The 144,179-nt window shown below is 34.2% G+C and overlaps 5 protein-coding genes and 2 non-coding genes across 9 annotated transcripts; 4 read left to right on the top strand and 3 right to left on the bottom strand.

The window, feature by feature from the left end:
• Positions 1-51,532: 51,532 nt before the first annotated feature.
• Positions 51,533-59,603, top strand: LOC126775156 (translation elongation factor 2). The gene is made up of 15 exons (XM_050496945.1): positions 51,533-51,665; positions 52,002-52,216; positions 52,555-52,748; positions 52,918-53,115; positions 54,616-54,751; positions 55,322-55,544; positions 55,823-55,969; positions 56,057-56,218; positions 56,556-56,720; positions 56,867-57,058; positions 57,222-57,401; positions 57,652-57,941; positions 58,020-58,122; positions 58,689-58,946; positions 59,366-59,603. The coding sequence occupies exons 1-15, from the start codon at positions 51,663-51,665 to the stop codon at positions 59,432-59,434; spliced, it is 2,535 nt and encodes an 844-aa protein (XP_050352902.1). The 5' UTR covers positions 51,533-51,662; the 3' UTR covers positions 59,435-59,603.
• Positions 59,604-63,876: 4,273 nt separating this feature from the next.
• LOC126775180 (UMP-CMP kinase) lies at positions 63,877-65,299 on the top strand. The gene has a single exon (XM_050496988.1). The coding sequence runs from the start codon at positions 63,995-63,997 to the stop codon at positions 64,628-64,630; it is 636 nt and encodes a 211-aa protein (XP_050352945.1). The 5' UTR covers positions 63,877-63,994; the 3' UTR covers positions 64,631-65,299.
• A 976-nt stretch (positions 65,300-66,275) lies between these two features.
• Positions 66,276-95,348, bottom strand: LOC126775154 (phospholipid-transporting ATPase ABCA3-like). 2 transcript variants are annotated; one of them, XM_050496944.1, is made up of 32 exons: positions 94,836-95,348; positions 93,727-93,853; positions 92,832-92,929; positions 91,095-91,206; positions 90,929-91,014; positions 89,447-89,605; positions 88,766-88,994; positions 87,506-87,673; positions 86,672-86,850; positions 85,959-86,108; positions 85,733-85,850; positions 84,876-85,030; positions 84,239-84,466; positions 83,937-84,075; positions 82,772-83,021; positions 82,382-82,440; positions 81,739-81,851; positions 79,903-80,137; positions 79,143-79,225; positions 78,488-78,698; positions 76,584-76,805; positions 76,247-76,369; positions 75,737-75,904; positions 74,958-75,052; positions 74,266-74,410; positions 73,434-73,547; positions 72,593-72,726; positions 71,855-72,002; positions 71,093-71,300; positions 70,841-70,992; positions 70,595-70,680; positions 66,276-70,153 (listed from the first exon to the last, which is right to left on the bottom strand). In XM_050496944.1, the coding sequence occupies exons 1-32, from the start codon at positions 95,013-95,015 to the stop codon at positions 69,974-69,976; spliced, it is 4,854 nt and encodes a 1,617-aa protein (XP_050352901.1). In that variant the 5' UTR covers positions 95,016-95,348; the 3' UTR covers positions 66,276-69,973. The 2 variants fall into 2 exon arrangements, with proteins under 2 accessions (XP_050352901.1, XP_050352900.1); XM_050496943.1 differs by lacking the exons at positions 70,841-70,992; positions 71,093-71,300.
• An 846-nt stretch (positions 95,349-96,194) lies between these two features.
• On the top strand, positions 96,195-97,779 carry LOC126774688 (papilin-like). Its single transcript, XM_050496223.1, has 3 exons — positions 96,195-96,476; positions 96,847-96,970; positions 97,551-97,779. Exons 1-3 carry the CDS (start codon positions 96,221-96,223, stop codon positions 97,723-97,725), a joined length of 555 nt encoding a protein of 184 aa, XP_050352180.1. The 5' UTR covers positions 96,195-96,220; the 3' UTR covers positions 97,726-97,779.
• Positions 97,780-97,907: 128 nt separating this feature from the next.
• On the bottom strand, positions 97,908-117,923 carry LOC126774675 (peroxisomal leader peptide-processing protease). 2 transcript variants are annotated; one of them, XM_050496209.1, is made up of 11 exons: positions 117,688-117,923; positions 106,928-107,286; positions 106,090-106,253; positions 105,709-105,812; positions 105,202-105,329; positions 102,730-102,896; positions 102,363-102,469; positions 100,523-100,691; positions 99,946-100,087; positions 99,500-99,663; positions 97,908-98,451 (listed from the first exon to the last, which is right to left on the bottom strand). In XM_050496209.1, exons 2-11 carry the CDS (start codon positions 107,278-107,280, stop codon positions 98,366-98,368), a joined length of 1,584 nt encoding a protein of 527 aa, XP_050352166.1. In that variant the 5' UTR covers positions 107,281-107,286; positions 117,688-117,923; the 3' UTR covers positions 97,908-98,365. The 2 variants fall into 2 exon arrangements, with proteins under 2 accessions (XP_050352166.1, XP_050352167.1); XM_050496210.1 differs by having other exon boundaries at positions 117,758-117,923.
• Positions 109,453-109,525, top strand: Trnav-cac (transfer RNA valine (anticodon CAC)). The gene has a single exon. It is a non-coding gene; the product is annotated as a tRNA-Val (tRNA).
• Positions 109,842-109,929, bottom strand: Trnay-gua (transfer RNA tyrosine (anticodon GUA)). The gene is given in 2 exon segments: positions 109,842-109,877; positions 109,893-109,929. It is a non-coding gene; the product is annotated as a tRNA-Tyr (tRNA).
• Positions 117,924-144,179: the final 26,256 nt, after the last annotated feature.

The following is a 144,179-nucleotide window of genomic DNA, read 5'->3' as shown; positions in this document are numbered from 1 at the left end:
TCTTAAAAATCTACCATTTTAAAATATATAACGCCTATTTTAATTATGGATGAAAAATATTTTAAATATTAGGTAGGTAGATTACCTACATAATATTTAATAAAATAAAAAAGACATTGTTTTTGGTGTTGGTACCTCGCAAATAGCCATATTAACTTAAAAAGATCGTGAAGAAGAAATTAGAAGCATCTAATTATTTTGAAATCACAGGCGGATACTTTAATTTTATTTATTTGATAGAATAATTTATTTATCGATAGATAAGTCTGATATAGTTGATAACAAAAATACGTACGTGAATATTAAGCTGTGAGAGACTAGTATTTTTGTGAAGACATTTTAAGATTATCTCGTTTACGTTTTGTAAAGGAAGAGTCTATATAATTAAAATTACATATACAATTTTCAATTAAATTTATATATCTCATATAAAATCGACATGTAATATTATACTTTTTAAACTATATACCAATCTGTCTTGTTCTAGCGTAGATCACGAGGCCTTGGACTCAAATCCCGGGTTGGGTCAATGAAAGTTACTGAGTTTTTCTAATTTTCAAAAGTCGGGTTGCTGTTGATAATGCACCATTAGACCCTTTATGAGCTTCAATATATCAGACTTGCACAAGTAACGTATGACATGCCTCAGGAAAGACGTTGACTTTGCGGAGAACTTAATGTTATAAAAGTTTATCCATATTTTTCGTATTTCTACATTGTTTATCGTAACTATTGAAATAATAAATATTATTGTAGATAATCAACAAATCACAATATTGTTTTAAATATATTGCAAAAAAAAAGAGTCGAGATGGCCTAGTGGTTAGAATGCGTGAATCTTAACCGTAGATCGTGGGTTCAAACTCGGGCAAGCACCACTGAATTTTCATGTGTTTAATTTGTGTTTATAATTCATCTCGTGCTTGACGGTGAAGGAAAACATTGTGAGGAAACCTGCATGTGTCTAATTTCATTGAAATTATGCCACATGTGTATTCTACTAACCCCCATTGGAGCAGCGTGGTGGAATAAGCTCCAAACCTTCTCCTCAAAAGGGAGAGGAGGCCTTAGCCCAGCAGTGGGACATTAAAAGGCTGTTACTCTTACTGTATTGCAAAAAAAATCTGAAGGGTTTCACAAGTTTCAAAAGCTTAAACAGCCCGAAAAGATATTCATTGTAAAATTAAAACAGTTATATGTAGCATTATTTCAAAGTAACGTCCCAATTGAGGAATGTTCATCACGCTGCGGGGAATTACGGTTTCATCGTCAAGGAGCGCACGCGCCGAAATCTCTTCGCCAATGAGACTGTAAGTAAATGCTAGAGATGAAAGATATCGATAAATAACATAGCTATTATATATTATATTATGTAATAATAACATTATAGACAATTACGGTTGTGTAATGCTAGGTTCCTGTTTTAATAAATCTTTGTTTTTGTGTCGAATTTGGCCACGGCAGCTACTCTCAAGGGAGATTAGCCAACTGCGTAGATCATATAGTGAACAAGTGTGTGCGCAAACTTAAGTGCATTGTTATTCTCTTTACTCTCATAATCCGATGAGACGGAAAATCTGACACGAAAGGAAAGAGTTCAGGTACAGGACCAACGGCTTTACGTGCTTTCCGAGGCACGGGAGTGTGTACACTTCCAACTTCCAAAAACCAGGCTGTGAGTGGGAATTAAACCAAATAACGTTTTAAAGGCCCGACCTGGGACTTGAACCCAGGACCCCGGTATCTTCGCCTTATATATAGTTACTGGACCAACGAGGAAGTCAAGTATCTTTATTCTATACTTGTAACGGATCGTTGAATAACAAGTAATGCGTCGTTAAAGTGCTGTTTGTATTATTATCAATATATTACCTACTTTTTAATCTTGTTTATCTTTAAATATTCTATATAAGTATTAAATATAGAGGTATCCGGTATAGACTCTGCTCATACATTGCTTCATACTCTTCTCATAAAGTGCTTTCAAATCAGATACTTATTAAAGATGTTATAGCAATTTACTATTTTTTAACTAGTTTGACAGTATCTATTACTGTTTATGTCACATTTGACATGCGACTTCAAAACTTACGAGGTATTTTCTGTTGGAACGCTTTTGAATTACGTACGCCTCATAGAAACTTGTACTATCCGTATGCAAAACTAATAACTTTATGAATATAGTAACCGGCTATTAGCTGTGAGTCTGTAATACTTGTGCAATATAAATTTTTCTACATTCATAAAATAAATTAGGAATAGAGAAAGCCAACCGGTATTTTAATTAACCTACATTTTTATTGCATATTTTGGAAGCTTACGCTATAACTCGACTTTTTGTAAGCTTAAATGCCTTTCCAGTTAAACTTGGATATTTAAAGCTCTTCCTCGAATTGAAATTTTGCACACAGATTTGATGATATTAACGAATAAAACGACGGCTTTGACCTGATACGTCTGTAGGGGTTACCTCACGAGATAACTTCTAAAACACAATATATGTATCACATATTATATAACAAAATGCCCCCACAGCGTCTGTCGTCGTCTTAACGCGATAAAATCAAAAAAGCGAACGGATTTTCATACGGTTTTCACCAACGGATGGAATGATTCATGAGAAAGGCTTAGGTGTATTACTTAAATTCATTACGGTTTTGTGTAAATTGGCTAAAAATTTTTTTATAGAATAGGAAGGCGGACGAGCATATGGGCCACCTGATGGTAAGTGGTCACCAACGCCCTTAGACATTGGCATTGTGAGAAATGTTAACCATCGCTTACATAGCCAATGCGCCACCAACTTTAGGAACTAAGATTTTATGTCCCTTGTGCCTGTAATTACACTGGCTCACTCACCCTTCAAACTTCGGAACACAACAATATCAAGTACTGCTGTTTTGCGGTAGAATATCTGATGAGTGGTTGGTACCCAGACAAGCTTGCACAAAGCTCTACCACCAGTGATATGACGATGAATGTCGGAAAAAATCATGCTGACCGGGAGCTTTACTGGCTTGCGACACGTAAACCAATAGTTTTTTTTATCAGGAAGAGCTCTGAAATGTTTATACTCGGTGGCACGGTTAGTCAAAATTAAACCAATAGAGTTATATGTAAATAATTACCATAAAGGTTATATGTAGACTCTTTTTGTATCCGTGCAAAACTGGGTCATTTGGCTAGTGTATACAAACGGAAAAAAAAAAATTTTTAAAATATATACGGTCTTAATTTTAACCACATCTTACTTTCGCTCGTGGAACTAAAAAAGGTTGCAGATTAATAACAATGAATTTCTAATCTTTATTAAAATGCGTTAAGAGCCATATTCGCACCGCATTGCATTCGAGTATAGGCTTATTTGGATAACGTTATCTGACTTCGTACAATTGTAACTAACAAGAAATGATAAGATTAACTGTATCGAGGGCACTTGGAGTTCGGGGAGGTGATTATATTCTGTTTAGTTTTGTAAGTAAATTTTACGTATAAAACTTGAAAATTTAATTTGTTAGAATAATACATAATTTATCTTATATGGAATATCGTTCTGGTGGGTCATAAACAGTCTAATGACAAAAATAATGAAGTCTGTATGATATTGGTGGTAGGACTTTGTGCAAGCTCGTCTGGGTAGGTACCGCCCACTGATCAAATATTCTACCGCAAAACAGCAGTACTTGGTATGGTTGTGTTCCGGTTTGAAGGGTAGGTGAGCCAGTGTAATTACAGGCACATGGGACATAACATCTTAGTTGCCAAGGTTGGTGGCGTATTGGCGATGTAGGCGATGATTAACATTTCTTACAATGCGAATGTCTATGGTCTATGAGCGTTAGTAACCACTTACCATCAGGTGGGCCCTGCTCGTCCGCCTTCATATACTATAAAAAATAAAATAATGTGCCGACTTAAAATTCTTAATACTTCTTACTTTACGTTTTGGAAAGTTCTCGTAAAAATAATTATATATTATGATAGCATAAAGGCATTTCAGACAGAGGTAACACTTATATCAATGCAAGTATATCGACAAATATTTTAATTCTATCAAGAAGAACTTCCTGCTAATACATATTTTCTCATTTCTTCCTCCAAGTAGCTTATAACTTATATTTGAGTAATATGTATTTAAGACGTTTCATCTATTAGTGATTTTTTGTATAATATATTAAATAAAAATCGTCATTTAGGCAATCGAAGTCCCCAGCTGGACCTCTTCCACGGCACGTAAAGCATGTAAATAACATTACCGTGTCCACGGTACGTCAAAACTCCCGATTTCCGCCGTCAGGGTCCGCCCTCTTTCTTAAGTCTATAAAAAAAGATAAGTTAATATTCACATATTTTACATAATATAATACAGAGTTGTTGTTAGATTGTAAATGTGATAATTGAATTGCTTTTGTAATTTGAATAAAGAATTAAATAGGTATATTTATCTATAATCCTTTGGTTGTTGCCTTATTTAAGATTTAAGAAAAAATTACATGGTTGGTTGACAAATATTTTTACGCTGAAAAGAATTCCTGCAATAAATACTTGACATTTATTTAACAATTTTATAAGTATTATTTAAATAAAGAATTATAATTTTTTCTTGGTTTATAATTAAATGGCAAAATGTATATTATACTTGTTCCCTTATAATAAAATATAATGTAATGTAATGCCTTGTAATTGAGTTAAAATATTTGCATGTCATAAATATAGTGACTACACATGTAATTATGTTTAAAGCACATGAATTGAATTGAATTAAACTTCTGAAATTCTTTCATTCATCTTACTACATAATGTACCAGTCTCTAGTCCCAATGCTGGGAAAAAGGCATCCTCACGTCTTCAAGAGAAGGTTCTGGAGCTACGTTACGCTGCTTCAAAGCGGGTTGGTGTATAATACACATGTATATCATTTGACGAGAGAAAGAACCAGCAATTTATGCTTATAATCACTGGGCCATGTCAGCAGTTAGAATACTTAAACAGATGATAATCTATTCTTACTATTAGATGGGCATAAAAAAAGGAATTCTAAAAAATAATAATGAAAAAGTAATTATTTAAGTTCTATAAAATAATCTATTGCGGTGCAAACTTATAAGTTTTTATTTATTTTTGTAAGTGATAAAAACTATGGTAATGTTGTTTGAATAAAGTCTGTTTGTCTTTTATTATTATTAGAGCGATAGCCGACGTTATTAGGTAACTAACACGTGTGAGAACACATCATTAACATGTAGATATTATACTTGTTTCGATTTAAGCATTTTTTTTTTCATAATGCTCTGTGCATATCACACATATAACGTTTTTTTTATAGTATAGGAAGGCGGACGAGCATATGGGCCACCTGATGGTCAACCTCAAACCGGAACACGACAATACCAAGTATTACTTAGCTTGCACAACGCTTACCACCAGTATACGTGGTTTGAGGGCTATCAGTACTGTTATGGACGATAAGAGTAAACAAAACCTTATACGTGTAAACAATGTGTCTATATCCCATCAAAAACATAAATGTGAAATGAGAGCCAAGTTCAATATTATGATTAATGCTTTGGTTGTTGACTTTAACGACAAAAGAAGTGAGATCTAAATGAGTACCAAGTTCAATGGTCAGTCCTGAAAGTAATTTATAACAACATTAAATATTTTATAACAACTTAAAATATCATTTCTTTTTATAACTTAGGATAATATATTGAAGCCTAAGGTCTGACTAGGCTAGTTTTCATATACGAATTATTATTCAACGGTCATGGAAGAGCCCTATGTTCAATGGCTACTTGTAGATATGTTTGGATTAAAAAAAATTAAGGGTGGCATTCTGCTCATTATATATTCACGTGGAGAGCTTAAAAACCACATAAAGATCGGCTGTCATCAATTTTGATTGCTGATTCTTACATTACAGGCACTATAAGCAAGTATTCCTAATAGAATCAATGAATTGAAAAATTATAATAAAATGATAAAAAATAACTAGTTTCTGATGTATTTCTTTGTATTCACCCAACTACCTATCTGGATGCAAAATTTCAACTTTCTAGGTCATCTGCAACTGGGTTAGAGTTTTGATCTATAGGTCAGTCAGTGACAAAAATGACGATTTTTGGACGTTAAAATAAAAATAACCGTGTGAAGTGTGCTTATAAAATTTGGAGCACGTATGAATCTCGCAAGTTTCAATATATGAGCCAAATTTGATATGTTTATGTGAAATAGTTTTTGAGTTATGAGGGGGTCAAAAGTGGCCCCAAATGGTTCGTTTAATATTACACACTGGTGCTGCTCGCCAGTTCTATTAGCTTGAACTTGGCTTGACACGCTACCGCGTGTCTAGACTATATGTCGATTGAATTAAGATTGTATCATTTATTTTTTTATATGTGTTTTAATGCGTAAATTTTATATATTGCAGACAAAGGTAATTCTATTAAACTTAAGTTATACAATTATTAGTATGTATACTTCTATACTAATATTATAAATGCGAATGTAACTAACTATCTGTTATGCTTTCATGGCGAAAACGCTGAACCGATTTTAGCCGTGAATTGAAGCCGCGGGCGAACACTATTTTAATATAGTTCTCAAATAATTCTTTTACTTTTATCATAATTTTATTACGTTTTTATTTTATATTTTAAACAGAAAACAGTAAAAAAAAGCATTCTTGTAACGTTACTTGGTAGAAACATTCTTTACTTGGTATAAAAGAATTTTATTAATGTATACGAAAGCTATTATATGTTTAAATCATTTATAACAGTTAACTAGCATTGCTAATAAAAACTAAGTTTGTGTATTATAATATTATGATATACAATAATTTATGGTTGGTGCTATTTATTATGCCAAATAAGGGAATTTTGATCGGAGCTTCCATCAATCGAGCACTTAAGCGCTTCAACCACTCACATGTTGACAGGAAAGCAATTCACCAGCAAAAATGTCGATTAAAAACATTTGCGTCAATCAAAATCGTGATAAGGGTATATAAAAGAAGAAGAGAATTTAGCTCTTAAAGATCTTATCTTTTTTTTTTAAATATAAAACATATTAAAGTAATTTAAAAATGCAATGCATATCTAACTTTTAATTGAACAAAAAATATTTATATATATATATATACTTTTTTTTTTCTAAAAGAAATACACAATGCACATAGTCACTATCGACACCTGCGTATTCCATTCATCCGGAGCAAGTTGCCTTGTGTGGTGGAGGCATTATAATTTTCCTCGCTAACGCTAAGTGCCATTTAATATGGTATAATGGTTTTCATTTCCGCGTACCTCCGTTGTTTGTACATGTGCGTATCATTTTCTATTATATATATATACCAACACATATATATAATTATAATAATATATAATAATAATAATAATCTTCACGGAAAACTTTGTATTAAATTGTATGTAATTTTTCTACCCCTTATATACCTGTGTCCCTGCAATTAACTTAGAAGACAAGTTATACCTGATCCTTGTCGTCATTAATTCAAGTAAAACCTTCGTGGTTATTAACAGAGTCACAAATCACAACAGTAACAGAATCACAGTCAGTTATTAGCACAGTCTAATTTAAGTTTAAATCAATCGTCAAAAATTATATATAAAAAGAATGACATATTAATAAATATAACGATATTGTAAACTTTGAAATAGATATAAATGTTTGCTAGAAAATTTGTCGATGTTGCCACTTCAATTTTTAAAATTTTGAATAAACAATATCATAAAATCCTAGTTCATACAATTGTGAAAAATCCTTGAAATCTATTAACTAAACAATACAACCCGCCTACGCGCACATTTCCGTGATTGCATGATATAAATTCCGACATGAATCAACAAAGGACCTCTAATAAAAACATGGAACGTATATTAGTTTATAATCTATAATATTTTAGTATATTCATAGGTAATACATAACTTGATTAAGTCATTTCATCATTAGTGCATCAGTTTATACAACATCGCGTTGAATTTGTCCCTACTGTTTTTTTTCGTAAATTAGGTAAATAACTAATTATATTATATATATTTTATTATAATTTTATACTATATGTAACTATGGAAACTATGTACAGTAATATTTATAATATCTAAAATTAAAAAAAAAAAACAAAAAAAAGGTATGGACGCTTATGTCACATTTCCCATACATTCGCAAGGGGAATCAAAACCTATAGGATACTTCCCGTTGACTAAAGAATCATGAAATTTGTACCAATAACAAGAACAATGTTTCAATTATATCGGATGATTGATGTTTGTTTTTTTTTTATAGAATAGGAAGGCGGACGAGCATATGACCACCTGATGGTAAGTGGTCACCAACGCTCATAGATCATAGACATTGGCATTGTAAGAAATGTTAAACATCGCTTACATCACCAATGCGCCACCAATCTTGGGAACTAAGATGTTATGTCCCATGTGTCTGTAATTAAACTGGCTCACTCACCCTTCAAACCGGAACACAACAATACCAAGTACTGCTGTTTTGCGTACATATTATACATAATACGAAAAAAAAAACATTGTGAAAGTTTGAATTACTATTCAATATATACTTATTATTCTGGTTAAGTTTAACCCACTCGTTTTACTCTACCGCCTCTCAGCAATACACGGTTGTGCTATTTACTGTGATCCGGTTTGATCCGGTTTGGTAAGTCATTATAGGCACAAGGAATATGCCACTTAGTGATGGCGGCACATTGCTTGTTTCATACCAAATCACATCAAAATCGGTTCAGTGCTTTAGCCTTGAAAACGTAACAAACAGACAGAATTACTCTCGCATTTATGTAGCCATATCTTAACAAATAAATATTTTTGTATATATCGATTTATTTTTTTACAATGCTCAATAGAGACATTCTGATTTTCTAGGGGTAGGCTAGAAGATAACTTTCAATGTCAATAAGCTGGTATTCGTTTACTAGATATGATTTAAAAAAATAATTTATGTTGATTTGTTTACCTCTCTTTTCAACCAAATCAAATTTATAAAAAATGTTTAATATTTTTAAGCATACAACTTTTAAAGTAATTGTCCATAGGTAGAGGTCACAACATAATTGAACGAGTCACGAGCATTGCATATTCGCTTCAAATTAAGGATTATAAATATGGGCTTTTATTTATTATTAAATATTTACTGTAGAAAGGATAAACATACTAAGTTGACTTTTATTGCATGTACAGTCTGGACATAGATCCTAGAATTTATTATTTATTCTACGACTCAACTTTACATAAAAATTTGAAAAACCTGATAATATTAAATTGTTAACCAGGATTGGAGATGCGTGGTGGAGCAAGTCTTCTCCTCAAAAGGAACGGAGGCTGTAGCTCAGGAGTGGAACATTTACAGGCTCTCTGTGTTACTTATACGGATTTGGTTATTGATATTAATTTCGAATTATTAATCAATTCAGATTTTTATTTTTAGTTGTTAATTACCATATTTGGTCTGGCGGTTAGGTTGTAAGGCTATGGAACGCTGTCGTACCCAGGGTCGGGTCAGTGAGAAGTTATTGGGTTTTTCAATTGGGTAACTCACTCTTAGTAGCAAACTTCTTAGAAGCAGCCCGAAATTTAGAATGTATCGGTGTTTAGACCTTTTTTATGGAAGCACTCATTGTGAGGGTATAAAGAGTGCACCTATGTTCGCGCAAACACTTCAGCACTATTATATCTCCTGCAGAGTAGGCCAGCCTCCGTTTAGAATTACTGCCATGAAATAGGTTTTAATATAATTTTATTTAATGTAAAAAATTCTACTGCTAAGGGTGAAAGTCAAGGTTAAATTTTTTTATTCAATATAGAAGCGTTACACTTGCTTATTGATTGTCATAAATCTACTACCGGTTCGGAAATAAACACCTCAGACTTGAGAAGAACCGGCGAAAGAAACTCAGGATAACTTGGAAGGGATTTTTCACTGGTTAATTAATGGCTTTTACGATTATAGCTGCGTTGAAAAGGCACAACCATTTTTAAATATATTTACGGAAACATAATATGACGGAAGAAATAATATGACCTACAAAAGAAAAAAATATTTTTTAAGAAACAAAGAAAAAAACTCTTTAAAACTTTATAGTATTTGTAGCCCCAAGACATTAAATTATTTTTTATTTATGTTGAAGAAAAATAAAAAAGTAAAGCAGGTTTTTCTTTAATTACTTTAGACAGAAATTAACTGCTTGGACTATTTCAAATCATTAAAAAGTTCTGAATTATCTATGGTTTCATCTTAATATCTTTGATTATTGGGTATTGACAGTACGTCACATAGAGAAGTATTACTATAGGGTATTCCACAAGGCAACGTGTCAGTAAGGTCTATACCGAATAACTGTCATAATAGACACGTAAATAGTGAATCGTTAAATAAACGAGACATAAAGTGCTAATATTTTATTAAGGTCAAATCATATATAATATTTCATTAAGGTTCAATATCTTAAAAATAAAGTTATTTTTTTTTATCCCAATGGAGCAACCTTCGTTTGCTTAGATAACTCTTTAGAATTATGATGCTTTAATAACACTGTTATTGAATATATTGTCAATTATAATACATAATGTTGTAAATAAATACTAGTACATAAATTTACAATTTATTGCACTATAAATCTCGAAGCAGTCATCCCGAGACTTGCAGGTTTCCTCATGTCGGCTTCCACGCTGCAGTACACGTGATATAAATTCATTATAATTGCTCCATGTACTAGCGTACTTGGAAAAACTTCAAGGTCTTACGTTACTCAACATCTTCATTACCTACATTTTTATTTAAATTGTACCATCTGACGAAGGCCTTTATATTTCCAGCTTTATAATTTTACAAAAACTTGAGTAATTGTTAAGCTAACAATTTAAAAATATTTCGACCTTAAATTTTTATGGTGTTTATTAAACTCGTGAAATTGATTAGTAAGTCTTGTAATCAGAGTTGCAAAATGTAATTTATTAAAAATGGAATACGAGGTGGTGTTCTAAAAATAACGATAAGTTTATTTTTCTATATTAAATGGTTTATATTAAATGGTATTAGTTTATTTATGATTAGTCTCATTATACGTCACTTTTTAGGATCCATTGACATACATTTTTTATTTGGTAACCTTGACAAAACAATAAGAAGCTTAACTGTCCAGGTAAATATCGTACACTTGGTGATCCTAATTGTTATCGTAATTGCCTTTTTATAAATTTATATGCTGTTAGAAAATGTAGTAATAGGTACGTTACGGTAAAACAGATTCGTTTGTTCAAATTTCTAAATTTTAAATCTCGGTTGCCAAACAGAAAATTATAAATTAAAAAAAAACTAATTTCTTAACTGTATAAAATTTCCAGACTATTTTCACCTAATGAACACGAAATTAAGTAATGTAAAGTTCGTTATAGTAAAAATGCCTAAAAGCCTTACATAGTTACATCTTAAAATGCTTAAGATAATTCTAGAATTTAGCACTAATGTAATAGGAGTGTCGGAAAGGTTTTAGTTTAAAAGCACACGTCGTTTCACAGTGGGTTAAAATGGCATTGAGCGCGAGGCCGGTACAGATAAAAAAATATTGTGGCCATATGTCAATGTCAAGAGGATTAGTTAACGTTCAAAGTTTAGAAGAGTTTCAAATGTTTTTTTAGGTTACATCTTTTTTTTTAAATTAATCACTGTTTGTTAAGAATATTTCTTTATAAATATTTAAAAAACGATGATGACATAAACCTTGGTTTAACAAAGAATTCTTTTTTTGAACATGCAGACTGACATCGAAGCAGATTAGATAAGTCTTTACAAAAAATTATTAATAAGTTAAACGGTATCTAAATATCCGTAACCATACAAGTTAAGCCTTGATCTAATTATGAAACATTATAGTAGCTTAGTTTTATATCGCCAAATATAAAGCTATATTGTTATTTATTATTACTATTATCATAATAACTTTTTATATATATATAAATATATGTTTATGTATGACTATGTAGATTGTAGGTATAATATATATGTTTGTATATATTTTATTCATATTTATTTTAGAAAACAAATTAAAATTAATCTGTACACCTCCTTACCGCTTTGTTTATCTCATGTCCTCCACCCAAAGGTTGTCTGGCAGAGATCGCTCTTTCAGCGATAAGACCGCCGTTTGTACATTAAGGGTCCGTTCACACAGACCGGCTCGGAGAGGAGAGCAGATTTTTATCACGTTGGAAACAGTGTTTTGAGTGATTGTAGTAAAGTTTATTTTTGCATTTGCACCTTTTTTGTCATTAAAAATGCCTGAACGCGCTTCGTGTGAAGTAATAAAAGGAGCCGACCGGCTCCGCTTGCGTGCTCTTTCTCGCTCGCACCCGCTTTCAGATCTCTTCCAGCCGGTCGATGTGAAATAGTTGGCGGCTCCGCTCCGGCCAATTCCAAGCGTATACGACCCGGTCTGTGTGAAAAGAAAAAAGCAGGCCGATGCTCTCCGAGCCGGTCTGTGTGAACGGACCCTAACAGTTTTTTGTTTGTGTTTATAACTGTACGTTTCTGTAACTCTTTTGTACGATAAAGCATATTCTATTCTATTCTATAAAGGACTTAAACAATTTGGAAGAAATTAAATGTAGAATTGAAAAAGGAACGTCGCAGTTAATGGCAACTGTCGCCCAGATATAGGTTGAATATTCAGGCACCTTGAAAGAGGATCCTTATACGAGTTGCCGAGATTTATTCTGGAGGGCAAGATTCAAGGAAAAAGAGCACCAGGAAGACAAAGAAGGAAGATAGATAATATAAAATCAGGAAGTGCTATGTACACTTGTAATTGACATGCATATTAATATAATTGATATACTATTATTGTTTTATAAATTAATCTTAACAATGCTTTCTATGTATGTTGTAAGTGTGCTATTATAAATAAATAAATAAAATAGTGAAACCGACCCAACTAGTCTGAATTGATGGAGATGGCTCAGGATCGAAAGAATCTTTTACATTTTGACCGCCGAACTTTATAATAAAGCATTAAAAGTCGTGTACATTGAAATTTATGAAAAAATGGGTGTGGGCGATAAAAAAAAACTAAAAAACAAGACCCCGCATTTTTTCTTATTTACTGTCATTTAAAGAAAATTTTTGTCTGTATATTGAATAAATTTATTGAAAAACGAGTGGGTTATAAAGATGAGTAACAGAAAAATGTATTTTTTTTAATTTTTCATAATAAAAACGACGTTTACACAGACTAAATAGTAGGCATCGCTAGTAAGCAATATTTGTAAAGCTTTACTATGAAGAAGGCTGATTACAATATATATAATAATATGTACAAGATATAAAAACTTGAGCTTTAACAATAAAAAGTAGTTAATATGTTTTAAGGATATATATAGATTTATATACATATATATATAGAATAGGTAGACGGGCGGACAAATAGACCACCTGAGCGTAAGCCGTCAAAGGCCGTTACATAAACAATGTGCCACCAAACGTGGGGACTAAGACGTCCTTTTTTTCACGTCGAGCTAGCACAAAGCTCTAGCACAATTAAACTTACCATCAGGAAACCGATTTCCATGTAAGCATCATAAAAAAAAACTTATTAAGTTTTTACAATAACATAGATGAAGTGTGATGTGAACTGACGCTAATTGTTCGAACATTGTGTACATAATGGCGTTACATAATGTGTCTGTACTCTGTGGAAGGTCGTTGATTCAAGGTGAGTGGCGTGGGAGCTTCCGATCATTAATACGAAATGGTAAACAATATTTATTTGAAACAATAATAATGCATTCAATAATAAATATATTATTATATTTATTGTGAAGACATATATGAGAATTCAGACAAAGAACTAATCGCAAGATCGCGCAAAGGACTTAGACTTAGTAAAGGGTTAACGATATTTTAAATAAAGTACTATTCTGATAGTCTTTATATAAACTCAACTAGCAAAGTAAACCGTAAATTCCGAAGCTGCCTTGCAATTATAATGCAATCACATTAAAATAACGTAACATAATTATAATAGCAATAAAATAATAATAACAAGAAATTAAATATAAGGCACAACGAATGCACGGACAACACGTCTGTGCTGGATCTACAATATAAATTTAAAAAAAAAACTTAAAACTTTAACTGGCAATTCTTTGATTCAATTATTTAATAATAATTTTGAAAGTATTGTCCTTCTGACAGATTTCCAGTCTTCCGTTTGTGCAGCATAAATAGAGTATATATTTTATAGAGTACCTACAAAAGAATGTTAATTTACTTTATATAAGATTTTTCTTTCTTTCCGGCCGTCTCGCTGCACACGCAATCATTAATTTAATAAGACTCGTGTTGGGGACAGTTCTGTAAGAGCTACCTGCTGGAGTTTGTGTACATACTTAAATGATTGTCACTCAATCATACCGGAACGGCTTGGAGAATTCTATTGAAAAGAAGGTAACCATGAGGTGGGGAGGATACGGTTGTACTTTAAAAAAAATGTGTTATCTAAATCTGTGACTTAGCGAGCGTATCCGGGATAGTGATAAAATATTAATAGAATAGATGCCAAGAATTCTACTAACAAATTAAAACTTCGTCACGTCTGGATAGGTACACACTCATCAAATATAATACCAAACAGCAATAATTAGAATTGTTGTGTTCCGGCTCTGAAGGGTGAGTGAGCCAGTGTAACTACAGCCATAAGGGAAAGACGTTGATCTTTCTTACAACATCAATGTTTATGGGTGGTGGTTACCACTTACTATTAGGTGGACCATTTGTTCATCCGTGTTTATTTTATATATAGTCTTGTATATATTATATGTAAATTGTAATTGCAATATTTGACTGACACATTACCAGTCACCTTTTAATTAGTTAAATAAAAGATTGTAAAATCGGACGTCAAATCCTGTTAATATTTTCGTATATTATTTAATGACAATTGATAATTTCGTGCGTCATGAAATGAGTCTACGAACTATTTACGTACAAATAAATTATTATTATCTGCATTTATGCTTCGAGTCTCTCTCTGTACATATTGTACATATTACATGCTAAAGTTACTCCAAGAATAATTACCTATATTTAAAAACTTATAAATAATATCAATCATAAATAACTTTTTTTAACCATAATTTGTTATTTTACGAACATATTTTTTTTTATAATCACTGTACATGTCACCGTACAGTACAGTAAAACAGTAACAGCCTGTTAACGTCCCACTGCTGGGCTAAGGCCTCTTCTCCCTTTTTGAGGAGAAGGTTTAGAGCTTATTCCACCACGCTGCTCCAATGCGGGTTGGTAGAATACACATACATACATACATACATACAAAACTTCAATGAAATTAGACACATGCAGGTTTCTTTACGATGTTTTCCTTCACCGTCAAGCACGAAATGAATTATAATCACAAATTAATATTCAGTGGTGCTTGCCCGGGTTTGAACCAACGATCATCGGTTAAAATTCACGCGTTCTTACCACTAGGCCATCTCGGCGTATCGTATCGTAAAAATTGTATATACCGTTAAATTATAATCTATCTCGCGAGATAACATACTGCTTACAATTTAACGCATTATTTTTCGGTAGGTTATAATAGCGGTGCGGTTTTCACTAATATATTGTGGCTAGCTTCACTTAAAATTTGGTGTTTGTTTGATTTCAATAGGTTCATAAATAATAAAGTTATGTCAATTTAATGAATCACGTCTAACATTTATTCGATAAAAATGCTATAAAATAACTATTCAGTTGAATTGGTTAAAACTTTGCTAAGCTATAAATGATAGTCTGTAAAATGAATGAATGATGATTGAAAGTTTATAGGAACAAAACAAAGCTGTTAAAAACTGTTTTTTAGTGGTTATTCCGAGGTTCGGGGCGCACTCGGCTCCTTGGACACCGGCGAGCCCCACATACTGTTCCCGTGGGGGAAACGTCAAACGCGTTTTTCCAGCGTTTATAAAAAAAGGTTAGGCAGGTACTTCGTTTCGTTGCCGCATATATATGCGGCAACGAAATATATATATATATATTACAAAACCATGTTTTGTTAATTTATACTTAGTTTTACGATTAGTTTGACAAGTGAAGTAAAGCCTTAAATATATTCAAATAAAAATTCAAAATAGTTATTCTACCTTCTCCTCAAAAAGGAGAGGAGGCCAGGTACGAGATACCCGGGTACCTGATACTAATCTAGGTACACAGGTAAAAAAGATTGCGTTAGTGCTCTAGCGCATTATTTGGTAAGTGCGAAAGGGATAAAAATAGTGTTATCTTCAATTTGCAAGGGTTATCGATGAATTATCATTAGCGCGGCATAAAGAGTAGCAATATAATACTACCTGCAATATAAGCTACCTGCGCAAATTAAAATAGATTGGAATAAATATTGAAGCCTTTTTATTGATTGGAATAAATATTCTAAAGGGCGATATTTAGACTACTTTTCGTCATTTTCCTTTAAAATTTTGTTGATCCAAAAATATGTTTTAACCACCCAAGAATATATCTGAATATAATCTGGGCTTGGTTTGTAGGTTGATATGTGAATTTTGAGTAAATCAGTTTTGGAAACCAGAAGTCAGGAGTTGAAATTAAAATTCCATCCAACACGGTGAGTCCAGAACGAATATCTTTTTTTTACTTGGTTTATTTAATAAGAAACTTTTACAGCATTTTAAATCAAATTAAATCGAGATTTGATATAATTACACGTATAAACAACATTTGCATTAAGAATAAATTAACCCAATAAATATAAGTTATAAAGCGAATAAATAACAAAACATGTTGTTTTGTTATTCTATCTACTAACGCAACTTTAAAACAATGAAGTATTAACCTAGAGGTGAATGATTTATTTTACAACTAACTTACTAGCTACTTGTACAGTAGCTAATTTTAATTTTAATTTGTATATTATTTAAGTCGTTAGAGTTCATAGATTACATTGTTCGATTATGTAGCCGTACAACACAACTAATCATGAAATCATTTATAATATTCGTATTTCTATGTATCGACGAAGTTAAAGCCAGTCGGTATATTTATATTATGTTACTCATTGCCTTAAGGATAAGCCGAGGTTCATTTCCGCTAATAACGATAAGCAATTTGTACAAATAAGCACAATACATAAATAATAATAATTTGTTTTTGCTTCGATACTTGATTGTGGTAGGAAAAATAATATAATACAATAATTTTCCTTAAACGGAAATCATGTCGTTTTTGGACGAATTCATTTCAAAGTATTGGCTTACAAATACATATATAATAGATAGTGATTTTAATGACAAAATTAATCTGATAAACTAAAGAGATCACAAGTTTGAAATGATAAAATATTTTACGTACACAGTTCCCTTGTATAGATTAAAAACCTTTAATTTTTATCTCATACTCAATCTGACCCCGATGCATACCTTAGCTTTGTAATGGGTAAAATTCCTGACGATAAAAAAAAGACAAAGGTAACGAAAGAACACTACATTATACAGAGTAAAAAGAATGTATGGAATTTCGTTTTCAAATCAGGTAGTGTGGAGTTGACTTTATTTATTTTTATTTTTCTTTTTAAATTAAAACGCGTCCTTGTTAAATACAATATTTGTTATATTAATTCGTATTACTAGATTTATGAATTCCTTGTATTAAGTACTTATTTTTTAATCGTTAATTTATTTTATAATAATTATTCAAATAATTATTAATTAACATTGGGTTAGTAGAGTACGATAATAACTCAGGTAGGTACTAGGTCAGGAATACATTGCATCATTAGGCAATACGCGTACGTGATATGAACTAAGAGATTGAGGAGCATATCTTTTATTTTTTTTTTTTTTTTTATTTTATTTATTTTAAGGACCACTAGTAGCTACTACATGTTTTAATGACAAATGTAAAACAATTTAGTGAAAATAGCTAACATGTGAAGCTTTTTAAAGTAGCCACAACAATTACAATATTTGTTTTAAAAATACATTAACACATAATTATAGCAACATGAGTAGAAAGATTAAAAAAAAAAAAAAAAAAGTCCAAATTGGTACAAATTAAAGATCATAAAAAAATAAACATGCACTTAATAAAATTAAAATTAATAACACAAATAGTTTGAAATTGATATAGGTACAAATTAAAATTAAATAATTCATTAAATTCATGCAAAGTTTACGTTACAAAAAAAATTACTAAAAATATACTAATTAATACAAAATAAAATTAAGATAACATTATTTATTATTTATTTATTTATTTATTATTTATTTGCATCTCTCAACAATTCTAGCGCCCGTTTACGATAAATCATGGCAGAGTCATTGAAAATATCTAGATCTTGACAAAAACCATTGTACAACCGTGATGATCTAGGCATTGGTGCATTACATCCTAATTTCGTTTTTGATATTCTGACATCAAAAGTGCCCAGAAAACTACGAACATTGCGCCTTGGAATACGATAGTATATCTTTTCAAGTAAGTAAGTACAGTCGATCTCGTTACGAATTATCTTAAATAGGAAAGAGAGATCTAATAATTGTCTGCGTACAGAGAGACTATCCATATTAAAGTCTTTCAAGAGATTGCTGTAATTTTTATTAGATTTATTGTATGAGGTTTTTTTGTTTCTGGATAGATGATATACAAATCGCTTCTGTATTCTCTCTATACGCAGACGATGTACATTGTAACAAGGATTCCACACAACACTACCGTACTCCAGTACACTACGCACGTAAGCGTTATAGATTATTTTTTTCGTGTTATTCGTGAAGTGTTTACCATTTCTAATTAAAAATCCTAACGTTTTGGAACTTTTCGTAATTATTTTATTGAAGTGCGGGACAAAAGTAAGCTTGTCATCAAAAATGACACCCAAATCACTTATTTCAAAAACTTCCTCCAACTTGATGTTATCAATGCTATATATTGTTTTGATTATATTGAGCTTCCGCGTAAATTTTATATGCTTGCATTTACTGACGTTTAATTCCATTTTATTATTTTTACACCAATTATATATAGCATTAATATCCGCCTGTAAGAGCTCTGAGTCAGCTAAGTTGTTTATTACTTTCGTTAATTTTAAATCGTCCGCAAATAAAAATACTCTACTATAATGTACCGTATCGCAAATATCATTAATGAAGATATTAAAGAGCCAAGGTCCTAAGTGTGACCCTTGAGGAACCCCGGAGCAGGCTTTATATAGACTCGAGCTAAAACCTTTTAAGACAACAAATTGTTGTCTATTGTATAAATATGATTTGAACCACTCATGCATATTACCATTGAATCCGTACTTGCTTAGTTTTAAGAGTAAAATATCGTGCGAAACTTTGTCGAAAGCCTTGGTTAAATCGGTATAAATTGCGTCAACTTGCTTGTGGTTATCAATAGCTGGCACAATGAATTCACTGTACGAAACAAGATTTGATGTTGTAGATCGACCCTTTATAAAGCCATGCTGGTTATTATTATTCATTTGCTTTACATGACATTCTAGATATGGGTAAACTATTGCTTCAAATACTTTGGCAAAAGTGGAAAGTATGGAAATCGGTCTATAATTCTCAATGCACTCACTACCCTTGGACTTATATACTGGTACGATCCTAGCTATTTTCCACTTATCGGGAAAAACACCTGAGCGAAGTGATTCGTTGTATAATAAATATAAAGGGAAACTTAGTACCCATGCACATTTAGAAATAAATATAGGAGGGATATTATCATAACCTGTCCCTTTAGTTGTATCAAGTCTTTTTAAGTATTGATAAATCTGTCTTCGCGATATTACAAAATTAGTGAACGCTCCAAAGTCATGTTTACATTGATTACTATAAGATGGTAATGTATATGAACTTTGAGATATCTGATTTATGTAATAGGGATAACAACCATATACTTTACATGTTAATAATAATATTATTATTTTTATATCATAGGTGGACGAGCATATGGACCACCTAATGGCAAGTTGTCACCAACGCCCATTATTATCAACCAACATTGGCATTGTAAGAAATGTTAACCATCGCTTACATCGCCAATGCGCCACCAACCTTGGGAACTAAAATGTTATATCCCTTGTGCCTGTAATAACTCTGGCTCACTCAACCTTCAAACCGGAATACAACAAAACCAAGTACTGCTGTTTTCCGGAATATCTGATGAGTTTGTGGTACCTCCGTATCTGTTCTGTTATAAAATCTCACCAAGGGTTATGAAGGGAACAATATACAATATCTCTACAAAATTCAATATATTATATACCTACTATTCATTTTTGCCACCAATGTACTTATTAATATTGTATACATATGTAAAGTACCATATACTTAGGGGCGTTTTATAATGTCGTACTCGTGTAAAAACACATCAAGTTTTTATTTATAGAGGCACAGATTAAACTAACAAGCTCTGCGGTTACTCAACAGGTCAAGGCGAGCCTTCTGGCTATCCCATAGCTGTAAAATATAAACATACGTGCGGCATTGACGATTGTATGCTAAATTTAAATTATAACATTCTCAATATTACGTATTTTATGCCGGTTTTTATCGATTACTATAAAAAGGAAGTTGTCTATTTGCTTATTGACTGCCTCGTGGTCGTAGGCTTAGGATTCGAATCCCGGATTTGCCGCCTCATCAGATTATGGATTATCAGAGGGAATAGAGAATGCACTTGTGTTACACACTCTTGTGCAATACATATGTCAGTAACTCTTTTACACCAAAACCTATTATTTTTATTAAAAGACTAAATGTAGAGTCTGCTCTCATTTAAATGTATAACGTCCCTTGTTTCTCGTTCGAGCAGCGCATTTAGATGACCCATATTTAATTTACAAACTATAATAATTTGATAATGATAAACTTAATTTCTAAGAAAACTAATAAAATTGACATTTCATTTTATGTTATTAAATGTACATACATATTTAAAAATATATATATAATTGTTTCGTCACGAATCGAACTCTACATTAAACTAATTCAAAATTTAATGAAATATTCGTATTGATATATTTTATGAACGTCAAAATGTTATCATAAATTACTTTAAATACTTAAAACACACACGATATTTTTATTCCTTCATCGCTCCCTATAAGTTTAAAACACATTAAAATGTTTTCGATAGCTAAAATAAACTTTATTATTTCATCTTCAGATTTTCAGTTACATAATATGTATTTCAATTATTGCTCTAAAAATAAGAATGTTACTAAATTTATTACTACAAATCAATCATTGCCAACGTGTGTTTTGTAATACCATATATTTATCCTCACTAATATAAATCATAGGAAAATGCAAGTATTGAGGTTAAATAAATAAATTTCAACGCCTTGTTATTAATTAAAAAAATGTGAAATCTAGTATGTTTGACTGTTCATTATGTTAAAACGACTGTGTACGGAATATCAGTCCGTGGTCACATACTCAGTCTAACCCGGCTTTGCCTTTGCGCAGACTTCAAAAGTAACCGATTATATATTATTAATATTTAAACGTTTTTTTTACGTTTATAGTTTAAGTATTCGCTCGCATAAGGGAGGGAAAATTCGTAAATTCGGTTTTTAAAAAGTACGGTTACTTTTAGGTCTATTCTCCTTTTGTAGAGAAGTATTGTAGCGTATTCTAATGCAGGTTGGTGTACACACGTGACATATTTTCAAACGACACATGCAGGTTCCTCACGATATTATCGACACCGCCGGTCACGAGATGAATAAATAAAATCTAAAAAAATGCTGAAAAGCTTGGTGGAGTAATCTTCAAACATTCCCCTAAAAATAGAGGCACTTTCTAAAAAAGCTATAAATATGGCAGTTGAAGATAAAGTAACTATCAATAAAGCTAAAATCGCAAAATAATAATTCGTTAGAAATTCCTCCCGATTTTTAAAATAGCAATTGAAATGTTAGTATATAATAAATAAATTATTAATATTTTAGTTTTTTCGATAGTTAAAAACTCAACAAAGTATTATATTATAACTTATTATGTTTAATATACATTTATGTACATAGCCAAAGATAATGTATATTTATTTATCGTCATAATCATATATATTTATGATAATTACTATACATTTTATGTATCTGTGGTTTATTATTTGTATCTTAATAAAAGGGGAAGTGTACACCGCTATTGATTACATAGTTACACAGGTATATGTACACAAAGTCTAATACGAATAGACAATCAAGTTTATAATAAAACACAGTTTTTTCGGGATCATCGCTAATAAAAGGATTACGAGTATATGAAATTGCAGGTAGGCAGGTATCGTACTTGATTAAATAATATTTTGTTTAATTGATTAAAAAATAATATCCATTTTATATGTACTTATTTCTGTAATTGAGTGCTATAGAGTTGCTATATATCTACAATTGGAAATGTTCTTCCTCATTTCAATTTTATTTATTTACTTCAAAGATTAAAAATAATGTAGGAAGTAAAAATTAAAATAATGTTCGAAGTGAATGAAGTATTATGTTTTTAAAATAAAACAACAAAACCTTGGAACGCTCCGCACTTACGTAATGTTTGTATTTTGTAAATACTTTGTACCTATTTACATACTTGTTATATATTGGCTATTGTACTGTAAGTAATAAAAAGTAGATAAACTCCAATTCATAATATTCTAATTATATATTTTTTTATAATTGTGTAACATAAGTTATTATATATAGTGATTAAAATTGAACATTAAAATATTAATATCTTCGGATAAACTATTACGAAATGACTTTTATATATAAATATTAAAATAACCCTCACTATATCATATTAAAAAAAATCTTAAGTAATTGTGAATGAAAACATTACATCTAAAACGTTAAACAATCTATTTGTAACAAGCTTTATATACCATTACTTTTCACAATGATCCGTCAGTCGTTCGAACGTGATGATCTGACTAAGATTAAGTAAGAAATATTCAAATATTTTGGCTTTCAAGTTCCTATCGAGTTCTCTGAATTTAGTCGAGATGATGGCAATTGGTAATGGACTAGTTGGACTGAGACTGGTTCCCTGAATAGAAATAGAGTCCTCCCCTGACTCTAGTGTGAGACCGTTACATGCGTTGATATGAGACTCATATCAGGGAAACAATGTTAAAGGCTAGAGCCGCTGCAAAAAATGCTGAAGGTAAGAAACGACGCAAATATTCGTCTCCTGTTCCAAATTATATCTTTATGTCGTTTGCAGTTGAAATACATGGACTTTAAAGTAATAGTAAAAACTTTTACAAAACATTACATCACGTCTCATTTCACAGATGCCACTGATCACAGGAGGGCCGAGAGAATCTGAATTGCGATTTCACGGGCAAATGCTACAAGCATCTTTAATAAGGGGCCATGATATCTACAGTAGATAATTTACATATGTAGTTATTTAAGTCCTAGATGTAAATATGTGTAAAACGTTTATATTAAATACAAATTTTAATTATAATTGACATTTATATTATTAGTAAGCCTAATTGTTTTTTTTTAATTTTATGTGGGCGCTTTTAATCGTTAGTTATTCAAGTCATAGAGGAAAGCTAACACTTACATCACATTGCTGAAGAAATAAAACGTCTTCTGAAAAACTGCAGAGCAAAAGTGCACTAAAGGTTTTTCAAATAAGCAGTTATCAGACGGTGTTTTACGACCACAGCCGAGGTTCGCTGAAGAGTTAGCTTTAATAATACAATAGTATGACCACTTATATGTATCACAATGGACAGATTTGACATATTGTTCAAATTTTAATTTGTTAGTTATTTTAAAAAAACAAAAAAATACGTTTAAAAAAATATTAAAATAAAATTAAATAAAAACAATGCGGCTCTGCATAATATTTCGCTTTCGACATTGCACGTTTGTTAATTTTGATTTTTATTAAATTGTATTCTTAACAACTACTGCGAATTTGAATGGTCGAGATAAAATTTAAGCAATATTATTTATGGTATATTGTATCCATTTTATATATTAAATTGGAGTTTTAACCGCGATCATATCTTTTTTATATGTACTCTGTAGGTGCTTTTCTCTGATTATAGCGGTCAAAACCAGAATATAATATATAAAAAAGCATTATTTATAGTTATTTGTATAATATCTTTTTACACATCTATATATAGCAACCCCGAAATAAAAAAAAGTCTGAGTGAAACGTCAGAAAAAAATGCAATCATTGCATCTCAAATTATTTCCACGGCGATGGCATAAGATGGCATTCCAATGAGCAATTCTAGTATTAGTATAAGTAACCCTATCCGGTTTTGGAAAATATTTAACTAATAATTTAATTTATTATACAAGACACAACTAACGTTACGTTCTACGTTGATCGGTTATATAAGGGCGCCGTTAATGTTTATTACATTGCAATAGTACGTCGACAAAGATTTGCACTTACCGTTAACCGTACCATTTATTTTACTGAATGGCCTTCTAGAATCAACAAAAACATAACACTGTATTTTATTTATTTTATTAAATTAACGATGATGCTGATAGGTGTCAAGTAAAGGAGAAGGATTTTAAACGTATTCCAGCACGTAATTTCACCTAATTTTAATAAATGTGTTCTGAGTTTCTTCTTTTATATACATAATGTGTATCGAGTACACGTGTTGCCTTATTAACTATATCGGCATGTAAGAAATTATGAAAACAATTGTCAGTACGGATTTGAACTCACGACCTTAAGTTTAGATCCAGATTTAGTTCTTCGGCCATATGGGTCGTTGACATTTGTAAATATAAGAAATGATCACCGTAAACTGAAAACTGAAAAGTTAGCACTGCCAAATATTTGGTCACACTAGCATTTAACCTCCATTGCAATCGGACTTGCTGATCTGCACGTTTCGTACGTGACAGACAGACGGATGGGAATGCATGATAAATACTTAATTCTAATATCACATTACACGTGCAAGTACTGGGTCACTTGTCCATCTGTTAATATGTATGCACATCCTATTTACGTACTCTAGGAATCAATCACTATGTGAAAATCACTTTATTATGATGACAAAAAAAAAAAATGTATAATAAAGCTATTCAATTATTCAAAATGATAAACAAATGTTTTTAGTCGGTTTTTAATCAAAGTTTAATTTCATAATTTGGTTCATTAGCTTAGTCACCTCATCGAATATGTGAATACGAGTTTATTATAAATAAAATATGAAGATTTGAGGTTCGGAATTCATTAATTTTCGGATAACGGCTGTTTATTAGCTTTTAAAACGGTTTATTGAATTGGAATTTCTATATTTTTCTTAAATTATATAATATAAATATATCATATTTGTCCAATTAGAATTCCTAATATTGAAAGCGTGTTAAAGCGTTCTGGGATCCTGTTGCAATATAAAGTATGTACATTAAGTTGCAGTGTAATTATTAACAAATTTTTTACAGCTATTTTTTCACCCGTGAATGCTGTAGAGCTCATTCTTTTTGCCAATCTATTAATTATCATCTGCAGCGATGATAGCGAAGTTTCAAGGTACGAAGTTTCAAGGTAAGTTTCAAAAAAATTAAAACTATTATCAGGAGACAATATCATCTCAAGTTTGTTACTTACAAATAAGTATAGTCATTTATATAAGCGAGGAAGGCAGATAGACGGAGTTTCCAATTGCTTAATTTTTGGTTAAAATTCATCTCTAGGATAAAAAATTAGAAAGACTCATGAGGACCTATATTTTTTTATATTATAGATAGGGGGACTGCAGATGGGCCATCTGATGGTAAGTGATCACCACCGCCACCCATATATATATATATATATATTCATCATTCCATAGATTAACGAAGCGCCACCGAACTTGGGAACTAAGATGTTATCGTTATCCTCCTTCGCTTATGCCTGTAGTTACACCGGCTCACTCACCCTTCCAACCGGAACACAATAACACAGAGTAATATACAATATTAAAAATATCATGGGACATTATTCACACACGGCCATCTGATCTCAAACTAAGCAGAGCTTGTACTATGGAAACCAGACAATTGATATACTACTTTTCTTTTGTAAATACATATTTATATAGATGATTACACCCAGGCTCAGGACAAACAGAAATGTTTATGCACACAAATGTCTGTCCTGATTGGGAATCGAACCCACAACCTTTGGCGTGTAAGGCAAGTATCTACCAACCACGCCAACCGGCTCGTCAAGCAAGCAAGTATTACTGTTTGGCGGCAGAATATGTGATTAGTGGGTGGTACCTACCTAGACGGACTTGCATAAAGTCCTAGCACCAATACGTGTTGGATAAAATTTTCAAAACCCACAATCGCCTCTCGAGAAGCATGGTAAACTAATTCCATGTCTAAGAAGAGAGGATGCTCATACTTAAAAGCTACATACTTGTTAACTTACTAGTGCTTCATACTTAAGACATACTATACGCTTTCGGCTAATTATTTATATTTTAGTTATTTAATATACAAGTAAAACTGAGTGCGATACGTTGTTGCATTACAATCTATATTAGCATCACGTGCGCTGCAAACAAGGAGTATTGTGTTTATTTCGCTTTATGAGACTTTTTATGGCCCAAGTAACGAGTCGGTTTATAGCTGGCCGACATTTTGAATAATTTATGTTTTCGCCTGATTGGAGAGTAAATGATATGAAGTAAAAATTGCTGCTCTCTCTTTCTAGTTTACTTTGTCTCCTCATTTTAAAGTTTGAATTTTGTTTATCACATTTTCTTTATCTTCAAGGTAAAAATTTCTCAATACAATTCTAATAATAAATATTTTTACTCTGCGGACGATTTATTTATTAGCAAGAAATCTCGTATTTCAATTTCTGTGTAGGCAAAATTTTGCAAGCTGAACTAGAACCAATAACTCTTATTACATGGAGTTGAAATTTAACATGTTGGTTCAGTTCCGGTGACAATGCATTTATATGAAAACATTACCAGGAATCAGGTATCAGGTATTGGCTCCAGACGAGGTAACTCCTCAATTATCATGAGTTTTGATCATCATCAACAAAAAATGTCTTTAAAAACTTGTTATTTTTTTTAAATGTACACAAAGTACTATTGTTTATATTAAAATTGGAAACAGCGAAATATTTCTTGAATATAATGTAATAAAATTAATTTATAATGTATATATTCATAGTGTTTTATTGTTTTCATAATATCAATACCCGTTTTTCAAAAAAATATTTACTCGTATTTGTTATGTTTTGAAGACCGCTTTGAAGTTGTATACAGTAACTTGTTTCCAATGACCTAAATTTTATTATTTATTTTTATTAGAAACATTCGTTTTAATTTTAAGTATCGTTAGTACAATAAAACTTTATAATGAACATAATTGATACCGTTATAGAATCAGATTGACTTTCTATTTCATAGAAATAGCCTTTAATTGTCAATTTAAGTATTGTATAATTATTGAATCTGTGAAAGTAACTTCCGTTCTTAATAGTAGAGGGTATATATCCTCTCATCAATGAAAATTCAATATGTACATCATTTCTTTGACTCAATATTTTATAATCATTATACTTTTTTACGCCAATAAACTATACTAAATAGGTAGAAATTTGATAATGTAGTTTTCTATAAATAAAAGGGTTTTTTTAATCGGTTAAGTGGATTTTGCGTTTATTAATTACAAAAAAACAAACAAAAAATCAAATCTTTTTTCTTTATAATATTAGTGTAGAAGTATAGATAATATTATAATGAGGTTACGTTTTATTTGTTTGTTTTTGTTCGGTTTCACGCAAAAATCCGATTGATATAGGACTTTGTTAGGATGTTCATATAAGTAATGAATATTTCTTGAGATATAACTTTATGTGCCGACAAAGATAAAAATATTGTCGATCCGGGCGCTATCAACGAGAACGCTGCCAATATTACGAGTATAACACAGATACAAAATTTTATTTATTATATTACGAAATATATAAGCGCATAAAAATTAGCGGGGTGTGTTGTACGAGTGATTAAATCAGTATGAGCGAATATATATATATAGTTGGCGAAAGTTTTTGTGCGAGTATTTCATTGATTAAATAAAAATCCCAAGATAATATCCCTATTTTATCCGTTTGAATTATAGCATTGCTACCATTTAATATTATTACATTATTATCGTATTGCATTATACAAATTAATATGTAATATCAGTTACTTATAAATTAAACATAAAAAGAGTTTAAAAAAATACATTTACGCGAAAAAAATACATTTATTGCGAAAAGATACGAAAAATACTTCAATATATTCTGGATAAATTTGAAGTTGCTATATTTTTTTTTAATGTATAATATGAAAATGATAATGAAACGAAAAACCTTTATATTATCATTATTTTATGACCAAGTTTGAAGGACTACATTTTATACGAATAAAACCAATTAAAGATCTTATTTAATGATCGTTAGCGAATTACTTGTAGTTATCGTTTCAAAAAACTTATTAATTACTGTAGATTTTCCTTACGATATAAAGGTATAAGTAAGAAATACATAGTGATGTTATTAGTACCAATTAAGACTAGCATCAAATGCAATATCCTAATAAGTATACTTTACGCCATGCGGCATGGAGTCCAGTGTGTATGTACGGTCGGGAAGCGACTGGCGCCGGGCGGCGGCGCGACGTCGCGGCGCCTCTGCCCTCGGGCTGGGGCGCTCCTAACTGCTTGAACTCGCAAATTTGTCGCATGTAAAATACCTACTTTTTAGCTATCTGTTAATAATTATTTTAATTTAGAATTTTTACTGGTGGTAGGGCTTTGTGCAAGCTCGTATGGGTAGGTACCACCCACTCATCAGATATTCTACAGCAAAACAGCAGTACTTGGTATTGTTGTGTTTCGGTTTGAAGGGTGAGTGAGCCAGTGTAATTACAGGCACAAGGGACATAAAATCTTAGTTCCCAAGGTTGGTGGCGCATTGGTGATGTAAGCGATGGTTGACATTTCTTACAATGCCAATGTCTAAGGGCGTTGGTGACCACTTACCATCAGGTGGTCCATATGCCTTCCTATTCTATAAAAAATAATAAAAAAATTTTTTAGAATTAATATGTTTAGAGCTATTTCGTCCAATCTATTCTCGATATAATTTAAATATGAGTACTTGAATGTTTTTTTTAACCTGATCCGGAAACTGACTGCATAATTGTAAGTGGCCATCTACGCCCATAGATCTTTGCACTGTACGAACTAAGATATATAAACTTCTTATATTGTTAATGCGTCGCGAACAACATGGTCCTGTACTGTAATTACTTTGGCTCAGTCGCCATTCAGACCGGAACACAAACATATACACCCAGCCCTGCAAAAAGCCCTACGCGCCGGTAAGATTAAATATATAAAATTAGAATACAACTGTGAAATAATAAAATATACGCCTCCGCAATTACGACAAATGGTACGGGAAAGTTACCCTATGGAAAAGTCACAAGCTTAATTTCGTCGGGGTCGCTCTATGTAATCGAGTCGCAGATACATTATTTATTATATACATTTATAAATCTTCTTATGAAACCGTTGCCTTGGCCTTGTATTTTAGAGCACCATCTATTGTGCTCTAAATATACACTCATATCTGCAGGTATTGTAGATATTATACAAAGATCTATAAAGTTATTGATAGCCTAGCATTAGATATACCTAGCTTATATATTTTTTTCATTATTATAAACAAACACGTAATTTTAATAACTTTTAAACTATATCTGAATTATGCTTTGTGGATACTTTTTTATTATCCCTGTTAAAAGTTTTATTATGCCTACCTCACGTGATTGCCATCAAATCAGAAACTTTTGCCTATTTCTGACCTTCGTTGTATTACAAATACATTTAATTGCAATAAATAAAATTTGAAATTCGTTCCGTCCGATTTATTATAAACCAGCAACATGTGGTTCTATTAAAAAAACTATATAAATGTATAAGTTAAACTAAACCTCGAAGATCTGCGATGAGAGATTAGCGATTAGCGGGTGATAAGTTAATCGATGCTGCGTCTTCTTCTTTCGAATGCCAAATCAATAATGACAGAATGAGAGAAATCAGTGTTTGACTAAACCGTGTTAATAAGACCGTGAGTTGTTACATAACATATTTAACATTACATTTGGTTGCCTTGTTAAGACGGATAGTTCTCATATCTTACAAAGTTTGCTTGGATTTATAATGTGCGATGACGTTTATCTATTATAAATACGAAAGTAATTCTTTTTGTTACGCTTTCAAGGCGAAACCACTGAACCGATTTTGATAAAATTGATTATGAAGCAAGATTGAACTCTAAGGACGGACATAGGTTACTTTTTTACTTAATACCTACCGCTATCCTTCTAAAAGGCGCGAGAAGCCGCGGGCGAATTCTTGTTTAAAATAAAAATTAGAAAACTCAGTGCTTCAGATGCTAGAAGATCGTCTGATTCTGAATAAAATTACTCTGATTACAGCATCAAGATTAATTTTATATTAATGAATGATAAATACACGTGGCAGACATTATAACACTTCGTATAATAAATCAAACATCAACTTCTACGTTTTGTTTGTGGTTTCATAGGAGAGTTATAATCGTCAGGGTAGGATGCGAAAGCGACTCCGTGACGCCCCTTCAAAGAGACGGAGTGGGTACCGCTGGTTTTTAGTGGGTATTGCGCATTCAGTGTCGGGAGTCCCACATACCCCACCTCATGTGAGGGAAACGCATAAATGTATTTTTCCAGCGAAAAAACGAACAGTTATAATAATTGTTAAAGCGTTGACACTTGTAATCATTACGTCTAAATCTTATATCTTTCTCACCTTATCTACAAATAAACAGGACGAGCCCAGATCACTGCAATTTCAGCCACGCAGGTCTGTGGATTTCAAAGGGTGTGTACATTTTATTATTCGCTTGAAATTATCATTAGCGTTTTCCTGCCATATGGCGGCTTAGATTTTCGCTCTACCCCACAATGCTATTCTATAAGAAAACACTTCACTATTCACGCGTGAAATGTTGACAACCGATTTATGCTGATATACTATTTTCTAGCGTAGTCAATGTTGCATATAATTTTTTGACATTTCACTACCGAACTGTGAAAAACACCAACTGCAGTACCTAAGTTTCTAGTTGTATAGTTTTAATTTTTTTGAAATAAATTTGCAAACTGTAAAAATAATGTTTTTTTATTTATTAACGTCGGACATATAGTGGTCATTATAAATAACAAAAAAGTACGAGTGTCTCTACAGTATAACTAGTGTAAGCGTTAGTCATTTAGCCAATTCAGGAGCGTTGCAATTTTTAAATAGCCTGAATTAACTGAAAGAAGTCTCGCCTGCGCCGGCGTCGCTGTCAGGCTGACTCACACGACCGTGGCGCCATCTGATTTATGTGACCACTCGCAAAACTACGCATTTGGATATACTCATACTATTTTTGGAAGCTATACCTAGTAACGATGACGGTAGTTTTAACGGTATTTTAATCCAGTTTCATCAAAAATGCAGTAAACCATCATTAAGTGTTGATGATCTTCGCTGCCTTTATACTTTAATTAAAAAATCCATATATTTTATAACATTACCACGAGGCTTATGTTACGAAACGGAACTAGACATCGATCCAAATTCTCCGAACGAATTCTACCCCAAAAAAGACTTACAAAAAAGGTTTCTGTTGAATTTTTTTGTCTTCATTTTTCATCATAAATTATTAGGCTCATTTCTATATACTGTAAGCTGCCAGTCGCGATTTTGAACGTGTCCTTTTTTTTTAATCAATGAGAGTTTTAAACCGAACTAAACGAATTTCAAAGTGTAAACACCATTTGTATGGATTGACCTATGAATTAATGAATGACATGAAATCTATGTTTTGCTAAGATTAACATGGCGATGACGGTCTTGAAATAGCATTTATTTTGCTAATTGCATAAACGCGGAGCCCTCTGATCAACATTTCCGGTTATAGATATTGTCATTCTAAGAAGCATTAGCTATACATCACCAGTAATAATTGCAGCGGCTTATTCATCTTCACACCGGAATAGCAACGTATGTTGTTTGGCAGCCAAATAATTTGGGATGAATATGTCACAAACACTCAATAAGCCCTAAATTACATATATTTGATTTTTCAAAATTCATTGCAGGAGTAAATAGTTATTTATTTAATATTAATCTAAAAGACTTGACTGCCTCATTTATCTAGTAGCTAGATATAAGGCCGCAGATCCCGAGCCCAGGACAGATTTAAACCCTACGTCGAGCCAATAAAAAGTTAGGTTTTTCTTTTGAAGATTCTCAGTAGTAGCTCGGATTGGAGGGGAGGTTGAACGTGTATACACTCCCGTGCCTTGGAAAGCACTTTAAGCCGTCACTCCGTCAGCTGCCATGGCCAAAATCATTAGGAGGACATCATCAATTTAAAAAAATAATGATATAATAAGATTGCATCACTTCTATTTCTTAAATAATTCTATAGTACTCACATCGGCTGTGCGTATCGCTACACGTGATATAAATAAGTTGCAAAGGAACCATTTTATTGGCAACATGTGTCCACGAATACACTTACCTTTGAACAGAGAGTTGTAGAAGTGGTTTCCTGAAAGTATGGGATAAATAGGCCATCGCGATACAGTCCTACCAATTTTATACCTAAAAGTTGTTACTTATTCACGCTAATACTACTGAAGGAATTAAGAATAAATTAGCTTATACCCTGTTTTAACAAATCGTCTACCTACCACCAGCCTCCTCTCACACGCGATTCGTAACCACAATCACCAATGGGGCAATTAAATCCTTACTAATATTATTAATGTGAAAGTGAGTTTGTTATGCTTTCACGTATTATCTACTCAACCGATCACCATGAAATTTTGCAATATAATATGTTGTCAAAGGTAAAGAAAGAGACTAATTGTACCTAACATCTTTACCCTCAAATGCGTGTGAAGTCGCGGGCACTTTAATTCTATTTAAGAAAAAAAGGAAGAACAAATATTTCATCTGTTATATAATTATACATTAATTATTATTATACGCAACGTATCTAATTAAATATATACAATGTAAAAAATACATAAAGAACAAAAAACAACTGTTACAAATATAAAATCAATTATAAAAAGAAAAAACAAGAAAGTTCATCATCATCATCGTCGTATCAGCCGGAAAATGTCCACTGCTGGACAAAGGCCAAAAAGACATGATTCTGATAATTATATTACTAGGTATAGTTTAACGTTACAAAGTAGTTTGACACAAAATATTGTACATCCACTTAATTCCACGTTGATCATAAATCAATGGAGTGTCCCATAGTAGCATCATTTTAAATAAGATAATAAAACTTTATGGATTATCTCTTTAGTCATAATTGATTTGAAAATCGACATATACAGTTGTTAATATCTACTATTCTTTTTTTTTAAATAAAACAAAACATCACCGAGTATATTTATTTCATGTAAATCACATTATATCATTATACATTAACACAGTAAATATTATAGTAATACAAAAATCGTACCTTTGATTTTGCTACCGATCCACCAGACGAATTGAAAGACAAATCAATTTACACGACCCTTTTAAGTCCTTAACCCTACTTAAAATTATAATTTATTTGACTACCCGTCTTGTTGATTTTCTTAGATTTTAATAAAAAGTGAAAATCAAAACCATATTCATGTACAATATACCTTCAAACAGTATTGTTTAAGTAATTATCGTTTATACTTACATAATACATTTGTATAAAAAGATAACATTCAAAACATAGAATATAATACGAGTTATTTATGTTTAAAAGAAATATAAATATATATTATTTCCATTCTATTTAAATAATTCCTCTATGTTCAAACCCTTTTGTCCAGTAACACATCTTAATTAGACTTTTGTTTCATTTTGCAGTTTAGCGTGTAAGCGTGTTATTGATGTGATGGCTTCTAGATCTTTTGCAGTTCACATTCGAACTATTTTTATTTCTTTTCTTCTTTGTACCTCGTTTTAAGATAAACATAAGGGTAGATGCGTTTTATAACATATTGCCTTGTTGTTGCTAAAATAATACGATTGAAACTCATTGATAACGACTCGGTATGAATACGGGAGAGAAATGGAAATGTGTGACAGAAATATAAATAAAAACGTCGCACGCAAATTTTAATTATATACTTCTAATACATAACTGTTTAACACACTTCTGTCATATCTGAAACTGATTTTATAATTTCAAATAATAAACATTGTGTGCTTTTACCGTAACAGCCTGCGAATGTCCCACTGCTGGGCTAAAGGCCTCCTCTCCTCTTTTTGATGAGAAGGTTTGGAGCTTATTCCACCACGCTGCTCCAATGCGGGTTGGTAGAATTCACATGTGGCAGAATTTCAGTGAAATTAGACACATGCAGGTTTCCTCACGATGTTTTCCTTCACCGTAAAGCACGAGATGAATTATAATCACAAATTAAGCACATGAAAATTCAGTGGTGCTTGCCCGGGTTTGAACCCACGATCATCGGTTAAGATTCACGCGTTCTTACCACTGGGCCATCTCGGCTTTTTCATGTGTGCTTTTCCTGATGATTAATGTCTCTGTTTACAAATATATAAGCCATTGTAATTTAATCGCTCGGAGGTAGTTACTGGTGGTAGAGCTTTGTGCAAGCTCGTCTGGGTAAGTACCACTCACTCATCAGATATTCTATTCAAAACAGCAGTACTTGGTATTGTTCTGTTTCGGTTTGAAGGGTGAGTGAGCCAGTGTAATAACAGGCACAAGGGACATAACATCTTAGTTCCCAAGGTTGGTGGCGCATTGGTGATGTAAGCGATGGTTAACATTTCTTACAATGCCAATGTCTATGGGCGTTGGTGACCACAAACATTTCTTTATTCGAGTTTGATATACGCATCCGCCCATATATCCACTAATTCTAATAAACTGAGATAAAGTCAGATAAATTATTAATATTATAATTTATTAATAATATAATATATATATTAATAATAATAATTTATATTTCCCGAAACAAATTTCGGAATAAAACTGAAAAATGAAATTCAAGTGCTTCGTAATAAATGTCGTTTTACAAATGATTAATAGTAAGTTAGTTAGTCTTCTACTATTTCTCTAAGGCAAACTTTAAAAAAAAAATTGTATTCGTAATTGTAATATGAAATTAGTTTTTATTTAAGCCACCATAATATGTCAAAATCCAATAAAAATCAGAAAACTTAGAACTTAAATTTTTTTATAAAATATGTCTTATTTAATTTGAACGGCAATAAATTAACTGACAAAGCTATAAACACTTAGAAAAGGTTTTTGTTATTAGGTTGAGGAACCCTAAATGTATAAAAAGGTATAAGTCAAGGGCAAACCGTCTCACGCGCTTAATGTTCAACATCTTCCCACTACAAATTACCTGATCGAATAATCAGAGGGAAGGATGTACGTTTTTTTATATAGTTAATTGGAAGTCGATGCAGTTTTATGATTATTTTTCGTTTAGTAGGGCTATTCTGTAAGTCTGTGTACTCTCCCGTGAAATATTCATAACTGACTTATGGCGGTTTACTATTATGCGAGTATTTTTGAAATGCTATAAATATTATGGTCGATGTATTGGTGGTAGAGCTTTGTGCAAGCTCGTCTGAATAGGTATCACCCACTCATCAGATATTCTACCGCAAAACAGCAGTACTTGGTATTATTATGTTCCGGTTTGAAGGGTGAGTGAGCCAGTGTAATTACATGCACAAGTGACATAACATCTTAGTTCCCAATGTTGGTGGCGCATTAGTGATGTAAGCGTTGGTTAACATTTCTTACAATGCCAATGTCTATAATCTATGAGCGTTGGTGACCACTTACCATCAGGTGGCCCATACGCTCGTCCGCTTTCCTATTCTGTAAAAAAATGTCGCATATCACTTTATGAGATTTCTTCCATCGACCGGAATCGACGACCATTTTCTGCAGTTAGTTTCGAATTTGTTGATACAGAATAGGCCTACAGATCCTGTTTTGCATTAATATAATTACGATGATAGATTACAAGAATGTTATTCCTTATTTATAGATATAGATACAATATACACTAATTTAGTAACATGTTGAAATGTTCTTTTTTTGTAATTAAATAATACATCAATCTACATATTATGTAAAATTAAATAGAATAACAATTTTAAATTAAAAAAAAAGGAGATGAACACACTTCTAGAAAGTTCTATTGCGTCACCTTTATTTATTTATTGTGTTTCCACGTTTCACGAGACCCTGGCAAAAGTCCATTGCTTGCTTTAATCATGATTACTTGACAAGCCATCCTGAACTTTAATTCAAGGAGGAAAAGCGCAATTTTGTGTACAATCTTGATTATATTTGCCAACAATTTCACAACATTTTCGCGGGAACAACCAACACACTTCATTCATCACATGTCGACTTCATTCAAAAGCTTACATTGATTTTAAGATTAATTTGTATCGATTTGAGGTGACGACATTTTGTACATGCGTGCATACATACATGCATTTAGTACACTTCAATATAAGCTGCGGCAAACATTTTTTTAATTTAAATTATAATTTAATTGGTCCTATCTATGCCAGACTGAGGCCATGAGGCAAAAGTCTTTCCAAAAAGAAATTCTTAGTATTTCTAGTAAGCCTGCATAATAGGATATTACAGAATATTTTCTATTATATAACAAAGTTTTTAATGAACTAAGCAGGCAAGGTACATATGTACTACACAGAGAAGCAATAAAAAAAGCTTTGTAATAAACTATATATCATACATTTTGCTTTAGAAAGTGGTTAATATTATTTTTGCCATAATAATATTGAAAAAAATAACTTAATTTTGATATGTATTAATGTGTCATTTCAAATCGTTTAATGTAAAATATTTACTTATAAATGAATCTCATCTTCTTTTTTAATATTTTTTTTATATTTAGATAAAGCGATATTTTTTTGGTTAGCGACAGCGAATTTATCGGGCGAACAGCACACGTGCGGTATTAGCTAAAAGAACTGGATAAGCGCCAACAGGATGACACACCATAGGAACCTGATGCTACACTTCCGTGGAAACGGGATTAAGCGAGACAACCACTGTTACCATAGACAAAACGTTTTTTCTTAATTTTAATGTTAATTTCTACTTTGCTTACTAGGGTAAAATATTCACAAACCGAAAAAATATTACAATAATATATGAATTCTATCTATTGTTGATTAGAATAAAATGTACGTATTGTGAAAATATTATTAATATTAAATGTAAGTATAATCAAAAAGTAATTTCTGTTAAGTTCATAATAATAACAAATATCACATAATTATATTCGTATCTCATTTAATTATTATTATTATTCCATTGATGTCGTAATAACATTAAGTTGCAGGTGTTTGACTCCAACAATAGATAATAGAATTAATCCATTTCATGTTTTTTTTTAAAATCATATTTTCAAAGGTCAAAATATTCCGTGGCAGTTGTATAGTTTAAGTGCGAACATCGCTGGCAATTTGACAAAATGTGTGGTCCTTGAAAAATTTATGGTCGCGCTCAATGTGATTCATGGAAAGGACTTATTGAAATTTTATTATTGTTTATATAGCAGCATGGAGGTCAAATAGCGGACATCTCTAAAAAGAAACGTCGGCTATTAAGTTTTTTTTTATAATTTATCTCTTGAATGGATTAATTCTAATAATCGCTGGTGTGGTCAAGCTTACGAGGTCGTAGGTTCTAATTCCGGATCGGCCTAAAATAATAAAGGTTTTGCTGTTAAGGAAGTCTCAGTAGCAACTCGAAGTGTAAAAGTTGGCAACGTTAACTCCCTAACCTCCGAAATGAATCGTCCCGTAGGTTCGATCGTGTTGAATTTGTCGTCGCATCAGTGGGCCATGTGCGTGTTTTTTTACTTATTCGAAACGTTATTATATCATAATATTACGATTTTTTTTATTACTTATATTTTGTAACTTAATTTATATATCATTGACGGTTGTTGTGGTTGGTGGATGCTTGTTATTCACGCCGAAGGTTGTGGGTTCGATTCCCACCCAGGACAGATATTTGTGTGCATAAGCATGTCTGTTTGTCTTGAGTTTGGGTGTAATTCTTTATATAAGTATGTATTCACAAAAGAAAAATAGTATATGTAGTACATCAGTTGTCTGGTTTGCACAGTACAAGCTCTGTACAAGCTTAATTTGGGATCAGATGGCCGTGTGTGAAAAATATCCCAGGATATTCATCATATTTATTTATGCTGTGTACACCGCTAGCTTTATTTCTTCTGTTTCTTACCTCTACTTCTAGGTTGTCTGAAAGAGATTGCTGTTTTAGCGATAATGCCGCCTCTTGTACAATAAAGAGTATTTGTATTGTATTATATTTCACTCAGCTTTGTTTACACTAGACTACGCGTATTGAAGCATATGTCCTAAACATATTTTAATTATTCTAGCCCTTTGTTCATTTTATTCATTTTTCGCGCAGTTACTAAACGCACACATACAGCACTATTATAATGATGATGTACATACTCGTATATATAAATGTTTGTTATTGAAGTAATATCGCCTTTTGACATATCACGATCGAGTTTTGCGGCGAGCTTTGATTTCGTTTAGGAATAGCTCCAAATGACAGTCCGTTGCATCCTCTGCCTTATCATCAATTAAATATATACATACATATAAATATATAAAGTGACTTTACGTGCAAAATGCACGGAAGGACTTTATTGAATATGCAACACACATCGTATCCGATTTTAATATTTTAAAATTCAATATTTATCGTACTTTCATGACAGTAGACACATACATGATAATGTGTTCCATGAACAAGGATATTGCGTATTCATTTAATTCGTAGTAAGGGTTTGTGTAAGCCCGTCTGGGTAGTTTAGCAACAATACACGATATTGCTGAGTTTGGTAGGGTGAATGACATAACATATTCAGTTCCCAAGGTTTGTGGCGCATACTAGGGATAGAAGGAATTGTTAATATTTCTTACAGCGCCAATGTTTGAGGACGGTGGATACAACTTACCATTAGACTACTTACCATTATTATAAAAATAAAAATGTAATTAATAATCGTAACTCTGTGACAGGCAGACATGATGAAATGAAAGTCTATTATCAAACTAAGCTTGTGAACCATTACAAACAAAAACATATATTAAAATCAATACGGAACTTCCAGTCTGTTCGCGCTTGCCTGTTTTCTGTTATTCAAATTAGACCTCTAGCGATTTCATCGAGATTTTTATCGCGGTAATTTCTGAGATAACCCTGAAATTGCCGTCTATGCAATTTGTAATCTTGATGACCTTCAAAGTCCCTTTGGTAGGAAACAGGGTTGCCAGTTACGAAATTCAATTTTACTGGTGGTAGAGCTTTGTGCAAGCTCGTCTAGGTAGGTACCACCCACTCATCAGATATAATTCTACCATAAAACAGCAGTACTTTATATTCTCATGTTATAGTTTGAAGGGACATAACATCTTAGTTGCCAAGGTTGGGGGCGCATTGGCGATGTAAGCGATGGTTAACATGTCTTACAATATCAATGGGCGGTGGTGACCACTTACCATCATGTGGCCTATATACTCGTCCGCCTACCTGTTCAATAATAAAAAAAAACGTTGTATTATTGCCGTAATTATACTACTCTTGGAAACATATTTATTTTTTAGTACAATTTTAGTTTATATTTCCTTGTTTTTTCATATGAGCTTTTTGTAATGTAATTACAATTTTATTTATATATTTAGGACAATCAAGATACATTAGATAGTCAGTTAAATGGAGGTTGAAATGTTTTTTGACAAATGTTCCACTAATTATAGGTTATCACATCATTCGTAAAAGTATCACATTATAAATTGTCATTAAATAAAGTAATTCATTAACTATTACAAGTCCATAAAAATACAAATACAATAAACAAAATTATTATAAAATTCCGTTGAATATTTATATAAACTTACATATCATTTTAGAGAACGTACTGGTGGTAGAGCTTTGTGCAAGCTCGTCTATGTAGGTACCACCCACTTATCAGATATTCTACCGCAAAACAGCAATACTTGATATTGTTGTGTTCCGGTTTGAAGGGTGAGTGAGCCAGTGTAATTACAGGCACAAGGGACATAAAATCTTAGTTCCCAAGGTTGGTGGCGCATTGGATATGTAAGCGATGGTTGACATTTCTTACAATGCCAATGTCTAAGAGCGTTGGTGACCACTTACCATCAGGTGGCCCATATGCTCGTCCGCCTTCCTATTCTATAAAAAAAAAAAAAGAGAAACATTTTAGAGAAAAAAGTCATAATTCTTATATAAGTAATGAATAATAACACAAATTGGATCGATTGTCGGTAATTCAAAATGTTGCGTTTGAACTGAGACAGGCTATTATGGAAAACCATCAGCCACTAGTTTTGAAATGCTATTGTATAAATCTGATAAAGTGATTTTTTCCCTAAAAGCGTCGTGTATGTTCCTGTGTACAAAAGATTAAATATTCGTCTTAAATTTCTATGAGGTAAATTAAATGCCAATGTGGCCAAAAACTCGAAAAAAAAAAACTATCAATATTATTATTTAAAATATTGTATAAAAAAGTAAGAAATAAAAGTGTTCTCCGGGATTTATTTGTCACAGGTTTGTCACGTGTTCATGACTTATTCTGTCAAAGTGTTTAAGTCTCTCACTATATGAATGATGGCTAATTTTAATTCTATACGACATATGCTTCAGAAACCGCTTTTGAATCTTAAATCTTGGCATAAATCGCATAATTGACGCTGTAAATAAACAACACAATTGTCTGTCTGTTTGTTTGTAACCTCATCACAACTAAACAGCTAAACTGACAAATAAGTTACGGCGCAAGAAGTTTCTGATACTACTTATGTTGCCAATTGCTATAGACACATCAGATGTCACATTTACCTATGCATTTTGTTAATTGGTACATAGCAATATCACTGATTACTACAAGTTATAGATTATTAATAATAAAGGAGAAATAAAAAAATAAAAATAATACTTAGTGCCATTTTTTTTTGTACACGCCTGTAATGCCATATCCCAAAAGTAAATGTTAGCCTGTGTATAATATATACAAAATAAACATATTATATCGATGGTATTCCTTAAAAGTATCAAGAAATAAGTAACTTGCTATAAAATTTAAATGATTTCAGAAAAATTAATAACAATAATAAATATATAATGGGTGCTAGAAGACCAAAATATATATACATAATTTTTTAGCAAAAAGCAATTATTACCAATTTTATCAAGGAGGTCTTATAAAAAAAAAAGAAAAAAGAAATTAAAAAAAAAACGTATTCGCAGCCCTACTTTCACCCTCGCAGTCAATCTAACCTATAAGTCGCGACCCTCACCCCCGAAACACGCGATAGCACCCTTCTGTGCATTCATTTACCAATTTATGCCATGCAATTTACTTTTTAAACGCAATATATATTGATTAATGTTACTGTACCTTCAAATGAATTACAATAATATGCTGATTGTGCTATTGACCTTATTAGTTCTACCGTGTAATCCAATACATTATAAATGAAAAAGATTAAATTAGAAACATAAGTATTACACTTATATTTAGCTTACTGAAAGTACCTATATACTTGCAATGAAGTATTTCATAACCTATATTAATTATTTTTAAAAATATTTTACTGTTGATGATGATGTCCACCTTAACGATTTCAGCCACGGCAGCTGGCTTTTTGGGTTCGGGTTTATTTTTTTTTTTTTTTTATATCGCCGGGAGGGCAAATGACTCTACTCCACCTGATGGTAAGTGGTAGTAGAGTCCAAACGCGACGACGGCCAGTACAGACGGGAAAAACGTTCTGCACTAGCCGCCTTCGCCTTGCCGGCCCGCAAGATGCCTCTTCACGCCTCGTTTGAAGGAACCCGGGTTGTAAGAGGAGGGGAATACGTGAGCTGGTAAGGAATTCCATTTTTTGGAAGTGCGACAAAGAAAGGAGTTGCCAAATTTCTTTGTTCGCGATGGAATTGATGTCACAGTTAGGCGGTGACATCGAGAACCAGCCCGCGTGGACTTAAGAAGGAAGGGGGAAGCAGGAATTAGAGAGAATAATTCCTCAGAGCACTCGCCGTGATACAGTCGATAGAAAGCGCTCAGTGCTGCTATCTCACGACGCAATTGTAAAGGTTCAAGGGTGTTTGTGACCTTTACGTCGCCAATAATGCGTACGGCACGTCGCTGCAACCGGTCCAAGGCCTCAAGTAGGTACTTAGCGGAGCCATCCCAAAGGTGCGAGCAATATTCCACGCAAGGCCGTACCTGTGTTTTGTACAGCAGGCACAGTTGTTGTGGCGTGAAAAAGCGCCGCACCTTGTTCAGAACTCCGAGTTTCCGTGAAGCTGTTTTTATAACAGCCTCGATGTAATCCCTTGGACTAAGGTCGCAGCGAACGTCAATCCCCAGCATGGCGATTTTGCTTTGCATCACCAGCGGAGTACCACAGAGGGAGGGAAGAGGGGAAAATGTTGACTTTTTCGCCGTGAGAGCGCATACCTGTGTTTTCTTGGCATTAAACTCAACAAGATTATCAGAGCCCCATTTGGCGATGAGATCTAACGTCCTATCGAGTTCAATGACAAGATTCTCCCGCCTCTCCTCAGTTTCCGCCCGCCCAGCCACTGCGCGTCCGTGGTATCCACCATGCACTGTACTATCATCTGCATAGCAATGTATGTTCCCAAGGGAGAGCATATCATTGATATGCAAAAGAAAGAGTGTGGGAGATAGCACAGATCCCTGGGGGACCCCAGCATTCACTACATAGAATTGTGAAGCGCAACCATCTACTAAAACACGAAGGCAAACAAAAAAGCTTCCTACACGCTTGTGTAGGAAGCTGGCAATCCAGGTGCATAGCTGAGCAGGCAGACCATATGCCGGTAGCTTGGAGAGAAGACTTCTGTGCCAGACCCTGTCGAAAGCCTTGGAGATATCGAGGCTGACAGCCAACGATTCTCCATGCTTGTCGATAGCTTCACCCCAGAGGTGTGTTACGTACGCTAGAAGATCACCTGTGGACCGTTTTGGTCGAAAACCGTACTGACGATCATTAATTAGACAGTGATCTTCTAGGTAATGGATCAGTTGGTTGTTTAAAATCCGTTCCATCACCTTACAAAGTACTGAGGTGATAGCTATTGGCCGATAATTTGCCGGGTCAGACCGATCCCCTTTTTTGGGAACCGCTTGCACATTAGCTCTTCTCCAAGCCTCCGGCACACTTCCCGAAGAGAGAGAAAGTTGGAACAGGCGCGTTAACACAGGAGACAGCTCCGCTGCGCACTTCTTCAGCACTATGGCTGGTATTCCATCGGGACCGCTAGCTTTCCGTACATCAAGTGATTGCAGCTCCGCACGCACATCACGTTGCCTGATTTTAATGTCAGGCATCGTATGGCCACATGCAGGTATTGTAGGTGGCAGTGCACTACAATCATCGATGACGGAATTGTCGGCAAAGAGTTTAGCCAGGAGATCAGCTTGCTCTTGCGGACTGTGAGCTAGCGATCCGTCCGGATTTCTGAGCGGTGGCAGCGAAGGTTGGCAGAAATTGTTTTGCACAGACTTGGTCAGACGCCAGAAGCTACGGGAGCCCCTAGGATGCGAAACAAGGTCATGACCAATCTGTACAATGCGCTGTGCATCCGCTCTCGTGTATGCCTTTCTACAGGACTTGGAATTTTTATTATAGTTTGCTTTCAGTGAGTCAATGTTAGATGCCCCGCTAATGCAGCCGTTGATCCACTTGCGATATGCCGCCTGCTTAGCTGATACAGCATCGGCACATTCACGAGTGAACCAACGGTTACGCGTACTCCTACTGACGAGATCTGAGCTAGGAATGTAGTATTCCATTCCCAGCATGATCTCGCCAGCAACAGCAGTGGCACTAGCTGTCGGGTCATTCCCACTGAAGCAACGTTCCTTCCAAGGGACCGACGCATAGTAATCGCGCATACCGTCCCAATCCGCCGACTTATAGTGCCAAACGCGTCGTTTGCATACCGCTAGTGGCGGCAGCTTGGCCTGTGGCACTCTGGTAGAAATAAGGCTGTGATCCGAAGAGCCAAGAGGAGCCTGAACCACAACCTGATATTCCACCGGGTGAGAAGTCAGCAGAAGGTCCAGTAGAGAAGGTGCTTGCCCATCAATGTCTGGGATCCTGGTGGGCTGATCAACCAGTTGGGTCAAGTCATGTGTGAGAGCAAAAGCATGAGCAGTCCTTCCAGCATGGTCAGTTTTGAGGGATTTCAACCAGGATTCGTGGTGAGCATTAAAGTCCCCCAAAAACACCAATTCCGCGTTAGGAAATTGCTCTTGCGCAGCATCTGCCACCCGACTAAGATGGTCAAATAGTCGGCTTGTCTCCAAGTCACCATTGTGGGATCTGTAGAGGCACACGTAGACTCGGCTCTGACGAACCAGGTCCACACGTACCACCAACATGGAGAAGGAGGGGTCCTCCAAGCAGCGCAGTCGGTGACAGCAAACATCCGTCCTGACGAACAAGCATACTCCGGCTTTCGCTTTGAAGGATTCTTCAAGCGTGTAGCCGGGATAATTAAGGTAGCTGGTATCGGCAGGACGGAGTATTTGTGTCTCCGTGAGAAACAACATTGCTGGCCGTGCTGTCTCGAGATGGTGGTGGACAGCGTTGAGGTTAGTGTGGAGTCCTCGGATGTTAGAGAACTCGACCTCAAACAGCGAGGGTATGGTGGGGGTGAGCACCGCTGTACGACCGTTATTTCTTTTTTGTTGCGCCATTTGGGAGAAATTAAATGGAAAAGAGACGTGAAGCGAGCGATGTATTGCCACGATAGGGATGGGCAAAGTGTGGAGGCGTGTTTCCCCAAGTGGTTGCCAAAAGGAAAAATACACTGACCCGCCGGACGGAAGGGCCCCCGAACCCCCCCGGAAGTGGCCGCCGGGACCCCACCTACCGGTCACCAACCGGCACGACGGTCCACCCCGAGATTATGCGTGGCCTGGTGGGGCAGCCTCACGAGCTGGTTAGGCACGCTCGGGCCCCTGTACTATGCCACGGGCGGCCAGCGGCACAGCCGTTTCTTCGGGTCTCCCTGACCGGCAGGTCAATACAGTTTCCCCCGGCATTGGTTCAACAGCCGTCTCCAACCGGACCAACACCCATCGCGGCAATACTCGCTCGGGCTCTGGCTGTACGCTGGCTGACCTCGAAACGCGGCTGCAAGCCACTTCACGAGTTTTTCACCATGCGTACGGTGGTAACAAGCCAGGCGGATGTTAGCATCCTACCACCAGGTGAGCAGATGGTCGCTCAGATATCCCTTAGTCGCCTCTTACGACACCCATGGGAAAGAGAGGGGCAGTGAAATGTATTCTTTCTCCGTCACTGCACGGATATTTATGTGCTTTCCGAGGCACGGGACACACTTTGCACACACTTTCAATTTCCAGACTCCGGGGTGCTATTGAGAATTTTCGACGGAAAAACCCAATAACTTTTTATCGGCCTGATCTGGGGTTTGATCCTAGGATCTCGGGATCTGCAGCCTTATATCTAGCTAGTAGACCAACAAAGCATTTTACTGTAGAACTTAAAAAAAACATGATGGACTGACATTGGTTCCCGGAGCCGGAGTTGCCGCGGAAAAAGCTGAAACCAACAAACGTTACAAATATTCGTCTCTTATTCCCCTTTTTTTTGTTCCGCTTGCAGTTGAAACGCGTGGACCTTGAAGTAATAGTACAAAAATTTCATCAATAATATTATACCCCGTATATTGCCTCTACTGGTGACAGGAGATCTGGTTAATTTTTCGCCCAGAAAATCGGAATTGCGATTCAAAGGGGAAATGCTGCTAGCATTCTTGCCACCATTCCACGCGGTCACGATTTGTACAGTAACTATTTTTTTTTATTTGTATTTATAGAAGGCTTTAATGTAAATTATATTTATCTACTGAAAAAACAAAATCTACATAAAATATCACCTAAATAATGTTATTATAATAAAATATTTTCTTCAATTGGAAAACCTTATAACAGTTTTCCAAATCAGTATATTGTAATAAAAGTTCGATCGATACTAATATTATAAACGCGAAAGTAGTCTGTCTGTTACGCTATCACGGCTACACCGCTGATTTTAATGAAATTTGGTATGAAGCAGGCCGAACCCCAAGGAAGTACATAGGATTTTTCGATAACCTACCCCTACCTCGACCCCGCGGGCGCGGGCGTAGGTACGTTTGTTACCCACATCCTTATAACCACGATTCGAAATATCAATTCCGAGAAAATTCGGCAAGAAACTCAGTAGCTAGTCCTACATTTATTATTTAAAATAACGTGGGACCTTACATGACAATCATGATATAAAATAGAACGAATATCGTGAACAAAAACTCATATTAACTTTTCCAATTCATAACACGATTATATCTCCCCTTTGTATTTGTTTAATCTCTAACATTGGCTTCAAGCACTATTCCATATTATTATACTTTTAATAACATTTTTTTAATAACACAATAGCATTATTTTATATAGATATAATCTTAAAAATTAATGTCAACCACAAATGAAAGGATTTTATGTTATCAATAGTAATTACTCGTAAGTAAATAAACTTCCTAATCATATACACTATAAGCAGATATGTATGTATCTAAAATTTAATATATATACCTTATTTCTTTATAAATATTATTTAGAATTTTTATCCTTATAGGCATGTTATTGAATATAATTTGCGCATATACTTATAAACGTACAACTAATGATTGTAAGGAAAACAATATAAGCCTCCAAAAACATGTTCTACGTGTAAATCGATTATTTTGTAAAGAGTATTCTCGAAACAAACTGTTGAATAACTTTGGTAATAAGTTTCTTATAAAGGAGATTAGTAAATTATTTTTTTGTTCCGTTTGTAAGTAAGAGATTACTACAGTAACATACATTATATGTTTCAAGCCTGACGTATGTAGGTATTATGTAAATGACCACACAAAATATAGTATATAATATATAATTATATTCATTTAAATGCCAACGTAGGAAAAGTAATAAGTTGTGCAATTGGCAATTGCAAGCTGACGAAACAAAGTGCAATTTGTGTGAAACTGTATGTAACAGAGTACTTTCCATATGCTTTTTTTAGCAGAATTTCCTTGTAGAATTCTAAATTATTTTATTCCTTAAAACGATAACGGAATGAAACGCCAAAACTCCGAGTCGTTACGAAATCGGGATACGAAACGTTCACCAAATTTTGCATCGTAATTTCGGTGAAATTTGGATTAAGGAAACTTACAAATGAAAACCACGAAACGAATTGTTAAACCCAATAAGATATATATTAATATATAAGATATATATTATGAAGTACCTGTACCGAAAATAAAATAAAGTTTTTATGGAATAATTGCTAACATAACCAACACTAACTAAATATTATAACATATCTCAAACGTGAAGATCCGAGATGAGCTCTATTAACTTCTCATACGATTATAAAAATATCTTGTAATGTCTCTAATGGTTCAAAGTATTAAGTGTATAAGGAAATATAAGATAAGTTCTCATAGAGAAAAAGTAACCCGAGACTATTTAGACTCATTTCATTACCCTAATTTTTTACGGGATAGGTACGCGGACGAGCATATGGGCCACCTGATGGTAAGTTATCACCAACGCCCAAAGACATTGGCATTGTAAGAAATGTTAACCATCCCTTACATCGCCAATGCGCCACCAACCTTGGGAATTAAGACGTCATGTTATTTGTGTCTCTAAATACACTCGCTCACTCACCCTTCAAACCGGAACACAACAATACCAAGAACCGCTGTTTTGCGGTAGAATATCTGATGAGTGGGTGGTACTTACCCAGACGAGCTTGCACAAAGCCCTACCACCAGTAAATAATGTCAGTAACATTGAAGTAAATGTCGGAACTGCCATAACGTAGTGGGTAGGAGGCAATGAGACCAAGAAATTGTGAGACTAAAAAAATGTATTTTTTGAAATAAATATACACGAAATACGAAGAAAAACATCGAAATTACCTACATTTAAAATTGCATAATGTTTTGACACATCGAAAATATTCGCGTGTGCCAAAAAAGCGTGCGAGCCTTGATTAAAAACACTTTTTAAACTTGGATAGAAAAGTTCTTGAATATTCAGTGTATAATTCTTTATAAACCTGTATATTAAATTGACTGTAGTTTAAGAGAAAATCGTGATTAAATGCGAAATAAAAAACTTGATTAATTATTCATCTTATCTTATCTTCATAACTTTGAATACTAATATAAATGAAAAGTTTATTTTTGATTTGAAAACGCTGCGTATAAAAAATATTTCGTGGTTGAGTCCCTGAAATTTGCCGCCGTGACCTAAATTAAGTTCTTATGAATTCAATGCAGGATATATTTTTTATATGAAGTCTAGGTTTATTTTCTTCCAGGTCACCCACTCAACAATTATTCTACCAAACAACAGTTTTTTGTATTGCTGTGTTGCGGTGTAAAAGGTCGTGAGCCGAAGTAATACAAAGGGTAAAACATCTTACCCATGGGTAACGTCGTATTTTGGAGAATAACTGATAATATATCTTACTGTGCAAATATATCTATAGTTAGAAGATATTACTTATTATTAAATACAATAAAAAGAGTACATATCATTATATTTAATTATTACTACGACTTAAATAACGAAAACGATTTAATATCTTATAACATCAACATTACTTTTAACGAATGATATAATTATTATGTATAAAAGTTATTTTTTACTAAATTCATTCAATACAGTTCAGTGACGTCAACGCGTGAAATAAGAATATTCTGTAGACGATCACCTGTTTTACTCTGAATGTAAATATCAATTTGTAATTCATGATTCACCAACCTTTTTGCCAAGCCTCCTATATTGCATATCTAATAATAGGACATGATATAATATATTTTCATTATACTACTTCTAAATCGAGATAAATAACAAGAATAACATTGATTACATTAAGAAAGCTTAATTATCTCAAATATTGAATGAAAATATATTAAGTAAAATAATGTCTTGTTACAAATACAGATTAAAGAAAAAATAACCTAACCAGCCAGTTAGCCAGCATCGATTTGATCTGTCGAGCAAGATAAAAGACCCAAACATGAAATTATATAAAGATATTTGTCACTCACAGATATTAAATCAATTACGCAAATACACACAATAAGGAGCAATAGTTCTCAATAATTTATTTAAAGAAAAATGGTTTTTATAAACAACGTAAAATGTTGGTAGAACAATTTTCCTTTTCGTTGCAATGTAATTTAAAAAATTCTAAATCCTGATACACTCAGGGAAAAAAATATTATACTGATTCAAAGAAATGAATTGGGTCAAGTTGACAAGGTTCTGCTGCCAACAAAACCTATCCGATTCTGTCGTAGTGTAGGTTTCTCAGAATCGACGATATTGGCCGACGGCTTCGCCAAAACTTGGCGGCCGCACAAATAACGACAGTCGCTATTAAAACAAAAAGTTTTAATTTACCTAATTAAAATTTATAGTTTAATTATTTAAAAAACAATTATCACCAAGTTGAACTATTAAAAAGTATGAAAAGATTATTATGTGGAAAAAAAATTTTAATTATAACAATATTTATTATCGAAATTAATGATTTAAAAATATTAAAAAAAACAAAGGCACTGTCTATAAAATATATTATATTAATATGACTGGATATAAAAATAACAGTATCAGCTGAATGTCTCACAGCTAGGCAAAGGCGAAACTTATTTCACTGCGGGTCAATATTAATAGTTAAAATTTCGTTCGACACATGTTATTCACGTTTTTTTTTCAGCAACGGGCGGTTGCTCGTTTTTGAACCCGTTCGATTATGTTTATTGCAAAGATGAAACTTAACATTGTTTTGCTTATATAAGTTATAATGTTTTTATTTAATTGTTAATATATAAAATGCATAGTTTTTTCTATATTTTAAAATTTATTTTCGTAAAAATTATTTGCATTTGTCTTAAACAAACAAATAAAAATTAATAACTTTTCTGTACAAATCACAAAATCTAATTTAAAAAAAACAAACACAGATGTGTTATTCGCAAATCTTCCTCAAAATTATTGATAAGCAATAAAAGATTCAAAGCGTTTTATTTTAAAATTCAGATAAAATTCAGCTTCATTTTACAGCGCCATCTCTTATTGAGTGGCAGTAGAAATTATATTTAACTAATTATTTAAAACAGATTTGACTTATTTTTAAAATGACCAAGTAATAACACCGTATATATTTAGATTAAATTAATTAGTGTTAAACGTTTATTATATTAATAATAAAAAGAGTTATTATTATTATCATTACTATTAGTTATTACTGAAATTTAATTTTATTTATTCAGTTCGGTTGTTAAATTTTGCACGTTTATTTTGACATGATCATAAGGAAAGCAATATTAAAGCAATGAATAATAATGTACTACGTCAGTACATTATTATTCTATATGTTAAATTTAAAAATATCACAACTTGTAAATTTCGTTATACCGATATTTTATTATTCAATGTTTTAAATAATAGGAAAGTATTTTACAAATTACGGAGTTCATAAAATATTTGTTGTACTTAATAGAATAATTTTAATAAATTCTGACAAAAATATAATGTTTATTATTTTCTCGATTCTATTTAGTACATAACTAAAAAGAAGACGATTTAAATGGCAATGTACTTAATGAGTCCATACACAGTACGACTTTTTTGTTGTATGGATATAAAACAAATAAAATCCTAATAGAGGTTTTTTCAATTTTGTTAATCTGGAAAACTAAATACAGCTACTTTTAAAGCCTTTATGCCTGAATCGTCTTGAATTTATAAATAAAAGTAATTATTAATAAAAATGTAAAAATAGAAATTATTTTTTAATAATGTATAGATTACATATTATTTATATTTCTTCGTAGATATATTGTAATATTACTCTATTGTTAATACAATTTAACTATATAATATTATTTAATCTTACCTTTTAACTATTCAATTCATCACACTTGTCAACACTTTCTGAAACAAAACAAATTTAAGGATACCAAGTACCATTTCAATTAGTCTAAGAAAAAAACATTATTAAAACGAAACTTTTATTTAAAATATATTTGTAGCTTCAGCTTCATGTAAGTCGAATGATTAAATTAAAAATAAATTAATAATAATAAAATATTTCTTTGAAGTTACGGCTAAAATACTGGCAATCAATTTTGTAGTTTGTCTTTGGTTTAAAATCGTCTGACGGGTGGCAGGTACATCCGGCCCACGAAGTTGAAAAAGGGTCCTTTTTAACGCGTACGCCATTGCTGGCGTATGGTGGTCTATTTTATTGAAAGAAAAATCATAAACCATCCAATATGGTGAGTAATTTATTCAATATTAGGGTTCAGAAAAGTGATTCATAGTATGTTTACTACAATTCTGCATTAATATTTTTCAAATTTCGTGTTTACGAAGTAATAAAAACTTAAGTTTTCTTTAAGTCCTCTTTGTGATCGGATGACGTTTTCATACTGGTGCTGTGAAGTGTTGTGAAATAATATTAAACTGCAATAAACGTTACTAGTAGTTGATTCATAAGTTTATTTAATTCTTTATTGCCAAAATGAAACGTGCGTATGACAAGACAAATTGCCATCTGTTTTTCTCTTTTTCAACTGTTTCGAAGATGTTAAGTGATAATTCCGTTTGTCCAGGTGAATTTTACCGTAGACGAAATCAGAGGCATGATGGACAAGAAGCGGAATATCCGCAACATGTCCGTCATCGCCCACGTCGACCACGGCAAGTCCACACTGACGGACTCTCTCGTCTCCAAAGCCGGTATCATCGCCGGTGCGAGAGCCGGTGAGACGCGTTTCACAGACACCCGAAAAGACGAGCAAGACAGATGTATTACCATCAAATCCACGTGAGTTTTTCATGACCCTTTTTTGTGCAATATCGACCTTTCAATATGGCTGAACTTGAACATGCAGTTGGTGCAGAATATATCAAATTTATTATCCTTGAGTTCATTCTGTGCTCTTAAAGTTCATTAACCTCAACGTGCCGAACTAAATATTTATTTACGAGACCTTATTAAATTAAAGACGAGAAAGTGTTATTACAATGATGAATGTTCTTACCATTTTAAACTGAATTTCTTTGAAGATTCATAGAACGGCCATCTGAGTTCCTTCAAAGCACTTAAACATATAGCTATTGTTAGAAAAATTAGTTACTCAATCTTCAAATCTTCTTTGTCAGTGCCATTTCCATGTACTTCGAGTTGGAGGAGAAGGACTTGGTATTCATCACAAACCCTGACCAGCGTGAGAAGAGTGAAAAGGGTTTCTTGATCAACCTTATTGACTCACCTGGGCACGTTGACTTCTCCTCGGAAGTAACAGCTGCTCTCCGTGTCACAGATGGAGCTCTTGTTGTGGTGGATTGTGTATCGGGTAAGAAAAATTATAAATTAATAACCAAAGAAAACTATTACTTGTATTACAATGTTTATAAGCTTTTTTACAGTTAACAGTAACAGATGTCAGTTCTTTATATATCTAATATAACTTTCCATAAAATAATTGAATTAATTGGAAATTCACATCTAAACTTTTGTCATAGGTGTATGTGTACAAACCGAGACGGTGCTGCGTCAAGCTATTGCTGAGCGCATCAAGCCAATTTTATTCATGAACAAGATGGACCGTGCTCTGCTTGAGCTACAATTAGAGTCTGAAGAACTTTACCAGACCTTCCAGCGTATTGTTGAAAACGTCAACGTCATCATTGCTACATACTCCGATGACAGTGGTCCCATGGGTAAGTTTTATTTTGCATGTTATTATTTGTTGTATAACAATTAACAGGAGGCAACATGACTCCAGCGGTCATGTTTCAGGTGAAATAAATTATAGTCAGCAAAGCTTATTTCATACATACTTTAATAGTAAGATTTAGTTTAAAGCTCATTTCCATTTAATTACTATCTATTAAATATCAACTCAATATTTAAAAAAATACTAAAATGCAAAAAAGAAATGTAATAAATATGTGATGTTTTTTACGAACTATAATTTTTATGACTAAAAATTTTATTACATTTTTATCATCATTATTTTTACCTAGCATTTTTTTATCACAGCTTATCTGCAAGTCATGAAGCAAAATACAAAGGGCGTGTTAACTTTCATCATGTTTCTTGATTATCATACAGCGACTATAGGTCATGTTTATTATCTTGCTGTATTAAATCAACTTATAACAGCAGATCAGACTTCCATCACACATGTTTAAGAGTGTTTCTGGTCAAGGTCACACACCTGCATATTGTTGTAATCTACTTGAGATTACTATAAGATTAAAATTTGATAACTTATTGCTGATATGAATAACAATAATTTCTTACATTCATATCACTGTTACACAAATTTTGCATAAGTTAAAAACTTCGAACGAGGGTCAGATACGACTTTAAGCTTGTATTGTGTTATTTAATACTTCTACCTACAAGAAAGATATATTTTAATCCTATTCCTATTGCCATATTTTACAGAAAGATAGTTAACTTTTTTATTTCACAATTTTTATATACATTGTGTCTTAGTCTGACTTTATAAAACAAACATTTATTTTGTTTTATTACTGAAATGTTGTTTATAACTATCAACTATACTATCCAGTAATGTAAACAAACCTTGGATTATTTTTTTTTTTTATGCATAATATTACAGTTGTATGCAATTTTTCATATTAACTTATGTGCAAGCTAAAAATGTTCTTTAACTGTTTGATAATAATGCCAATTTACATCATACCTATTTTTATTATTTTTGACAAATTTGCACTATTGACTATGGTTTGGTTGTCTGCTTCACTGTTCTCGCAACTAGTTTTTAGTCCTAAGTGTTGCCAGTGGATTATTGAATATCCTTTTGGGGTCAATAAGGACACAAAGAAAAAATCTTTAAGTTAAAATTGCAATTTATTATTGTAATAAACAACTGGAAGAGATATGTTACAACTCTTTTTTATTTCTATGCATAATTTGAATATTGAAAATATATCCATGTTGTTGACCTGAACAGAATAAGTTTGTAGGTTGATAAGTTATGTACTATACATTATGTATTGATGAAAAATAAACTAAAAGCATTTAAATATTCAACACATGAATTGTAAGGGGTCAACTAGATGACACTATACAGTTTTTTCTTTTTTTTAATATTATAGTGTATTTCTGTAATGTGTAAATATTACTGAAGATTTACTCACATTAACATTGAATAATATGAATTATAATAATAAAATCGTCTTGGTCAGGTGAGGTTCGCGTCGACCCCAGCAAGGGTTCCGTGGGTTTCGGTTCTGGTCTTCATGGATGGGCGTTCACCCTGAAACAGTTCGCCGAAATGTACGCTGACAAGTTCAAGATCGACCTTGTCAAGCTCATGAACAGGTTAGACTTTATGGATATTAATACAAAACATGAATACAGTATTCAAGTATAATAAAGTAAAAATAATTAATAATTATATTTAGAAAACAATCAAAATGAAAAAGAAACAATATTTTTGCTTCCTAACCACCAATTGCTATTTTTGATGTAAATATCAAACGCATACATAACATATTCATTATATTGCTACAATGCTGTTACAAATGTGCATGACTAATTTAAAAATATGTAAAACAATTATAAAGCCAAATAAATACATAAATATTTATTCTTTATTTGTATGATATTTATGATGCCTTATTTAATAAAAAGGTTGAAACCAAACAAGAATCATCTCATTGAAAGTCTATAAGATAAATATATTACGTCCCATTGATACTGGGTAAAGGTTTTATATTCTATACACCGGTGGCAGACAAGGACGAAAAGTATTTTCTCAAGAGTAGTTAAGACATTTAGTTGTGAATGTTTTATAGTATTCACTGGGATACAAATTATATTACAAATGTAGAATATATTATGGAGTGTTTATTGGCTATTTTTATTCATAAAAAAATATATTATAACTAGGCTATGGGGAGAAAACTTCTTCAATGCTAACACCAAGAAGTGGGCGAAACAGAGGGACAATGAGAACAAGCGCTCTTTCTGCATGTATGTCCTGGACCCTATTTACAAGGTGTTCAGTGCTATCATGAACTTCCGCAAAGAGGAAATTGACAGTCTCCTTAAGAAGATCGGAGTCACCCTCAAGCACGAAGATTCTGATAAGGATGGCAAGGCCTTGCTGAAGGTGAAACATCATTTTAAATTTCTTTTTAACAAATATATTAAAATTCATGAGATGATAAAAAATATTAAGTGATGAAGTCCCAAGTGTTGCCAGTTACTTATTTTAATAAGTTTCTGGGTGTCAAAGAGGACTGACAGTACTTTCTTTCCGGAATTGGTTGTAAGTCTTGTGACTTGCAACCCCATAAATGGAAGATACAATTATTTTTTCTCAATATTGTTGATCACTACCATGATTTAGTCTAGTAACAGCTATTAATCTTTTTTACTATTACATAGGTGGTTATGCGTACTTGGTTGCCTGCTGGAGAAGCCTTGCTTCAGATGATTGCCATCCATCTCCCATCACCAGTAGTTGCCCAAAAGTACCGTATGGAAATGTTGTACGAAGGACCCCACGATGACGAAGCTGCTATTGGTATCAAGGTATGTAATATCAATGCTTTAAAAAATGTGTATCTGTATATTTAAAAATTATACAAATAATATATTTAATTAATAAATATATAACAGACTTGTGACCCTGAAGCCCCACTCATGATGTACGTCAGCAAAATGGTGCCGACTTCTGACAAAGGACGTTTCTACGCTTTTGGTCGTGTCTTTTCCGGAAAGGTCGTCACGGGACAGAAGGCCCGCATCATGGGACCAAACTTCCAGCCTGGCAAAAGAGAGGTATAGTTCAGTAGTATTAATTTAACATAGATTTATATTTAAATATTCCCCTTCCGCACTCCGTGCCACGTCGTAGCGCGCGCGTCGCCCCGCGGCCCGCGCGCGGTGACAACGGCGGCGCGTGCGGAAGCAGATCGACTCGCTCGCTTCGCGCTGCACAGGACCGCTATCCTTATGTCCCGGGACTGCATGTCATGGCACAAGCGATACATTCATTTTATTATTTTATAAATACAAATATGCTTAACAAATAGTATTAACTATTGCTAGATAATTCAGTTACAGATCTGGGTAAAATATTGGTATATATATATTTAAAGCTATGTTCTTTCTCCAGGATCTGTATGAGAAGACTATCCAGCGAACAATCCTCATGATGGGTCGTTATGTGGAGGCCATTGAGGATGTGCCCTCCGGTAACATCTGTGGTTTAGTTGGTGTTGACCAGTTCCTTGTTAAGACTGGTACCATCACCACTTTTAAGAATGCACACAACATGAAGGTATGAATGAAGATTTTAAACATTAACAATTCATTATTTAAAATAATTGAAAATGAAATGATTAAGATTTTATATAACTATAAATGTTTTGTAGATTTCACTTTAAGCATATATATATATAATTCTAATAATATAATCATTGTCAGGTCATGAAGTTCAGTGTGTCGCCCGTCGTACGTGTAGCTGTTGAGCCCAAGAACCCAGCTGACTTACCTAAGCTTGTGGAAGGTCTTAAGCGTCTCGCTAAGTCCGACCCTATGGTGCAGTGTATTAACGAAGAATCTGGCGAGCACATTGTTGCCGGCGCTGGAGAATTGCATCTTGAGATCTGTCTCAAGGTTGTTAAAGCATTTTAATACATAATTTATCGAATATATAAGCTATGACTGAATAATTATGTATTATGTTCTATTTATTGTATAGTTTTTATAAAATTCTTTTTTAGTCTGACTATTAATTGAAATACAATATACTAATTTACCAATTGTGTTTTATCCATAGGATTTGGAAGAAGACCATGCATGCATTCCTATCAAGAAGTCTGACCCTGTTGTGTCTTACCGTGAAACAGTTAGTGAGGAATCCAACCAAATGTGTTTGTCGAAGTCTCCCAACAAGCACAATCGTCTTTTCATGAAAGCCACCCCCATGCCTGACGGTCTTCCTGAGGACATTGATGACGTAAATTCTTTTTAGATACTGATATTTATTTTATATATTAGATATAGATAGTTTCGTCCAATTTGTAAATACATACATTGTTAATGATGGAAGAAAAATAGTATATTCGATTTGTTTTTTAGTTAACTGTAGTTTGCAAATAAGTGCTTTATTTTATTTTCATTCAAATATCTTCCGTATACGTGCGTTGTAGCGCACGCTGATGCCATTTTAACTATACTCGCACTAAGAATATATTCACTTAATTCAGGGCAAAGTAAACCCACGTGATGACTTCAAGACCCGTGCACGTTATCTCGGCGAGAAGTACGAGTACGATGTAACTGAAGCCCGTAAGATCTGGTGCTTCGGTCCCGAGGGTACTGGCCCCAACATCCTGGTAGATTGCGCAAAGGGAGTACAGTACCTCAACGAAATCAAGGATTCCGTTGTCGCCGGTTTCCAATGGGCCGCCAAGGAAGGAGTAATGGCTGAGGAGAATTTGAGAGGAGTACGGTTTAACATCTATGATGTAACACTGCACACGGACGCTATCCACAGGTTCGTTGGAAATAACAAAGAAAATATGTATATGTATGTACATTTAGTCATATCTAATTTATGACATTATTTATGCAGAGGTGGTGGTCAGATCATTCCAACGACGAGAAGATGTCTGTATGCGTGTCTGCTGACCGCGGCGCCCAGGCTTATGGAACCTGTCTACTTGTGTGAAATTCAGGTAACTGCAAATTTCGTTATATCTTAATTCACTGTAAACAGTAATTTTTTATTTGACAGTGATTAGAACTTTCTCGCTAGGCTATGATTAAACATATCATTGGTACTTTATTCAATATAATATATTTAATGCATGTACCGTCACCCCACGTGCTATCCTAAGCAGGCTGGCATTTTCGCCTAACTGCTATTCCGAGACGTGGCAGAACAACAGTTCATTTTTTTCAGTTTAGGGTTTCGACCTACAAATTTCATGCCTTACCTGAATACGCGAACTAACATTATTTACGAAATTTTAACACTACCTGTAATTGGCAAATCCATTTAAAGGAAAAATTCAGACAGGCTCAACAACAAAGGCCACCCATAGCTATAAAATATTTTTATAGCTTGTGCTATATGAAACTATTTCATTATCATGATTGCTAAATATCTTTTAATATCTAAGGATTTATATTGTTCCAATTGCATATTTAAATCATGCAAGTAATATTAAATATAGAGATGGTTAATTTTTAAAAACTATTTGTTGCTTATCATATTGATACATTGAATTTTTATATGCAGTGTCCTGAAGTAGCTGTGGGAGGTATCTACGGTGTACTCAACAGACGGCGTGGGCACGTATTCGAAGAGTCGCAAGTAGCCGGCACACCCATGTTTGTTGTGAAAGCTTACCTGCCTGTCAATGAATCCTTCGGCTTCACCGCTGACTTACGTTCCAATACCGGAGGCCAAGCTTTCCCTCAGTGCGTGTTCGACCACTGGCAGATCCTGCCAGGTGACCCATGCGAGCCGGGCTCCAAGCCCTACGTTGTAGTCCAGGTGAATAGACTAGTAATAGGTTTTTTAAATGTTTACATATTTATTAAATATAAAAATAATATTAATATTTAACTAAAAGAAAGCCAATATTAATACAATATTACGCATGTAAACACTATTCGCTTCCGCACCCCGTGCCACGTCGTAGCGCGCGCGTCGCCCCGCGGCCCGCGCGCGGTGACGACGGCGGCGCGTGCGGAAGCAGATCGACTCGCTCGCCTCGCGCTGCACAGGACCGCTATCCTTATGTCCCGGGACTGCATGCCATGGCACACGCGATACATTTATTTTATCTATAACTAATCCGTAAAACTTATAAAATATTTCAATTTTTAAATCTAATCGAATATCGTTCTTTCGTAATTCTTTGCTTGCTCCGCTACAACTCGAGAATAAACTATTTTTTTTTTACTTTCCAGGAAACGAGAAAAAGGAAAGGACTCAAGGAAGGTCTCCCAGATCTAACTCAATACTTGGACAAATTGTAAACGCCGTAGCTAATGCAATCAATACTGTAATATATGTAACATTAATAAGCGCGCCTCACGCAATATCTGATCATCATTTTGGTTAACCATCATCGAACTTGTTTTCGCCTCAATGAGTTTTGTTAAAAGCATAAGCTGAAGAAATTTCAATAAAATAATTAATCAATGAGACGCATTGTTAATATCGTACCATTTGTGATACTTGGCTGTATCATATGATAAAATATATTATAATCCCGGCACTAACGACTTGTTATCATTGATGTAGTCGGGAACCTGGATTCTTTAATTATACTGTAATTAATTTTTAAATTATAATTTTTCTATTATAAAAGATGTAGTTTTTATTTTGTATAAATAGGACGGTTATTTTTATATATATGGTGAGTTTTTACTGTATTTAAACTAGCTCTTGTTTTGCATAGCTGTACTTTTCTTTCCATACATTAATTATCTAGTAATGTGTTTTTGGTTGCAGGTAATTTCATTTATTTTTTGAGGTAAGAATTCTTAAATTCTAAACTTTCATTATTATTATTAATTCTGAGAATAGCATTTAAATTATAATGTTTAATAATTACAACATAGACAAATTATTTGTTTATGAAAGTCATAAAAATAATTTCACTTTTAATGATGAGTTTATCACAGACCTGTTCTGATATAAATTGAGGACAAAATATTTACTAAATTCTGAATATATAATAGTTTACTAAGAGCAATTATTGTTTTAAGTAAAAATTATGCTTAAAACTTTTTTTTTTATAATTGCAGGTAAAGCAACTGCTTGGATTATTCTTTGGAAGGTAAATCTTTTCTATAACATCTAATATTTAAGTTTAATCAAATATAGGGCGTGAAAATCGCAATATAAAGTAGTAAATGCTTTTATTGCATCAAACCTTTTACATTTTATTTTGGAAACTCCTATTGTTCATACAAAAATTTCTATTTTATAACACATATTGACCTAGTGTGTAATATCAGTTGCTTACAGGTGATATAGTTACCTATTTAACTGAATAAATATAATGATGATAAAACCGTACCATACTTACTCTGCTGGTTTACAAGCTCAACAGGCCTGAATTCATATTTGAAAATTATAAAATATTACAATAAAAAATCAAAATGAACGGTACCTTTTTTATTTTACAGTAGCCATCGTGATTTGCACAAGCCGCCTATCGTAATATGTAAGTTGAAATTTGAAGACTGTTTTTTTTCACTTCTTAAATATTTCCTGTTGTGTGTATAACTCATGTTGATCTGATGTTAGAGCTGTTATAGAATATTGGATCGATTAAACGGTTATTTGTAAACTTTGCCAGTTTAAGCTCATATTCTTACACAATGAAGTGAAGTGCCACTTCACATGTGCTATTATGACCAGAACAAAAAGATTTATGCTGATTATACGAATTTTAAATTCGTTAATAAAATAACAATGATGATAGAAACCTGTACTAGATGCTAATGTGACGGTTTTACAAGCTCAACAGGGCTGATTACTAATATAAGACAGTAATAGTATATAAGCCTTAAACAATATTATAAAGTAAATTATTTTTCAGTTATACATCACCGGTTCACTTAACATCAATGAAAATTGCGATATCAGGTACGACGATTACATGTTTAAATTTAAAAATTGCGATAAACATTTTAATTAAGTAATTTAAATAAACTTTAAATGATGATCTTATCACAGACCTGTTCTGAATTTCTTTGAGGTCAACTTTTTTATTTACTCTGATAACAAATAGTAGAAACGTTTCGACATTGTTACCAAATATGAATACTATATTATTTTTTAATTTTACTTTACAGGTATATGCAGTTCTTAGTGAAAAATGATTTATTCAAAGAAATTCCTTTATTTTATTAATAAAAGTTTCTTGAAAATAAAGATAATACGATATACGATTGTTTTATTTTTAAATAAATATTCTCTTAAAAAGTTTAGCTACTAATTTTTTTTTAAACTGACTGTACAATTGAAGTAAACTTTTCAATATTACAGCTAAAATATCTTTGATAAATAGGTATTAGAAAAACAAAAGCTGTAGACCTCAGTAGTCTTATCAAACTTTGAACTTTCAATTTATCATTATTTTTATAAAATCGGTAGGACGGCTAAATGGGCAATTTAGTGGTAAGTGGTCACCAATACTTTATTATTGGTATCGATTTTTGCTAATGTATTAAATTTATCAAGTGTAGGTATTGAAGAAGACTAAAAGCAATATTTATCAGATTGGGAAAAATTGTATTTTTTAATAAAAGAGAGGGAGAAACTTATGGTAGCCATACCCAATCATTTTTGTATAGGGGCTACACGTTAGTCGGGGTGTCGCGGGCTGCAAACAAAAATATTTGTTTTGCGATTGTTACCAATTAAACAACTATGAGCCGTAATTTTTTTATTTGCGTATATTTTAACATTCTTTTTATCATTTCCTGGCGTTTCAAATACTAGTGTCTGTGATCACAAGCAGTTGTTTAATACAAATGATTTAAATGTTAATAAAAAAGTTAAAAAATTTAAAGTTTTTTTTTAAAATGCATAATATTTATTGTAATAATACTTGTATATATATATATATTTATGTACCATAGCCAAATTAAAGGTATTCGCTTTTCAAAATATATAGGTATTTAGGATTATTTAATTTATATATTTTATTGATATTTGAGTAGATAATGATAAAACGATTATTTTGCTTATTACAATTATCCTGTTTAAAAAACGGCTACATTTACGGAATTATATTGTATGTAAGGTTACATTTTTTTTTAATTGCGCAATCTAAACTTAATTTTTATGCATTTCGGAACACTTACACACGTTTTAAGGCAATTATCAAAAAGAGAATAACCAATTGCACAGGGCATAAGGTGTCCTTTGTGCTTGATATTTAGACTGCGTTTCCACCAAAGATGTGCGAGGATGTGTAACGAAACTGAAACGGTGTAAATGTTTCCACCGGATATGTGCTAGGCCGCTGAGTGGTGCGAGGATTCATAGCGACGTTGTGTAACGGCGCGAGGATGTGTGGGCTCGTTTCACACACTACGCATGTACCTCTGACAAACACCGTATAGTGACTGCTATTTTTTCGCTTGTCCCTAGCACACATCCGTAGTGACCGTATTTCCATTCTTTTGCAAAGCCGTTTCCACTAGACGCAGGGCTAGGTAAATTAATGATTCTATTGGTTTTTAACATACACATCCCTCGCTACCCATTCTCTTGTCCATTAAACTAGAACACAATAATACTAACTATTGTTGTTTTTTTACAGTTAGTTTAGAGGTAGTATATGAGATGTGTAGGAACTTTAAATTAATTTTTCTTAAATAACATAACCAAATCCAGTTCGATAAGATTTAATCTATATAGAAGGTGGATTACCAGGGTGGCGGCGAAAATGACGATACGTTATATAAGAAAACACTTGTAATGCTCGTTACAACGGTTACAATACCAATGCCCGATATATTTAAACTGGCGGTATTTATACAAAAACATCTTGACCTAATTTAATACTAAATTTACAAACTTAAAAGATAATATTAAACATTGTTTATCTTAATTATTTTAATGATTATTTACGGACAAATATTATTTAATAATACAGCAGCAGCAGACAACCTAGCCAGATCAGTAAAATAAGATTCTAGTAGCTTAATCCTTACATTATACATAATAAAACAAAATTATTATAGCATTGATTAATCGACATAATTTGAGAAAATATAAATAAATAATAAGCACTATTTATTAATTGCACCGGAAGCTGACAAGCAGAAGGCGCCATTAATAAATAGAATAATATTTAATAAAATGTTCCAAGTATAAACAAATATGAATCAACTATTTATTTGATTATGAAATTACTAATTAAATTGTTAAACAGAAGTTTTAATCTATACTTATAAATAATCATCAAGATGTACCCGAACTAGCCGTATATGTAGGACCGGAAGTATTAATTGATAACATCTAAGAGGATAGGTGTCTCTTAGATCTCTAGCTTTGACTCTACTCTAGGCTCGAGTTTCTGATTCGGAGGTCATTTTTCCAACACTAATAAAGTCACGTATTTGGTAAAAATATTCCGAATTGGATCTCCATTATAAAAAAATAGACCGGACAGCTTTTTTGTATATTGATAACAGTTTCAACATCTGAGGCATATCGGTTATATTGTAATCACTACTGAAAGTATTCGCTACAAATGAATAAATCAAAAATAATCGTTTTGTATATAGATAAATATGTTTAAGTAAAACATTGCATCCGCACAAATATCAATAAAATATATAAATTATACAATTCTAAATATATATTACACACGTTTTAATACACTAAAAAAATTACATCGATAACGATATAATCACTCGACTAAGCTCGACGATAGTTTACTCGCAAAAATAATTCGTTCATCACTAGTTGTGTTGTGTCGTACATTCGTCAAAATCGAAATACTCAAGGTCGCAATTGTGCGCATGTTTTTTAAAACTATTTAAATTAAATTCATTTAGCTTCCCTGTTTCATGTGGGATAGGTGTATCCGTCGGTTTTCCAGTTATATTGCTAAAATGTTGCCTGAAGTGGTATTCGTACTCGGTGCTCCCGGTGCCGGTAAAGGAACACAGTGCTCTCTTATTTCTAAGGAATTTGGATTCGTACACCTTTCTGCAGGGGATTTATTGCGTGAGGAGCGTCAAAGACCAGGCTCTGAGTATGGCGAAATGATCGAGGAAAAGATTCGGAATGGGGAAATCGTTCCTGTCGAAGTTACATGTTCGTTAATACATAAAGCTATTCAAAAGTCTGGACAGACACGGTTTTTGATCGATGGGTTTCCTCGCAATAAAGATAACTTAGAAGGCTGGGAACGCGTCATGTCTGATAAAACGAAATTATTGTTTGTATTGTTCTTTGAATGTTCTCGAGATATCTGTACAGATCGTTGCTTAAAACGAGGGGCAGCTGGCAGTGGGCGCTCGGACGATAACTTGGAAAGCCTTAAGAAAAGGTTCAATACTTATATCAATGACACTATGCCTATAATTAATCATTACGATAAACAAGGGCTTGTACGTAGGATTAATGCTGAAGCGGCACCAGAAGAAGTGTTTAAAGATGTTAAAAATCTTTACAATAACTTGTCAAAAGCAAACAGCTAATTAAATTGTTAAACACATAAGTAGGCCAATCACGCATTTATAATTCTTGTATTCTGCTAAGAAAAAATAAGAACAGGCACTAGACACTTCTAAGCAAACAACTGCATCAAAAGGTCATTTGGTATCAATGTTTCCTGTAATTATCTTTAATAACTGCAATATTGCGTTTTAGATGTACATAGTAGACAATTGTGAAAAGTAGTATATCAATACAATCAATGAAACAACAGCAATGGGTTTGAAGGTTCTATCGTGTATTGTAAGACCTTCACAATAATAACATATTTTTTTTAACAAACAGAGGTCATTCAAAACTATATTTACCTGTTACTAAGTTATAACATTTTCATTTAAACGTGCCATAGATTGCAATTAAAATATTTTTAAAGGTCAGATATTTGTTTATCAGAATCAGATAAAATATACATCAGTATAATTTTTTATACAGTATATACTTAATAATTGTAAAGTTTCCTTTTTAGCATTTAATTGTATAAATATTTACATAAATTAAAATTGCATTTACAGATCATTAATGTATAAGTTTGTCAGTGTTTAAAAGAAATATAAAATGATGATTTTGCTGGTAATATTTATTTAATTATGAAGTAGAAACTAAGCTTGCAATTGTGTATATGTAAATAAAGACCAAAGTGGAAACAACCATTATTCATGTGTTTTATTCTGTTATTTTATTGTTTGTCACAACTTGAGACAGGTTTTTTTTTATTGAGATATTACTCTTTATACACATGTATATTTTTATATTACAGCATCTGCATATTTTTCTAATTCTTGTAATATCTCGTAAAGTGCTGTACTTCCCGTATTGCAAAAGTTAAATAATATGATGTTTTGAGTTTGAAACAATTTCTACTGAGCGACAAGTAAGCAAAGCATATTGTTTACTCTTTCTGTAGTAACTATTTAAAAAATCTTGTTATAGTATTGTCAGCTTCAGTTGGAAAGAGTCTACACTGACAATTTTACCGACAAGCATGTTGACATTATAATAAGACTTAATAAATTGGATTTGTAGATTTTGTGTATAACAAGAAGAAACAAACAAAGAGGAAAAGGCTTTTCTTTATTCATGTATATGTATAATTATTTATATAGATAATATTACATTTTCAGTCTTACTTAAAATGTTCTTAAACTTTTTCTTTAATGATAACCTATGTACTTTATATGTCAATATAATAGAAATCCAAAACATTGTGATACTGGCTATCCTTTAATATTGTCTGATGTTGATGCTGTGTCAAGGCTCAAGAATGTAGATTGGATAAAGAATCATACTCTAATTTTTAATTAAAAATAATACGAAGAAGATATATGTACTTGTATACTTGATATGTACTTGTATTTTAATGAAGTATTTCATTTTTTTTTTCATTTACCATTTTATTTATGTATCAGTTAATATTTTTATTAATGATTTTTTAACATTAAAACTATTGCATGGGTGGTAACTTGTATGGTTTTAACGTTTTTATACAAACTTGAGAATAATAACTTTTAAAGACTAAAATCAACAAAAATAAAACATCATAAAAATAAATAAATTCAATAAGGAAGGGTTGCATATAAAAAAAGTAACAAAATAATTTGATAATTTATTACAAACTGTTAAGCAGTGATTACAGTCTTATAATAACACTATAATTTAAATCACAATGTTTGCAATCGAAAAATAAGTACTAAAAATTTATCAATAATTTTATATTAAACTAAATTATCAAAGTTGACAAATTCGTTTATTATCAATCTTTTATCAATACATTGAATAATGAACATTGAATGAATAATGGATCATTTACCTATTGTCAATAAATATAGCAGTCTTTTCTTTACTTGTTAAGGTTTTTTAAATTTATGACAAGATTTTATACAGAAAATAATTATGAAATGAATTGAGATCTTAAGGCCATATGTTGCTAATGGAAATGTAGGTACAATAAAAAACGTCATTCCAAAATTCTTAATTTGCATTTAACATTGCAATAAGTAAATAAACTAAAAGGTTATATGTGCTAAAATCAAACTTAGGCAATATCAGATCTTAATTAATTGCATATAATTGTTTTAATATTATTAAACAATGGAAAAAAAAGTCTTAGTAATATTTTAACATAAAATTATTCAGACGGTAAATAAATAATACTAGGTAGGTATAGTAAATAATATCATAAATCATAATACAATATCATATGAATGAGACTATAATTATATGATATATTATGTTATATATAGTTTGTTTTACATAAGAAAGTCTTAAGTAAACATTACGAATTAATTTTAAGCCTCTGTCTATATGTGACTTACTTAATCTTTCTTTTTGGTTATACTTAATATAATTAAAAAAAACCAGCTTAATCAATAGATTATATTGATAAGGTACATAATAATGTTTTGTCATAATGATACAACTTAAATAAATTAATAATGAATGTTTTTGATAGGATTTAATTATAAATTGAAAATAATTTTATAGTATCTAATAGTTAAATATAATCAAGTTAGTTAGGAATTTACAATTATTACAGAAGTAAAAATATTGTTTAGGTTTCAACGTTCATTGTATACATTTTATTAAAAAAAAAATTATACTCATACATATCTGGTACTGATAGTGTGTGGTAGTCAATCTATTTCTTACCAGGTAGTGGTAGAAGACGGTACCTTACTTTTTATAAGTTTTGAAAACATTTATAAGCTTGTTTGTAGTTGATACTTACCTATTAAAATACCTATGTGTAAATAATACAAATAAAAGTGAATATTGTGTCAATGTGTGAGTAGTATGATGCTGATAACTTAACTATAACAAGGTAAATGAAGAAGCCGTTTTATATATATCGCAGGGTTATTATCAAATGTCAGAGCGTCACGGTAGTATGCGAAAGCAATCCCGTGGCGCTCCTCGTTAAGACGGAAATGGTACAGCTGGTTTTTTAGTATTAGTTTGGTATTCCGATGGTCGGGGTGCACTCGGCGCCTTGGACACCGGCGAACCCCACATACCCCCCCCCCACTGTTCCCGTGGGGGATACGCGTAACGCATTTATCCAACGATAAAAAAAAGGTTATTATCGAATAATTTTGTCCCAATTTCATGCAATATCACTGATGAATTTTAGTTTAATCTGTATTTTACTCTACAAATTTATAATAATATAAAAATAAATTATTTTAGTTCAAGTATCAATAGAAGTCGCGAGTTCTTCAAGCATTGAGATAACTTGAGTGATTGCATCGAACGATTTGAGAGCTACTTGTGAGAATTACGTCGTATGTCAAAAGTGACAATAAAAGTGGACCAATCAGAGGCCGGTTTGAAATATACAGCATGTACATATTACTCACTGATTTTTTTTTTTTTTATATTCGCCGGGAGGGCAAATGACTCTACTCCACCTGATGGTAAGTGGTAGTAGAGTCCAAACGCGACGACGGCCAGTACAGACGGGAAAAACGTTCTGCACTAGCCGCCTTCGCCTTGCCGGCCCGCAAGATGCCTCTTCACGCCTCGTTTGAAGGAAGCCGGGTTGTAAGAGGAGGGGAACACGTAAGCTGGTAAGAAATTCCATTTTTTGGAAGTGCGACAAAGAAAGGATTTGCCAAATTTCTTTGTTCGCGATGGAATTGATCACAGTTAGGCGGTGACATCGAGAACCAGCTCGCGTGGACTTAAGATGGAAGGGGGAAGCAGGATTTGATTACGTCCACTTATCTTGAACATCTTATCTTATCATATTATATGAGCAATTCTTATTTACGACTCGTATATATTTATTATATGTATCTTGTAAATGAATCTAACGATTTAGCTTAAATTTTGTAATTAGATAAGATTTTATTTTTAATATCTCTCACAATTATCAAGGTTTCGTTCTTGAATAAACGCAATTCTTCACAAAAATATATATTACGACTTACATAATTATTCAAACCCAGACTTCTAACTATATTGTATAAAATATATCGTATGAAATAAAGGCGATGGATTCAATTCTTCGCAATTATTTTATCTGGATTTTAATAATAACTCTGCGACACAGTTTACGTAATGTAACTTTGCCGCTCTAGGAGCGTGCAGAATGATCACGCAGCAACAGCCTTGTAACAAACGCGTGGCTGAGGCGCGTGGATCATCACCAACTTATTACGGTCGTAATGTTGACTACATCGCAAGCAACTACTGCCTACTTCAGAGCGGCAAACTTACGTGACGTACTTTAATTATATTTAATACTTACATATCACAGCAACACTGACACGATAATATTACAAGCTACATAATAAACTTTATAAACGTTGCTACCGTACATTTTATTAATGTTTTATATTAAAGGCTCATAAAAGGCGTTTCAGTGCGAGTTATTTTCAATATGCAGCGCGAATCTGTTTTCAAATAAACAAATCTATGAAAATATACAATTAACTGTTATTTATATAACGAGAAATATGTAATAAATTAATATTTTCAACTTTAGGGACGTATATTGTTCAAAATTTGAATCGATGGATTGGAATTACGAATGAAAAATGCTAAAACTGACATTGTAAGTGTAAACAAAAAATAATAATTGAATCAATATCCAAAGAGCCGAACATTCTGTATTTTCTTAACACTAGTAGCTCATAAGCTTGAATACACAAATAAATAGTGCAATATATATAAAAAAATAAGTGCGTTATTCTGTTTGTTCAAATTTAAATCGCATGTTGCGTCTCGGAATGACTTAACAATACTGTATATTTAATATATCAGTAATGCATACAGAGTATGACTTATATTTACCTATCAAAGACGTTAGGACATCTTATAGGATGACATAGTATTGAGGTAACTGTTTACGTTACTAAAATAAACACAATTTCCCTCCCCCAACTAAAAAAAAAATACTTCACAATCAAACAAAAAAAAAAATGAAATAATTAAAAATCGCTTCTAAAAACTAAAATAGTTGAATTCGTCAAAAATGAGTTTATAAACGTGATAATTTTTTTGTAATAATATAATTTGAATTTATACAGTATTTTAAGCACTTCATTTTGACCAAGTTATTAAAATTATTCGCATATATATGCGATATCTTAATCTAGTCTATTTCATAGCGATTAAGGCATTGATATTGATGAAAAATTTGGTAGAATTAATTATAAGCACCGTATATATACCGTTATTGTATAAAATGTTCAATTGACAGAACACAACTTGCAAATCTTCAAATTTCATTTAAAGGACTTGTTCTTAGGATTTACATAGCTTTCATTTTACATTTTATTTTCTAACAATGTGCCTATAAATAAAACAAAATGTGCCACGTATCTCGTTTAAACAGGAGTCGGTTCGTCCTGCACTTCCTCTTTGGCGAACGAGAGGAACACTTCCTCCAAAGTCGTCTCAGTTACGGAGTAATCCTCTAAGAGAGAAAATTTCTCCTTGAGGTTTTCCAATTGCGTGAAAAGCTCGCTGTATCTCATCGTATCATTGATGTGGTAGTGCAGCATCGTCTGAAAGTTTCGATCGCTATCAGAGAACTCAATCATATATCGATTAACGGAAGTATTAGTTTGAGAAATAGAAATATATAGCTTTTTGAACGAATTATATACGTAAATTTGATCTAAAACGAATAAAATTGAGCGCGATGGATTTTTCTAATAAGAAATCGAGTGAAAATAACGGCAAACAGAAGAGAAGTGGTCACTTTTATTAAATTGACTTAATTTCTAAGTAGCGTTTATATCGTCACGATATTATGAATGGTCAAGGAGAAGAGTTGACAAAAATACAAATTGTTTAAAAAAAGAGCAAAATTTCGCTACGGCATACTGTTACGTCGGTGTCAAGTCTTTTTAATTTTTTTAGCAGTGGATTACTGTTGGAAGTCGCACAAACACTGAGGGGTTAATCATGTATGTTAGAAATTTTGCTCATAATTCTAAGCTCACCTTGTGTTCGTCTCGGAGCGTGCAGTTGAATTGCTGCTGAAGAGCCGCTTTCAAACGACTCAGTTCAGATTTGGAACCGTCGGTCACTGGAATGAAAAAAATGAGCGTTTACAGCTACCATTTAATGCTAGACAGACAAGAGCGGCAGGGAGAAAATGTAAACAACGAAATTAGGTGTTCGATCAGATCGGCACGACGCGAGAGCGCGACCGCGAGGGAGACAAGGAGCGAGAGCAGAGCACGTGCCGTCCGCCCGCGCGGCGCGCGCGCGCAGCCTGAGCAGCACGGCGTGGCCCGCCGCGTGCGCCGCGCGCAGCGCCGCCGCGCCGCCCAGCGCGCGCAGCCGCCCGCGCGACAGGATGCCCAGCCGCCCGCACAGCGCCTCCATCTCGTCCATGCTGGGGGGCGCGTTTGAGTTTTCGAGTTAGTAAAGACTGAAAGGCACAGAGGACGCGGCGTGTAGCGCTCGTCCTCGGCGACGAGGCGGGCGCGGCGCACCTGTGCGAGGACACGAGCAGCGCGCGCGCGGGCTGCGCGCGGCGCACGGCGGCCCACACGCGGCGGCGCGCGGCCACGTCCACGCCGGCCGTGGGCTCGTCCAGCAGCGCCGCGCCGCCGCCGCCGCACAGCGCCGCCGCCGCGCCCAGCCGCCGCGCGCAGCCGCCCGAGTAGCCCGCCACGCGCCGGTGGCCGTGCCTCTCGAGACCTGGCGACGCGACGACGATCGCGATGTCATATTTATGTCCTCGGTTTGCCCCCGAGCGGGCGGATAAATAAATATCATACTTTTAGATAGTACTAGCTCGTGCGTGAGGTCCCCTGTATCCTTTTCTGTCCCTCAGTGTCGGTCCGACGATGTGAGTACAAAATTTTGTAACGATCGGTCGAGTAGTTGAAACGGGAGAGCGTAGCAAACAAACTCACTTATACGTTTACAGAACCGTGGAGACGTTTTGGAGTAGGAGGCGCTAGTATAGTTTAAATAAAAACATAAAGGTAATTAATTTTCGTTATCGATTTAAAAAATCATTAGTCAACAGTTGTATTTAAAATTATAACGGCGATAATTGATATATTGATTACCTAGAATGATTTATAAAATTACTTAATATGTCCACTACGATTACAAATATTTGAAAAAAAAAAGATAAATAATATTCTGTTCATTGTGTTACCCTCCACGAAATATTCTTGGTCCTAGTAGCCGGATATCAAATTAATGTTCATAATTAGTGATATAATATAATAGTATATACTCACCGACGATTTCGATCCAAGCCTTGGCTTCACTTTCAGCATCAGCTGGCTCTAGTCCTCGCAATGTTAAGAGTAGCTTCAAATTTTCATAGCCCGTGAGGAAATCGTCGAGACCAGCGAATTGCGGACAGTAGCCGAGCGATTGGAAATACTGGAGATATAAAAACCCGTGAGCCCGTCAGCTTCGAATAAGTAATTAAAAACATTTAAATCACAATTTATTACATAAAAACGTACATTCATAATGATATAAAAACATATTTATATTCCATAATAATATTTGACATTTATTTATCAATTTTATAAGTATTATTTAAATGTCATAATTATATTATAATATAATGTAATGCCTTGTAATTAAGTTAAAATAATTTTAATTTATAATTTCAATTTAAAATAATTGCATGTTTTAAATATAGTGACTAAACATGTAATATTATATGTTTAAAGCAAATAAATTGAATTGAAATTGTTATAGTGTCATCTACCTTGATCTGTACCGAACAGGTATACCATTCAGCTTTTACGAAGGATTTGAGAACCCAAAACTGATTTTCACTGGAAACCTTTGTGGCTTTGTAGAACCGCGACAATTTGTTTTAATTAAAATACCATATATCATAATATAAGTAGAATATAAATAATTATAATCACATTCGTAAAAATATTGTATAATAATGTATATCATACAAGCATAATTTACTACATTTGTATTAATTGAGAATTGAATTTTTCACATACCTTAGTAGAAAATGGTGTCATAAAGTGACCATTAGCAAATATCGATCCACGTGTGGGATATTCGATACCGGTCAACATCTTGAACATACTTGATTTACCAGCACCGTTGACGCCCAACAGGCCGAAACATTCACCTTAAATTTATTACAGACGACATTACAGCACCTAATTTATTATATTTATGTGTCAATAATACGTTGTTTCTAAAGTTTTTTTTTTTTTGGACTCAACTACTGATAACCAATTATGACGTAATCCATTACCTCTGTCTTTTATTTGTTATATATTTTGAACATTTTGAATGATTACAAAATCATCTGTGTAGATGCGTCGGCATCAACTGCGTTTGTTTACATTGCTTGCTAACCAAATAGACTATATTTATTACGTTCAGCAAAAGCCGCAATGGATAATTAATCTATCGAGTGAAATTTAATTGCATACATAAATACAACAACTAAATTGACACAAACCGAAAAAGCAAAACAGCAGTACTTGCTATTGTTGTGTTCCGGTTTGAAAGATGAGTGAGCCAGAACGGACATAACACCTTAGTTCCCAAGGTTGGTGGCGCATTGGCGATTTAAGCGATTAACATTTCTTACAATGGCAATATCTATGGGCGTTGTTTACCTCTTACCGTCAGATGGCCCACATGCTCGTCCTACCTTTACTATAAAAAAAAAACTGCTCGCGATATTGTATAATGTACAAAGTAGATACGTGAAGTAGGTGTAGGCGTCGTCGATCACAACATACAAGAGAAATGTAACATATTAATTATATTAAATTATCATTTATTAAAAAAATAAGTTTTTTCTAGTTGAAAATAATATTTTACCTTTTTTAACGGAAAAGCTGACTCCCTTAATCGCGTTACAGGATTTACCGAAGAGACGCCAATATTTCTTATGTACATCGTTGACGAGCATCGCGTCCTGGATCTGATTTTTAGCTGTCAAAGGATATTATTGATATTTTTGGTGTCGTTAGAATTAAATTCTCGTTTTTGATGCTAGATTTAGCTTTTGTGTATTGTACATTGAAATACGTGAAAGCATTTTTTATTTCGGTCGATATCATGCTATCTCACTCGCCCACTATATATCTCTCTATATGTATCTCTGTTGCATTCTTTACAGTTAAAAACAACGTTTCAGAAAAAAAAAATCCATTTAGTTTAGTTTTGTTTTTTGACATAGTCATTACATTATTATAATTAGATTATTAATTACATAATGAATATAACTCAGTCAGTAACAGCCTGTGAATGTCCCACTGCTGGGCTAAGGCCTCCCTTTTTGAGGAGACGGTTTGGAGGTTATTCCACCACGCTGCTCCAATGCGGGTTGGTGGAATACACATGTGGCAGAATTTCAGTGAAATTTGACACATGCAGGTTTCCTCACGATGTTTTCCTTCACCGTAAAGCACGAGATGAATTATAATAACAAATTAAGCACATGAAATTCAGTGGTGCTCTCCTGGGTTTGAACCCACGATCATCGATTAAGATCCACGCGTTCTTACCACTGGGCCATCTCGGATCTCTGAATATACCTGATGTAATTTAATTATTAAATATAAAGGACAGTTTTGCTATCCATGCTTCATGTTAGTTCGCGTTGTGTTGAATATTAGTGAAATAATATATATATGTTTGAAATACTCACGTAGAGTGATAGCCTTGTCAACGTACGCTTTCTCGGCGCGCACCATCTCGTCCGCGTCCACGGGAGACGATACTTGATATTTCGAGTTCAATAATCGGTCAAACATCATGTTGAAAAAGCCATATTCAGTTAGGATCACTATACTCTGAAATTGTATAATTAATATTTATATATATTTATTTATTACAAGCAAAACTCAAGTAAATCTTAATTAATAAGAAATGCACGAGGAGCAGTTGGAATCATTTTGGTACCAGAGACCTCGGTCGATTCGTATCGCGATTCCTCGCTGATGAGATATCTACTGGGATTGGGAACTAAGATATTGTGTCCCTTGTGCCTGTAGTTGACTCAATCACCTTTTAAGCCGGAACACAACAATACCAAGTATTGCTATTTATGAACCCGGTACCTACCCAGATGGGCTACAAGGCCCACCAAGCAGTATTATTTGTAAAAGAATGAATACTTGCAATCATAATCACCATAAATATAAATAATCACAGCTCAACAAAGAAAAACAAAGATTTCGTAACCGTAACAGCCTGTGAATGTCCCACTGCTGGGCTAAAGGCCTCCTCTCCTCTTTTTGAGGAGAAGAATTGTATATAATAAAAAAATATTTTAAATCAATATTCCACATATGTGATAGAAATCATAATTAATGTAATATAACTTATCTCATTGCTTACCATGTAAATAATAAATTGTACCAACATAACAATCATAAGTCCCCCAGGAGAATTGTCGTCGATACAAAAGTAGCACAATCTTTCTGTCACGTTGGCTGAAACAATAATAGTTGAAATGTTATATTTGCAAAACAAAAGCTGGCGGAGAATACAGAACATGCCTAATAGATAACGCATGTCAAACATTTCGTCAAGTTAACGGGAGGCATGGGTTGAGAGTACAAGTGCAATATGATTGGCTGTTCTGAAGGTCACTTTGGTTTGGTTTGATTACACTCTAAGCTAGTCTAATTAATTAAGACGGGACAATAATTCACCGTAGATAGACGTATTTTATTTGATTTAAATTTTTTTTAATAACAAAATAGAACATGGATACTGAATATTCAATAACAATAAAATGTATTTTTCATTAGTTTTCGTGAGGAAAAGCAATACATAGAATAGTTCGTAAAGAGTAAAAGACACTTGAAAATAGAGCGCTTGTTTCTCTAGCTTTAGCGCAGCGCTGCGCCGACAGCACGCAGTCGCTCTAAGCCCACCTGCACTTTTGATTATATAAAACAGCAACATTTGATATTGTTGTGTTCCCGTTTGAAGGGTGAGTGAGCCAGTGTAATTACAGGCACAAGGGACATTAAATCTTAGCCCCCAAGGCTTTGGCTATGTAAGCGATGGTTGACATTTCTTACAATGCCAATGTCTAAGGGCGTTTGTGACCACTTACCATCAGGTGCCCCATATGCTCGTCCGCTTTCCTATTCTATAAAAAAAAATACCTGCGGCGAGGACGGGGTTGTGCGCGGCCACGTGCGCGGCGCGCAGCGCGCACGCCGTCATCGTGTGTGGCGGCAGCACGTAGCTCAACGCCGACAGCACGTAATCGCCGAAGTCCTTTTCGTGGCTGAACGTGTCCGTTAGGGTTTTTACGGTGGGCGTGAAAAATCCTGTAAGAAATATTGGAGTTATCTTAATTTCATGTGAATGTGACGAAACTAACTACTTTTTGTGACTATTCATGCGAAATCTGCAGATTTAAAAACTTTTCAATTGGGACAGTTTTTGACATGTTGCTGGAAGCCGTTCGAATATTTTTTCTTCCAATTGTCATATACAATCCTCGACTGTAAGGTGCTAATGCGATAGCGTAGGTAAAAAAAGAGAAATAATATAAAATAAACATGTTTTAAATTTTCATTCCTATCATCAATTATTTTTACGAATAAAATTATCTAAAAACACATGAAAACTTTTTAAAGAAGGCAAATCTACATAAAATTGGAGCTTACCAAATATAAATACCATAGCGACATGTACGATGTTAGCGCCGTGCTCCTCGAAGTTAAAGCTGACGATGTAGATAACGGCCAGGAACGATATGATGCCCAGGAACAGGGTCACTGCCATAGCGCCTGAAACGTTACGGAATCATTATTTATGCCACTCGTATCAAAATTTTTACGTTTAGAATGACTTCAGCTGCCAGTCTTTTGATAGCCAACATATCGGGTGAATAAGTTTGCGCGAAGATAGACGACGGTGATGAATTTAGACAACTACTACAATTAAATGACTTCTGTTAGAACAAGGGAGTCCGCTCCGTGCCCGCGGACCGGACGTACTCACCGAGGAAGTCGGGGCGGTCGATGGTGGCGTCGCGGTCGAGCGCGGCGGCGGCCAGCAGCGCGGGCAGCAGCAGCGCCAGCGCGTAGAGCAGCGCGTGCGCCAGCAGCGCGGCGGCCCACAGCGCGCCCGGCGCCGCGCCGCCCAGCTGCAGCGCGCGCCGCGCGCCCGCCGCGCGCTCGCCGCACGCCAGCGACGCCGCGTTGATCACCGTCGCCTGCGCCACTGCAACCACACCGCCCAGCGTGTTACGTCGCCGCACCGAGCGCCGCGGGACCGGACCGAGCCGCTCGCTCGTTTTTCGGGCGAAACGATAAACCGGATGGAAATATTAGGTCCTTCCATATGAAATAGGCGTTTTGTACGGGAGGAATATAAAGCCAAATTTTTTTTGTAAAATATATTTAATTGATCGAAGTGTTGCGATGTGATTAAAAAGGAGTTTTTTCTCGTTTTATTTTCTCAATTTTTATTACGTTTCATGTTAATTCTTTTTTTTGACACACACTTTTTTTTGTTTTTTATCCGTCACATTCTCGAATCTAAATTAAAAAAAAATCAACATAAAAAGGAGGTTACATTCTAAACACAAAGTATGTACCGTTGTTATCTATGCACTTTTGCCAATTCATAGGTTCATTGATCCCTTTACTAAAAAAAACCATGGGGCGAGAATCAATAAATTCTTTGAAGGCGGTTTGGACTGCCACATCGAAGTTGAATTTTTTCCAAAATCCGGAAAAAATGGTAATCTGTTGGAGCAAGGTCTGGGGAGTACGGTGGATGTCGCAGACATTCCAATTGTAGCTCATCGAACTTAGTCGTTGTTTGTTGTGCAGTGTGTGGTCTTGCGTTGTCGTGAAGCAGCAGTGGCCTAGAGCGATTGACCAATCTCGGTTATTTAGCAGCTAGTTCTTCCTTCATGGTTTGCAGTTGCTGACAATAGATATCTGCCGTAATCGTTCGGCCAGATTTTAAAAAGCTGTAGTGAACGACACCGGCGCTAGTCCACCAAACACTCACAAGTAACTTTTTCTGAATCAATTTTCGTTTAGGGCAGGATTTGCATGGGTCTCCAGGGATCAGCCATTGCGACGAGCGCTTCCGATTATCGTACATTATCCACTTTTCATCACAAGTGATGATTCGATTTAAAATCCCTTCATTATTGTGTCGGTTGAGCAAAGTAACACAGCAGTCGACGCGTGTTTGCAAGTTCGATTCACTCAATTCATGAGGTGAGTACCTCACCATCGTTCAAGTTTTTTACTTTCCCGATTTGCTTCAAGTGGATTAATAGAGTTTTATCACTTACCCCGAAGCCTGCAGCTATCTCTGAAGTACTTTGAGATAAATTCGCTTCCGCAATAGCCTTTAACTCTTCATTTTCCACTTTGGTCTCCATCCACGGGGTTGGTTCTGAAGGTCAAAATTTCCAGAACGAAAACTTTGAAACCAAAAAACGTATCGTGCTTTCTTTTGCGACACCAGCGCCGTTTACATCATTAATCCTTCGAGCTGTTTCTGCAGCACTGGTGCCACGGTAGAACTCGTACTCGTAAATATACCGATATTTCATGTTTTCCATTGTGCGGTAATAAGCGACGCCAAACAAAAAAATAATGAGGAAAAACAAATGAATGACTGTTTTCAAAACTCAAATGTACCAGCTAAATGAATTTATAAATTTGAATTTGGAATTCTTAACCAAAGAGGAGATATTTCAGATCAAAGTGGTCAGTACGACAAAACGCTAATTTCATAAGTAAGGACCTAATATTAGGGCAGATATGCTCCATTTTTGATTATATCATTTTTGATGTGCATCAAAGGTGATGCAGCTTGACATGTCGCTTTATTAGTTCCGCAATGTATCGGTGAAGTAGGAGGGCGCGGGGTGGGCTCACCGAGCACGATGCAGAAGGCCCACAGCATGGTGGCGAACCGATCCTTGGGGTCGTCGTCTCGTTTCACGTAGGTGAGCGAGGAGGGGACGGGGTAGTTGTACGTGGTGACGGTCTGTCCGTCCGCGTACGGCAATAGTTGCGTGGCGATCGTGTTGGTCAGCAGGTTCAGGGCGACGGGCGCCGCGTGACGCACCACTGTCGTGAACAGGACCTGCGGGGCGAGGTACAATGTTGCGAATTTAGTACATCGAATGGATCACAGCATTACTTCTGGTTGAACGAGATTAATGAACAACAATAAAATACTTCAATTTAAAAATGTATAAGGCATTATATATTAATCGTTAGATTGTAAAAAGTCTACTTGCTATATAAATTATGATAGCTCTGCTTGTACAACTGTTTGTGCACAGCAAACCTTGTACGTAAAATTTTTTGTACATTTCCAAATTATGAAGAAATGTCCGCGATTGCATACATATATAGGTATATGATAATTGATGTAACGAAATCAAAAAATTAAACTTTAGTAAATGCGACATAACACCCTAATCCAATACCTTCGACTGTATCATAGGATTCATTCAAATTAAATAATTTTACCGGCGCGAAGTCGAAACGAATAGCTAATGAGCACGTATGAAATGAATATTACCGTGGCATCTGTTTCGTTAAGTTCAATTCCGACTAAGTAGTTATTGTACTCCAATATATCTCTTCGACCGATGTCCACGACAGCTGAAATAGAAAATTTATTAATAATAACAGTATTCATAGTTGAGCAAGAGGGGTCGGGGGAGGGGAGATATATGAGGAAAAACATAAGCGTCCTGTAAACGTCACCTTACTACTGGGCTAAGGTCTTCTCTTCTTACAGCGCCACGCCGCTTCAGTGCCGGTTGATGGATACAAATGACAGTATATCAATCGATACATGCAAATTTTTTAAAGTTTTGTTGAGATGAAGTATTATATAGTACTTAAGCTGAACAATAGCTCATGAAAGATCAATCGCGATCTTCGTATAGGACCTGGCGTTCTTTCCACTTGACCAGTGATTGTTTTTTTTTTTACAGAATTGGATTGCGGACGAGCTTATGGGCCACCTGATGGTAAGTGGTCACCAACGCCCATAGACATTGGCATTGTAAGAAATGTAAGCCATCGCTTAAATCACCAATGCGCCACCAACCTTGGGAACTAAGATGTTATGTCCCTTGTGCCTGTAATTACACTGGGTCACTCACACTTTAAACCGGAACAAAAAAATACCAAGTACTGCTCTTTTGCGGTAGAATATCTGATGAGTGGGTGGGATCTCCCCAGACGAGCTTGCACAAAGCTCTACCATCAGTAAATTAATTTTAAAAATAAATGTAATTATAATGTATTTTTTCGACAAAATGTTTACATACCTGAAGCTACATCTGATGTCCTTTCAAAGTCCACCTTCGGGATCTTTTTCGCAACACTCAGCAAGTTAACACCAGTCGCATTCACACTGTACAGGACTCTGCGGTCGGCCATGTCGTTATAGAGATTTAAATCTAATGACACACTCGGGTCTTCGAGGGCGCTGTTGTCTATCGAAAAGCCGTTGTTGGTGAAGATTGTGATACAGAAGATTAATGCGATAGGTATCAGTACTTGCTGGAAAACAAAATTAAAAAATCATTGACATATAAGTATCATATAAATCGAGCACTAATGGTGCTAAATATTCACCAATCAACAGAAACGCGAAATATTGATATTTTATTTGATTCCTTACTGAAGTTTAAGAGTACAATTTACGAAATTCTAATAGTATTCATAATAAATTTGTATATGTATATATGTTGCGCATACAAATGGATTGTGGATACAGATTTTATGTCCCTTGTGCCTGTAATTACACTGGCTCACTCACCCTTCAAACCGGAACACAACAATATCAAGTATTGCTGTTTTGCGGTAGAATATCTGATGAGTGGGTGGTACCTACCCAGACGAGCTTGCACAAAGCCCTACCACCAGTAGTAAAGGTTCAAGGGTGTTTGTGACCTTTACGTCGCCAATAATGCGTACTGCACGTCGCTGAAACCGGTCCAAGGCCTCCAGTAGGTACTTAGCGGAGCCATCCCAAAGTTGCGAGCAATATTCAACGCAAGACCGTATCTGTGTTTTGTATAACAGGCACAGTTGTTGCGGCGTAAAAAACGCCGCACCTTGTTCAGAACTCCGAGTTTTCGTGAAGCTGTTTTTATAATAGCCTCGATGTAATCCCTTGGACTAAGGTCGCAGCGAACGTCCATCCCCAGCATGGCGATTTTGCTTTGTATCATTAGCGGTATGCCACAGAGGGAGGGAAGAGGGTAAAATGGTGACTTTTTCGACAATATGTTGATTTTATTAAATCAGTCAGTGCGCACGTCCGGCGTTGGCGCTGTCCTGAGAGCGAGATACCAAGTGTGTCACTCGACAAACGATCACACGCATACTGCCAGATACACCATTATATTTTTATATTTCCATCAGTCGGCTGTATAATAAAAAAGTACCCGTCCTATATCTTTACAACTTGACGTCTAACAACGTGAAAAAAAAAGACGTCACTCACGTTATTTTATTAGAATGGCAACACCACACTGTTGCCATTCTAATAAGTAACGTCGTATATCCGCGTAAATTGATTATTTATAACATACATATAACAATATAAATAAAAAAAAACTTATAATGTACCGTACCGTACCGTACCGTACCGTAACAGCCTGTGAATGTCCCACTGCTGGGGTAAAGGCCTCCTCTCCTCTTTTTGAGAAGAAGGTTTGGAGCTTATTCCACCACGCTGCTCCAATGCGGGTTGGTGGAATACACATGTGGCAGAATTTCAGTGAAATTAGACACATGCAGGTTTCCTCACGATGTTTTCCTTCACCGTAAAGCACGAGATGAATTATAATCACAAATTAAGCACATGAAAATTCAGTGGTGCTTGCCAGGGTTTGAACCCACGATCATCGGTTAAGATTCACATGTTCTTACCACTGGGCCATCTCGGCTCTTAATAACCTATAATGTATTAAGTAAATATTATTGTTTGCCAAAAAAACATGACGATTGATGGGAAATCGGTTTATGTGGGATTCTTTCTTATTATCTCCATTTCTTAGTATCTGTTATGGTCTCCATATAGTCCAAAAGCGGAGAGCGCGAGAATGCCTCATTGGCATACACCAACAATAAAAATGGTATTGATATTTACTTACTATAGTTAAGAATGATAATTTCTTTGACCAGAGATACATGACTTGTCTCTTTAGTAGGGCAGCCATTTGGTGAAAGAAAAGACGCGCACCAGACATCGTTTTAAACGTTGGCTCTGAAAACGAAATACAATTATTTGTAATTTACACATCATTTTTTAATAATTTATATTTTATAGATTCAATTGTTTGGTTTCACACAATTTAATAAATAAATAACTATTCACACATTTCAATAAATACGAATAAAAATCGTGAGGAAACCTGCATGTGTCTATTTGACTGAAATTCTGCCACATGTGTATTCCACTAACCCGCATTGGAGCAGCTTGGTGGAATAAGCTTACCTTCTCCTCAAAAAGGAAGAGGAGGCCTTAGCCCAGCAGTGGGACATTTACAGGCTGTTACTGTTATAAATACGAATAATATGGAGCTTTTATATAATAATTTATGATAGTTAGAGAAGGGTCTCGGTTCAGTTCTTGTGTGTTTTTTAAAATTTACACAAACATTTCTATCGATATTTAAGACGAAAGTAGTGGGGGTAAATAGTATTAAGCCATCGGATTGATTACATTTTCGATAATTTAAGTTATTTAAATTTTAATACTGTAACATTTATTACGGCCTATGTAACATTACTGACCTTCGGTTTGTCCATCGACAGTATCGTCTGAAAACGAAGTGGTGACGTCACTGCATAACCTGTAATCGAATTGTTTAGATTGTAAATGTAAGTTTTTATGTAAATATAAATTTAATATAAAAGTATTTTATTGTTTTTTCGTTTCGATTTTCGACTGTCAACTTCGAAAATATTCGAAACGCCAATTTTGCATAGACTCAAGGTTTCGACCAATGATATCATGTCAATTCAATGACAAAGTTTTTTATTTTTCTTTACTTTTTCGATTCGTACATTTTGTATAGCATCTCACACAAATATGGCTACAGCTTAAAATAATTTCCGCGTCATAAGTTACATCATTACATTACTAGTGAAGCAGTTACTATACTGCTAAGCAGAAATACTCACTTTAAGAATACTTCCTCAAGCGTCGAAATTCCCACTCCGATAGAATCAATACCGAGTGCCGATCTTTTTGATTCCAACAAGCTAAAGAGTTTAGGAAATTTGTCACTGCACTTTGAGGGGAGGTTGTACGAGATCGAGTTGAGCGAGGTCTCCTTCACCGTGGCTTCCGGTATCTTTGACGTGATGGTGGCGGTGATGGCTGGCTCGTTCGGTATCCCGATCGTGGTGAATGTGAGTCGATATCCGGTACCTAAGTGAAAAAGTGATCTTAGTATACGCGTTAATCAATACACTGAATCAACATGTAAAGCGGTCGTGCATGAAAAGTCTTGCATGGTGGTCGCGTGGCAGCGCAGGCGGCCGGCGACTCCTGCGTACACTCACCGAGCGCGCGCTTCAGGTGCATGGTGGTCGCGTGGCAGCGCAGGCGGCCGGCGACTCCTGCGTACACTCACCGAGCGCGCGCTGCAGGTGCATGGTGGTCGCGTGGCAGCGCAGGCGGCCGGCGACTCCTGCGTACACTCACCGAGCGCGCGCTTCAGGTGCATGGTGGTCGCGTGGCAGCGCAGGCGGCCGGCGACTCCTGCGTACACTCACCGAGCGCGCGCTTCAGGTGCATGGTGGTCGCGTGGCAGCGCAGGCGGCCGGCGACTCCTGCGTACACTCACCGAGCGCGCGCTTCAGGTGCATGGTGGTCGCGTGGCAGCGCAGGCGGCCGGCGACTCCTGCGTACACTCACCGAGCGCGCGCTGCAGGTGCATGGTGGTCGCGTGGCAGCGCAGGCGGCCGGCGACTCCTGCGTACACTCACCGAGCGCGCGCTTCAGGTGCATGGTGGTCGCGTGGCAGCGCAGGCGGCCGGCGACTCCTGCGTACACTCACCGAGCGCGCGCTTCAGGTGCATGGTGGTCGCGTGGCAGCGCAGGCGGCCGGCGACTCCTGCGTACACTCACCGAGCGCGCGCTGCAGGTGCATGGTGGTCGCGTGGCAGCGCAGGCGGCCGGCGACTCCTGCGTACACTCACCGAGCGCGCGCTTCAGGTGCATGGTGGTCGCGTGGCAGCGCAGGCGGCCGGCGACTCCTGCGTACACTCACCGAGCGCGCGCTTCAGGTGCATGGTGGTCGCGTGGCAGCGCAGGCGGCCGGCGACTCCTGCGTACACTCACCGAGCGCGCGCTTCAGGTGCATGGTGGTCGCGTGGCAGCGCAGGCGGCCGGAGTGCAGCGCCGCCACGCGGTCGCCGAGAGCCTCCGCTTCCTCCATGAAGTGCGTGCTCAGCAGCACCGTACGGGATCCGCGGAGGGACTGCGGGGGACAGTGTGCATAGTTAATCGCTATATAAAATTTCGACCACTTAAAAAAAATATTTTTGGTTTATAAATCTCGTTTAAAGAGAATTCAAAAAGTTGAATGGGGAACTTATAGTGATATATACCGTAAATTTGAATATATTCCATACTTTACTTACAAGTAAAAGGTCCCACAGTTCTCTTCTGGTTTCGACATCGAGACCTGAAGTGGGTTCATCCAGCACTAAAACCTTGGCGTCTCCGGCCAGAGCACAGGCGAGTTGTAATCTACGCTTCATACCACCGGACAGTTGGCTGCTCTTGTTAGAAGATTTATTAGCTATTCCCAATTGTTCAAGAAGAGCAATCGACGACTTCTTAGCTTCGGCGTAGGTTGTGCCTTTTAACTGAAAAATATAAAGAATTTATAAGATTAAAGTTAAGGGATCCTGTATAGCCGCTAGAATAGCAAATTATAAATTGACTAGTTTTTCCACAAAGTATAAATGTTTAGTTATTTTTATTGTAAAAAGAGTGAATTTGTATTATCATAATTTATTATTGCCATATTATATAATTTGTGAACATTTTCGTGGGTTATGTATAATGTGGTTATACTAAAACAATGTTAAGCTCGTATGTTTCTCTTGAAATTCTTACAGATCTCAAGTTTATTACTTGATGACAGAAAAAAATGTCCTTCAAGCTGGAGATAAAATTATATGTTTGATACAAGGATATAACTCGAGGATACAAGCTTATAATAAAAACCATATCTACTTTGGAGTTATAAAAGGAAAATTAAGTTTTGTTTACCATTGTAAAGAACATCACATGTTCCATCACAGTGAGGTCAGGGAAGAATAAGTTGTGTTGAGGACACAGACCGAGTATCCTTTGCATTTCGTCACGTTGTTTATACGTGTTAAGGCCTTCCACATACACTTCACCTTCTGAAGCTTTTTGCATACCTATAAAATTTTTTATGTTTTTTATCTAAATTTCTATGGCCAAATTAAGGTATATATTTTATGTAATTTATATTAGTATCATATGTTCGATGTAAAAGCTTATTTCTTTTCTTCTAGTTTCATTCTGATATTTTCTTCGAATCTACTGGACTGAGAATAGTTAAAATTTAGTAGTTTTAACGACGTCAGAGCAAACAGGCTTAGAGCGTATTGGAGCGCCTGATCATTATTTGAAGCAACAAGCAGCGCTCCTGTGTAACGTCAACTTAATTTTTAATTTTACTTATAAGTACACCGTTTAATAGTGATTAGCATTTTTACCGACAACGAGCTAATGCGTTTTTGAAGTTTATTTAAATGCGCCTGTTTTATTTCGTCGAGCCAGTTATTCCCGTACAGAGCGAAAGATTAAGATTTCCGTTTTTGGTTGTCGATATAAAACATATACTAATAATAATTACTATAAAAAAAATTGTTTCATATCATATGAAAAAGGCTCATTATAAGAAATACAAATTCATTTGCCTTTGCGAACTTGATTTTTATATAGACTACATACAAATAGTAAGCAAGCGAAATAGTACGAGATGGGCTGCCATTTTAAATATTTTCTCTATTGAAGTCAACTAATACTAAAGTTAAATGACAAATAATGTTTCGTTAGCTATGTGTAATTAGTAAGTAATTTCAATAATATATTACCAGTTATAATAGACATAAGCGTGGTCTTCCCAGCGCCATTGTGACCAAGGAGTACAGTAATCTCGCCTTTGTACACATCCAGTGTGACGTCAGAGAGGGCGCGTTGTTTTCCGAACATCTGTAGAAAAGAAGCCAAAAATATGAGCCATTCTGTTTAAAAGTTAAATTGTAACTTCACTCGTGTGGGTTAAAACTTGTATCTGAAATCTGAACCAGTTTTATTTACCTTAGATACATTGATGATTTTAATTCCAACTTCCATATCTTTGGGCGGCGGCTCGAAGTACTGCGGTTCGTTGCTCACTTCGTCGAGTTCTTCTAACTCTTCTTCTTCTTCTTCTTCAGGCACCACTTTCTTCTTGCTCCAATATTGCTTCTGAAAAGTTTTTGCGTTTTTCTGATGACCTGATATAAGCTATGTGTGATTACTAATTTTATCAAAATTATGTTCAATAACTTTTCTTCTTCGTTAATTATATTTGTATCTCCACAGTCGTGTTGTTCATGCTTTTAGTCTTATCTTGTATTTGTATGAATTACTGTTATTTTAATGTACCTGCACATATTTATTACCAAGCCGCATCACGATCTCAATTTTAGGATAAAAAATGCTCAAGAACTTTCAGAGATAAGAGGGGTCAGAATGAGGGGGGCGGGTGGATGTTCGATCTTCTTATATTATAATGAATATCTTTCAAATAATTTTTTTTAAAAAGAAAGCCTAAAGAAAGAAAGGTAATAATAATAACAGCTTATAAATATCCGCTGCTGGGAGAAGGTCTTCTTTCTTTGACTATTAGTCCACCACTCTGCTTCAGTAATATATAATAATAATACGTAACTAAATATTTATTCGATAAATTTTTATTCAAAAAGTTACATTACACGATTATTATGTATCGATTGATTAATGATAAATTATTTTTCTAATTAACGTACTTGGCACATGAAATTCCAAGGTTGAGACTGTCCATACGGACCCGGCTTCACCTTCGCCAAATACCACGCGAGACCGAAGAATAAGCAGGCCTGTATGACCAAACAGAGGTAGCAGGCAAGCACGGAGCCGCTTTTAGGGCTATGACTGGTCGCAATATTGGCAATAGTAAGACCGACACCTGTTTGGAATAATTTTAAAAATAATTAATTCTAATAATAAATTACATATTGCTTTAAATTATACTAGTATATAGAATAGAATAGAATATGTTTTATTGTACACCAAAAGAGTTACAGAACCATTTTAAACAGAAACACAAAGAACAACGAAAACTATTTTGTACAAAAGGCGGTCTTATAGACTAAAAGAGCGATCTCTTCCAGACAACCTTTGGGTGAAGGACATGGAATAAATAAATAAAGCGGTAAGGAGGTGTACTATTCATCTCCATTTTTATTTTTTAAATAAATATATATACTATTTGTTGTTTACTTTTAATATCATAGATAGGACGGGTAAATGGTACATGGTCCTGATGGCTCAACGCGAATGAGTCGCCTATCTGGGGAACTAAGATGTAATGCCCCTAGTGCACTTAGTTACACTGACTCACTCACCCATCCAGCCGGAACACAACAATACTAAGTATAGATGTTTGGCGGTAGAATGTATGACTAGTGGGTGGTATCTAACTAAACGGGCTTGCACAAAGTCCTATAGTTATTCTTTAGAATTATTATTTAAGACATATTATAAGCATATAAATTTGTTTCTTTAATATCAAATGATATCGTTGCTCAGTCTATTAGCATAGTTGTCATAGAGATAGTTACCATACTGCTGCAGAGCGGCAACTTCGTTCCAGAACCATTGCAAGGGTACGTGTGGCAGCAGACCGGAAAGCGGAAATATCCAGCTCGACAGGTTGCGGTTCTCCAGCATTGGACAGGGTATGTACAGCAACACGTAACTCAACACAGCCAGAGACTCCGTGTATTGAGCTGTGTGACAACAACATAATTATTAATATAATTGAATTCAAACGTAATTTGTTCAGGAATCATTTTTTTAAGTATGTATGCGGTCTGGCAAATATGCCACCTGATAATAGTGGTCACCACCGCCAATAAACATTGCCATTGAATGAGATATTAAACATTCCTTACATCACCAATTGCTGTTTGGCGGTAGTATATCTCATGAGTGGGGGAACCTATCTAGACGGGTGTCTATAGCATTATGAATACCATAGATTATTTAAGATCTCAACCAATGATGTTGAAGGTTAATTATTAATTTTTTATTCATTGATTTTTTTTTGTTTTGTAACTTGAAATTTTGATTTGTCTTTTATTTGTTTTTTTTTTGTACTATAATGTATATTTTGCCTTATTGTTCATGCAGTTATCACCTATAATTGAGGTACCACTGCTTTTATTTTTTATTTTATGAACTTTGTGCTATCATGTATATGTGTGTACTTTGTTGGTGATCTAATAAATAAATAAATAAAAATAAAGGTCAGTGTTGTTTATTTATATATACTCGTTGACATTAAAATCGGTTATAATTTACTTTGAATAACATCTCCTATTTTTTAAGTGTACTTTTGCTTACAAACAAAATAAACTTAAGACATTGCATGTCTTTTGTATTCGTGTAAATGTACGCCACATTCCTTGCAACTCCATTAGGTAGAACCTTAGTGAGATACGTAACGAGTGACGTCATTAGTAAATAACTTTAATATATACAGGTGTAAGGTTCTACTGATTTTTAATAATTATTTCGTGATTTTTAGAATATAATGGTAATATTTTTAACTGAATTAACACTGGTTGGAAATTATTGAGCGAAAAAAAATAACTACGCGATATATAAAAAAGGAACAAAGCACGGAAAAATTGACTCGTTCAATGGTTGACAGGGTGATTGGAAGAATTGAAAATAAAATTGCAATAGAATTGTAAAATATTAATTAGTAATAAATTATATAACAAGATACGTTTGGAAGAGCATAAAATGTTAAAAGTAAATTTGAAGGATTGTTTTACTGGGGTATTCTTACACAGACAAGAAAAATATTGACTTACTGCTGTTAATAATGTAGCTGGCCGAAAAGGCTAACGCCACAACAGTAATGTAATGCAGCGCCAGCACTATGAACACCAGCAGCGGGTTAGTGTTGGGCAATAGCGGCAGAGAGGTGACCGTGAAGAGGACCGCCGGGACCACGCTGTACACCAGCCCCGCTGGCACCACGTTCAGCACGTGGCTCAGACCGAGCAAGCTGTCTGATACTCCCACCATTTTGATTAGCTCCTAAAAAAAAACACGATCGGTTTCGTTTAAAATATATTCATAGACAATTAAAGATCGTTAGTTCATCAAATTAAAAGATACAGAAATAAAAATTGGAGTTTGTATGGTTAAGTGCGCTGTTCTCAGAAACTACCAGTTTCGAATTATAACTCATGCGTTGCTAGCCCATTTATTGAGGACAATTATGTGATAAATTGCGACTGTATCGAGAAGTTATCATAAACCAATATGGCAAACTGGAAAATTTCAACGTGGGTGTGTCAAAGTGTGCCAGTTTTTTTTACTTTTATATGTAACTTATTTTACTAATAGTGTATATGTGAATATCAATCTGATTATATCATGAAAAAGTATACTTATTTCGAATAAATAAATCTTTGACAAAATTTGATTGATTGATACGAAGCGAACGTGATGAAGTTTGTAATATAATTATGTGATTCCCATTATACCTGTATGCCGGTGATCCTCTCTTCCAGTAGTCGCGCCACGAGGAACACGAAGACCAGCATCAGAGAGATCCAGCACAGCACCATCAGAATCGTGCAGATCGTCTTCGCCATGTTGTTCTCCTTGGACGTCACGTACGGAAACTCTCGCAGGGTAACGCGCTTTATATAAAAAAAAAACTCATCAATCTATATTATAAATAAATAATTTAATGAACGCGTGAATCTTAACCGATGATCGTGGGTTCAAACCCGGGCAAGCACCACTGAATATTCATGTGCTTAATTTGTGTTTATAATTCATCTCGTGCTTGACGGCGAAGGAAAACAGCGTGAGGAAACCTGCATTTCATTGAAATTCTGCCACATAGGTAGAATACACCTACCAACCCGCATTGGAGCAGCGTGTTGGAATAAACTTCAAACCTTCTCCTCAAAATGGAGAGGAGGCCTTAGCCCAGCAGTGGGACATTAACAGGATGTTACTGCACCACTCAAGACGAGATATCCTAAACTATTCGCCCAAATGACTTGAAATTTGTCACAGTTACTCCTTCCTCGACGTAGACGCTCACTAAGAACGGATTTTACACCAATCCTAACCAAAATACATTTTTCTTTTTAAATACAAGTGCGGCGCCGGGACGATTAGCTTGTTTGAATGTAATGTTAAGTTAATGGCGCGTGCGTTAAAAGAACACGCATTGCCATTGGTTCTGCCGTAATGGAATATTTCCGGTTTTATCTAATTGTCAAAATCGGTTTGTCAGGTAATGGGCTTTAGCCGGATATGATTGGATATTTACGGTCGTGTACCACTCAATATTTACGTCGGTGGCATGTCTAACTTTAGTTAGGCTTTTTGGCAAATAGTTATATTGAGCGTGACGACGTCGCAGGCAGCGACATGCCAAATATTATTAGGTATTAATATCCAGCGCGAAAAATGTATTTTCGGCTGTTAAAAAGTATAACTGTATTAAAAAATATATATCATTTTAGAATCAAATAAATCTGCATTTTCCCATAATAATTTGATTGCATATAATACAAGCAGATAATACTTAACAATCATAATAATATTGAGACAATTGCTTAACAATTATTTAAAATGTTTCAATGGTTATATACACGTTTATAGACGAGATGGCCGAGTAGTTAGAACGCGTGACTCTTAACCGATGATCGTAGAGTCAAACCCGGGTAAGCACCACTGAATTTTCTTGTACTTAATTTGTGACAATTCATCTCCTGCTTTACGGTGAAGGAAAACATCGTGAAGAAAGTTCCATGTGTCTAATTTCATTGAAATTCTGCCACATGTGTATTCCACCCGCATTGGAGCAGCGTGGTGGAATAAGCCCCAAATCTCTTCAAAAAAGAGAGACGGCCTTAGCCCAGCAGTAGGACATTCACAGGCTGTTACTGGTACAGAGTATATATATTTGTATTTTAATTTAATTTAGTTTCATCAGTTATTGTTACCTGTGTTATTTTATTGCCAGTTAGGAGTTCCAAGTAGTTAGAATCAATAGCCCATTGGAGTTTCATGAATGGCTCGTAGATGGTACCTTAAATTTAAATTAATAAAACTGTTTAATGCGTACATTTGCTACATAATTATATAGTAATAATAAATGATCTAACATACCATAATAATCGTGTTGACCCAGAACATAAGAGGAACGAAATGTGTAAGTATTGAAAGGTTCCTTCATCCGTATTGTGTACTCCAATTTCTCTGGCCATGTGCCCGACATATTCTTAAAATATTTGTATTATATTAATTATAAAAAGTCTTTGATTTTTACATCAACTTTACATTCAAAATATATTAATAATGATCGGCATTACTTATAATCGCTGTTTAGCGGTCATTAGTTGAACAATGCCGTGTCTTCTTCTTTCGAATGATAAATCAATAATGACAGAAAGAGAGAAATCATTGTTTAACTAAACAGCGGCTAAGCAACGTTTATAAGTTATAGTTCATAGTTCCTCACAACAATCATCTTGTAAAATATTCTTATATCATGTTAATTCTTATTGCGAAAATTCAATTCTCTGCTCTATGGATTTTAATTATGTCAAAGGGATACAGATAATTGTTGTTATATTATGTATGGATGATGTCATAACATATTTATATTGTTACAATGTATCATAAAGCTTAGTCAAGTCACTTATATTTATAGACAACTTGACCATCATCTGTATGACATTTATGTTCATTGATAAATAGAATAATAATGTCCTCCAGACCGATTTCGGCCACGGCGGCCAATCTCGAGAGAGATTAGCCAACTACGCAGGAGATATTATAGTGTACAAGTGTGTGCGCAAACACAGGTACAATCTCTATTCCCTAACTCTCATAATCCGATGGGACGGCTATCCGACACGACCGGAAAGAGTTCAGGCGCAGGACTAAAGCTTTACGTTCTTTCCGAGGCACGGAAGTGTACACACTTCCAACTTCCAGACTCCGGGCTGCTACTGAGAATTTTTCTGACAGAAAAACCCAATAACTTTTTATTGGCCCGACCTGGGAATTGAACCCAGGACCTCCGGGTCTGTGGCTTTACTTCAAGCCACGTCACGAACGAGTCAGTCAATAAAATAACAAGAAATTGGTTAAATATACTACAAACAGAACCTAACTGGAATTTACAGAAAATTCTCTTATTTTATGTTTCGACACACAATTGAAAATTTCAACAGTCATAATTTAAAAATAAAAACAAGACACTATTGTAACAGATTTGGAAATGTTCTCGACATTAATACTATTAAAATTAAAGCTATGCTTTTGCATAGAACTCTGCTCACAATGTATATAAAAAACTCGTAATACATACAATGCAAACAGATGTATCATAACAATACATAGTCAGTATATAATATACATTTTATCAGTAACAATATTATTACAATAGTAGTCATTATTTGAAAGTGTTATTGAATGTTGCATTGTTTAAAAAATAGTTGAAGGTCGCTGTCGTCTGTTAAGCGATGAGAATTTGATTGTATCAAAACAGCTCACTGGCTCAATTGATTGTTGTTTTCAAATATGATTAAACATTATTATATTTTTATATTTAAGCATTGTTTGATAAAGTTATTATAAGAATTATATGTATATCGGACTTTGTTGTTTTTTCAAAACATTAGTTTAACAGATTTTATTATTGACGTATCAGGTTATTAAAAATGTTTAAAAGAAACAAGGTATATCGTTATAAGAGATTACTAATAAAGATACGCCTTGGACTTTTTTATACTTAAAACTAGCGTGCATTTGGGATACCCCTATAAAAACTATAATACAAATGTAATTTTAATTATTATTAATAGTAAAGTTAGAATATTACGCCAAATATCTTCTTACCTGAAATAAAACAAATGCTACAGATTCATCTATTTCTTTGGAGAATTTTGATAACTCTTCTTTATTTAATGCTGGTGTAATTTTTGGTTTCCTCATGGCTGTAATTTAATATGGTATAAAATATTCAATTATAATATATTCTTGAATTATCATTTTAAAACATATTTAAACGTGCTGGTGGTAGGGCTTTGTGCAAGCTCGTCTGGGTAGGTACCACCCACTCATCAAATATTCTACCGCAAAATAGCAATACTTGATATTGTTGTGTTCCGGTTTGAAGGGTGAGTGAGCCAGTGTAATTACAGGCACAAGGGACATAAAATCTTAGTTCCCAAGGTTGGTGGCGCATTGGCTATAAGCGATGATTGACATTTCTTACAATGCCAATGTCTAAGGGCATTTGGTGACCACATACCATCAGGTGGCCCATATGCTCGTCCACCTTCTTATTCTATAAAAAAAAAAAAGTGCTACAACAAATACCTAATTTGGTATGTAGGATCTACCAAAATTAATCAAAAATAAATGAAGTGCTTCCTCTTTTATACATAGTATACATGTATTTTTTATTTCAATGGCTAAACCTGCATACACCTTACTTACCATGTATAATTTAATAGTGCCTTTTTGAAGGGAAACTTATTTTGGTATGATTATCCAGCTCATTTTGATATTTAATATAAATGTTTCAAGATAAACACACTGATGCAGTAAATTTTATTATATGTATGAAGTTGCATATGTTTATTAATTACAAAAAGCATTTATACTTAATTATTTTGTAGAATTATTAAAAGGTTTTAAGCATTGTTGGGGATCTTTTAAGTAAGAATTTGTAATGACTAATTACAAGATAATTTGTTAATGTTAATATATAAGATAAAATTCTAATTACCATTTGTATATGTTTCTTGATACGTTAGACTTTCTCCAACTTTATTCATCAGCAGACTTGTAAGATCAGTTTGTGGTGTGTAGAAAATAGAATCAGGACCTCTCACAGAGTTTAGGTGAACTGGTTGCTAAAAAGTAGAATTTGTAAATATATTTTTTGCAATAAATATTGTTTAATTGACTATTCAATATAATTATTTTTGTAATTAAACTAAGTAGGCAGACTGTCAAAAAGGCTACCTGATGATATGTAGTCACCACCAGCAGGGTAGTTACCGTATGGGAAGTTGGTGCAGTAGCCACCAAGACCCCAAAGCAGAGACTCCCTTAAGAGTCAAATATAAAAAGTAATAATTTTGGAGCCAGGGCTACAGGTTTTTTTTTAATGCTCCGGGGCCCTTGTTCACTGGCTATGCCACTGGTCACCACTGCCCATTGACATTATCACAGAAAGTAATATTATCCATTAATAATAATATCCTGGGACATTATTTACACACGGCCATCTGATCACAAACTAAGCAGAGTTTGTACTATGGAAACCAGACAACTGATATACTACATATACTACTTTTCTTTTTTAAATACATACTAATATAGACACCCAGACTCAGGACAAACAGACATGTTGATGCACACAAATGTCTGTCCTGGGTGGAAATCGAACCCACAACCTTCGGTGTGTCAGGCAAGTATCTACCAACCACGCCAACCGGCTCATTGATGCTCGTCATTCATTACATCGCCAATGTAGCACAAGCTTTAGGATCTAAGATGTTGTGTCCCTTGACTAAACAGAATAAACAATAAGTAAAATATAATCATGCAAATAGAAAAACAACAACTTAGTAATCCTTTACTACTTTTTTACACCATTTTTCTCTTTTTTATGTATATTAATACATAATATGCTTTCTATTAAGGTTGCAAGTGTAATTATTATTGTGATGTATTGATTGTCAGTTATCATTCCATTAATGAATTACATTTAATATATTTTTGGGTATTATAAAAATTTTATTGTACATTTTCTTGGATTTATACCAAAACACTCATACATATTATTACAGTAAAGTAAAACTATGTCAGATATAATTTATATATACTTACAGTTTGGTGAACATTGAATTCCTCTTGGTAAGTGGACCTAACAGCTAATAAGTTATTCTTAATAGAAAACAGTGTTATAAATAATATCGCTGGCGATAATATTTCGATTGGAGTATGAATAAATCTTCTAGCACGCACTACTAGGTGCTTCCACATAAGAACTTTCAATGAACCCGTCATTTTGATTTTTAAAAATATAAATTCTGATTTCAACAAATAAAGAACGCACAATGCATTACTAGCCCTGCGTTCTGCGTATGTAGAAGTGTTTGCATGGCTTTTGTTTAGTTCTTAGATACTTAACGGATACTATTTAAGAGTCATGTTACAGATTCAGACAAGTAATTTATTTGGAATGGTCGTTGCGAATTACACTTTGTAATGCTACACTGAAAACTTGAACTACATTTAATCCACTACGTCGAGGATTCCATTTTATGTAATGAGAATGACCAAAATTTAATCGATAGTCGATACTTTTTAACAACAGAAAACTGACATAACATAACTTAACCATAGTACTTCATCAGGAATTTGACGTTAAAATATAATTTGACAACTGTCTTATGTCTATTAAACTGTTTCTACCAAAGAGTATAGCTAACAATAAGCTAACTCTAGAATCACATCGGTCTAGATTCTACAATGGTACTTGTATTCCTCATCTCTTTATTTACTTTACACGACAAAAGAAGCGAATATTAGTTTTACAATATGTTTTATATACATATATATAAAAATATCTATACATTCAACACAGCAAACATAAAAATCTAAAATTAAGAAAGCTAAACTATGAAAGCTCAAATCCAATTGGCTATTATTATTTTGAAAAGAATTTTTTGCCAATTTCAGACGTCCCTGCCTGTCCTGTAAAACTACGAACTACAAAAGGATACCTTTTTAGGACCACAACACATATTATACACCGTTTCCACCGACGGTAACGCTAAGATATCGGCTAGTCACGTTACACAAACGGACGTGGCAAAAATCGTAAGTGTTATAAGCAAAAACCCTATCCACTTTTTGACTATTGACAAACTCGTCAATAGTCAAACGACGTCGTCGTCATTCTCGGAGTCCGAGGTAGCTCAAATTTCAAGACGGAACTTAGACCAGAAGAGCCCAATATACATAAGAGCCCAATATCTTGTATAAAATAAATAATTCCTTAATATAAATAAATTTATGCTATCTTAAATAAAACAAACACATCATTAAATTTTCATCCGAATAATTAGAACAACCATGAATCAATCGTGTAATTTCTGATTTGTTTTTAATTAAGCTATCTAGATAAGATAATTAGATTTTCTAAATTTAAAAGATTTTTCTTAATTTAAATAAGATTTTCTTATTTAATTTTTCCATTCGTTGTAACAATGCTAATAGTGTTCCTTTTATGTTTTGAACATACTTCATCGTGTAGACCCAAACACGAAATTTATAATACTTCTAAAACCGATCCTAAAAATAATTATTTTGGTAACAGCCATTATTGGGGTGGGTGGGATCCTCCGGCGAACGATAGTAGTTGGAAAACTTGGATTGCTATATGGGGTACGGAGAACTCTTCAAACTTTGACAGCACAGAAAATGGAGGAGGTCCAGAATCTGGGTGGCCTCAATATTGGAAGGGTATATGTTTATATGTTTGCTGATTTATTAACAGATTAAATGCTTATTGCGTAGCCTTAGGCAAGAAGGTTAGTAGGTTGTATGATCCATTATAAAACGTTAGTACTCCTCCATAGAAGAAGAATAACTGAAGATTGTCGGTCCGTATCCGTGCAAGTTCCATTGAATTTTCATGTGCTTAATTTTTTTATGAATTTTATTGAGCTCGGCGGACAAACTTCTCACGAGAACTTACAGACTTACTTTTTTATTTATAAGATGTTTTTTAACCCCCGGCCTAAGAGGAGGGCTGTTATATTATGTAATATACTCTAATTCTACACTTCACATGTATAAGATGAGCTTTTAGTAATAAAATAAATATTTTTAGGTTTGGGAAAAGGGAATGATGGCGTACCTCCTCCACCTTGGTCTTATGTGCCATTAGCTTATGGCAAGCCACAGTTCTGTTTCTTACAACCAGAAATAGGTGAATGTGATAAAGATTTAACAAGGTAACATACGTTTCATTTTTGGCATCACTATATATATAGAGAGGATTGATCCCTTCAACATCATTGTTAAAAAGTGATGTGTTCAATTGGGTTATTTATATTTTATTCACAAGAGGAATTGAGTGAGTTATTCACATCAATTTGAATGATTCGGTGTTCTAATTTTATAAAGACTTTCCCAAGGTTGGTAGCGTATAGACGACATAAGGAATGGTTAATATATCATACAGCGCTAATGCCTATGGGCGATGGTGACCATTTACCATCTGTTGGCCTATCTGCCCATCTGTCTTCCGAGATATATAGAGAACGCACTTCTGTATTATAATATCTCTTGGGGGATTGGCTAGTAGTATGCTTCGCTACTCCAATGCAGTTTGGTGTATACACATGTGACAGATTTTGTCCAACACATGCAGTTTCTTTCACCGCCAAGCACGAGATGAATTATAAACGCAAATTAAGCACGTGAAAATTCAATAAGCACCACTGAACACTATATTCATGTGTTACACTATTTCAGTTCTGTATCCACTTTTAATAACAATTTTAAATAGTTTTTCACAACGCTTATTTATAGATGGGGTTACAATCCAACAAAAAATAAATGTCAGACTTTTGAATACGGCGGCTGTGGCGGCAATGACAATAATTTTCTAGATATGGAAAGTTGTAAAGCGGCGTGTGTTGATGTTCCTTCAACCGGATGTGAAACTGGAGCGAAGATTAATTTCGAAGAAATGATATATAAATAATATTGCAATTTTATTTTTATATTATGTAATTATTATTCGTTTCAGATGTCGTAATTTTTTTTTCATTTTAATCTGTATTTACATTAATATGGCCAACCACAAGTATTCAGAATACAAATGGTAAATTATATATTTTTAAAAGTAATAAAACAGATGGTATGGGTTTCAAAAAAACAAAATAAAACTTTTAAAATAATTTATTCAAAGCGAAAAGAATGATACAAAATATACATTTCATAACAAAATTCCCTAACAAGCAATTTTAATGGTCAGGAAACTGGTGAAAATTACCACTTAGGCAAATTATAAGTGGTAAATTAAGTTCCAAGCAATTTTGAAGAGTTACTGATTGAAATCGCAGCAGCAATATGCTAGCAGATTTTTTTCTGTGCTCTGCCATATAATGTGTGTATCATTAATGTCTTGATCAATTTTTGTGGCGGCACAATTTAATTCGTATTCAATTTTTTATATTGTTTAATAAATAAATAAAAGTATAAGATGGCAACACATTAGTGAAGCGTGTAGAAATGTCACCAGCTCCTTAACCTTAACTTATATTTAATATTTTATATTATATAACACTGAGTCCTGTACAAATCTAAATTAAATATTTACAAACATATAAATTCACTATAATTCATATTTTAGACCGATAAGGCAGTAGTCTCCACTGCGATTGAATAATTTCTTTGTTGTTTTCGATTGCGGACAGTTTTTTATCGTCTGTAACAAATAAATCAAATCTAAAAATTAGATATACTGTTTAACCGATCACTATTAAAGTTGGGACTCGCCAATAGATGGCTCTGCAGCACATCGACTTAAAGTCGATATATAATCAGGCAGGCGTTTGCTAGATTTTGCTAGTACAGCGGTTTCCAACTCTTTTATTTATCATACGTTGTTTGGCGTATCCCCATTTTGATGATAAGTAAAATGATAAATACAACAGTTTTTTATGGTGATATGGGCAGAGAACAGGCGGGATGAGACGGTGAGGGGCGTTAGCAGTTGTAATGTACTAGTTAGTCATAAAAATCTAATATGGATACTAATACAACACAACACACTAGCATTATGCATGTATGCAATGCATTAGGTCTATAGGTCTATAGGTATAGGTCTTTGTACAGTAACAGCCTGTTAATGCCCACTGCTGGGCTAAGGCCTCCTCTTCCTTTTGAGGAGAAGGGTCTTTGTATTTAGCATTTTATATTAGCACTAAAATTACTTAAAATCTGACAATTGAGCGCGAAGATTTGTCTTGGAAATCCCGTGACCTTTCCACGGAACGCAGCATTATAATAATAATAGTTTATTTAGAACCATCGTAAGATCGAAAACAAATGTGAACGATAATAACTGCAATATTATACTGCGTTACATTTCTCTATTATAACAAAACATTTTTAACTGCATACATTTAAAGAAAAGTAAGTAAAAAATACACGATTGCATTAATAAAACAACTTACAAATTAAAATACTTTAAACAATTTAATGAATAATAAGAATTAAAACATAGACAAAACTTTGTCTAAAGTTATTATATTACTATTGGTATTTACGTATATACTTAATTTAATAAGTTACATGATTAATCAAACAAAATAATAATAATAATAAAGCAAATTGGTTTTCTAATTCAAAAACATATATTTAATTAAAGATTGTTATGTGGAAGGATAAGGATAAGAATAAATATGTATGCACTGCAATACAAATAATTTTATATTATATATTTTTTTGGTTAGCCATTGTTGTATACGTACCCCTATCCAATATGAAGTGTTGCACGAGCCGTATGAAGGCCTGCGTGGGAACGGCCATGTTGATGTAGGGGTAGCTGGCACCCGTTTCCGTCTTCGCGTTGCTGACGATGGTCGCCAGCACCTCCACCTTCAGATCCTTCGTGATGCGGAATATAGGGCCTCCACTGTGGATGTTATATTTTACCAATTATATTTATGACTTAATGTTGACTATTTATTTACTGATTTATCTATTGACGGAACCAGAAAGTAAATTGGTGGATTCTTTAGATTTTTACTAATGGTCAATGAGCTCAAATTCAAGAGATTTACTAAAGAGGCAATGATTTAAATCTGAAGTATTAGAAATAGATTAAAATCGACTTTCAAGATTTGTTTGGCTACTAAATTTGTAAGGTGTATTTGGAGGCGTATTATAAAGCTTGTTCGAACAATTTAAAACTTACCTAAATCCGGATTGTACGCAGCAAGAAGTTTGTATCATCGAAGGTGACACGTTGTTTATGTGACCGCTCGTTACTGTCGGCTTCAGGTCTTCTAGATTGTTCTCGTTAAAGTACGGATAGCCTGCTGCTAAAACCGATTCACCTGGAACATTGGGCTAAGTTTAAGTCAGGACTACATTCGTAAACTCATTTATAGCCTATTCCAATAGACTTAGGAGTAGATATAACCAAATCGTGATTTACGTTTTCCATGCGTGTTTTTATAGCACTGCTATGTTATGCACTACAAACAGTTCTTGATTAATACATCTTATTTATAACACGACACTATTCACATAAGTACTTATATTCACTTTAATTTTACTTCCAAAGTTCCGATAACAACTTTGCCGATATTCAAAACAATAATATACTGGGACTTTATTCACACACAGCTGATCTCAAATTAAGCAAAGCTTGAACCATGGAAACCAGACAACTGATATACTACGTATACTTGTGCATATGTATTTGTCTATGGTATGTGTAAAAGTTTATAACAATATAAAAAAACCTATTTTGACAAAAGTAATGTTACCTTTTTCGGCTGGTGCCTCGGCAAAAACTGCAGGCGTCAGATGAGTCCAGTACTCGGGGTTTGTGTAGAGCAACGCCAGATCGTAAGCCTTGTCGTCCTTCGTCTTGAAACGAACTATTGCGGTTTCTTTTACGTTTTGACAATAGAGAGAAACTTTATACGATGCGTGCTAAAAAATTGTTTACACGTTAGAAGTACTGTATATTATTGTAATTTCGTGTGTTTGTGTTTTTCTAAATTGACAAATAGAAGGCATACAGGTTAGTTAGCTAACGGATACTGAGTTACACTTGCTTCTACATAGTATAAGGAGAATGATATAGAAGAAGAAGTCTATATTCTATCTTGTATAAATGCAAAAGAAATCTTATAGAAGTATTGGTGAGTCAATGGTATTTATCGAGAAGGTTACACGGTATACGGTAACAGCCTGTGAATGTCCCACTGCTGGGCTGAGGCATCCTCACCCTTTGTGAGGAGAAGGTTTGGAACTTATTTCACCATGCTGCTCCAATGCGAGTTGGTGGAATACACATGTGGCAGAATTTCAGTGAAATTCGACACATGCACGTTTCCTCACGATGTTTTCCTTCACCGTCAAGCACGATATGAATTATAATAACAAATTAAGCACATGAAAATTCAGTGGTACTTGCCCGGGTTTGAGCCCATGATCATCGGTTAAGATTCACGCGTTCTTACCACTGGGCCATCTCGGCTACATTTTTTTAAAACTAGGAGGTTAGGTTATAACCTAGGGTAGTTCTACCAAATACAATATTGGTATAATATTTGTACAATGTAGCATCTTTTGTACATCAAACATGTGTCGGATGAATATCTACCACATATCACCATCCCGCATTGGAGCGGTGGCTGAATAAGCTCCAAATGCTTTCCTCAATAGGAGATAAAGCCTTAACCTAGCAGTGGGTTGTTTACAGGACGTTACTTTTTACTTTTACGTACAGAGGCATGTGTCGTGCAATGTGATTTAGAGATAATATACGGGTACCATTATTTTAAACATATTGTAGTGTCATTTAGAACGTCTTCTTTATTTATTTCTTTATTGCACACAATTTACAAACATATTATATACAAACAAAATCATACAACTAACATACATACAAGTAGTACATTTAGTATGCAAAGGCGGCCTATCACTTACAGTAATCTCTTCCAGGCAATTTCTGTAAAGAGAAATATTTATGTTTTTTTTTTGCCAAGATCATTAATCGGGCATAGTGTGCGAACAACTTATACTTAATTGAAAGCTTATCAACTTAATACAATTATGTAATATATTAACATACATACATACATATAAACTTATATAAGAAATAAATAACCATATACATATAATAATACAACATGCTATAGTTATATTGATAAATAATAATTATGCAAACGACTCTTAAAGATATGTACGGATTCAGCTTGACGAATTTCTCGAGGCAGGGAATTCCATAGTTTGACTGCTTTAAAGGAATTGCTGTATATATATGCTGTAGTACAACTCAGAGGGATCAACAATTTATTGTCTTGCTCAGAGCGCAAATTGATTGGTGTATGAGAGCCAAGGGAGGTAAATCGCTCTTTTAGGTAGGTTGGAGTTTGAGGATGGTAGAGTATGGTATAAAGCAAAGAAAGGACATGCATATTTCGACGCAACCGTATTGGCAGCTACTTTTGTATCCTTTCTTGATAAACGCGAGAAATAGACCGCTTTAACGATTACCTAAGGTTATTGTAAATTAGATCAAATCTGGCAATCAAAAAGTGCATGATACATAGTGTAGTGTGGTGTGTTGTGGGGGGAGGGGAGTGTGTGACGTACGTGTTTGACGACGTGCGCGCAGGTGAGCACGTGTCCGCGGCCGAGGTACAGGCCGGCGCCCCACGCGCTGCCGCAGCGCACCAACACCGTGCTGCGGTCCACTGCCTCTGGAACGACACCACTCGATACTTTACTTCTTTACTCAAATTTCAGTACTCACGCTTGATGGATCAGAAAATGGAAAATCGTTTGATCGGTGATGATGATTTTCAAGTGAAACTGGCCTCCTTTACAGGAGATAGTACTTGAGCACAAGCTCAAGTATGTGCGCAGAAACAAGTGCACGCTCTATTCAAGTTCCCAGGGGATAATGATACAGATATTGATGTACAAGCATAGTAAAGGCGCAGCTACGCCGAGGTCTCACCGAGTACAGCGGCGTAGAGCGGGTCGGGCGGCGCGCGCGGCGGAGAGGGCGGCGGCACGCGCAGCTTGGCGGCCAGCACGGCGCGCAGCGGCGCCGCCAGCGTCAGCCCCACCCACTCGCCGCGCCACCACGACACGCTGCACACCACCGCGCCCACCAGACGAGCGCTGTCGAAGAGAACCAACCTCACTAATCCCTTACAGTAACAGCCTATTAATGTTAAATCCGTTCTTAGTGAGCGTCTACGTCGAGGAAGGAGTAACTGTGACAAATTTCAAGTCATTTGGGCGAATAGTTTAGGATATCTCGTCTTGAGTGGTGCAGTAACAGCCTGTTAATGTCCCACAGCTGGGCTAAGGCCTCCTCTCCCTTTTTGAGGAGAAGGTTTGGAGCTTATTCCACCACGCTGCTCCAATGCGGATTGGTAGAATACACATGTGGCAGAATTTCAATGAAATTAGACACATGCAGGTTTTCTCACCATGTTTTCCTTCATCATCAAGCACGAGATGAATTATAACCACAAATTAAGCACATGATAATTCAATGGTGCTTGCCCGGGTTTGAACCCACGATCATCGGTTAAGATTCACGCGTTCTAACCACTAGGCCATCTCGACTCAATCCCTTGCACGATGCAAATTGATGCAAATACATTTTGCCATTTTTGATTTTCATCTCAATATTCATCTTTTCAAACTCAAAATATACCTATTCACTCATCCTTCGTCATATTTTTAAAGTACACGGATAAAATAAATGTTTTGCCTAATACGTTTGTGATGTGTTTGGGTGTGTGTATACAGCATACACACATATTAACAATATTAAATATGCTGTATCTATTGAGAGCTCACCTGTACCTTTGAATCGTACTTTTTACTGGAATATTTTTTTATATGTAACAGTTATACATAACATACATCTTAAATATGCTTTATATTCGCTTAAAATAAATAAAAAAAAATCAATATATATAAAAAAACTAATTATGTACAACCAAACAACAGTACAACAGGAAATAAACATATTTCAAAAAAGGTATTATTCAAAAAAGAGAAGTTAAAGTAAAATGTAAGTAATGCATTACATTGGAGTTCCTCAATCCATTATTCGTTTTGAATTTAAGAAAACCGCTGATTTAAATATTTTTATTATAAGAGTAATAAATATGTTATAAAGATAAGGTTAAGGTAATTTCATTGAATCGGCTGTAGTTTATTGAACCTTTGTGTTGTTGTTTTCGTGTGAGGCCACTGGGTGAGGTCAAAAAGTTCGCGAAATGGCGATGTTGGACAGTGTTTTTTTTACGTCTGATGCCTCATAATAACTATTAGTCCTAAATGGTCGTTAACTTATGATATCTTTGTAACAATTACTCATTTGGGAAGGCAAACATAAAAATAAATCAGTTGTTTATTTGCTGTATATTTTCAGCGATCTACGTCATGCAATTTATCTTCAAAGAAAATTCCTTTATCCGATATAGAACTATTACTTACATATCGATTGTCAAATTAGAAACTACCACCGGTTCCGGAAAGTTCTCAGGTCAGATCTGAGAAGAACCGGCGGAAGAGACTAAGCGGTTTTTTCAATCATGTTTTGGAATCGTTTCGAAATTTTCAGTACAAAAAGAAAAAGCCAGAATGCGATACATTCATTCCCAAGGTATATTATCATTTATAAGCTCACTTATTGTATAATAATCATTTGAAAGCATTCCTTTGCAAGAAAAACTGCTAGCAGAGATGGCCTAGTGGTTAGAACGCGTGAATCTTAACCGATGATCGTGGGTTCAAAACCAGGCAAGCGCCACTGAATTTTCATGTGCTTAATTTGTGTTTATTATTCATCTCGTGCTTGATGGTGAAGGAAAACATCGGGAAGGAAGGAAAGGAAGGGAGGAAACCTGCATGGAAATTCTGCCATATGTTTTTTTTTTATAGAATAGGAAGGCGGACGAGCATATGGGCCACCTGATGGTAAGTGGTCACCAACGCCCATAGACAATGGCGTTGTAAGAAATGTTAACCATCGCTTACATAGCCAATGCGCCACCGACCTTGGGAACTAAGATGTTATGTCCCTTGTGCCTGTAATTACACTGGCTGACTCACCCTTCAAACCGGAACACAACAATATCAAGTACTGCTGTTTTGCGGTAGAATATCTGATGAGTGGGTGGTTCCTACCCAGACGAGAATGCACAAACCTCTACCACCGGTAAATAAATATATTTTTTACAAGCTTTCGTTCACTTCATTGTAATGTGAGTGATGTGTGAGTTAAATGTTGAAACAGAATTTTAAACAAGTTTCACCCAACTGACTGAGTTGAAATTTTGCACAGAGAATATTCTAAATTTTATCGTTATAGAAGAGCAATTAAGTAAAAAGTTGTTCTTAATATCAAGCTATTACCTTTCAAAAGAAAAATTAAATTCGTTCTTCGAACCGTAACCGTACTTACGTTGGGCCTTCAGTGAACACGGGTCCCCCTTCAGAGCCCAAGGCTGTAGCAGCGTCTGTTAGGAGGAGAGAGGGCCGTTTACCGACCACCCCGCATACTGCGCCGCGGGTCACTGCGTTTAGGAATACCTGGATCAATTGTATAGCATGATTTGAATAAAGCATATATTTTGTCACTAATAGTACATATAGAGAGAAGTACAAGGAGAAGGGGTGCGGGAACAATATTTAAATTAACCAATCGCGGCCGATAAAAAGTATGACGTTGTGTTTGGTTAAGTATCTCGACCCGAGATGTCGCTACCCGTCCTTAACTGGATAGGAAATATGAACTGGTATATTAACGAAAGTTTAAATATATATATTTTAATTAAAAACAGAATGGTGGATGGTACAGTCAGCGTCATATATGAAGTTGCAGACAACTGTACCAAATACGAACACGAAACATCTAAAGTGACACCAAACCTCATCAAACGTGGTGAAAATTTGTTAATTATAATCATACCTCACAACCAAATGGCGTTGAATGAACTTGAATGCGGGTACCGCGTTCTGGTGGCGCTTCTACCATGTCGAGAAGTTCCGATAGCGGCCTAAGGGTTTTCAGACCTGGCAGAAATTTAAAAATAGAATTCTTTGGTTAATGTTTTGTTCGATTAGAAAATGGAATAAGTCTATTATTGTATCATTGATATGATTTATTTTAAATTAATTTGTTATGGTTTTATATTATTTTATTTACTTATTCAAATTTTAGTGTGAATTAAATATTATTTATGAATTGCATGCTAAATAGGCCAAACATTTGTTCAAACATTGTGTTTTAGTCAAAAAAAGACAGAATGTTTATGGAATTAAGTAAATAATCACAAAATAAAATTCGTACTTCTGTTATCACTCTCTAAGTCGACAAGTACAAACACAGACAGCAAAGCCTTCCCGAGCTGAGTTTGTTTTTCCATGTCGCCATCTCTGTGTCCGATGGTCCAACTGTATAAGATGTCGTCCACACATCTGTCTAAAACTGGGCATTGCCAGACATGACATATTCTGAAAAAAAAAAGTCAAATGAACCTTCAGACTATGGTAATAGCTCGTCAGTTGTAAGAGGATATAACTACAGCTCTTCAGCTTTGTACGTGTGAGTTTTCCCGCTCTTATCAATGTCTAGGCTACAGATATTATAAAAACTCGAATTTAATTTATAATTTATCTATAAATGTTGTTTATGGAGTGTTAAGTAAAACAATGCTATGTCTCTTTCTTCTGAATGTCAAATTAATGATGATAAAAAGAGAGAAATAAGTGTTACAACGTTTATATGAAACGCCGATATTGTAAAATATGATTGCTGGTAAATTTCATAAGCATGGCACAGATTATTCCATGATCAAAACATAAATTGAGCTCTATAAATTATAAAGTTGGTGATCCTAAATAAATAAATAAAGTTTGATTATTTTCAATATTTTAAGTAATACCGAATAAGTTCTAATAAAATGATACTAAAATATGGCTAATATGTAAAAATACACTCGGAACTCACCGCAGAAAAAGGTCGTGAAATGTCACAGAGTGATATGCGATATTGACCATAATAATTATAATATTTCAAGAGTGCAAGCATCAGTATAGTAACTATAAATAAAGATAAGTATCGCGACAGTATTCACACAATCAGCAACCCAATATATAATCTAAATATTCAATATAATTAAATTTACCTTCCGGTCAGCACTCTGACTTGGTAGCTACTGTGTTCAAAGTCGACCTCATTGTCCAAGCTCCTCTCCCTGCTGATTTTCTCAACCTTTTCATACACATTTGGAAACTTGGATTTTGTCTTTTCACAAGTAACGTAAATTTCTGGAAGGTTGTCATAGAACTGCTCGTTCAGAATAGGTTTGCCACGTGCATGCTTTATAATGTTCGCTTGTTTTAATGGAGATAAAATGGATCCATGCGTGAGCACCCATCGTTTGGAGAATTTAATTCCTGACGCTGATACAGTGAGGATGTTTGCCAGTTCCCCATCCTCTGAGTAGTTATAGGAGACCATCACTCCTTCGACACCCATCTTCACCTTGAAACATAATGTAGAGAAAAAAGGTATATAGAAATCTTATCTAATCCCGCGTTACATAATCAAAATACATAAATTAAGTAGTTTCTTTCAAGCACTTTTGGATTGTTACTGAAAAAGCTTTAAATGTTAGATATTAATGTAAAACTACCGCCGAATCGGATGTCTACCCAGATGAACCAGCCGGGAAATAAATAGTTACTCTTTTCCACTAATTAAATAACACAATTTTGTTAAAAATATTATGATTATTATTATTCTTGATTTAATTGGTTTCTTGCCAAAAGTTTTGGCCATTTTTTTTTATAGATGATTTGCAAATCATTCAATCATCAAAGCAGGATTACTATTTGTGTAAATGCTAAGATAAACATTTCACACGATGCTTCTTGTGATAAATCTAATAAAACTTTACATCATCGTTCATCTTGACCACAAAAGGTGTTAATCTATATATCTTCTATAAATAAATCCGTTACAGTCGCTAGCAGTTTTTCTATATATAGCGTAAACGTACTCGTACTGCGATGGTTAGAATACTTGCAGAGTTAAACAGTGAATTGTCCTCAATTGAATCACATGCCTTATGTATATATAAGTATATACAAAAACGCACGCGAGCGTGATTATGTACATATGTGTTGAAAATAAATGTCATCATTAGAGTAAATGATTTATTGTGGGATATAAATAGTTATAATCGATTTTTTAAGTTCGAATCGATTTTTCACAGTTAACCTTTACGATTATAAGGAGATAGTAAAATAAGGGATTGCAACTAACCATAACGCGTCAATATAAATAAGGAGTTTGTGTATAATCTAAGAAATTTTGATAAATCGTAGAAGTTTTTTTTTTTTATACATACATAACATATGGGCCACCTGATGGTAAGTGGGCACCAAACGCCCTTAGACATTGGCATTGTAAGAAATTTCAACCATCGCTTACATAGCCAGCCAATGCGCCACCGACCTTGGGAACTAAGATTTTATGTCCTTTGTGCCTGTAATCACACTGGCTCACTCACCCTTCAAACCGGAACACAACAATATCAAGTACTGCTGTTTTGCGGTAGAATATCTGATGAGTGAGTGGTACCTACTCAGACGAACTTGCACAAAGACCTACCACCAGTAGGGTATAATATTGAAGTAATAATGAAAAAAAGAGGGGCGATAATTGGCAGGGATGTTATGGAGTTCCGATATCAGTATTAAGTAAAAAAATGCTTATTAATTGTATTGTAAAAGTTGTAAGCTATCCGAAACAATAGGATAATTCAAAATAATTTCATAGCCATAATCGTGTCTGAAACCATTGTAATATTATTCATATATCTGTCTCCATATCTAGAGCCGAATCCATGACATCACAAATAACTAGCATCAAAGAAAAATATAAAGAATTTATTTAAATATAAAAAAAAAACTTTATATTTGATTAGCTTACGGGGTCGCAAATACGCTCGTGTGCACTGCGTTCAAATATATATATTTTTATTACAATTTTAATAATCGTAATATTTAAATAAATAGTCAATTCTCGAATGCAATTACAGTGACATGAAGTCTTTCATCTTCAAGATACTAATCATACGCTCAAGACGCAAATATCTCCGAGTCTATATTCATACGATACATTAAAAGTTTTCAGATACATTGCTCTTTTAGTTCACATTTTCATTTAATAAATCCAAACATTACAAGCAATGGATTACATAACCGGAAAGTGATGTGTGTTGGGAATATATCGTTATACGTCAAAGATGGCATGAAAATAGGGTGCGAGACCGATTACGAATTTGCGCCACATAAGCCACACCCTCAGGAGAAATGTAATGAGGTTTATTCAGCGGGTGGTCAATGAGACTGTAATTTGTTCTAGTATAAAAGATGGGTCCACAATCCATGATCAAAGTTTTCCGAGGCGCCGTCGTCGAAGGCGTTAGTCCCGTGATTTAAATTTTTTTTTCGAATATATTCTGGTGTACATTGTGCCAGTCACTTGCATCAGCAAAGGTAAGGTACATGGATTAATATTTATATAATGTGTCGTTTCTAAAGTTTTATAGGCGGTATTTTACTTAAAAATTCTATGTTAGATTATTTTAAAACGAAAATTGAGCAGTTGCATTCATTTCACAATTTCGACTTCAATTCTCAAGTTTCCGTAGTGTAGCGGTTATCACGTGTGCTTCACACGCACAAGGCCCCCGGTTCGATCCCGGGCGGAAACAGATTTTTTTTCGATGTTACTTGCTTTTTAGTTAGAAATTTTTATGTAAATATAGCTTTATTCAAGTAACTTAAAAATAAAATATGATTAATTTCACAGTTCAAATATTGAAAAATCAAATAATACATTTAATTAATAATTACTAATAATCTTACAATTTCAAATAATTATTTTACAAACATAACCAACATTTTTGATTACAAATAAAATAAAATAATTTGGGACAATTCTTCGTGCCTTCTTTTGTGATTTTTGTCAAGAATTTGAAATATTTACAGTATTAACGAAAAAATAAAAAATAAAGTTAAAAAAAAATATCCTTCGAGCCGGATTTGAACCAGCGACCTATGGATAACTTTGGAAATACTCTACAGTCCACCGCTCTACCAACTGAGCTATCGAAGGTTATTTACTAACGTCGAAATTATGAATCGTTTTATTTGCAAATTTCATATTTATATTCAATTTCTTTACTTACCTTATTTAAGCATTGAACATATCTACGCAATAATTTAACAAATTATTGCGTAAACAATATTGTTTATATTTACTAACAATATAATATCATTTTTTAAGTTTAAATACTTATCTTTCAAATAAATACCTACAGTAATTTAAACAATTGAATACAAAAAAATCATGTTGTTTTTTAAGATATTTATTTGTCAATTACTATTATAGTATAGCGAGTGAACGTGAATAAAAAATCTGCGTTCCCGTTTAAATTAGTTTAAATTATCTGAATCGGTCAAGCCAATTTCGAGCAATCGGTGAATCTGCATAAAGTCACACGAGTCAAACCATTATCTTATGCTTTTTTAAAGTCGGTTAAAAAATAAAATAATAATAATAATAATATAATAATAATGTCCTCCAGGCCGATTTCGGCCACAGCGGCCAATCTCAAGAGAGATTAGCCAACTACGCAGGAGATATTATAGTGCACAAGTGTGTGCGCAAACACAGGTGCACTCTCTATTCCCTAACTCTCATAATCCGATGGGACGGCAATCCGACACGACCGGAAAGAGTTCAGGCGCAGAACCAACGGCTTTACGTGCTTTCCGAGGCACGGGAGTGTTCACACTTCCAACTTCCAGACTCCGGGCTGCTACTGAGAATTTTTCTGACAGAAAAACCCAATAACTTTTTATTGGCCCGACCTGGGAATTGAACCTCTGAATTGGGTCTGCGGCCTTATGTCAAGCCACTAGACCAACGAGGCAGTAACAACAACAGACAAGTGTTACTATCCCACAGCAGAGCAAAGACCTCCTCTCCTCATAAAATAATGGGATTAGAGATTATTTTACCATGTTGCTCCAGTGGAGATTAGGGGTACCATTAATAATTAAAAGCATAAAATTATGCACATGAAAACTTAAAAGAGCTCGTTCGGATTTGAATCCGTCGAATTACGTGTTTCGTCAATACATCTCGACTCAATTACTAAGTAATACTTTTAATATTTTTAAATTAAAAATACAATGGTATAATATCTGTATAAAAATACAAAGGCAAAGACAAAATAGTTCAATATCTATTAAAATACACAAATAGAACATAAACAACAAACAAAAAAAATATTATTAATTTATAAGTTAAATTAACTCGATACTATAAACAGAATAATCAGCTATCCATAGACAATACAGATCGGACATTGACTTTAAAAAAAACTGCACATACAATTAATATTTACAATTAACAGTTTTTTAATTGTTAATTGTAAATAATAATAATAAATTAAAATATCCATACCAAATAATAATTGTAGTAACATGAGATATCGTTATCTTTAACTGGTATAATTAATTTAGTGTTCACTAGCTGAACGACCGAGCTTTGCTCTGTGTTGATTCATTGTTTTATTTATCTGTATGTCGTTTGAGCCGGTTAAATAAAATTGCTTTTTTTAAAAAAAAACTCGATCTTTTTTTTTCTGAGATTTCAAAAAACTTGTATCTTGTTACGGAGGTTTTTTTCTGAATATAAAACATATTTTTATATAAGTACCAGAGAAAACATATAACATATATGTATATCTACAAGTAGGTAACTTAATTAGTTAATTTATTTAATATAATAGGATGAATTGATTCTACGCTATTTTAATTATTACTGTCCAAAAAAAAAAATTAATTTAAATCTTTAAAAGATATTTTATAGAGACCGATATTGAACAAATTTCGTTAGGTACAAAACGTAAAGTATTTTATTCTTATCACACAAATTATTTATTAACATTGGAAAATTTTACAAGACAATATATTACGCTGTGTAAACATTTTATCTTGAAAAGTAATTAATTTGACGTTTCTCTGATTAAACGATGCAGAAATTTGAAATTTATTATATTCGGAGAATATTTTCAATTTATATTAAATAAAACACTATCATTTTACTACGCGCCATTTTAATTATGATTTTCGACTTGCGAGTATATATTCTGCTTTTTTATTATTTTTCATGTATCTATAAAACTTTTAGGTTAAAATTAGACTTGTGGTTTCCATATTATTAATACGAAAGTAAGTTTGTTTATTTGTCTCTCTGTTACGCTTTCAGGTCTTAACTACTAAACTGATCATCATGAAATTTTATATATGTTGTCAGTACAAAAATAACGAACACATCTATCCCTCCCCCCCTCATACGAGGGCGAAATCGAGTGAGATGTAAAAAGTATTGCAAAGCATAAATATATAAGAGCATGTGGTTTGCCATGCAAATATAAATTTCACCGTCACGTCAGACAGGCATTTTTACACTTCACGGTAGCATGCGAAAGCGATCCCTTGGCGCTCCTCGTTAAGACGGAAAGGGTACCGCTGGTTTTTTAGTGGGTATTCCGATGTTCGGGGTGCACTCGACGCCTTGGACACCGGCGAGCCCCACATACCCCCCACTGTTCCCGTGGGGGAAACGCGTAATGCGTTTTTCCAGCGATAAAAAAGGCATTTTTACACTATCCGATTATTCACTTCATAACTAGCTCAATATAATTCAGCAAATGGCACGCGTTATAGTTTCATCAGAATGGCTATGACCTAAACCTAGATCTATGAACCTGAGTTTTATCAAACATGTAACAATGTAGTAAAGCTCTCATTATAAATCATTATAAAACGTTTCAAGGCATACTATTATAAATTAGATCAGTTGAAATAAAATAGCCGAGAAACAAATTTGTTTCTCGGCTATTTTATTATATTTTTATTGTACAGAATTAGACGCACGAGGGACAAACATGTCAAATGACGAGCCGGTTGGCGTGGTTGGTAGATACTTGCCTTTTCACGCCGAAGGTTGTGGGTTCGATTCCCACCCAGGACAGACATTTGTGTGCATGAACATGTCTGTTTGTCCTGAGTCTGGGTATAATTTTCTATATAATTATGTATTTACAAAAGAAAAGTAGTATATGTAGTATATCAGTTGTCTGGTTCCCATAGCACAAGCTTTGTACAAGCTTAATTTGGGGTCAGATGGCCGTGTGTGAAAAATGTCCCAGGATATTATTATTATTATAGGATTATAATTTCCAAGGTTGGTGGCGAATTAGCGATGTAAGTAGTAGAAGAAGTAAAAAATACATAGATATCATGGATGTTTCAACTTAAAGAAATCTTAATTTTTGACGTTCATTTTTTATTGATAGGGATCACAGCGGGATAATTATACTAATTTATAACGATTAAGATTCTGATTCAATTCCAATTCAACTTTAACTAATCTATTTTTATTCAAATCGGAACTGGACCGATATGATGTTAACATATTATGTCAAAACCAATCTTAATTTTTAACTTTTATGCCAATAGTCGATAATTAAATTAAAGAATAGGAAAACGGATAACAACAATGATCTCGCTACAATTTGATTGCGATAAAGTGACAATTTAGAATTGGCAAAGTTCAATAAAAGGATCGCTGAAGGAGGTTAAATAAATATTTCATTTATAATTTTAATAATATTAAATTAATAATATAATAAATTAATTAAAATTTAAAAATAATTTCAAAATATTTTTAATAATATTAATGATGTTAATTTATTTGTATTTTTATGAACTTGTAATTGTTAACTATTAACTTTATTTAATGACTATTTATATTGTGATGTTTTTACGAATGATGTGATAACCTTTAATTAGCAAATAGAACATTTGTCAATAAACCTTTTTAACCTCTATTTAACTGTCTATCTAATGTATCTATTGTTGGTTGTCCAAAATAAAAATAAATGAAAAATTTCATTGAAATTTAGCTGAAACGGATTATACATATGTACATGATAAATTAATTTTGGTTGGGCCTTTCTTAAAGTCATAGCTGACAATTCGATAGACCGTCATCGTAACTCATATGTATTATTAATTAAATTTATAAATCAATAGATTTCAAAGTCAAATTCGATTTTTTATTAAATTATGAATTTTCTTAATGCTCAAGTTCTATCTTTTACATAATTTCATCATAGACCAGCCGGCTTAAGCTGAACCTTGTGTCAGTATTCGAATAAATGAGTATTCACTCTTTTGTTAATAGTTTATTAGTTTTTTCTAAGCTTGCTTTTCAATGATGGTAGGGCTTTGTACAAGCTCGTCTGGGTAGTTACCACCCACTTATCATATATTCTACCGCAAAACAGCTGTACTTGATATTGCTGTGTTCCGCTTTGAAGGGTAAGTAAGCCAGTGTAATTACAGGCACAAGGGACATAAATTCTTAGTTCCCAAGGTCGGTGGCGCATTGGCTATGTAAGCGATGGTCAACATTTCTTACAATGCCAATGTCTAAGAGCGTTGGTGACCACTTACCATCAGGTGGCCCATATGCTCGTCCGCCTTCCTAATCTATAAAAAAAGCTAAGTTAATTTAATCAATATGGAAAGGATTTGAATTGCAATCTTTATAGTTTGTAGGATTGTCAATTTTAACACCGTTACACGATACCAGCAGAATAGAGAATAAAGAGAAAAGACACAAAAATTTGACAACCGCGAAAAACTCGTACTCAATACTGAGTTTGGGAGTTCTCCTCAGTCGAATCCACATTCCGAACCGGTGGAAGCTTTATATTTAAATAAAAAATTGTATAATGATGATTCAAAAGTATATTTTGACCTTGACTTTGATTTTTTCAGATGCAATTTAGTTCAGTGAGAATGTTTACTAAAACGATAACACGCAATTGTCCATGCGAGTTCAGGTACTTTCGTGTCAAGTGTTGATAACACTAAATACTGAGTAAGACAAACAAGGAAAAAAGACAGCGGTTTTAACAATTTTGTCTTTGAAAGAAAAACAATTATTATTTTGCTTACAACTACGGTTTTCATTGCTTATTTTTAATCAGTTTTAAAGTTTGCTTTGTTCAAAGAAAAACAGAAATTCTAAATCTAGAAATCTCTAAAGCGTGTAAATCTTGTATTTCACATCTATCGAAGTATGTGTAATAGGATAGATGGATGATTGAACGTAACAAAAGAAAATTCAACAAGCAGCTATATCTAATATTTAAATATATATGAATATCGGCTTAACCGCAAAGTTGAACTTCAAAGTTGTAGTCGTAACCGAAATTTAATAAAAGTACACAATCGTCTAAGATTTAGAATTACATCACCAAAAGTATTATGGATTTGTTTTAATCACATTCTAAGAAAAGGATTAATTAATTTAAATGAACGCGAAATTGTGATTGGTGGGAAGAGGTGGTGTAATCGCGTCATCGAACGGTCGACTCAGTTGACTGAAACCGTTACCTGACGCTGGTTCACGGATTGGTTCACACTTGACAAGATGACATCGATATAGTATACCACGAACTCGCTTCCCGATTTATTATCCCAAGGATATACATTGAGAACTGTTATTTGTTCAATATATAGTTGTTAGTGTTATATCTTGTACAGTGTAACGCGGCCTTTGAATACGCCAGACCTAAGCGTATGTTATAAAAGCTATCAAACCATAGAAATAAATATAATTTGATTCTGAGCCTTCATCCATGTCGCCCAACATAGCTTTCCACCATGACCCATCTTGTTCAAACCAATCATGTTGTGAACACTTCCTTATCTATCCCTATTATTGTTTTGACTATAAATTAGTTATCATTCTAAAGTTTATTTTAGCAACGCTCTACAGGCCATTTTATTGAAAAATTGGTTCTGTATTATCACCACTTTTAATTCAATTTGCTTATCTCAACTTAACCAGATGCAGGCGGAACAGTGCAGTACAATAATAATGTTCCTAATATTTTTTATCACTAATCTTGTATTAAAGAGAAAACATTTTTATATTTTGTGTCAGGAACCTTCGCGTGCGTTCGCATAAAGACCCACAAAATGTGCACAACAATAAGATCAATGGTTTAAAAGAATAATAAGGAATCTAGAGCAAACATATAGACATCAGTTTATATGGATTGTTGATAGTAGACTGATGGGTTGTTGATAGATATTGTTTGTATAACATCAGGCACAAGTGTCCTCTATGATTCCTATGTGAAACAACGGCGGAAACGACCGGGTTCAGAGCTTCTTTGGTACATAACTAATTGAGCAAACAAGCGTGAGTAATCCTGGATCCGGTCCCGTGACTGTTAACTCAATCCCTTCGCAACAATCCACCTAATTCACAAAACAGAAGTAGCCGATTAACAGCGGCAGTCATTAATAATAACAATGACAATATTATTATTTTTTTTAATATTTATAAAATTGATGGAAGTATCGAGGGAACAGGTCAATTATCTGCTTATTAATTAATATATGTTATAGAACTTTTGTAACGAACAGAATATTTTAGATATATTACTGATTTTAGACAAAAAATATATTTTGTCACCCGAATTCTTAGTGAGGTCCGTTTATCGTTCCCGGCAATATAAGGAGACAGGCGTTACGATAAGCCCACGACAATACAATAATGGACGCTCTTTTGCCTAATGGACCGCATCCTGCAGAGTCAAAGCAGGTCCAGTCAGTGCTAAGAGCCCGTTTCTCTCGCTCCTGTATAGTTCAGTAACACGTCTCTTTCCAGAGAAACAAAAAAAACAGCTTAGTTCGTTTCCTTCATCGTGTGTAATCACGTACGGCTTGATTGTTCACATCCTTGCGTGGGTTTTGTCTTAAATACAAAGTTATTTCTATATATAACATTATTTCTATATACTGTAACTGCGTTGACGAATGACGACCGACGCACGCCATCAGTTAACGATGTGTACGTGTGAATATCGAAAACATTAACGAAAATCGCTATTTATTTATAAAATATTAATTCTTTCGCATGTTGTGTTGAGGATGCAGTGTTGAATCAAGGTGTACTTTCGAAGAGAATTGTCGTTGTTTGTACATTTCAACGGATATGCCTGCGCTTCGACGACTGGTATCCAGTGTAAAGAAAAAGAAGTCACTTTCGCCGGCTCAGTCATTGAGTCAGTCGCACAGTTCCATTTACTTGATAACGTTTTAGGTAAGTGCGTTTTAGAACCCATTAGTGCAAAGTGGGGTATCCTTTATATTAATGAGCATTCTGGGTTGGTAACGTGGACAGGTGTGTTGTTTTAATAGCCATAATGTGTTTTGAAGTACTTACGACTTAGTATAACTGTCGAGGTAAGTTATTTCATGTTTATAACATTTTTAAATACGTACTTACTACGTATAATAAAAAAAAGTCGCGTGAGAAAATCAATGCATTAAAAATCAATAACAACACGAGCAAGTCTCAAAAATGAATAGATCAATATTGATAAAAAAATCATTATCCCAGTTTGCGTTTAGTTAGATTGTATTGTTATTATTATCCTTATTACACGAACACCGTTCATTTTACATTTGTAACTTAATTCATTTTTTAAACATGTTATGTTGGAAAAGTCACTAGCCTTGTGACCATATTAATTTCTTTCTATATTATTATCAATATTATTATTCGATAGTATTATTTTCTCGCATGAACTAGTTTATTAATTATTAGCTGAACTTCATAATCTAATCAATAGAAGCTGCTTTAACTGGAATTTTAAATAATCACTGACCTTTATACATTGAAATAAATTTACGCAAGATTGATGTATCGAAGCCAGATTTTAATTTAAATTATATAAATTGCAGTATTTTAATTAATTTTATATTTACTTACCCCTATTAATATTTTATTTGTTTACAATTTGAGGTTATGAATAATATTAACCATTAGTAAGCAAACTCACTTCAAACTCAAAGTACGTATAGCACAGCACAATTCCTCGTTAAGACTAACGCGCTTGATATGTTTACAATTGTTTACTACATTTTAATATTTTTAGCATACAACACAATAAGTCGTGCCTAATTCGACCTAACGCTATCAGCTGTTGAACTTTGATGTAAGTTTGTGATTTGTGAAGTTAGAAGTTGTCTGAAGTTGGAACTAATCTATAAATATTTTATTGTACCTATGTTATCATTTCATTCAAGTATTCATTCTATTTGTTTACTACGTAGTGCAAGAGATCCTCAGTAGATGGCGTTAAACTTTAATTTTATCAAATTATTTTCTCTTGGGTTTTTATTTTACATCAAAACTATCAACTTCAACTTTACAAGAGCAAACAAATAGGTACCTTAAATGTTTATTTTTAATTCAAATGAACCTTTATTTTAATTTTACCTAAATAGATACACACACCATTATGCTATACATTTCGATTATGAATTTTATGTTATAGGTGTTTCCGAGAGATATATCATTTTGCGTAAATCCGTATACAAAAAGAAAGGAATTTTTCACAAGAATATATAAAATAAAAGATTACACGTGATAATGAAATTAATATTGTGAGAACAAAGTTAATAAGCAAAATATAAGATGTAGGATTTAACTTAACAAAATGTCATGTAACTGTGTTATAAATTAAATCAATAAAAAAATAGTAATGTAATACAAATAAATTGTATCGTTATTTTATTATTAATTCAAAAGTACCGTCCATAAATTAAATGTCATTTATGAATTTGTAAAGGCCTTTGTAATTTTTTTATTACTACTTAATTGTTTTTTTAATGAAATATCGCGTCATGATTATTTAGATATTGGGGTAAAATTTTCCATACCTTCTGTAATTTGTGATTGCTCTTCCAAAAATAATTGGTTTACCTTTATGGAAAATTTTACCAGTTGGTAATCATAACCTTTTAATGTCATAACGTTCCAAACAATTTTTTAATGGAATGTATAGTACCTACGCTTCTTGTTCCTTTTAGATATTAATTATAAAAAAAAAATATATACTATGTACGTAGCTGTAGGTAGATTTTTTTAGTTTTTAGTTTTTAATCATATATTTAAAAAAAATATAAAATCTATATTGTTTTAATATTGGATAATTTGAGACAATTTATGAAACCTTACCTACTAAAAGAACGTTAAAAATTAGAATTACAATTGGAAATAATTTGCAGTTGTCGAAGAAAAATATAATTGACATTGACAATTGAATTATGTTTTGAAAGGAAACAATTTTTTTTTTTAATATATATCATATTTAATGATCGTTGCGTGGACTTCGCAACGTTGAGTGCAACGATTTATTCGCGATTATCTCGTTTTCAATTTAAGTAGATATGATTATTATACAATACTAATTTACTTTATTGGACACAAAACCCGAGAAAAATAAACAATGACGACCCAGAAAAAGGCGGTACTAAATGCGGTTTCATTACAAAAAAGCGATATCTTCCAGACAACCTTTGGGTATCACATAATAAACAATAAATAAATAAACTACATATAGTATATAGGTAAATACCCAAAAATAAATGATATTATCTTTAATATTAAAAGATTCAATAGCCAAATAAACAAAATAAATACGCTAAATATGTATTTAGCTATATAAATATAATATGTAAATAAAAAATTAAACGGTTTTTAAACAAAACTTATAGTTATTTGATTTGGATTTTAGTGCTCTTTAATCTAGTAGGTACCGGGTGTGGGATTCAGGAACTATGGTATTAAGTCAGGGTTAAAATAATTTCGTATGAATCGTATCACATGACGAAACATCACTTCCTTCATTATACTGCGTTCTGACGTATCATAGTGTTTAATTGAATGAATTAAATATTTTCTTAAACGTCAAGTGTTCCGCGTCCCCAGTGTCATCACCTATACAGGATGATTAATAGAATATGTCTTGAAATTAGTTATTGTAGTTCAACATTTTGGTAGAAGATAACTGACACCGAACGAGTTTGAAGGAAAAACTGTGAAAGAATTTCATGTCTATTATTGTCAAATTTAATGACCATAATATTAACTCAAATTACTATCATCTAGAAGCTAGCTCCTATTTTTTTTTTCTATTAAGTGCTTCTAAATTTCATTAATATATTGATTTAAATAACTTTTTTTTAAGTTTATCGAGGAACGGTCGACATGCTTGAAGAAGACTACGGTTCCCATCATCGTGTAGCGGACGCGTCTCAAAATCCTTGCATTTTCCCGAAGCATGTCGATGAACGTTAGTGCAACTGGAATAACTTATAATATTATGAAGACAATGAAGATTTGATAGTAAAATTCACGAAACTATTTTTAATATTAACATAATGACGCGAAAAAAAAAAAAAAAATAACAATATGTAAACACATTTTTCGGATGCGTTTTGAAATTCCACTAAATAGGAATAACGATAAATTGAACACCATTACACTTTTGTTTTTTTTTTTTAAACGAGCCAATTGGCCACCTTATTGTGAGTAGTCACCACCGCCATTAGACATTGCCGGTGTTAATAAATTATGTCAATTCCTAACATCGCCCATGCTCCATTAACCTTGGGAACTAAGATTTTATGTCCTGTATGGCGGCTGTTAGACTGTCTCCCTTCCAATCGGAACACAACTACACTAAGGCTGTTTGCCGCTAGAATGTATGATGAGTGGATTGCATAAAATACTACCAAGTTGATTGCCAATAGAGATTTTACTATTATAAATCTCTATTGGCTTGATCTTCAGATAATATCCACGTTTTGTAACCACTGTGTCATCTTGGCTACAATTTTACTTAAGTCTTTTTTATGTGTCTTGTATTGACATACTTAGACGTCTTTCTATCAGATTGATATGCCTACATAATTTTATTTCCAGGCAGTATTAACAATTAGAATTTTGTGAATTACAAAGTTTTTTCTATCTTTTGCATCAGTTGTGTTCCTTGTTTTTGTCTTACGGGATTCTAGATTGCTAGGCTGCTCTGGACAGTTTTCGGCTAGCCTCTATATGATGGAGTCATCTCTATAATGGATCGCCATTAAGGTTACAGTCCAGAATCTCTTTGGTAGTCGCCATTTATGTCCTATTCAACAGTTTCCCCACCGCGTCATCACTGTCGTAATAATAAGTGTGATAATATACGTCTTACTGTACTTGTTACGGTGTAATTAATTTATTCGTGTGACGGGTTATTGAAACCACTGTATAGGGATACGCTGTCGTGCAAGTGAATCTTTTACTTATTGTTTTATTCAGTCCTCTGATAAATCTGATCGATGAATCTAGTTGATATAAGTAACATGATAAAATTTGATAATATAAATAAAAAAATTATTCAATTCAAATTACCTATACAAAATCTACCGCTATTATCAAAGGAAAAATCTTCGTTATTCAGGCGCGTATTGAATGTACCTTTTTCTGAGAAGTGTGTTAGTAATTACGGTAATAAATCGTACAATTTAATTCGCTGGTTCAAATATAATTTACTCATTGAATGTCTTACAAGCTACGAGCGGTTAGGTTACTTCAAGGTAATGGAAAAAGAGGTGAACGAGATAAATATTTTCATGCCGACAAAGATAATGGCATACTGTTCTTAGTTTATAATTATAGGAAATTTATAACTGCAGTAGACAAAAGGTATTTACGGAAAACCACAGGGGAATGCTACTCTACAGTCACAGGAAGTTAATTTAAGTAAATTCAAGAGAATATAATAAAACATAAAGTTATTAATGTTAATATCCCACTGATGAACTAAAGCGCCGTCTGCCTTTGAGGAGGAGGTTTGGAGCTCCAATACTCTGCTCCAATGCGAGGAGATGCACATGTGCCAGAATTTCAGTGATATTAAAAACACGTTTCCTTAGGATGATTTTCTTCACCGCCGAGCACGAGATGATTTATAAACATTGAGCCATCTCGGCTATTATAAATGCTGACTACTGACTGCTACGCAACTTGGAGGAGGAGGATATATGGATATCCTAGAGTTCTCATACTGTAAGATGTCGAGAATTATCGTGATAGTTATTATTTTTTTTACATTTTTAAACTGAAAAAAAATCAAGTATTCCAAACTGTTATAAATGTTCTTTTTATAAGATTGTATGAAAATTAGTTGAAAACTAGCATCATGACACCATGAAAACGACTATATACATAAACAGGACAACGTCTACCAAGTTTTGCATAGTATAAGTATTTAACAGTAATATAATAACAATTCAAAATCCCAAAGCTGGGCAAATCTTTTCCTTTTCAGGAGGCCTAATTTAGTCCACCACACTGCTCCAAAGCAGCAGCATGCATGTTTGCTCACCATGTTTTTAATGCACATGAAAACTCAATGGAGTTAATTGGGGTTTGAACGCGAAATATTCGAGAACTCTTGTTTCTTTATATAATTCATCTCGGCTCCATCGATAATCTCGCTAGATGGGATTAAAAACTAGAGTTCCTTACAATTCTCTGTTATATATATAATATATTTTATGTATGTGTTTTTTTCTCAGTGGTAAGAATGCGTCACTCTTAACCGATGACCCGGGCAAGCACCACTGAATTTTCATGTGCTTAATTTGTGTTTATAATTCATCTCGTGCTTGACGATGGAGGAAAACATCGTGAATAAACCTGCATGTGTCTAATTTCACTGAAATTCTGCCACATGTATCCCACCAACCCGCATTGGAGAATTGTGGTGGAATAAGCTCAAACCCTTCTCCTCAAAAAAAAAAGGAGATAAGGCCTTAGCCCAGCAGTGGAACATTCACAGGCTGATACTAAGCTGAAAAACTGTATGTTTTAACAATAATGCTTTTATATATTCCACTGCACCACAATACTTACTAACGTACTTTACATTACATAAAGTGGCATGTTATAAAAGTATTTACGATACGATTTTAATTAATGAATTTCCTTTAATCGGTGTAAAACGGATAACGAATACTAAAATTTATATTTTGTTAATGTTTTTAACAGTTTATGATGTTTTATATACATATAAGTTTAATAATAACCTTGAATTAGCAAGTGCATTAATTTTATGATACTTCTGCATTAATTGTGCTGTCTGAGCTATCATTTACGATCATGAGAAAAAAAAGACATCCCGTCCGATTTCCAAGAAAAGTGACTCCTTCACGATATCTTTGAGAAACCACTTGGATATACCACAATAATGTGTCACTTCCTAATAAATATTTTAAGTAATAGCAAGGTAAAAGGGTACAATTGAAAGAACATCTGAAATGCTATTTTTATACTTATTATTATGAGCGCTAAGGCTTATTATTATTTTGTGTTTCATACAGCGTCTATCTTCTTAGAAATATTCCATATTTTTCCCAATCATTATCATCTCATGACTAAATCGATAAAAAACGATGGTGCTATATATATTTTATAATATTTCTGACTAATGTAACATAAGTGTCGGCTAATTATAAATTAAATGGACTGCTAGTAATAATCATATACAGACTAATGCTATGCTAATATATATAGTATGCTTAAGGAAGGATATAAATCAATCATATATTTATTATAGGACGGCAGACGAGCAAATTGGCCTTACAATATTGAGTGTTATTCGCTACCCAACGCTACTATTTTAAAAAGTATTAGCCACATATTTATGGGTTTATACTAGAATTGAATTTTATTTCAGTTTGAAGTATTCTTTAACTAGTTAAGTAGTATTCGTACGAGTCGAATAAGTTTTTTTTTGTCCACTGCCCACTTAAACACACACAAAAAATCGGTCCAGCCGTGTAGGAGTTCATCGAAACCATGTTCGGCCACGGTGACCAATCTCAAAGGAGACTCCAAATTGCGCAGGACATATAATAGTGCACAAGTAGCAAACACAATTGCATTCTGGATTCACTCACTCTGACAATCCCATGGGGTGGCACACCTGACACGAAATAGTTCAGGCACGAGAATATTCACACTTTCAACTTCCAAATTGCGAGCTGCACTGAGAATTTTTCAACAAAATAACCTAATAACTTAGAGCCCGAGCCCAGGTCTCCCAGCTCTCCAGTCCCAGCGAGAGCAGAGCCCAGGGTCTGAATCCAGGACCTCGGCATTTGCGCCCTTATTTTTAACCGCAAGACCAACAAGGCGGGTTGACAGGGACATACACACGTGTAGAAGAAGAATTATATACATATATCTCTCATCAGTCGTTCGCTCTTGACAGAGTGGTCGTGGTTGACGATGACGCGTTTTTGGCTAATGTAGCCCCCGCTTTGTGTCTCCATTTGATGCGGTCTTCAACATCTCTAGAACATTGGACTATGGAGGTCTGTGTTGCAGCTTTTATAATGTCTGTCCAACGCTTGAGTACTCGACCGCGCGACCGCTTGGCTTCCGCTTGCTCTTGGACAACGAATCGTTCCATGGAGTGTTCATTTCGAACATTGTGTCCGAAGTATTTAAGAATTCGTGATTGCACAGTCGACGATAGTCTTTTTTTGATATTTAGTTTCTCCAAGATCAAGATGTTAGTCCGAAATGCTGTCCAAGGGATCCGCAGCAGTCGCCGCCAACACCACATTTCGAGTGCGTCAATTTTGCGTCGGTCTTTCTGTCGAACCGTCCATGTTTCTGCGCCGTAAAGAAATATAGGGAAGACCAGGCTTCTCATCAGGCGAACTTTGGTGGCTTTTGTTATATTGCGGTTGCACCAGACTCTTTTTAGCCTATCAACAGCAGACCTTGTGATAGCACATCTCTTTTGAATCTCGTCCTCACATCCACCAGTGTTCGTGATCGTGGAGGCGAGGTACACGTAGCTTTGAACTACTTCACAGTTGCCAATCATAGATATATCTGGGTGATTCAGTTCAGCACGGTCCACGATCATCATCTTGGATTTGATTCTATTGATCGCAAGTCCAAAGGAGAGGCTTATTGTTTCCAGGCGTGTCATCAAGTGTTTCATGTCTTCTTTTGTTTGAGCGAGAAGAGTAGTGTAATCGGCGTATCTTAAATTGGATATCTTACGACCTCCTACTGAAACTCCCTTTTGCCCTTGCTTCAAAAATGTTCTCATAATACACTCCGTATGAACAGGAGTGGAGAGAGTATGCACCCTTCCCGAACACCAGCATGTGTCTGAAAGCCTTTTGAGTCAATTTCGTCTATTCGAACAATCGCAGTCCCGTCCTCGTATAGTCGGCAAATTAGACGAACTAGGTGGTTAGGTACTCCCATTTGTATGAGTACGTCCCATAACTTGTGCCATTTCACGGTGTCGAAGGCCTTGCGAAAGTCGACGAAGCAGATATAGAGCGGGCTGTTAAACTCTCTAGACTTTTCGTTCATCTGTCGAAGAATTAAAATCTGCTCCCTTGTCCCTCGACCCTTGATGAATCCTGCTTGCTCCATAGCTATTTCAGGTTTCAGAAAAGCTTGCAGTCTGGTGTTGATGATATGAAGGAGTACTTTGTTGGCGTGTGATATCAAGGCTATTAGTCTGTAGTTGTTTCATTTCTTTGTTGATCCCTTCTTATGCAGTGGTATAAACACGGAGTGTGTCCAGTCTTTTGGCCACTTTTCTGTTTCCCAGACACGATTACAGATAGTGTGTAGCATATCAACTCCGTATTCACCCATTGCTTTAAAGATTTCTATTGGGATTTCGTCAGCTCCTACAGCTTTATTCCTCTTCAGGTGATCGATTGCGGCTCGAACTTCACTTTTCTATAGCTGGTTCCATGGTATTATATGCAGTCTGTGATAAAAACTTGCACGATAATCCTATGTTGTCGTCCGTAAATAGTTGCTCGCAATATCCTTTCCACACACCAACAATATCCTTGATTTCGGTTACAGTAACTCCATTGAAATCCTCGATAGCCCAGGTTTTGAGTTTAAATTGACGAGTTATACATATATATGTGAAGATAAATATAAAAGGCTTATGGAACATAACATCTTAATTATATGGTGTGTGGTGGGTTGCTAGTAAGAAATATTTTTACACCACCAAGCTTGTTTTATATCATGCTACAAGGAAAAAAATGTACGTAGAGTCATTGGTTGTCCAGCTGTTATTGAAATGTAATTAATAAAAATAAAGCCTTGATTTGTGAATGTAACAATCATTGTACTATTCTTGGTAAAGAAAGTATACGTATTATACAAAAATAGTACATTTTGCTATTGGGAAAATACAGTATCAACTATCCGGTTTTATTCAATCCTAAATATAGATACAATGTATACTATAACAAAACTACAACAGACCATGAATCCCAACTCTACCATTTTTTAATTCTATCATGAGACATAGTTTTATTTAAAATATGTTCGATGAATAAATTGTTTTTTTTATTGATATAAAGTCAGGATCAGAAATAAGATTGCCCGGTGTCATAATCAAAACTTATATCTTTATCCATATTACAATTTTTAAAAAGAAACAACAGTTCATACCGAAAAAAAAATTAAAATTGTGCTTGAGATTTTGAATTTTGTGCTGGCTAGTAATAAAACAGTTTACCGATTTTAAATCAAGTCAATAATTAAAAAACTTCACGGCGTGTTTTGAAAGGTGACAATGAAATAGAAATGCGTATTATTTGTCACTAGGTTTCAACCGTGGCTTCGTCCAAACGTTTGGAGGGTGAGAGGTATAACAGGTGTTAGCTATACATATAAAAAATATGAGATGTTCTTCCTTTCAAGCTTGCTTCACACCAAATTTCATTAAAACCCGTTTAGTTGATAAGCCGTTGTATCGTAACAGACAGTCGGAGCAACTTTCATATATATAAGATTAGTATGGAAGTTCTTGAATGTCTGTTGGGTCCAATGTATTAGCGATATGCAAGTAGACGTGTTAATCAGGATAGCTTTTTTACGGTCAAATTACGAGAAATTTATTTATTTTAAAAAGAAAATGATTTAAATATAGAATGGTAAAATAATCGCCGATTATTATTGGCCTATTCGTTTGTCCTATATGATACAAATATAAATAACTCGTTTCCCTATTGACCGTAAATCTTTTTCTGTACTACTGACGTGAATGCAAAACGTCAACGTGAAAGCGTAACAAACAAACTCACTTTCGCATTTATAATGTTAGTAAGGATGTATAAATTAATACTTAAACAGAATTGTTATCCAATACAAAATAAAATTTTCTTTTTCTACTAATTTAATAATTAGAGATAATTCTCTATCCATGATATGAGCCGAGATGGCCCAGTGGTAAGAACGCGTGAATCTTAACCAATGATCGTGGATTCAAATCCGGACAAGCACCACTGAATTTTTATGTGATTATATAATTTGTGATTATAATTCATCTCGTGCTTTACGGTGAAGGAAAACATCGTGAGGAAACCTGCATATGTCTAATTTCACTGAAATTTTGCCACATGTTTGGAATACAACCCAACCCGCATTGGAGCAGCGAGGTGGAATAAGCTCCAAACCTTCTCATCTAAAAGAGAAGAGGAGGCCTTTAGCCCAGCAGTGGGACATTCACAGGTTGTTACGGTACGGATGATATAAACTTCTCTCTAACTTATAGTCAATTTGCAGAATGTAAACTTGCTTAAACTTGAAAAAAATATTTTTATGTATAAAAACCGCCTCCGAATCCATCGTGAAGTCTATAAGTTAGTTAACAAACAGACGGACGAGAAAATCCACTCATTTTTCGTTTCAATATTTGTCAGTTACTTCATAGAAAATCTTTTTGAATGCATTATATTTTGCTGGTTGGTAAAAATGGTTTCAGCAGTTACGCAAAGTACTTACCTAGAATCGTAACCGCTTATTCTCTATGATTTTATTATTCTATAATAAGATCCGGATTGTGTTTTTTTTTTCGTTTTTTTTTTATATATGATGGTTATAATGACACGTTATGCGTCAATGATATATTACTTTTTTTAATTATTATAGTTTTTAAATATGTGCTTGAAGAACACTTCATCGCTTAACATAATATTTTTACAAAAGCATAGTAGTGATTATTTATTTCATCGTAGATTTTTTTTTTAAATTGTATATATTATATTTTAGTAAGCATAAAAATAATTACTATAAATGTAAACTTAAAGAAATTTATTTAATCAAAGGTATTATTTATGTATATTATGCGGAAGTTAAAAAAATGGGTACTTGATGAATTCTTTTAACTTTACTCCTAACTTATGTACGAGTATTCCTCTCTTTAATAACGAAAACTCTAACTGCCATTTATATTATTTTAATGTACCGTTAGCTTATCATTATATTACAATAAAATTAGCATATTTTTTACGGGTTTTATTTGTAAAAGTTTTTATAGATCGACGTCAATTAGTTTATTTTTGGTCAAGTAAAAATAACCGTTTTTGGTTTTTTCAAAACCAATCAATTAAAATAACAAATCAATATTTTAAGAACGTCACTTTATTTATTTTTTAAGAAGCAAAAACGCTACCATCCAAGTTGAAGGTCGAGTGAAGAAGACTGTGTTTTTATTTTAATAACATGGCGCCAATTTTTTGTTAGTCTATGATTATTCACTTATAAAGCATACGAAGTAAAATCAATACTGTATAAGCTGTTATGAAGCTTGTTAATATTTCGCATTTCAAAATTGTGTTCTATGTGTCATGTTACTAGGTTTTTTTAATACCAACAATTTAAGTCAAACTTAGGTTCATATATTTTTTTCAAGCATACACTATTACTAAGCGCACATGATTTTCAATTTGATTTATATTAAAACAATCTGAAAATATGTAGTTAATTATAAACAAGATGCGTTAACTTTTGATGTGTTAGAAGTATAAAAGCTTGGATGCCTTTTCGAATAAACAAGAAAAAACAAGTGTAATAGTTCTGTACAGTTTTTAATACAGAAGATTTTTTTTTGTCTCTTTAAAAAACTAGCTGTGTTACGAGGTCGTACTCGCGTTTTACTTGGATTAATTATGCCTGTTTCATATTATGTTTGCGATATTAGTTGATGCTTTAACTGCTCTGATTCTCATCCTTATCAGCCTTACTTTATAACTTTATAATTTCACAGATAAAGCCCATAAACCTTCCTTGATCAACAAATTTTCCAACGCAATAACAAAATTTTTAAAACCTGGCAATTCCTTACAATATCTCGATGGTTTCAAGTTCTGGTTAAGCAAAAAACATATTACTAAAAATATGAATCAGCCTCTGATTCACAATCACAGATTGAAAATATATATAAAATCTAATTTAAAAACAGCGGTATATGGAAAAAGTTACTGTGTGTGCGTAGACACCAGTGTTTGAAAAATACTTCCGACAAAATAGTTTAATAGTTTGTGTTCTAATGTTCAATAGATAGACTTGTATCTCAACCTCTGCTCATTACCCAACAACATGGATTCGTGAATAAAAGATCAGTTGAGTCAAATCTTGTTGAGTTTCTCGATGTTGTTCTTTTAGCTATGGAGAGAGGACATCAAGTTGACGCTGTGTATACTGATTACTCAAAAGCATTTTGATAAAATTCCACATTTGTTATTAATTAAAAAACTTGAATATATTGGTATACACGGTGATTTGCTAAGATGGATAACATCATATCTCCGTGACAGAACTCAAGCAGTTGCTGTCAAAGGACACATATCTAGTTTTGTCCCAATAACATCTGGGGTTCCTCAGGGCTCTCACCTCGGTCCCCTATTGTTTAACATTTTCATTAATGATATGCTGAAAAATTTTCATAATCCTAACATACTTCTATATGCCGATGATACAAAACTATTTAAAATCATAAAAAAAGTGATGACTGCTCAAATTAACTTTACTTCTAACAAATTAAATTTGCAATATGATTTAGATATTTTAGTGCAATATTGTTCATCTAATGGCCTACATCTTAATTTTGATAAGTGTTATATAATAACATTTTCTAGAAAAAAAATCCAATTTTATTTGATTACACAATTTCAAGGGTAACCGAGGTTAGGGACCTAGGAGTGCGTCTAGATTCTAATTTATTATTTGACAGACATGTGAATAAAATTATCGCAATAGCTTACAGTATGTTGGGTTTCATATTTCGCCAGGGAAGAGACTTTAAAAATATCAATACATTTAATGTGCTGTATAATTCGTATGTAAGATCTAATTTGGAATTCGCTTCAACGGTTTGGAATCCACAATACTCTAAGTATATTATGGCTATCGAAAATGTACAGGATAAATTTATTAGAAGATTAACGCGTAAATTTGGGTCCAATTCTATTAATAAGCTTAATATTTTGTCGCTTGAGAAACGCAGGGAATGCAAAGATCAGGTTTTTCTTTATAAAATTGTAAATAATTTTGTCGATTCAATGTACCTAGTCAACAATATTTATTTCAAGTGTTCACATTCCATTGCCCGTTCAAAACATACCTTTTATGTCCCAATGTGTAGAACGAACTATGCTAAAAATCGCTTTTTGGTAAGAGCATGGGACAATTATAATAAACAATACTCTAATATAGATATCATTAAGGAAATTTATTTAAGTTCTTAGAAGCCTTAAAAAACTGTAATTGTGATTAATATTCCTATATTTTTATTTGTTCTGCTTTTTAAATTACATTTTAAATACTTTTCATAAATTTTAATTAATTGTTAAATAACTTGTTATTGTTAGGTTCACTCCATGTTTGAATGTAAAAGTGGAAACTTTGTTGGCTTATGTGAGACTTATTTTGTTACCAAATGTTTATGTATTATATTATGCTGTATGTTTCTCAAATAAATAAATAAAAAGTTGTAATCGTCATAAAATATCCAGTGCTTATGCCACTGTAGGTCTCAGTGTGTCAATTGTAATTCAATAATAAAAGCCTAGAATAAAGGTGTCTACCCATGTGTGAGATGCACACTTTTGGACGTGTGCGTGTAGACTATAAAGTATCTATTTCTAATTCGCACGTCAAAGAGTACAAAAACATTCGAATATAAATTTTATGTGAAATTCTTTTTGAATAGCAACATATTCCTGAAGAATGTTTATTACTTAAGCTATTTCGATAAGCCCACTCAGTTCTTGTTCGGACAGACTCTATTTTAAAGACCGGAAAGGTTGATCGGTTTTGTTTGAATATATTATCGTTACCACATTAACTATACTCCTTTTATTTATGTAAACATTGCCAGTAAGAATGCACTATGTATAATATATCCAGTTAAGATCTTAATAAAGTTGTACCAGCTATTTTATTTTCATGTTATTTTTTATTAACTTAATTTTTGATAATTCCAATAATTTAATTACCAGTGGCTTAAAGGTCTTGACAAGATTAGGTAATTTTATTTGTTTTAAAAGTGCAAACAACCTTCATCCAATGGCGTTTATGAGAGCTACTAGCGCACTGTTTACTTTTCGCTTATCGGAATCTTTGAATGGCTGGAGCACACATTGCGACCAGGCTGGAGGAACATTCCGCGTGTCAACTTTTCATTGCTCGTTGGATATATATGTTCTAAAGCCAAGTAAATCTTAATGAGGAAATGGTAATGAAACAAGTGAAATGAATAGTGAAATTCGTAGAATGTGCGTGAAGACGACCGCAGACAGCGCGTCTACTCGCGACGCTCCTGTTTATCCCACACTTTAAGCGATTTTGGCCCTTATTTAGGAAATTATAGGATTAAAATCAGTTAATATTGTGTACAGTGAATACTGTATTTGTCACATTGTTTGAACTGGAAGCTAATGTTTGCTTTAGAGTTCCGTGTAAAACGCGTGGGGCGTCTGTAAATTACTCGAGTTCAAAGAAAGAACCGATTTTTGCTTCACGTGACGAGAACGATATGGAAAGCTAGTAGTTTAATGTGGTAATCACTGATATAAAGAACTGTTTACAAATATTCATTCTATTTCTTATAAAATATTCATATCACGGCCTTACGTTTTTAAGGTGACAATAGACAATAAAGAGTTATAAAAATTTTCTACAAAGGTAGTGAAATACTTAGGCGAAGATGTTTCTATTTTTGGCAGACTGCTTTCAGACAGGCTGTATATACTTACTACAACTCATTGCTAATAATATATTTGTGTACATGTAAACAAAGATAAATAAAATTACCTGTATTGAGATTATATTGATAAAATCATTCATCTATCATAAAAATTAACATAAATATAATGCATTTATCTGTACTCTAATTTCTTTTGCATGTTTATGGTTGGTTAAAAACGGTTCAATCATAACTCATAATGTCGTGTCGTTACAATCTCGTAACATTAAAAAATATACAATAGAATACTCGGTAGCAAATCCACTTATTTATTTTTCCATGTTGGTAGGTGATAATTACTGAGGTGTTCATTATATAAAATTAGTTTCAATTATACGTTAAATACTGAGAACAGCAATGAAACAACCGATTTATGGTTGTATACTATTCTGATGCGTGTTTGCTTGAAATTTTATGATTATTATGGTCAATGTCGCATATCACTAACTGATATTTTACGACTGTTTTCTGCAATGAGTTTGTTCTTACAGAATAACCCTACTGGAATGACATGTCATCTTTGTAAATGCTAATGAATTAACCTTTGTACCACCGCATTACATATATTTAATACGCAGCTATAATACTTTAGATTATTACACAATATTATGCAATGATTGTTCTGACTCTTGTAATACGTATTTAATTTATAACTAGTCTAACTCACTCTATACTTAAATATCTATAAAAAAAGTAGATGCTGTTTTATTTGTTAAATCAATCAAATCAATTTATTATTACCAATCTTAGTTAAAAAACTCGTCATATTAAAGAAATTATAATTTATATTCACATGTAAAGATAATATTGTAGCTATCATTCATGTTGAGGTTAGCGTGCCATATTTTAATGTTCCTTTTTTTATACAAGGATTCAGCGAACACAGAGCGGCGCGCGCGCAGACGATGACGTAAAGGCCTTCCAACCGGGAGATCGAAGGAAAAAAAATAATTTCTCAAAATTATTACGTTTTGACTGATCGCCGAGTAATATATTAATATTTTTCGGCACTTATAATGTACGAGATCAAATAATATTGTTCTCTATTGTATTGACGATAAGGATTATTTTATTTTAAGTCGTGGCTTGTAAGCGGTCGTTGGTCGGACCGCTGTCCAACGGTCGTGAACCGATTCGACGGTTCAGTACGGTGCCTTGGTTACGTAATACTACTTTAGCGATCACAGGTTGCTAACTTGCTTTTCAAGGAATGTAATTGCATGTCTAACTTTTTTAATGTATTACATCATTAGCAATCAAAGTTATGTTTAAGGTTATATCTTAAATGATTTTTTATTATTTATATTGGAAGTAAGGTTTTTTTACGTGAAATGTCTTTCATTTCGGTTAGTAGGGGTCACTTGCAAAAACCAAATGTAATGAAATATGGCGAGATTGCTTATCAATTTAAAAGTTTAGCTCCTACCGGCATTATTTTATAATTATTATTTAGAGGATTGAAGCCATTACTCGGTAGTGCAGATACCTACCGTAAGTGCTGGTTTGGCTACAGCCCTGCTGTACTCATAGACAGACAGACAAGACAGAACTTCATTGCGTGTGCGACCCTGATACAGCCTGGATGTTTTTTTATAACATAGAAACGCACACGGACAATTGGGTCACCTGATGGTAAGTAGTCACCATCGCTCATAGACATTAGCGCTGTAAGAAATATCAACAATTTCTTACATTGTCAATGCGCCACCAATCTTTGGAACTAAGATATTATGTCCCTTGAACCTGTGGTTACATAGGCTCACTTACCTTTGAAACTGGAAAACAACAATACTACCATCAGGTGGCCCATTTGCCTGACTGTCTAGGTATCTATTTTAAATAAAAAAACCTTCATTTAAATTATTTTTGACTTCTGAGCTTTTTATTTATATTAAGTATGTTGTAATTTTTTGTTATACCAAAGCCCTATTTATGCAGATATAAAAATACTACACCATTATCTTATCAACCCCACTCATTTTCCAGCAACACCTACATTTAATTAAATTAGTAACGCTAGGTAAGTCGCTACAAAAATTACGTCAGTCGCCTAAGATCGTGGCCTTAAACTCAAAACGATCTTGCCATGCTCTGACGTTTGAAAGTATATCATTGCATCATATTACTTGTCTATTATATTTAGTAACAAATTAATTCAACGCTCTTTCTCTTTTCGATTCTTGTTTTCAGTGGTTTTACAAGAAAACATATTGTTTCTACGATAACACGTAGGGTACAACAGTATTGATGTGATAGGCGCTTTAATAATTCGGGAATAATTAAGCAAAATAACTCATAATAATTAATATAAAACAATATATTTATTAGAATTTACCACCAAATTCATATAACAGGATAATTTTATTATAGTTAGTATTTATTATAATAATAAGGATAAACAAAATTGGGCAATAATGACTAAGACATACTCAATTTTCTAATTTTGTTTTTAATTATTAATTAATTAATTATGACATCGAATTTCACAAGAAAATAAATATAGAAAGTATGGCGGTCGCGCCATTCCTCTTTACATCTATTATTTTATTGTATTTTTAAATGCACTTAGACCTTTCGTATAATTATTAATAATAAATAATTATTTTTGACATACGGCGCTTCCAAATCTCTATATTACATTTTTTGAATTACACCAGACAAAGAAAAAGGAAATTGTCATATCTTTTGACAATAAAATAGTTTATAATAAACCTTGTGATCCTACTACTGTTTAAAATATGAAACTGGATAGATGTGGATGAAATTTAGAATATATATGACTTAACACAGGCTACCTAACACCCGTTCACATTCAAGCGAAATCGCGGGCTTCCGCCCGCTACTATAGTGCTGTCATTTTTTTATTTTTTTATAAAATAGTTAGGCGGACGGATAATTGTGCCACCTGATGATAAGCATTCACCACCGCCCATACACATTGAAGCTTTAAGAAATATTAACCGTTGCTTACATCGCCAATGCGCCACCAACCTTGGGAACTAAGATGTTATGTCCCTTGTGCCTGTAGTTACTATGGGTCACTCACCCTTCAAACCGGAACACAACATAATAGCGATAAGTATGCTACATAGCAGTAGAATATGATGAGTGAGTGACTCAGGTGGGCTTGCACAAAGCCCTACCACCAAGCAGTAGTTACTCAGTAGTTACAAATTTTTCTCAAACGATACACATATAGACAACTCGCTTGAGAAATGAACAAACGGATATATTTGAATTTAAAATTAAATATTATTGATATTATGAAATCATTAAATAAAATACTCTTTTTTAATATCAGACGTGGTCTCTTTTATTGTATCAGATGCGTCCTATTGAAAGGTTGGTAATAAATATAATTGTGCCTAAATGTTAGTTGATATTCTCGTAATTGATAAATTTAATTTAATTTACCCACACATGTGATAAAGACAATGATAACAAACGTAAAACAATGGTATGTGCTAAATTATAAAAAGGTATATATATACGTTAGTATTTTAAATCTTTATTGAATTTATTTAGGTAAGGCAAATAAAGCATATTTGCGATGTTCCACGTGAGTCACCGGCAATCCCTAAATAACCAATGCATATTACTTAGAATACGTTAATTATAAGATAGAGAAAGTCCTTTCAGTTTTATTTCCGTAAATTAGAAAATAATTGTTAACTTTTTTTAAATATATTATGAAATACTATAGACACTGGATATACTATATTTCATGCTGGTATTTGACGAATTTCAGAAATCAATCCTTGAACTATCAATCGCCAATCACAGCATCTTAGATGTTATGTAAGGAACATATCCTTGTAAGTAATGGCTAGTGTGTTGCTCTTTAAACTGGACTACTGCAATACAAAATATATGATTAGAAGCTTTACTTGTGCTTGTTTTTACACAACTGCGCAAAGAAGGAGAATGTTTTCAGTGTTCATATGTGTATACGAGTACATTACATCATAACTTTTAAACGCCTAAACGATTTGGACTTGTAGAGTATCGTTAGAATCCTTACATCGCCCAGCTGTCAGTGTCATTCTTTATTTAGGGCAGACGTGTTTTTTCATCTTTAAGTTAAAATGTAATATTTATCAAAATGAATTTATTTATTTAACACTTGAATGCACAACACATAATATATATTGTACTAAAAGACTCGAATGTTAAGAGCATTCGCAGATCACTCGACCTTAGAACAGTAACAGCCTGTAAATGTCCCACTGCTGGGCTAAGGCCTCTTCTCCCTTTTTAAGGAGAAGCTTTGGTTATTCCACCACCACCAATGCAGGTTGGTGGAATACACATTTCGCAGAGAGAATTTCGATGAAACATACATACATACATATATATATATATATATATATTAGACACATAGAGGTTTCCTCACGATTATTTTCCTTCACCGAAAAGCATGAGATTAATTATAAACAAAAATTAAGCGCATGAAAATTCAGAGATGCTTACCCTCAGAACGCAGGAAAGATATTTTTCGTTGTGAAAGTAAAATAAATGAATCATAAAAATTTACGTAGTGTCAAGTTCATACAATATTATATTCACGCATTTTAGTAAGAAACATTGCTATCATTAATACATTTGCCATTATAAAGTATTAATTTATTAATACAGCGCGACAGATTGTATGTTCGAAGGTCTCAGTAACTACAAGATTTGAATGTTACATTATTCGTTAATTACCATAATATCGGAGGGAAAAATATGACAATTAGTTTAATGAAACAAAAGTAAATAGTCATCTTTCATGCGCACCTGTAAAGTGCACATAGTTTTAAATACGAAATTCTATATTAGAGGTAACGTCAGTTATACGTTTGTTTTTTATTTTGACATTTTTTTTAATTATTTCGTATTCGTATTAAAAATAGCAACTATTGTATTACAACTTTTTTTGTTTATTGTGTAATATACTATAACGTGACTGTACCATCAAAATATTAGCAAATACTGTGACATTAAAATGTTGAGAAATTACGAATATGATGGTAAAAAAAAAACTTTAAAATCGTAATGAATAATGTTTGTATTAAAAACTTACATATAGATGCTTATTATAAATATATTAGTCATTTTTTCTAAAGTATGACTAATCAGCCTCTTCTGAAGAAGAATATAAATATACGTGTTAACTAAGCAAAACAAAATATAGAAATGGTATGTAAGCTTAATTTTTCATAAATATAAATTTAGTATAAAATGATTTAAATGAATGAAAGCAGCGATAACTTCATGCATGTCCTCTTTAGCGTACTTACTGTTCTGTACGCACATCTGTCTGTTATCACGTGACCCGTGACGTAGCCAAACAATACAGTGGTCATATGACATTTTACTAATAAGGCTTGTTCTATAACACCGAAATGTAAACAGCGTATACTAATGAGTGTGTTTCATCAGACTTATATATTTGCTAACCATTTATTTTTTAATAAACCAATCGTGGTCCAAACCACCCTGTTTTATATATTTTAGGAAGACAGACGAACATATTAACTAATTTGTACTGCAAGAAATATAAATACTATTTACATCGTTAATACGCCGCCAAGCATAGGATCTTAGAAGTTACATAATCTCTCACTATGATATATAAAAATTATTTCATAATAAACAATAAGTGGATATAACCTTGAGCAAATTAAAATCGTTGGTTATATATATAGTAATTGTCGTTTTGTCAGTAATTAACCCTATAATTTTTATTCTTAAACAATATTGGTTCTTTCTTTTCTTAAACAATATAGTCTCTACATGATCTCTACACTATCTCAAAAATGTTATATACGGTATTAAATCAAATATATTGAAAAAAGCTATAAAACGAATCATCATGTAATCAGAAATTTAATTCGCAGCCCAATGTTTTATTTGAATTCCGATCAAGCTACGCAGACGGATATGTTTCACAGATTTGGGAAACTTAGAGACAAAGAAGAAAGACTTTTTGGTCGAAGTGTTTGGGTTTTTTTGCTTAAACTTAGAAAATGACGAGTCAAGAACTTATTTGAATAAAGTAAAATAAATTCATTAATATAAAATGAATCAGACAGACGATCATCGAATTGTGGATGTTTCTAGCTTGACTACGGACCCCTGAATAATAATTATAGCTCTGTTTTTTTTTTTCAAGAAAGTATTGTCTATGGTACTTTTATATTTTTTATAAATAAATAGTGCGCACATGGCTTAAAAATAAAGTGCCGCAATGACAACAAGTGCTATTAAAATATTATTTGATATATTTTGTAATTACACAAAGTAAATAACCGAGAGACATTGAAATGCCTTAAGATTTTCGTTCAAGATTACAATAGGTACCGTCTATTAGGCAAGTGTTTATATTTTATTAAAAGATCTTATTTAACTTCACCTGTTGGTTCGTGTGGACTGAACTTCGAAACTGAATTTCAAACCAACCAATTCAACGGATTGATCTGAAATTTTGCACACTTTTGGTTCGTATGAAAGTCCTTTATATTTATTATATAGAGTATTTTAGTAGTAAGAATATTAATTTTTAAAGTAATGATTATTTCACAATTACAATTACATGCTAAAGATTAAAGCGAATGTAATTCATAAGTTAAATGGAACTTTAATTCTAGTGTGAATAACCAAGAAATAGACAAAAAAATATTTTGTTCATAAATTTATTTATTTTAAAATAAAGCAAATTTCCTTCAATTTTGATACTTACGGATTTCGTCTACTACTTCATAGCCTATGAGAATAGTTAGGGTCCGTTCACACAGACCGGCTCGGAGAGCATCGGCCTGCTTTTTTCTTTTCACACAGACCGGGTCGTATACGCTTGGAATTGGCCGGAGCGGAGCCGCCAACTATTTCACATCGACCGGCTGGAAGAGATCTGAAAGCGGGTGCGAGCGAGAAAGAGCACGCAAGCGGAGCCGGTCGGCTCCTTTTATTACTTCACACGAAGCGCGTTCAGGCATTTTTAATGACAAAAAAGGTGCAAATGCAAAAATAAACTTTACTACAATCACTCAAAACACTGTTTCCAACGTGATAAAAATCTGCTCTCCTCTCCGAGCCGGTCTGTGTGAACGGACCCTTAGTGGATCCTTAAAAATTGATCTTTAATTTAGAAGCAGTAATTTTGGATCGCCATTATGATTAATTTTAACGGAATTGTCTGGGTTGGTCCATGTCTACCTGTGTCCCTACCTGGCGTTTGTTTTAAGTTTATTGTAGGAAGCCAGACGAGCATGGTGGCCTTGTGATATGTGACCATACACACTGGCAATGTAAGAATCTCCACAACTTTTTATTCTGGATTGAAGATGTTCTGTATCTTGTGCCTTTAATAAGAGCCTTAACATATATAAAAACAAATTATTATAGGTGGCCATGATAGAGTTAATGAACAGATAGCATACATACATACGGGTCCGCAAAAATCCCTACCACCGACACACCGCTACGGCTGTCTGTATGAACGCGATAAACTCCAAAACTACCGAATTCAGACGGTTTTGACAAATGACGAAGTGATTCATAAGGAAAGTTTAGGTGTATAATTAATGAAAGGTTTGATGTGAAATAACTAAAATATAAATAAATATCCTGGGACATTATTCACACACGGCCATCTGATCCCAAACTAAGCAGAGCTTGTACAATAGAAACCAGACAACTGATATACTACATATACTACTTTTTTTTTGTAAATATATACTTATATAGATAATTACACCCAGACTCAGGACAAACAGACATGGTCGGGCACATAATTGTCTTTTCTGGGTGGGAATCGAACCCACAACCTTCGGCGTGAAAGGCAAGTATCTACCAACCACGCCAACCAGCCCGTATGACGTTATTGTTGAAAATGTTGGAAAAAATCATGCCGACTGGGAGATATATAAGCGTGCGCCGCATAAAACAATAGTGTTATATGTATTACAATAAAAACGTTTCATGTAGAACCTTATTATACCGGTGCGAAGCCGGGTCCTAGCGACCCAGCTAGTACAGAATATATCTATAGCATTTAATGATTATCATTTTATTAATAGCACAATATGTCGGATCTACTTATTGTGCTATTCACCTTAATAGGAAAAACTTCTGATAAGTAGCCGATATCCATTTATGGGCTGACTACTTTATTTTTTTAATTATGTTGAACAATGTACACTATATGTGATATGTTAATATATTAATATCTATTAGGTATATTAAAACCTACGCCGACTTATAAAGAAATAGAAATCAAATACTAATTAATAGGTTAGTTAGGTATCTTAGTATTTTTGTTAAATGAATTAGTAGTAACAATTTTTCACAATCATCTACGTCTTGCCCGAAAATTCGATGACTTCCAACCCGTGGAACAGGCTGGGTTTCGAAAAGGCTTCAGTACCGTAGACCACATACACACACTAAGGCAAATAATACAGAAGACCGAGGAATATAATCAGCCTCTATGCCTAGCGTTTGTGGACTACGAAAAAGCCTTCGATACCATCGAGACCTGGGCTGTTCTGGAATCCATGCAGAGATGCCTAATTGACTGTCGGTATGTCCAGGTAGTGAAGTGTTTGTACGAAGCCGCAACCATGACCGTCCAAGTACAAGATCAGAGCACAAGAGCAATCCAATTGCATCGCTTGACAGGGAGATGTAATATCACCGAAACTCTTTACCAATGCATTGGAGGACGTCTTCAAGACGCTCGATTGGAACGGACGCGGCATTAATATAAATGGCCAACACATTACACATCTGCGATTTGCCGACGACATTGTCATCATGGCGGAGACCCTGTAGGATTTGAAAGAGATGCTAAACAGCCTGAGCGACTCTTCAAGACAACTAGGTCTCGGGATGAACATTGAAAAGACCAAAATTATGGCAAACCGTCATGTTTCCCCGAGACCAGTGGTCGTAAATGGCTCTCCACTTGAAGTTGTGCAGGAATTCACTGGGGTGAAGCTATCGACAAGCATGGAGAATCGTTGGCTGTCAGCCTCGATATCTCCAAGGCTTTCGACAGGGTCTGGCACAGAAGTCTTCTCTCCAAGCTACCGGCATATGGTCTGCCTGCTCAGCTATGCACCTAGATTGCCAGCTTCCTACACAAGCGTAGCCTTCGTGTTTTAGTAGATGGTTGCGCTTCACAATTCTATGTAGTGAATGCTGGGGTGCCCCAGTGATCTGTGCTATCTCCCACACTCTTTCTTTTGCATATCAATGATATGCTCTCTCTTGGGAACATACATTGCTATGCAGATGATAGTACAGTGCATGGTGGATACCACGGACGCGCAGTGGCTAGGCGGGCGGAAACTGAGGAGAGGCGGGAGAATCTTGTCATTGAACTCGATAGGACGTTAGAGCTCATCGCCAAATGGGGTTCTGATAATCTTGTTGAGTTTAATGCCAAGAAAACACAGGTGTGCGCTCTCACAGCGAAAAAGTCACCATTTTACCCTCATCCCTCCCTCTGTGGCACACCGCTGATGATACAAAGCAAAATCGCCATGCTGGGGATGGACGTTCGCTGCGACCTTAGTCCAAGGGATTACATCGAGGCTATTATAAAAACAGCTTCACGAAACACGCTTCCCCTTCCTTCTTAAGTCCACGCGAGCTAGTTCTCGATGTCACCGCCTAACTGTGACATCAATTCCATCGCGAACAAAGAAATTTGGCAACTCCTTTCTTTGTCGCACTTCCAAAAAATGGAATTCCTTACCAGCTCACGTATTCCCCTCCTCTTACAACCCGGGTTCCTTCAAACGAGGCGTGAAGAGGCATCTTGCGGGCCGGCAAGGCGAAGGCGGCTAGTGCAGAACGTTTTTCCCGTCTGTACTGGCCGTCGTCGCGTTTGGACTCTACTACCACTTACCATCAGGTGGAGTAGAGTCATTTGCCCTCCCGGCGATATAAAAAAAAAAAAAAAAACTCGGAGTTCTGAACAAGGTGCGGCGTTTTTTCACGCCACAACAACTGTGCCTGTTATACAAAACACAGGTACGGTCTTGCGTTGAATATTACTCGCACCTTTGGGATGGCTCCGCTAAGTACCTAATGGAGGCCTTGGACCGGTTGCAGCGACGTGCAGTACGCATTATTGGCGACGTAAAGGTCACAAATACCCTTGAACCTTTACAATTGCGTCGCGAGATAGCAGCACTGAGCGCTTTCTATCGTCTGTATCACGGCGAGTGCTCTGAGGAATTATTCTCTCTAATTCCTGCTTCCCCCTTCCTTCTTAAGTCCACGCGAGCTGGTTCTCGATGTCACCGCCTAACTGTGACATCAATTCCATCGCGCACAAAGAAATTTGGCAACTCCTTTCTTTGTCGCACTACCAAAGAATGGAATTCCTTACCAGCTCACGTGTTCCCCTAATCTTACAACCCGGGTTCCTTCAAACGAGGCGTGAAGAGGCATCTTGCGGGCCGGCAAGGCGGGGACGGCTAGTACAGAACATTCTTCCCGACTGTACTGGCCGTCGTCGCGTTTGGACTCTACTACCACTTACCATCAGGTGGAGTAGAGTCATTTGCCATCCCGGGGCATATAAAAAAAAATATATATATATCTACCTGGGCCAAACTATACAACTTGGCCGGCACAAGTTTGAGAAGGAGGCTAAAAGAAGAATACGTTTGGGCTGGGCGGCATTCGGGAGGTTATGTCATATTTTTGAATCGTCGATCCCACAGTCGTTTAAGACCAGGGTCTTCAATCAGTGCGTCCTACCTGTAATGACTTACGGTGCCGAAACGTGGACACTTACCGTAGGACTGGTCCACAAATTTAGGGTCGCTCAGCGAGCAATGGAACGTGCGATGCTTGCTTGATGAAGCTTTCGTGGTTTCTCTGGCAGATAGAATCCGAAATGAGGACATTCGCCAGAGAACTAAAGTCACCAACATCGCGCTTAGAATTAGCTCGCTGAAGTAGAAGTGGGCTGGTCATGTCTCCAGGCGCATTGATGGCCGATGAAGCCGACACGTGTTGGACTGGAGACCACGCTTAGGCAAACGACACCCTGTGACAAGATGGGCCGACGATTTAAAAAAGGTGGCAGGTTTCAGGATGGATGCGGACTGCCCAAGATCGGGATGGTTGGCGTTCTATGGGGGAGGCTTTCGTCCAGCAGTGGACGGCAAAAGGCTGAAAAAAAAATCTACATATGTATATAAAAGGTTTTTACTCATTTTTTTATTTTCAATATAGTTAAACAAGACACGGAATATAACAATAAAATCGAGATATACCTTTTCAAGTACGCTTCGTCGTTTTACTACGAGTTCGAAGTATAAATTGTACCGAGGAGAATTGGCAAGATATTCATAAGTTACACCATTTTTATAATTGAAATTTCATACTCTAATACTTGTTTAATTTATTAATGTTTACAATATTTCTAAATAACAATATTACTCGTTCAAAAAGTTTTTGTTGTTTATTAACGAAAGAAGAAAATATATTTAAATAAACTATTTTCAATGGATTACAAATTTATCGGCTATCGTTATTTACAAAAAATGTGGTTTTGCTCATGAAAGTGTAGACTGAATTAGTGTTAACAAAAAAGAAATCGCACTACAATCGCAAAAGTGTTCTTGAAGGTTTCATTGCCGACCATTGCACCGCCGGTCGTTATGTAGATAATAATAAATTACATATACATTTATACGGGTTATAAAAGAAAATAAACCCTTATTTCGATGACGCAAATCGTGACCTCAAATGATCGAAAAATGAACGGGGAAAACCTGTACAATTTACGTTAGTAAAATAATTTTATGCGTATTTTTAATGGTATTCAAATTAGGCGAAATCCAACCAGTTTTTTTAAATAGTAAAATAATTATTCGAAAAAAAAATTTCGACCAATACACAAATATATTGTCGTAGATCAATATAGGCATTGCGACATATATGACAGACAATACTAACACATTGCATTTAAGAACTTTAGGAAACATATTATTTTATTTTATTGTTAAGTTTCACAATTAATCATAAAAAACTTCTTGCATGTTTCATTTTATATTTCATTAAAAAAAATACTTGTGACCATAATTATTATTTTATTTCGGGTTGAAAGGTGAATGAGCCAATGTTGTCAGTAGTTACAATCACAAGGGACATAACATCTCAGATCCCGTTGCATGTCGGTGTGAGGTGTGCTTTTATCTTCTCGCAGTGCCTGTCGCAAATACTATCAAGTGGCCGACTTGCTCGTCTGTTCTAATATAATTAAACTAGCGCTTTACCCGCTGCTTAGTTCGCATTATAATCATCATCTTCAAAAATGAAGCATTTTCAA

This window comes from Nymphalis io, chromosome 17, assembly GCF_905147045.1.
Source record: "Nymphalis io chromosome 17, ilAglIoxx1.1, whole genome shotgun sequence".
Classification (NCBI taxonomy): domain Eukaryota; kingdom Metazoa; phylum Arthropoda; class Insecta; order Lepidoptera; family Nymphalidae; genus Nymphalis; species Nymphalis io.
Note: the sequence above shows the minus strand (reverse complement) of the source record. Positions and strands in the feature narration are given on the sequence as shown.

Bases quoted from the DNA above. Each gene is read 5' to 3' on its own strand.
- LOC126775156 (XM_050496945.1), top strand. The intron at 57,059-57,221 runs GTTGTTAAAGCA...TTTTATCCATAG, and splicing joins ATCTTGAGATCTGTCTCAAG to GATTTGGAAGAAGACCATGC. The intron at 57,402-57,651 runs GTAAATTCTTTT...CACTTAATTCAG, and splicing joins TTCCTGAGGACATTGATGAC to GGCAAAGTAAACCCACGTGA.
- LOC126774675 (XM_050496209.1), bottom strand. From the start codon at position 107,280: ATGGGTGTCGAAGGAGTGATGGTCTCCTATAACTACTCAGAGGATGGG. The intron at 105,813-106,089 runs GTACGAATTTTA...AATTTCTGCCAG, and splicing joins CTTAGAGAGTGATAACAGAA to GTCTGAAAACCCTTAGGCCG. The intron at 102,470-102,729 runs GTGAGACCTCGG...GTGTCGTTCCAG, and splicing joins GCTCTACGCCGCTGTACTCG to AGGCAGTGGACCGCAGCACG.
- LOC126775180 (XM_050496988.1), top strand. From the start codon at position 63,995: ATGTGGGATAGGTGTATCCGTCGGTTTTCCAGTTATATTGCTAAAATG.
- LOC126774688 (XM_050496223.1), top strand. From the start codon at position 96,221: ATGCTAATAGTGTTCCTTTTATGTTTTGAACATACTTCATCGTGTAGA. The intron at 96,477-96,846 runs GTATATGTTTAT...AAATATTTTTAG, and splicing joins GTGGCCTCAATATTGGAAGG to GTTTGGGAAAAGGGAATGAT. The intron at 96,971-97,550 runs GTAACATACGTT...GCTTATTTATAG, and splicing joins TGTGATAAAGATTTAACAAG to ATGGGGTTACAATCCAACAA.
- LOC126775154 (XM_050496944.1), bottom strand. From the start codon at position 95,015: ATGACGGGTTCATTGAAAGTTCTTATGTGGAAGCACCTAGTAGTGCGT. The intron at 91,015-91,094 runs GTATGTTAGATC...TTTAAATTTAAG, and splicing joins GGGTCAACACGATTATTATG to GTACCATCTACGAGCCATTC. The intron at 79,226-79,902 runs GTATGTAAACAT...TTTCTATTTCAG, and splicing joins GACATCAGATGTAGCTTCAG to CTGTCGTGGACATCGGTCGA.